A 144,179-nucleotide genomic window follows, 5' to 3' on the forward strand; every position below is an offset into this window, starting at 1 on the left:
TGGATACACTTTTTGAAAGCTGGAGCTTATTCAAGGAACACCTACAGAGTATCCTTGATACGTGTACACCTATCAGGCATTTAGGCAGATTTTGATAGGGAGACATGATTTATCAAAGAAGTTGAAGTTCTTGTCAAGAGGAAGAAGAAGGCTTCTGTGTGGATGAGACGTAAACGTGTGAGATAAATCACTTTGGAAGAATCAGCAGGAATGCAGAGTCCTGGGTTATTGGAAAAACAGTTAGCAGTATGGATGAACAGATAGTGCATAAATCCCTGAAAGTTGCCACCGAGGTTGATTGGGTTTTTAAGGCGGCATATGGTGTGATGCCGGTTATTTGGAGGGGGATTGACTTTCGGAGCCACAAGGTCATGCTTTAGCTCTACAAGACACCTGGAGTATTGCATAAAGTTCTACGTTTGGGAGAAGATTTGTAGCTTGGGTGCTAGTTGTTGTGGTTCTGTTCGCCGAGCTGGAAATGTTTGTTGCAAACGTTTCGTCCCCTGTCTAGGTGACATCCTCAGTGCTTGGGAGCCTCCTGTGAAGCGCCTCTGTGCTGTTTCCTCCGGCATTGACAGTGGCCTGTCCCTGCCGCTTCCGGTTGTCAGTTTCAGCTGTCCGCTGTAGTGGCCGGTATATTGGGTCCAGGTCGATGTGTTTGTTTATTGAGTTTGAGGATGAGTGCCATGCTTCGAGGAAGTCGCTGTCTGTTCTTTGTTTGGCTTGCCCTATAATGGTAGTGTTGTCCCCGTCGAATTCATGTTGCTTGTCGTCTGCGTGTGTGGCTACTAAGGATAGCTGGTCGTGTCGTTTCGTGGCTAGTTGATGTTCATGGATACGGATCGTTAGCTGTCTTCCTGTTTGTCCTATATAGTGTTTTGTGCAGTCCTTGCATGGGATATTGTACACTACATTAGTTTTGCTCATGCTGGGTATCGGGTCCTTCGTTCTGGTGAGTTGTTGTCTGAGTGTGGCTGTTGGTGTGTGTGCTGTTATAAGTCCTAGTGGTCGCAGTAGTCTGGCTGTCAGTTCTGAAATGCTCCTGATGTATGGCAGTGTGGCTAGTCCATTGGGCTGCGGCATGTCCTCGTTCCGATTTCTTTCTCTTAGGCATCTGTTGATGAAATTGCGCGGGTATCGGTTTTTGGCGAATACCTTGTATAGGTGTTCCTCTTTTTTTTTTCTTTTTTCTTTTTCTTCTGCTCACCACATTATCGGAGGAATGTTGACGTTTCTGTGAGGGGTTCAGAGTAGATTTGCTAGGATATTTCCTGATATGGAAGCAAGGTCTTAATGGAAAGGCTGCATCGTTGGAGAGAAGAAGGTTAGAGATGGATTAATCGAGACATATAAGGTAATCGCAGGGTTACATAGGGTTGACAGTATGAACATTTTTCCTCAGATTGTGAAGGCTAACACGAGGAGATATATCTTTAAACTGAGGGGTGATATATTTACGACAGGTATTAAAGGTAGCTTCTTTACTCAGAGAATAATAGGGGCGTGAAAAGTCCTGCCAGCAACAGTAGTAGACTTGCCACGTTAATGGCAACTAAATGGCTATTGGATGTCCATGTGGATAATAATGGAATGGTATAGGTTACATTTGCATCAGATCAACTTCACAAGACGGCACACCATCGAAGGCTGAAGGGACTGACCTACGCTGTAACGTTCTGTGTTCTATTTTCTTTGTAAAATGTTCGGATCACGCTGAGGCAACAAACAGCCTCCAAAGAAAATGAGCGGGTAGGTGATGCTGCCAATCGGACAGTCTTACACCTCAAACTTCTGGTCCCGTTGGGTTCACAGCAAAATCTCGTTATGCACAATATAAAGAGGGGTATGCCGGACTTGGGTAATGTACACAAATCACAGCGGAACTCCCCGGCTGAAGAGAACGAACTAAGGACTCAATGGCGTGCTCCTTCGATACTCAAAATAGCGGGTGAGCCCTGCCGGATAAGTTTGTGCTCCTTCTTGGCTGCTGCCTGTTTTCCTTGATTATGTGCAATATGGTACACAGTTGCGCAACGGGGGAACAGTTAGTACTCTACTACAAACTTGGTGGCACCCAGACTTTCTAAAAGTAGCTGAGAAAAGATCTGAAGCTTTTTAAAGTTGTTTTAAAAGCGGTGATGTAAGAGGAATGTCCTGCATTTATTAAACCATTTCGTTGATTGGTGCATTTTTTACTGATCTCCAACGTGTTTTTGAGAATGAGTTTGTATACGTTTTTTTGAATATTGTCTAATAATAGGTCATGTATTTAGTAGATGAATCAAAACTATCCGAGCGACTGATACTGCTGCCACAACAGTGGTGGATAAGAGGGAAATATCTGCATCAGTTCACCAAAACTCTTCAAAGTTTACATTCACAGGTACAAAGAGCCTTAAAAATCGGACCAGAGCAAATTGGTGCCTCGGTGGAAATGCCCTTGCCTCGTTTTGCCGGTCACCTGCATAGCATTCAAGGCCAACGGGAGTGCCAAATGTATACATGAGATGCAATGCAAAAGAGGGCCACCCACGGAAGGAAACCGGAAGACCATCTCAGAGAAACGTGTTCAGCCTCCGTCCAAGAATGGCTTAGCCTGATTGGTCTGTCTTTCACTACACCCTTCCTTTTCTTTCAATAGCTATGTTTTATTTGGTCACAATGGATAGCCTGATAATCTTCGCAAATGGGCTTTAAAATTTAATGTTTTTCTTTATACACAGAAGTTCAACTACTCTTGCTGCTGCGTCTGCACCTGTATCTCCATCCATACTGAACTCTCAAAAGCGAATCCCTATGGACTTTCAGCGATTTGCAAATTTCGTTTTCCCTGCCTTTGGAAATGCTCAACTGGAAATTGAAGTAACCCTGCTCGTAACCGTGCTTGGTTCAGTTCACTGTTGTGACCCACGACTCCAGCAAATTTGCAGATTCTTAGGTTTTCCCTTCCTGATGAAACCCGTGTTGATGATGCTCAGTCTCCGGAACCTTCTGCCCATTTCCTGACTGAATCCGAGGACTAACTCTGATCTCCACCCCCACCCCCGACAATCGCCCTGGGTCAGGATACATACTCCCTTTTGCTGACATCTCTAAACTGTTATTTCTTTTTAAAAATGGAGGGATTGCGGAAGCGTATTTGACCAGATTCAACACAAAGTATCTGTGGAAGCCATTTTGTCAAAAGCAATCTTTTCAGAAAGACGCAAACTGCTAACCCACTAAACTGATGTATTGGATCTGATAGCATGACTTTGCAGCTGCAAAAAATCACAGTTCCTCTGGCCCCTTAGCCACAATTCTACTCCATATATGATGTATTGTTTATATAGCTACTTATCTGTTTCTGTCTAGTTAAATCTATATTACGAGGTAACATTCAATCGTAGTGACCTTGAGAAATGTTAGTCCGTGCAATGCATGTAGGAGCTGTATGAACTGACTGTTTCCCATGCCACTGCCTCTTGGCATATTCAATAATGGGCAGTAAGCTTGTGATAAAATATATAGGGTGTAACACGCTGTACTTCTTTGGACTACCTCAGATTTCTGTGAACGAAGTTGCACTTCCCCATGGCCATGATTAAGAATCCATGATTGCTCACATTCTCGACTCCTGACTTTTGTTCTAAAAAATGCGGCATGAGATATAGTGCCTAACAAGGAGAAAGAGCTTGTGAGAGGAATAAAAGGACCAAGCCCGGTGGTGGAGTGCCCAACATCCGTATCCTCACCACGTACCCCCGCCTTGTAGTGAGGATCCTGGCACAAGCTAGAGATGGTGGGGACAATCCGCGTGGAATTTCGGACGTAGCCTCATTCCACCAACAATGTAAAGAGCTAGCGAGTTGTCAGTCAAGGTTATATTATTAGCGAAGGGTAATTCTCAATTTAAACTTACTGTCAGTGTTGTTTCCCTTTAACAGAACTTAAAACCGTGGCCCTGATGCCATCTCCCTTCTGTGTCGACCTGGTGAAAATAGAATCTGTAAGCACTTGGTGGGCAGGGGAGTTGGCTCACAAAACAGACACACGCAGATGCAGACATATATAAACACAGAGACACACGTGCAAACATAGACACATAGACTCTCACATGCATGCATACAAAGACATACGAACACAGAATCACACACACACACGCACACATACACACACGGACACCCACACACCACAACAAACACACACACCGACGTACTCCTACGCACTACACACGGGCACGCACATAAACACACACACACACACACAAGAGCTTGGCGTGGAGAGGATTGCCGTTGTACTGACGCCCACTGAGTGGAACATGTTCATGTGGAGAAAGGTGTGTGCTGCCTCTGCAATGTCGAAATGATGCGTCTTGGGCAGTATTGCTGACACATAGTGTACATATTACAGAGCATTCCCATTGCAATTATAGTTAAGTTACTCTGAGTGAGCCATTTTGTGTTTAGATAAGATTAACTTTATTGCATTTTCTGTAAATTGAAATGTTTAGTGACGTACCCGTACAAAATTCCTACTTGTAAGAATGTATTGAAAAGTTCTAAAATGCACCAGCCGATTGTGGTGTTGGATCATTTTAAACGAAAAAGGTGCAGACAGACGGAGAGGGAGGGATTTGACCCCTGCATCAATGATTCACCCCCAAACAAAAGTTTTCCCATTGCACAGAGATGCAGAGACAGAGATGCAGAGACAGAGATGCAAACATGCATGAACAAACTGGTGCAGGAACAGACACAACATGTACAGATAGGTACACCCAACGGGACACATTGGGATATACATAGAAGCACAGAAATACACAAACACGGAAGAAATGCGCAGATACATACGTCAACACACAAACATAAATGGAATTAAAGGGTTTAACGGAGGGTTGGAAACAGACCTATCGCCCCATTTAGTCCATGCTGACTATAATCTGAAGATAAGTCTGTCTCATTTGCCTGCTTCTGGCCCATAGTATTCCAAATTTTCTCTTATTCCTGCATTTAAAAAACGATTTTTTAAGCGTTGTAACTTTACCTGCGTCCAGAACCTCCTCAGGAAATTCATTCCATACATGGACCGCATGCTGCATTTAAAAAATGCACCTGATTCTTCCTGATTATGTGTATCGAAGAACTCTATGAGGAGCTAAGAAAGAGATTGCTGGGCCATTTGCTGAGATATATTCACCATCCATAACCACAGGGGATGTGCTTGACGATATAAGTTGGCGAACATGGTTCCATTATTCAACAAACTGGAAAGGAAAAGCCAGGAAATAGTGGTCAGTGAGGGTGATACCGATGGTAGGCTCTTTTGTCAAGGGTATGGGTGGAGGGTTGCTTTCCGGACTGAGGACTTGTGATCAATGGTATACCGCATAGATCGTGCTGGATCCACTGGCTTTCGTCATTTATATAAATGTTTTCGATAAAATTGAGCATGTATGTTCAGTCACCTTGCAGATGACACCGAAATTGGTAGAGTTGTTGGACAACGAAGACGGTTACTTCTGATTACAATGAGATCTTAAGTAGATGGGCAAATGAGCCAAGGATTGGTAGATGGAGTCGAATTGAGTTTCTGCAGTTTGGAAACGCAAATCAACGTAAGACCAATACACTTAATGGGAAGGACATGCGGCGTGTTGCTGAACAAAGACCTTGGCTTGCAGGTAACAGTTAGTTGAAAATAGAGTAGCATATGATAGAATAGTGAAGAAGGTGCTTGATATGTTTTCGTTTATTGGTCAGAAAATTGGGTACACGAGTTAGGAGGTCATCATGCAGCTTACAAGACTTGCTTAGACCTCTTTTAGGATACTGTGTGCAATTCTGTTCTCCCTGCTATAGGAGTGATGTAATGAAATTCGCAAGTGTTAAGAGAAGACTAACAAGGATGTCACCAGTGTTGGAAGATCGGAGTTATAGACAAAGGCTGTATATGCCGATGCTATTTTCCCTGGAGCATCAGAACGTGAAGGGTGACCTTACGGTTTCAGAAAATCATGTGTTGCTCGGATAGAATGAATAGCCAAGTCTTTACCTAGGGGTAGCGCAGTCCAAGACATGAGGGCAGAGGTTTAAGCTGAGAGAGAATTGACTTTACAGGGATCGAAGGCGCAACATAGTCACATCGAAGTGGTGCATGTGCAAGGAGCTGACACAGGAAGTCACAGAAGCTGATGCGCTTACAACCTTTATAAGGCAACTTGATGCGTGGCACGGTGGCACAGTGGTTAGCACTGCTTCCTCACAGCGCCAGAGACCTGGGTTCAATTTCTGCCTTAAGCAACTGGCTGTGTGGAGTCTGCACATTCTCCCCGTGTCTGCGTGGATTTCCTCCGGGTGCTCAGGTTTCCTCCCACAGTCCAAAAATGTGCAGGTTAGATGAATTGGCTATGTTAAATTACCCGTAATGTGAGGTGAATGGGTAAATGTAGGGAAATGAATTTGGCTGGGTTGCTCTTAGGAAGGTCGATGAGGACTCCATGGACCGAAGGGCCTGTTTCCACGCAGGAAGTAATCCAACCTAATGATTGGGACAGTGTCAGAGGGATGTGGACAACTGATGTCAAATTAATTTAGGATAACTGGTCGACAGGGATGGTTGGACTGAAGGGACTATTTCCATGCTATACAGTTCTATGACTCTATCTGTCTTGTCAAGGATTCTCCTTTCATCTTAAAACTAGCCTCTTAGTCTTCAAATCACATACCCGAAGAACACACAACTGGTATTCAACAGAATCTATATTCTCCATTGTTTTATAGGTCATCTCTCAACCTGTGCTGCAGCAGGAAACGTTCCAGCCAATCCAGCCTCTCCTTATAACTCTAACACACCATTCCTGGTAAATCATATCTGAATCCTTCCCAAAATAAAAATAAACATCCTCAATATAACAGGGCGATCAATACTGCACATGGTACTCCGGGAGAGGCTTAATCAAGGTCCTATAAAACCTCAACATAACATCCCAACTCTTATACCCAAAGTTATGAACAACAAAACCAAGTGAGCCAAATACCTTCTTAACCGTTTTAAACGTTATTGCTATGATGGAGACTTGATTCAGTGAAGGGCAGTTTTTGGCAACTAAATATGCCAGGGTACTGATGCTTCAGACGTGTAGAGTGTGAGGTAAAAGTGGAGGAGGAGTTGATTTACATGTCAGAGAGGATATCACAGCTGTTCTGAAGACAAAAGACACTATGGAAGACTCGAGTGGTGATTAATATGGGCAGAGTTTGTTGGAATAAAGTTGGAGCTGTACGACAGGCCTCCCAAACGCGAGCGTGAGATAGAGGTGCAACTATATGAACAGATTATGGAAAGTTGTAGGAGAAACAGGGTAGTGGTGACAGGAGATTTTAACTTTCCCAACATTTACAGGGAATCATTGACTATTAAAAGTCTGGAATGGCGAAGAATTTGTAAGACCGTTTGGTTTTAAAAGTACTTATCGGTAGCGGGCAGTGGTGTTTTTTTTTCTCTTTCACTCTCTCTTCACAGAAAGAGCGGGAGCACCAGGGGGAAGTGACGACGACCAGAGGGGCAGCCGGGAAGGAAAGCGGTGAGTATTTATACTCACCCTTCGAAGCCGTCGGTCATTTCCAGTGCGAGCAGCAGAGAAGGTAAGACCGTTTGGTTTTAAAAGTACTTACCGGTAGCGGACAGCGGTGTTTTTTTTTCTCTTTCACTCTCTCTTCACAGAAAGAGCGGGAGCACCAGGGGGAAGTGACGACGACCAGAGGGGCAGCCGGGAAGGAAAGCGGTGAGTATTTACACTCACCCTTCGAAGCCGTCGGTCATTTCCAGTGCGAGCAGCAGCGAAGGTAAGACCGTTTGGTTTTAAAAGTACTTACCGGTAGCGGGCAGCGGTGTTTTTTTTCTCTTTCACTCTCTCTTCACAGAAAGAGCGGAAGCACCAGGGGGAAGTGACGACGACCAGAGGGGCAGCCGGGAAGGAAAGCGGTGAGTATTTATACTCACCCTTCGAAGCCGTCAGTCATTTCCAGTGCGAGCAGCAGCGAAGGTAAGAGCATTTGGTTTTAAAAGTACTTACCGGTAGCGGGCAGCGGTGTTTTTTTTCTCTTTCACTCTCTCTTCACAGAAAGAGCGGGAGCACCAGGGGGAAGTGACGACGACCAGAGGGGCAGCCGAGACCCGGAAGCAGTTAGTGTAAACTTACCTGGGTAGGTTTTTTCCCCCTTTAAAAGCGCGAAGGAGAGGAACCCGAGACACTACACGGGTAGTGCCTCCCACCCGCCCTCCTCCTCTAACCTAATAATAACATCTGTTGTGGTAAGTAGGTAAGTGCTGAATTTTGCTTGTTGTATTCTTTCGACCCTGTTTTTTTTAAAATAAAATTTAGCTTTAGAGGGATGGCAGTGAAGGCAGTGCAATGTTCCTCCTGCAACATGTATGAGGTGAGGGATGCAGGAAGTGCACCCATCTCCAGCTCCTCCAAGTCCGTGTTAGGGAACTGGAGCTGGAGTTGGATGAACTTCGGATCATTCGGGAGGCAGAGGGGGTCATAGATCAGAGTTATAGGGAAGTAGTAACTCCAAAGATGGCAGATAGATGGGTGACAGTGAGGGGGACTGGGAGGAGGCAGCCAGTGCAGGGACCCCCTGCGGCCGTTCCCCTCAAGAACAAGTATACCGTTTTGGATACTTGTGGGGGGGATGACTTACCAGGGGTAAGTAACGGGGCTCAGGTCTCTGGCACGGAGCCTGTCCCCGTTACTCAGAAGGGAAGGGTGAAGAAGAGCAGAGCAGTAGTAATTGGGGACTCGATAGTTCGGGGCACAGATAGGCGATTTTGTGGGAACGAGAGAGACTCACGTTTGGTATGTTGCCTCCCAGGTGCAAGGGTACGTGATGTCTCTGATCGTGTTTTCCGGGTCCTGGAGGGGGAGAGGGAGCAGCCCGAAGTCGTGGTCCATATTGGCACCAACGACATAGGTAGGAGGAGTGCCGAGGATGTTAGACAGGCTTTCAGGGAGCTAGGTTGGAAGCTCAGAGTTAGAACGAACAGAGTTGTTGTCTCTGGTTTGTAACCCGTGCCACGTGATAGAGATTCGAGGAATAGGGAAAGAGAACACTTAAATGCGTGGCTACAGGGATGGTGCAGGAGGGAGGGATTCCGGTTTTTTATAACTGGGGTTCTTTCTGGGGACGGTGGGACCTTTATAAACAGGATGGGCTACACCTGAACCTGAGGGGCACCAGTATCCTTGGGGGGAGGTTTGCTAGTGCTCTTGGGGGGGGGGGGGGGTTAAACTAACTCTGCAGGGGCATGGGAACCCAGATTGTAGCTTCAGGGTGCAGGGCCTGGAGTGTAGGGAGGTTAGGAACATGGCATCAATTTCAAAGGAGGGTGCCTGTAAACAGGAAAGTGGCTTGAAGTGTGTATACTTCAATGCAAGAAGTATACGAAATAAGGTAGGTGAACTTGCAGCGTGGGTTGGTACCTGGGACTTCGATGTTGTGGCTATTACAGAGACATGGGTAGAACAGGGACAGGATTGGCTGTTGCAGGTTCCAGGATTTAAATGTTTTAGTAGGGTCAGAGGTGGGGGTAAAAGAGGGGGAGGTGTGGCATTGCTTGTCAAAGATAGTATTACAGTGGTGGAAAGGACGATGGATGAGGACTTGCCATCTGAGGTAGTTTGGGCTGAGGTTAGGAATAGGAAAGGTGAGGTCACCCTGTTAGGAGTCTTTTACAGGCCTCCTAATAGTCCTAGAATCATTGAAGAAAGGATAGGGAAGGTGATTCAGGAGATGAGTGACAGTAATAGGGTGGTTGTTATGGGGGACTTTAACTTTCCTGATATTGATTGGGAAAGCTATAGCTCAAGTTCGTTAGATGGGTCAGTGTTTGTTCAATGTGTGCAGGAGAGTTTCCTGACACAATATGTAGACAGGCCAACAAGAGGTGAGGCCATACTGGATTTGGTTCTGGGTAACGAACCAGGCCAGGTGTTAGAATTAGAGGTAGGTGAGCACTTTGTGGATAGTGACCATAATTCGGTGATTTTTACTCTCGTGATGGAGAGGGATAAGTGTGTACTACAGGGCAAGAGTTATAGCTGGGGTACGGGAAATTATGATGCGGTGACGCATGACTTAGGATGTGTGGCTTGGATAAGTAGACTCCAAGGCAAGAGTGTAAATGATATGTGGAGCTTGTTCAAGGAGCAACTATTGAGTGTCCTTGATAATTATGTACCTGTCAGGCAGGGAGGAAAGGGTCGTGCGAGGGAGCCGTGGTTTAAAAAGGAATTGGAATCCCTTGTTAAATGGAAGAGGGCGGCCTATCTCAAGATGAGACGTGAAGGTTCAATTGGGGCGATTGAGAGTTATAGGGTAGCCAGGAAGGACCTGAAGAGAGAGCTAAGAGCAGCAAGGAGGGGACATGAAAGGTCCTTAGTCGGTAGGATTAGGGAAAACCTTAAGGCTTTCTATAGGTATGTTAGGAATAAAAGAATGACTAGGGTAGGAATAGGTCCAGTCAAGGATAGTAGTGGGAAGTTGCGTGTGGAGGCGGAAGAGATTGGGGAGACACTGAATGAATACTTTTCTTCAGTATTTACTCAGGAACAGGGCATTGTCGTCGATGTGAATACTGAGTCACAAATAAGTAGAATGGATGGCTTTGAGGTATGTAGAGAAGAGGTGTTGGAAATCCTGGAAAAGGTGTAAATAGATAAGTCCCCTGGGCCTGATGGCATTTATCCTAGGATTCTCTGGGAAGCAAGGGAGGAGATTGCAGAGCCATTGGCCTTGATTTTTATGTCCTCTTTGTCTACAGGAGTAGTGCCAGAAGACTGGAGGATAGCAAATGTGGTTCCCTTGTTCAAAAAGGGGAGTAGGGATAACCCTAGTAACTATAGGCCGGTGAGTCTCACTTCTGTTGTGGGCAAAGTCTTAGAGAGAATTGTAAGGGATAGGATTTATGCACATCTGGATAGGAATAATGTGATCAAGGATAGTCAGCATGGTTTTGTGAAGGGCAGGTCGTGCCTCACAAACCTTATTGATTTCTTTGAAAAGGTGATGAAGGAGGTTGATGAGGGGAAAGCGGTAGATGTGGTATATATGGATTTTAGTAAGGCGTTTGATAAGGTTCCCCATGGTAGGCTACTGCAGGAAATACGGAGATATGGCATTGAGGGTGAGTTGGAGGTTTGGATTAGGAATTGGCTGGATGGAAGAAGACAGAGGGTAGTAGTTGATGGCAAAGTTTCTTCATGGAGTGCCGTCACTAGCGGTGTTCCGCAAGGATCTGTTTTGGGACCATTGCTGTTTGTCATTTTTATAAATGACCTGGAAGAGGGGTTAGAAGGTTGGGTGAGCAAGTTTGTGGATGATACGAAAGTCGGAGGAGTTGTTGACAGTGAGGAAGGATGTGGCAGGTTACAGCAGGATATAGAGAAGCTGCAGAGCTGGGCAGAAAGGTGGCAAATGGAATTCAATGTAGCTAAGTGTGAGGTGATTCATTTTGGGAAGAATAACAAAAAGATGGGGTACTGGGCTAATGGTCGGATACTTGGTAGTGTGGATGAGCAGAGGGATCTTGGTGTCCATGTACACAGATCTCTGAAAGTTGCCATCCAGGTAAATAGTGCGGTGAGGAAGGCATATGGCGTACTGGCTTTCATTGGTAGAGGAATTGAGTTCCGGAGTCCTGAGGTCATGAGGCAGTTGTATAAGACTCTGGTGCGGCCGCATCTGGAATATTGTGTGCAGTTTTGGTCGCCATACTATAGGAAGGATGTGGAGGCACTGGAACGGGTGCAGAGGAGGTTTACCAGGATGTTGCCTGGTATGGAAGGAAGATCATATGAGGAAAGACTGAGACACTTGGGGCTGTTTTCATTAGAGAAAAGAAGGTTTAGGGGTGACTTGATTGAGGTGTACAAGATGATTAGGGGGTTAGATAGGGTTGACAGTGTGAACCTTTTCCCGCGTATGGAGTCGGGTATTACAAGGGGGCATAGCTTTAAATTAAGGGGGGGGTAGATATAGGACTGAAGTTAGGGGTAGGTTCTTCACTCAGCGATTCGTAAGTTCATGGAATGCCCTGCCAGTAGCAGTGGTGGACTCTCCCTCTTTATGGGCATTTAAGCGGGCATTGGATAGGTATATGGAGGATAGTGGGTTAGTATAGGTTAGGTGGGCTTGGATCGGCGCAACATCGAGGGCCAAAGGGCCTGTACTGCGCTGTATTCTTCTATGTTCTATGTTCTAAGCAGCCAGGAGGGTTTTTCAAAGCAGTATGTAAGTAGTCCAACTCGGGACGGGGCTACACCTGACCTGGTGTTGGGGAATGAGCCCGGCCAGGTGGTTGAACTTTCAGTCGGGGGTTGCCTTGGGAGTAGTGATCATAATTTCGTAAGTTTTAGAATATTCATGAACAAAGACGACAGTGGTCCTAAATGAAGAAAGCTAAGTTGCGGGAATGTTATTGATTACAACATTCGATAGGAGCTGGGGACGTAGATTGGTAGCAACTGTCAGCTGTTAAATCCACGTTTGATATGCAGGAGACATTACAAGCGAGGTTTATTAGAGTTCAGAGAGATATGTTCCTGTGAAAATGAGGGATATAAGTGGCAAATTACGGAAGCATGGATGACAGGTGAAATTGTGAGACTAGCTAAAAGGAAAGATAAAGTGTACATAAGGTCTCGGCGACTGAAGATCGATGAAGCTTGGGAAGAATATCGGAAATGAAGGGCCAAACTGAAACGAGTAATTAAGAAGGCTAAAAGGGTACAAGAGATATCTTCAGCAAATAGGTTTAAGGACAATCCCAAAGCCTGCTACTCACATATAAGAAGCAAGAGGGTAACTAGAGAAAAGGTTGACCTACACAAGGACAGAGGAGGACCGTTACCTATGGAGGCAGAGAAAACAGGCGAGATTCTTAACGATACTTTGCATTTGTATTAACCGAGGAGAGTGGCATTACAGTTGTTGAGGTTCTGGATAGATGTTTGATTACTCTTGGTTAAGTCGGCATAAGGAAGGGAGAAATGTTGGGTGCTCTTCAAAGAATGGAGATGGACAAGTCTCTCGGTCCGAATGGGAACTATCCCAGGCTACTACGGTAAGCAAGAGAGGAAATTGCTGAGGCCTTAACAGATATCTTTACAGCATCATTCAAAACGGGTGAGGTCCCGAAGAGCGGAGAAATGTTAATGTTATCCCCTAGCCTGAGACGGGTAGCAGGGATAATCCAGGAAATTATAGACCAGTAAGACTGATGTCCGTGGCAGTGAAGCTGCTGGAGATGATACTGAGCGGTAGGATTGATTCCAGTTTGGAAGAACATGAGCTTATGATTGATAAGCTGCATGGTTTTGTGCTGGGAAGTTCATGTCTTTATCACCTTAATATAATTCGAAAAGAAAGTGACAAAGTTGATTGATAACGGAAGGGCTGTAGATATCATTTACAGTGACGTCAGGCATTCAATAAGGCTGCCGATCATAAGCTGATGGAAAAGGTGCAGCCACTAGGAGTCCAAGGTGTACGAGCTCGATGGATTGAGAGCTAATTGGACAACAGGTGAAAGCGTAGTGGTGATGTGAGTTTCGCAAAATGGAGACCTGTGACAAAGAGAGATCTGTGCTGGGACCATTGTTGTTTTTGACATGCATAAATCACTTTGGAGTTGAAACTTTATTGCTGGAACAGCACAGCAGGTCAGGCAGCATCCAGGGAACAGGAGATTCGACGTTTCGGGCACAGGCCCTTCTTCAGGAATCCTGAAGAAGGGCCTGTGCCCGAAACGTCGAATCTCCTGTTCCCTGGATGCTGCCTGACCTGCTGTGCTGTTCCAGCAATAAAGTTTCAACTTTGATCTCCAGCATCTGCAGACCTCACTTTCTCCTCGAATAAATCCCTTTGGAGTAAAGCGTAAATTGCTTGATGAGCACGTTTATGGATTACACTGTAACTGGCAAAGTAGGAGATAGTGAAATGGACTGTCAGAGAATAAAGCAGAATCTAGATACAATTTGAGTTCTCGGCAGAGAAAACGCAGATAGAACTCAATCTGGAAAATGCGAGGTGATGCATTTTTGAAGAGCCAAATCAAGAGCAAACAATTGAGTAGAAGGAAATGTCCTGTGGAAAATTGATTTGCGGTGAGATCTGGCTGCTCAGGTTAATTGTTCCCTGAAGTTGGCAACCTAGGTTAGTAAAGTGGTGAGGAAAGCATACGGCTTGTTTTCCTTCATCGGACGGGATATTGAGTACATGAGTTGGCATGTAATGTTACAGTTGTATAAGACTTTGGTTCAGCCACATTTACAAATTTGCGTACAGTTCTGTTGGCCAAATTTATCCAAAGAATATGAATACTTTGGAGAGGACGCAGAGGAGGTTAAACACGATGTTGCCTGGTATGGAGGGCGCTAGCTGTGAAGGGATTTGGAATAGATTAGGATTGGGGGATCTGATTGAGGTCTGCAAAATCATGAGGTTTGTATACAGGGTGGATAGCAAGAAGATTTTTTTCCCAGAGTGGGGGACTCAATTACTGGGGGTCACAAGTTCAAAGTGAGAGGCAAAGTTTTAGGGGAGATATGCGTGGAAACCTCTTCACGCAGAGGGTGGTCAGTGCCTGGAACAGGTTGCCAGCGGAGGTGATGGGGTCGAAAAGGTCGCATCAAGTGAAATGCATCTGGACAGATCCATTGCTTGAGCAGGGAGCAAAGGGATACAGACCCTGAGTTAATAAGCGACAGGTTCACATTGCCGTTTTGCATTGGCTGTGAGGAGTGAAGGGCAGCCCCTGCGCTGTAATTTTCTTTGTAATTTTTTTACTTCTATACATTCCTTCATTTTCGAAGTAACCTTTGCTTTCCTAATTAATTAAACTCTGACCATCTCTGCTTTAAGCGTACTTAATAACCAAGTCTCGACAGCCCTTTGCAGTAAGTAATTCCCATAGTTTCACTACCTTCCGAATAAAAAGATTCTTCTTCTCCATCATGAATCAATGAGCCCTCTCTGGGATTTTATGCAAACTGGTTACAGATTCGTGCACAAGTGAACGCAAACGAAGTACTAATGTTAATGATTGAGACTGAGGTTATGGATGTTGTCCACATTGAGAAACACCACAGGCCACATACCTCCAGTCAGAAATACACCGTTCCACATTCCTCTGTCTCCTATGACAAATAAAAACTCTGTGTCTGACTAAACAACCACCATGTATTGCGATTTGATCTTCTTGACCAACCTGACAGTTTCCATTTTTTTTGTAAATTAAAAGATCTGTTATGCGATTTTTATTTGTAATTTACATAAATGATAAAGATGAATATGTCAGCGGTCTGATGAATAATTTTGCAAACGCCTTTTGGAAAGGCATGCGCTAATTCGGAATAGTTGGAGGAATTGTGGATAGTGAGGATGGATGTTAAAGGAAACAGCAGCATGTAAATAAAAATGAAAGCTGGGCAGAGAAATAGAAATTGAATGTCATCGGCATAAGTGTGACTTGATGCATTTTGGGAAGTCAAATGCAAAAGAAAAGCGCACGGCAAATGGCCAGACTCTTAGGAACATTGTTATACAGAGGGATTAGGGATCCAAGTCCATAGCTCGCTGAAAATAACAACGCAACAGGATTTGGTGGCAAAGAAGCTGAGTGACATGCTTCGCTTCATCGGTTGCAGCATCGAGTATAGACGTTTGCATGTCATGTTGTAACAGAATAAAACTTCAGAGCGGCCACGTTAAGAATGATTTGTAGCAATTCTCTTCGCCACACACCAGGAAGGATATGGAGGCTTTAGAGAAGACGCAAAACAGTTTACCAGCATGTTGCAGGACGGGAATGTGTTAACGATAAGGAGAGTTTGGATGCAGTTGGATGACGTTGCTTGAATGTCGGAGGCTGAGGGTGGACCTTTACAGGTTTATAACATTCGGAGAGGCGTGGACAGTGTGGATATTTGGAATCTCTTTTCCAAAGTGGAAATGTCAAATACTCGGGCGCCCCAGTATCAGGTGAGAGTGGGATTTTTGAATGAGTTGACTGAGGGAAGTTTTTTTTTCCACAGCTGCTAAGGACGTGGCTGAAGCGAAAATGTGATCAATGCTTTGAACAAGTATTTAGACAAAAATATGAACAGGCAAAGAATAGAGGGATATGTACCATATATAGGCAGATGGGTTCAGTTTTGAATAACATCACGATCGGCACGGCCATGGTGGTCCAAATGGCCTGTTGATGTGCTTTCCTGTTCTATTTTCTAAAATCACAACATCGTCCGTGTTAAAAACCTTCAGAAACTCCTTAGTACCACATAGCTTTCTTGCTCATTCTTTGAAACCTCATCAAATTCGACCACAATCTACTCCACCTCTTCTCATTCGAAAATCCCTCCAGTCCCAGGAGCAGTCACCTGAACCTTCTCTGGCCCCCGTCGAATGCAAGAATATCTTTCCTTTGGGCACTCATGCTCTTCATAATATCCTCGGTGTGGTCTGCCTCTTACCTAGCATTTTTATAGCAAGAACTCCTTATTTTTAGACGCCATTCCCTTCGGACAAAATGCCAATATTTGGTTGCCTCCTCTATTACCTGTTCAAACTGTAAGCTGTCTATTTTTCACGTTGATACACAAGGATTCCTGAAAACCGTTGTACAGTAGGTCTGACAGCAAATGGTGCTGATTCGGGAACGTGCTGGAATATATTGTAAAGAATATGAAAATAACCAATTTCTGGATTCTTAAAAACAATGGTGGACCGTTGATTTCATAGAACGGTAATATTTTAAAATCTATTTGGTTTTATACTTAACTGTGACGATAAATAGCAGAATAGAGAAGGATGGGGAGGGAATTGGTGGTAGGGGGACATTTGAAGTTTCAAAGCATTTTGACATGTTTCAACAAAGGCTAAAGATTAGATAGGGAGAGAATAAGACTCCTGAAAAGTCAATCAGGTTGTCTATGTGGAACAACTGCTGTTGGAGGACATTCAAAACAAATACTTTGCGTGCTGATTTACTGTGGAGAAGCATGAATCCTCTGGACCTTAGGAAAATAAATATCATGTCTTGAAAAGAGTTCAAATTGGAGAACAGGAGGTGTTAGATGTCTTAAAATGCAAAAAGGTAAGTAAAACCTTGGGACATGATCCGATATATGCAGACATGAGTACTAAAGATGCTGGAGAATTAGACTCAAGACTGGAGTGGTGCTGGAAATGCACAGCGGGTCAGGCAGCATCCGAGGAACAGGAAAGTCCAAATTTCAGGTAAACGACATTCATCAGAAATGAAGACTTTACTCTAATCCTCCATGATCACATCCATCGCAGGATTTTGTGAGAAGCTAGGGAAGAATTTTCAGGGACTGTCGCAGAGGTATTTGCATCATACAAAGAACAAAGACAATTTACAGCTAAGAAACGTTCCCTCATATATCCAAGCCAGAGACGATCCCAATCTACCGCCTAAACCTGTCGCCCAATTCCTAAGCATTAATATTCGTCTGCTCCCCACCTGCTCATGCATCTGTCCTCATGCATTTTAAATAAATGTAACGTGACCGCCTCTACGATTTCTGTTGGCACCGCGTTCCAGACGCCCATCACGCTATGTGTGAAGTACTTGCCGCGTGTATCCCCGTTAGACCTTTCGCCTCTCCCCTTGAAAGCGTGACCTTTCGTTTCTGAATCCTTCACACTGGGAAAAAGCTTGTATCCATCCACACTGTCTATACCCTTCATGATTTTCTAAACATATATCATGACCCCCCAATCTAATTTTGTTCTAATGAAGACAAACCTAACCTACTAAACCTCTCTTCATAGCTGGCACATTCCAAACCAGGCAGCATCCTCGTAAACCGTCTCTGCATCCTCTGCAAAACGTCCACATCCTTTTGGTAACGTGGCTACCAGAAATCTACACAGTATTCTGAATGCGGTCTTCTACAATTTTAACATGACTTGCCAGCTCTTCTACTCAATACCCCGTACTCAGAGAAGTGGCGCCAACACTGACCCCTTTGGAACAACACTGGTCACCTTTGTCCATTTCGAGAAACTCCCTTCAATTACTACTCTCTGTCTCCTTTTGCTCAGCCAATTCTTAATCCACCGAGCTAGAACACCTGGCACAGCATGTGATTTCACTTTCTCCATTAGGTTACCATGGTAAATCTTATTAAACGCCTTACTAAAGTCCATGTATATGACATCAACAGCCCTCCTTTCATCTATCAACTTTGTAACTTCCTCAAAGAACTCTATTTAGTTGGTAAGGCACGATCTCTCCCGCACAAAACTATGTTGCCTATCACTGGTATCCCCATTCTTTTCTAAATATAAATAGGTCCTATCCCTCAGTACCTTCTCCAGCAACTGTCCCACCATTGACGTCAGGCTCACTGGTCTGTAGATAACTAGAATATCCCTACATTTCTTGTACAGAAGGACAACACTAGCAAACTTCCAGTCCTCCTGCACCTCACCTGTGCGTAAACATGCCATAAAGATATCTGTCAGGGCCCCAGCAATTACCTCTCCCACCTCTTTCAGCAACCTGGGATAGATCCCATCCAGAACCGGGAATTTGTCCACCTTAATATCCTGTGGCCTACCCAACGCACCTACCCTACTTATGTCAACGTGATCCAGACTAATCAAACTTATATCTCTAATCTGAACATTTTTTGTTCCTCTCCTCAGTGAACACTGATGCAAAGTAATCAGTCAGTATCTCACCCATTCTCTCAGGTTCGACGCACAGCTTTCCTTCACTATCCTTTCGGGAACCAAACTTTCTCTAGTTGCTCACTTGTTCCTTATATAAGAATAAAATGCTTCAGGATTCTCCTAATTATCCTCGCGAAAGCTGCTTCATGACTCATTTTAGGCTGCTTGATACGTCGTTTAAGACTTGTCCTGGTCTCCCGATATTCCTCCAGGGCCCATTCTGTTCTTAGCTCTGAAGTCTTGTGTACGCTTTTCTTTTCCTCTTGGCTAGTGGTGCTATTTTTCCTGACATCCACGGTTCACAAATCTTGCCTTTCCAAACCTTTGCCTTCAACGCACATGCTTATCCTGCACAATCTTTAATCTAACTTTGAAAGCCTCCCACTTATCAAATGTTGACTTCCCTTTTAATAGCTGTATCAAATCCACATTTCCGAGCTCCTGCCTAATTTTGATACAATTGGCCTTGGCCGAGTTTACTACTCTTCCCTTTGGATCACTCTAATCTCTATCTATGAGTACTCTAAAACGTTCAGAACTGAAGTCACTGTTCCCACAGAACTCCCCCACCTTAACTTCTCCCACCTGTCCTTGATCATTCCCCAATATCAGGTCCGATATGGCCCCTTCCCTCGTCGGACTCTTGACATACTGCTCTCGAAAGCTCTCCTGCACATTTCTTACAAATTCTCCCCTTCCAGACATCAGACGCTCGGTGTATCCCAGTCAATTTTGGGAAAATTAAAATCTCCCATCACCATTACCCTATTGCATCTACATCTTTCCATAACCTGTTTGCCTATTTGTTCTTCTACCTCACTGTTGAGAAGCCTTTAATACAGTCCCAACAATGTGACTTCACCCTTCTTATATCTCAGCTCCAGCCATAATGCCTCAATACTCAATAGTCAAATCCCGCCTCAGGTGAGTCTCTGTGTGGAGTTTGCACATTCTCCCCATATCTGCGTGGGTTTCCTCCTGTTGTTCTGGTTTTCTCCCACAATCCAAAAATGTGCAGGTTAGGTGAATTGGCCATCTAAATTGTCCATAGTGTTAGAGAAGGGGTAAATGTCGGGGAATAGGTCTGGGTGGGTTGCACCTCGGCGGGTCGGTGTGGACGTTTTGGGCCGAAGGGCCTGTTTCCACGCTGTAAGTAATCTAATCTAATCTAAAATCTCCCTGGTGTCCTCCTTTAGCACAACCGTGATATCATCCCTGATCAGCAATGCAACTCCAACCCATCTTACATCCCTCCCTGTCCTGTCTGAAGCGTCCATATCCCAGAATATTTAGCTGCCAATCATACCCTTCCTTCAACTAAGTCTCAGTGATTATACTAACGTCATACTCCCAAGCACCAATCCAACCCCTAAGTTCATCTGCCTTACACACTATTCTACTTGCATAAAATTATATGTATTTCAGGCCACCAGTTCTTTTGCTTTCATCTGCTCTCTGCCTACTCTTTCCCTTATTAATGCTATCTTCATGATTCTTACAGTATCCAGTTTCCTCCCTGCTGCCTACTTGTTTTCTCTTCTGGTTCCCAGCCCTCTACAATTTTAGTTTAAAATCTCCCCAACAACAGTAGCAAAAACTCCACCAAAGGGCATTAGCTCCAGTCTGGTTCAGATGTAATCCTTCCATTTTGTAATACTCCCCAGAACCGGTCCCAATGTCCAACAAATCTGAACCCCTCCAACTTACACCATCCCTCAAGCCACGTTTTCATTTAGCCTACTTTTTTTTTCATTTCTACGCTGGCTAGCACGTGGCACTGGCAGTAATCCTGAAATCACTATCTTTGAGGTCCTCCTCTTTAACTTCTCTCCTAGATCCCTGAGTTCTTCATTCCGGAACTCATCTCGTTTTTTGCTTATACCGTTCGTGCATACATGCACCGAACAACTGGCTATTCGCCTTCCCCTTTTCAAATGTTATGCAGCTGATCAGTGACACCCCAAACCATTGCCCAAATATATATTCAGCCTTTACGTTCCCGACAGCCCTTGCTTCACCTCGCCTTCGCTCGTCGGCACTCTGTATAAATGGAGGCCCGACTCACGAGTTAAGTCCCTTTTTTAAGTGGGAAAACTTACACTTCGCGGTAGCCCTCGCTTCACTCCATCTTCTCTCCTCACCGCTCTATGAAAATAGACAGCCGATACAGACTACTGAGACTAAGTTGGTTAAGTTGTTGGGATAGATTCTAAGCGAAAGGATCATCATGCATTTGGAAAGGCAAGGGCCGAGTAGCGATAATCATCATGGCTCTGTGCGTGTAAAATGATCTTTCACAAACCCGCTTGAGTGTTTGAGGAGGTAGATCAAGGCAGAGCAGGCGACGTTGTCTGCATGGATTTCAGAACGGCCTTTGACAAGGTTTTTCATGGCAGACTGATTACTAACTGTAGATTACATATAACCAGGGAACAGTTGTCACCTGGATACACAATTTGATTGACGGTAGGAGACAGAATGTGTTCATAGAGGGTTGATGCTCAAACTGCAGGCCTATGACCAATGGTGTGGCGTGTGATTCGTTGATTGATCCACTGTTGTGCATCATTTATATCAAGGATTTGTATGAGAATAAAGGAGTCATGGTTAGCAAGCTTGTGAATGAAACTGAAATTGGTAGGATAGTGGAGACTGGAAAGGGTTTTCTGAGAGTACAATGGAATCAACTGCTGAGCCATTTAATTTACGAATATCAGGAGGAGAAATGCACGACGTCGCATTTTGCTAAGGCAAAACAAAGCAGGACTTTGCAGTTAATGATAGGTCTGTTGGTAGTGTTGTCAAAGAAAGAGAACTCGGAATGCAGGTACACAGTTCTTTGAAAGTTGCATCAGATGTAGACAGAATGGTGAAACAGGCGTTTAGGATGCTCACCTTTATTGGTCACCCACTGAGAATAGGAGTTGGGATGTCATGTTCTGGCTGCAGGGGACATTAGTGAGGGAACAATAAAAAGCATTGTTGATCAACTGGAAACACCCAAATGGTTCACTTCTATCCTTCAGGGAAGGGCGTCGGATATTCTTCCCTGGTCTGGCTTACATACTACTCTAGACCCACATCAATATGGCTGAATCTGAGATGCCTCCAGCGTTTGGCGCCGAGGAATGTTTGCTAGTCCAACCAGTGACTCTCTCAGCCCATGAATAAGTAAAAAAATATACATTTCCCTCCCTACCTGTGCAAACACAATGACCTGCTGCAATTAGCACTTGCTTTGCAACAGTCAAGCCCTTGCTCCTCTTTGTAACAGTGTCACCATATCCAGCACCTTCAGTTCCCTCTGTTAATATCAACTCATTACACTCTGGCAATGTATTCTCTTTCTACTGCTCTGCTCCTGCTCGGAGACCCCTTAGAATACCTTTAGCAACTGCTTCCTTATTTCTAAAACACTACCATTCTTCAGAAGTGTTCGGGTTTTGATGATCTTCGAAGCATCTCTTCATTGAATCTGATCCGTTACGTCCTCAGTCAGGGACAGTTGGGAATTTATTGCTGAGATTTTGTCTATTTTAGTGGAAACTCCGTTTATTGCATATTTTATACTTTTCTTTCAAATGTTTTCCACTGTTCATTTACAGTTTTACATTTCAGTCTGTTTACCTTGATCAGTTCTCCTCTCAAACTTATGTAATTGGTTTTGTTTCGGATTGTCGGGTGTGGATTTTGTCACTTCAAAATACTTTATCCTGTTGTTGTTTCTAGTTGTAGCTTGTGCATTCTGTGATTGACTTTAAAACTTTATAATTTCATTTAACTATACTCTATCAAAATTTCCCAGAGGATCTTTCAGTATGTCGTTACTCATTCACTCAGCTTCATCACCCAACGGTCGATCAGATAGTTACATTGTTAGCCAGTTGCGCAATGTGTCATTGAAAAAAAAAGCACTGACAAAAACATTCGCTGTACCACTCGTCGAATATCACTCTTCCTGTGTGACTGTCCCAGACATATGAAGGTCGAAGACTCCCAAAATTATCACAATGTATTTATTACAAATTCCCATGAATTACTGTTGAATGCAGTGATGAAAAATAAAATGTTTCTATGCAGCCTAAAAACTGATGATTTTGACATTATTACCCAGAATTTTCATTCAGACTAATTCTGCTGCGTAATCTAAGGACAATGCTTTCTATTTAATGCCTTTGTTATCCATTTCTGTCAGGGTTACTCATTTTGCATTTCCATTCTGCCTGAGACCCCGCAAGGTTGTGTACCACTTAATATTGATGTTCTCCCTTTTTATCCTGTAACCCCGTCTCTGTTGACTACATTTTATTTATGTCAGCAAACAATTCAAACTATCGTATTGCAGATTACGATGCATGCCGAAAGCGAACAGTGTAGTTTCTGTTTTGCCACAATTTCCTGTCATAAATCTATTTACAGTTTTAATTAAAGTCTGTACTTTCCTGCTCCTTGCTGCATGTTTTCAGCCACATCGCCATGATGTGACTATGCTTCAACATTTCCCATTGGATTTGGAAAGCTCCTATAACCTGAACACTGTCCCTGCATCCTCTCTATCAGTTTCAATCCCTGTCCATAATCCTACCGGCATGATTTGCTGTGACCAGTACAGTTCCAGTGGGGCCCTGTGCACTTTTTTTTAATTCACTCGTGGGATATAGGTGTCTCTGGCTGGTCAGCATTTTGTGCCCACCCGTAGCTATCCTTGAACTGAGCAGCTGACGAGGTTATTTCAGAGGGCAGATGACAGTCAACTCCATTGCTCGAGTAGAGTCCTATGTCGATGACACGGTGGTTCAATAGTTTGCACTGCCTCCTCAAGTGCCAGTGACCCGGTTTCGATACCCTCCTCGGGCGACTGTTTGTGTGGAGTTTGCACTTTCTCCCCGTGTCTGTGTGAATTTGCACCGGTTTCCTCCCCCATTCCAAACGATATGCAGGTTAGGTAAATTGTCAATCGTGTTACGTGCATTCGTGAGGGATGAATGTTGGGAAATGAGTTTGGCTGGGTTACTCTTCAGCGGGTCGGTGTGGACCTTTCGGGCCGAAGGGCCTTTTTCCACACTGTCGGGAAACCAGATTGGCTGCCTATAATACATTTCTTTACTTAAATTATATTATGAGTTCAGATGGGTGTCTCTGACATCAGTATGAGTTTATGGATGAAGAATCTATTGAGAATAATGCCAGGCCATCGCCTGTCCCATTCATAGCTCACCCATCCATGAGTACTGATTCCAGTGCAGAATGAATCAAACGCCATTCTTCCCGCCCGTTGTTTGATCCTGATACTTTCCTGCACTCTGTCGATGCCACTCAGTATCGCTCCATGCGGCATCTGTCACTTTGTGTGTCCTATTGCTGCCTCTGACTGCCCCTTTTGCAGCTACTACAGATCCTGAGGAGACAGAATTCTCCACTGCAGAGAGAGAGAAAACAGCACAGGCTTGGGATGGAAACCGGGATTTTCTTGGACTCTGTGGGAGTCAGTACCATTCTCCATGTGGAGCACTCACGTCATCCGTCTGAATTCTGACTCTATGTATTTCCCTGTCTCCTGCAGGTACTCAGGAACTTCCTGACTCAACAGAATACCCAATTGCAGTCTCGTCCATCACCACATTAAAGACAGCTGATCAGCCAAAGTCAAGAGAAATATGGAGCCTTCAATAAATCCTGCAGTGAGGGAAGATCACTCACAAGTAACAGAGCAGAGAGCATTTAAAATGTTCGAAACCACGACCTACAAGCCATGACATAGGTACAGTGTTGAAGGGGAGCACAGAGCATGAAGCTCGCAGGCTCAATTCCCACCCACTCATGAGAGGATTACTTTCAGATCTGCTGGACCGAGCCTTCCTGAGACAGTATAGGGCGTTCACAGTTATCAATTCAGTCCTGTGATGTCTTAGTGAGCATTAGCCCAATGGAGATGAAAGCAGGCCTCTGTCAGGACGGTAGTGTTGAAGTCTGGTGTTTTTCTGTTCTGTGGTCACTCTCCAACACTGGATCCATTTCATGGCACAGACTCAGACAGAAAGGAAACAATACTTTTGGACAACTCATCTGGCCAAGTGCTTTGAATCCTTTTCAACTCCTTGAACAGTTCTGATCTCTGTAACTTCCTCCCTTCCTGATAATCGTTCTGTACATTTGAAACCTTGCAATGTTGACTGTCTCACTTTCTCTGGATTCGTTCCATTCTGGATAACGCAACCAATCTCGGTAATATCCTCCTCCTGTAACAACAATAACCCTTATTTTTGTCATCTTGCTCAGTACCTACAGTCCACTATTTCTCTGTCGCACTCCCCAACCTCTACGAAGCGCCCCACTGGTGCACCTTCCTTCAGCCCCATAGCACATGATATTACTGTAACTATCTCCAGTCCCTATAACACTCCTGCCTCCTGACCTACAGAACCATACGGCCTCTGTAACTATATACCGTACTTACAGACCTCCCTATCGGTATAAACTCCCCCAGTCTGTACAGACTTGCCTGCCTGTGTAACCTGCTTCAAACCTGACAAACCTCCCAGTGTATTGTGTTCTGCAGCCACTTTAACCTTCCCCATGTCTGCAACCTCCTCCAGTCTCTGCAATCTCCTGTATTGCTGTAACGTTCTCCTGTCGCCACAATGCTCCTCAACTCTACTTGCAGACATCACTACCTGGCTTCCTAGCCCTGTTAACGCCAGAAGCCACTAAAGGCATCCATGTACCTGAAACATCCTCATTATTGCTGGATCCAACTCCCGTTCTTACAGCTGTCACTTTATGTAACCTCTTTCAGTCTGAAGAACAATCCAGTGCCAACATCGCTCTGTATTGCAAACTTCAACCAGTTCCGAAAGCCATCACCACGAACGTCACTATCAGTTACCTCTTCCAGCTCCTCCCTATGTCTGTCCGCCATCTTGCCCCTACTACCCTACCTATCACATTAATTCACCTACAAAACACGAATTATTTCAATAAACGTCTTCTATCTTTACAAATCAGTCTATCTCTCAGTAAACTCTTCCTGTTCCTAAACCTCACCCTGTACATAATAACTCTGAGAGTCATGAGAAACATTTGGTCATGACCGCCTCAAGCAAATGACACAATATTTATTTCGACAAATAATGTCATCTCCAATAGTCCTTCCTATCACAGTAACCCTCCCAAATCTCTTCATACCTCCCTTTTCAAGTCTCCTCTTCCAGGGTCCATGAGCTGAATGACCGCCTGGATCTCTTTAACCTCGAGTGGACTGCACAGGCCACCCTATCTCAGTAACGTCCTCCAATCATTTCAAAACTCCCTATCCGTCTCACCTCCTCCAGTCACTCCAACTCGTCCTTTCTCTGTTGCCTCCTCCAGTTACTCAAGAACTCGCTACCTCTGTAATCTCCTCCAGTCACACCAAAACTCCCGATCTCTGCAACGTCCTCAATGCACTGCCAGCCTCCCAATCTCTGTAACCTCCCCAGTCACTCCAAACCTCCCTGTTCCTGTAATATTCCAGGTTAGCCAAACACTCACTACCTGTGTAACCTCCTCTACACACTCCAACCCACACTAACTCCCTAACCTGCCGATTTATGATAGTCTATGTATGGGGTGAAAGCAGGAACAGGACACTGAGTCAGATGATCAGCCGTGATCATACTGAATAGTGGGAAAGGTTCGTGGGGCTGAATGTCCTGAACCTGCCCCCTTTGCTATGTTTCTATGTAACACTGCCTGTCTCTGTATCTCCTTCAGTCCCCACTACCCTCCCTATATGTTTAACCTACACAACCCCCATCACTGGAAATGTCTCAGACCTCAGAATAATCCATATCTGTCAAAACTCCTCCAGTCCCTACGACCTTTCCAATCTGTTTCCTTTTCTAGCCTAGTAACTGTCTCTATCTTTGAAACTTCCTTTAGCTGCTTGCACGTTCCTTACCTCTCTAACATGATATCGTACAGCGTCCTTACCTTTGTGTGATTTTCATATCCCCACAGTCACCCCTGCCACTGTGACCTAAGTCTACACACTGCCACCTTTTCCAACATTGAAACCTTATCTGTGTCTGTTACTTTCTCCTGCTCCTACAGACCTCGCTGTCTGTATGATGTTAAGGAGTTCATCAGCCCACCCTGTCTCCATAATCTACACCAACCTCCGGAACCCTGGAAACGACTCTCTCTTTAATTGCTCCAGCAGTTATGTCAAACCTCATCTGTGAGGCCTACTCCAGTCCCGACAAACTCCGCCAGACTCTGCAGCCCAATGTTTGTCCAGCCTCCCGCTAGGCCCTTCATGTCAACCTATACTCAGTATAATTTTCCAGCCACAAAACGCTGCATATCTCTGTTTGCTCCGCAATTCCCTACAGTCCTCCTTCACCTCAAATATTCTCTCTTTGTGTAACTCTACAACTATCCCTCTGCATTCAGTATTACTCTCCCTAAAATATCTCTCCATCTGTAAACAGTTCCAAACCCTCCAAACACACCATCTCTAAAATTTCCAACAGATCCAACGCACCTCCTTATCTGTGTTACCTCTTCCAGTCCTGAAACACTCTCAAAATGTGGTGACCCTGTAATCCTCCCTAACTGTGTAATCTTCTCAGGTCTCTGCAACACTCCAAATCCGTAGAACACAATTAATTGTTTTTGACTCACCCGATCTATTTCCAACAAGACCCTCTATCTATATACCACCTTGCTGTCACAATCTTTCACTATGTCAGTGTAAGCTCCTCAAGTCTTTCCATCCAGCTTTTCATCTCCATAATCTTCTCCAGATTTTTTCCATCTATCTGTGTAATCCTCACCCACTCCTGCAACCCACCCTACCACAGGAACCTCCTCCATTTGTTAATTTGTCCCTATCTGTGTAAGTCTCTCGAGCCCTTATTGGTGTTCCTGCTCATTTACGCTCTGGCAGACAAGAAGGTTTCCCGTCTGTGTATCCTCCAGAAACTAAGGATCCGATATCAGGAAATGTGTTCATTCACTGCAGCTTTCCATATCTCTATTATTTCCTCAATTCTATACAAATGCACCATTCCATAAAATACTGCCTCTCTCTGTAAACTAGCCACATCTATAACCGATAAGTCTCACTCCAATCCCTTCCGATCTCCCTGTATTTCTCTCACTCCATTGACTGTAGCTCATCTCATGTTATAACTCTTTTTGCTCGTATGTTACTCCCCATCTCTATGATATTCTTTAGTCATTGCAATTCTCGTTCTTTATATCCAGATCTTCCAAACCTCCTTATCAATGGAAGGTTACTCATCTCGTACAGCATTTTAATACCTGTAGCAGCCTGCAACCCCTCAATGCATCCTGTCCCAGTGACTTCCTTAAATACTACAGCTCACGCCCTTTGCAATTTCTTGCAGCATTGGCATCCCTCCTAATTTCTGTAACAACCTATAGAACTGTACTCCACGTGTCTGTGTACCTGAAGCGAAGCTGTAAAGCTGCCTTCACAAGTATTGTGAACGTCTGCTGCCGAATAACCCTCAGTATCTGTGTCTCTTGGAATCCCACACAATTTACACTGGCTATGTCAACTGATCCAGCCCCTGCAAACCTCTCTACCACTCCTGCAGCTCCAACTAACATCCTTATCAGTGTAATGCCGAACCCCCAAAATCGTCCCTTTCTCTGTAACACCTGAAGTTCCAAATACCAACCCTAGCTGTGTAATCTCCAGACGTTACAACCCTCCCTTTCACTGCAACTCCTTCAGGACTGATAACCCTTTACCTTCACTTGCCATCTTCCATCCCGACAACTTATCTAATCTCTAACCACCACGAGTAATATCAAACCAGCCGAACTCTGTAACATCCTTCAGTATCGACAACCCGTCTTTTCTGTGACAGCTTCTCAAGTGCCTGCAGTCCTCTTTATCTCCGGCATAGGTCTTTGCTCAGGGAAAAGAATGTCTCAGTTCCGACTGCGTAAGAACACCTAAGATTCTCCAGTGTACCAGTAAATTTGCCTCGTCTTCTAAAACCTAATGTTTTCAAGTTCAATCTTCAACAGCCCGTCTCATCAGTAGCCCTCCTTGTTGGCGATCAATCTGGAGAATGTTATCTGAACTGCCTCCAATGCAAGAACATTTTCCCGCTTCATAGGGGACCAAATATGTTCACAATATTCTCGTGTGGGCTGACTGGAGTCTTATATCGTTTTTGAAAGATTTCCCATTTATTACTCTCCATTCCGTTTGAAATCAATGCCAGCGTTCTGTTTTCCATTCCTATGAAGTATGCCATGTATGCCATGCGATCCTTCTAAGAAATATGCACAAGAATTCCCAAGTTACTCTGTAGTGTAGTTTTCTGTAGTTGATCTGAAACCAAGACGTGAAAGTGACAGTCAGAAAAGTGCTGAAATGTACGTTAAACGATTTCGCAGAAATGATAGCTGCACACTTAGAAATGAATGGAATAAGGAAGTTCATAAGACCATCAGATATAGCAGCAGAATTAGGCCATTCTGCCCATTGTGTCTGCTGCACCATTCGATTTTGACTGAATTGTTTCTCAACCTCATTCTTTCAACATGTACATTTAACCTTTGATCCCCGAACTCATCAGGAACTCATCTATCTCTGCGATACACAATTTGATTTACTTTGCCTCCACAGCCGTCTGAGGCAGTGAGTTCCACAGATTTATCACCCTCTTGCAGAACAAACGTCTCTACAACTGCATTCTAATGCCTTGCCCCTTCACTCTGATGCTCTGCCCTTGGGCCCTTGTCTGTCCGACTATTGCAAACATCTTCCCCACCTCCACTCAATCAGTCTCCGTAATATTCTGCAAATTTGAATGAGATTCCGTCGTCTCTTAAACCTCATCGAAAATAGACTCAGTGATCTCAACTGTTCCTCATGTGACAAGCATTTCGTCCCTTGGATCTTCTTTGAAAACATGTTTCCCTTGTTCCCTCACATCGCTTGTACAGACTGTAAAGTATAGTGTGTACAGCTGTGGTTCCAACATTGACCTCTGTGGAGTTCCACTTACCGACTGACTCCTTTCGGCTCACACTGTCTTCTGACAGTACCACGCATGTTGTTTGGAAAGTGAAATTTCATTTGACACACTCTGTTGGATTTTTTTTTTTTGTTTTATTTTGACTGGCTGTGGAGAGTAGAATAAATAAAAGGGGAGGAATAGCGCATTGTAATTTTCAGAAACCTTTGATCAATGTCTCACTGAAAGGTGATTAAAAACAAAATTGGCACGTGTGGGATTGGAGGGAATGTACTGGAATGGATTGAGAATACATCAACATATAGAAAACTAAGTCCGAATAAATGGATGCGTGCTTCACTCCTAACTATTCACAAATGGATTCGATGCTTTTGATGGATGGACAAAAATTAATGTTTCACGTTTGTTGTTGATATAAAACAAGATGAGAATGTGAATTGTATTGAGGAAGCAAGGGGGACATGAACAGTCCGTGAGATTAATTTAAAAGTAATATTGATGGTTTGTCGTCATCACTGGAGAGACCATTATTTTTTGCCATCTGTAATTAACTGAAAAACGTGGTGGTCAGCTGTCTTCCTGACTCATTGCAATCCTTCGAGTGTCGGGACAGGCAGAGTGGTGGTCGAATGGAGCGTGGTTTGGAGAGGACCTTGGAAATGCTGGTATTCCCATGCAACTGTAACTCTTGTCTTTCCAGGGTATATTTGTTCCGGGTTTGTGAAGTGCTGCTGAAAGGGCCTTCCTGGCTAATCTCAGTGCTGCTCGTCAATCTCTTTCTTACTCATTCATTCAAGCACGCGAGCATTGCCAGCTGGGCCAGCATTTATTATTAATGTTGAGTTGACCCTGAGAATGTGGTAGGCAAAAGTGAGGATTGCAGATGCTGGAAACCAGAGTTTAGATCAGAGTGGTGCTGGAAAAGCACAGCAGGTCAGGCAGCATCCTTCATCAGGGTTTTTGCCCGAAACGTCGATTTTCCTGCTCCTCGGATGACGCCTGACCTGCTGTGCTTTTCCAGCACCACTCTGATCTAAACCCAGAGAATGTGGTGTTCAGCTGCCACTGCACCAACCGGTCAAACTGTTTTCTATGCACCCTCAAGCAGTCGCTACAACATTCCTCGTGTCTCTGACTGTATGCAAACAGTGCAACTCTTCCTCTATACAAAACATCCTTCTCTACCGACAACTGTACAGTTTCTCACAATATCTCACCTCCTCCATTCCCATGTGTGCTGCTGATCTCTCAACTAACTTTATTTTTGGATAAACCTCTGATCATCGATAAACTGTTCGTTTCTAAATTTACACCCCTCAGTATCTGTAATCCTCCATATTACAAATACAGCACAGTTTCACCTCCTTAAATCACTATGAATTACTCTGGATGTTGTGTTAAATTTGTACTTTCCAACCTCTTTACCCACCTGAGCTCTCAAGATACTTTAATCCCATTATTTTCACAACCTCTTTGAGCCATGACGTATGTTCCTATTATCTTTACCTCCTCATGTCCTGAAGGTTCTTGAAAATCACCAGTGCCCCCAAATCTATATTGCACCCATTTATTGCAGGTCTTCCATCTCTGTAATATTCAACTGCCTCCATTACCTGCATCAGACCCTGCATGCCATTTTGCTCTTTTGGAAACCTTGATATCTTTGTAAACAGCTCACAAAAAGCCTTTTCCAGCCTACAAAGCTATATCACCAAGAAGCCAACATCTTTCATTTTCCTCAGCCTTCTTCAGTGCCTGCAACACTCCATGTAACTTCAAGTAAACCGATTTATGTAATGTGGATCTGCGTACCACCCCAAATCAACTGTCCCATCCCTATAGCTCGCTCAACCACTGTAACCCACTCTGTCCCTCTAATCCTTCTGTTTCCGAGCGCTCTCCGGGTATAACGGCGATCCTGTGAGGGAGAATTGAAGAAAGGGAACGTTGTGAATCTCAGTTGAAGTCTGAGGCCGACCAGAACCTGTGGTTTATAAAGGAAGAGAACTAGAGAGTCAGCAGCACAGAGAGGGAGGCAGTTGGCGATGCAGCACACCAGGAGACTCCAAATTAGTAGCGAGTCTTTGTGTAAGTGACCGTGTGAGGGACCATCTTGGAGGAGAGCTTGAGGTCAACTCATACCGTGGAGGTAACGAGGCAGCAAATTGTGAGGATATAAATAAACACTGAGGATCGTGACCCAGTCGTACGTGGGCATTACAGATGTGGTGACACTGTGAGGGAGCAGAATGGAATGAGAGCTGGAAGATTACATGTACCTGGGAATAACACAGACGGTGATGTTATGAGGTAGCAGAGTGGAGTGCGAGCTGGAGGATCACACGTACCTGGGAATAATACAAATGGTGATCCTGTGAGGGAGAAGAGTTGAGTTGGAGCTGGAGGATTACACGGACCTGGGTCTCATCGAGACGGTGAATTTGTGAGGGTGCAAAATGTAATGAGAACTGAAGAGTTGCACGTATCTGGGAGTCAAAAAAACGGTGACGCTGTGAGGGAGCAGAGTGGAGTGGGTGCTCGAGAATTACATGTACGTGCGAGTCACAGATAATACTTACTGTTGCTGGACCTGCCTGCGAAGAGATTTGAAAGGAGTGCAAGAGACATCACAGAAAACAAAGCTGTCAGTTGATTGGCTGTTAATACACCGTTATTAGCGACCGTCTGTAACTTGCTCTAAGTTAGCAAATTTATGTTTTCAACTTCTAAGAGAAGAGTTGAACTCAGAAATAAGAGGATAAACTGAAAGTATGAGCCAATGTAATAAAGTAATCTCAGTAAGCCAACGTTGAATAAGGGACTGTACCCTTAATGTTATTTCCCCGATGTTAAATTTATACTAAGCAATTAATTAAGATTAGATACTTTGCAAATTTAGACATGTCAGCACATGTTTGTCAAGTGTAAAATACGTTCTGGTACATTAGGTAGACATTGCCCCTGCCGGTGTCCCAGGTGGACTTCGGTCTTAGAGCTCAGACAGTGACTGGAGACTCTGTGGGACATTTATGGTACTAAAATTAAGGTAGATAGTACATAACAGGGAGAGCCCAGTCAATCGAAGAGATAAAGTCAGAGGATACATAAATAGCCTGATGTCTCACTCACAATTCAGTTTTCCAGTTTGGAACTGATAAGGATGCTGACTGCTCAGGACAGCGCAATCAGGGCCATGTTTGTGGCACCACAAACAGCCTCACTCTACAGGAGGGTAGGGAGAAGGAAGGAGCAATAGTCAGAGGGCATTCAGTAAATTGAAGAAGACGTAAGATTTTCTGTGACAAAAATTTAATTCCAGGATGATGGGATCAAGAATGTCACCCTATCTGCAGGACATTGGCATGGGGACAGTGAACAGTTGAAGGGCATGCACCTGTTGGTAGGAATGACGTGAGTAGGAAGGGTAAAGTGTTCTGGGAAACAGAATGTAAGGAACTAGGTGATGGTTAGCGAGCAGAACCTCAGCAGTAGCAATCCCTGGAATACTCTAAGCGCAGTGCTCAAGGGAGAACAGAACTAATAATCTTAGGGAGATGAGAACGTAAATGGAACGGTGGTGTATTGGGATTGGTTCTGGGGTAGGCAGCAAATGTACAAGGGAGTTGGGGTAACAAGTGATAGAGCTGAGACTGAATTCCATGTATATTATGTGGGAATAATATAAAATAATTTTGCGTGCGTCTCGGATCCAGAAATGAGTAGTCAATGACACTACCAAGATTCACAAAGTACTTGAAAAAGCAGCTGGTGCTAATTTACAACAACAAGATTATCAGTGGAAGATGGGATAAGAAAGAATGTCGAAACCTTAGGTACTTTGCGTCGATGTGAATACTTGCAGTCTGGTGATTTGTAGATGCAGATTGGTGTGTGCAAGTCTGATGTATCGAAATGCAAGAGCTCGCTCATGAAATGGCTGGAGTCGGAGTTAAATATTGCGAGGTATAAAGTATTCCAAACCAATAGAAGTGAAGGAAAAAGATGAAGTGTAGCAGTAGTGGTTTGCATAGCATTTGTTAAGGACTCTGAGAGGAACAGGATCTGTTCATGGACAGAATGAATTGGGCTGGAGTTACAGAACAAAACAATGTACAATTGCACTTTGAGGTACAGCCTGTAGGCACCAACCATTACAAAGTATGGCAGATTAATTATGCAAGGCCGTTTGAGAGCGATGACAAAACTATTTTGTAGTTAAACTGAGAAACTTAAATTATCCACATGTAGACTGGTATACTTGTCGTCCAGGGTGATGAGGAGTGAGTGTTCCTGGATTGCATGAAGGAGACCTCACTGCAGCAGTATGCTTCCAACCCAAGACCGCGTGTACTGTTGGTCGTGATCCTTGGATAACAGGTGAGATGCGTGGATCCAGGGTCAATAGGCGAACATATTGGGGGACAGTGATCATTTATTATAAACTTCAATATGATGGTAGAGAATGACATACATTAATTGAGAGTGAGAAAAAATATTTAACAGAGAGCGGCTTTCAATGGGGGATAGAATGAAGGTGACGAGATTTGACTGGAACATCAAGTTGATCCGAAATAAAAACCTACCAATGGGCTGTCATCAGAGAGAAGATGATTTGCGTCCAGTCGAAGAATGGTCCCTCAATTGGGAAAGGCCGGACAAACAAATCCAGCGCCCCCTGGGTGACGGAGAAGAACAATAAAATCATTGTAAGATAGCAAATTGAATTGGAAACCGGGCGAATGCTGGAGGTTCAGAAGGAATATGGAAGAGCAGGAGGGAATTATTGGAAAACTGAGAGGGAACACAGAGCTATTCCAGATTCTTTTGTGGGCATCTCATTATGAGCATGTCAATCGATGGAATAAGGCTGGTTCAAAAACAGAAAGATGCATTCTACCTGGAAAAAAGAGTTCACTGCAAGCAGTGGGGATACACTTGGATATGTTGTAGATGCATGTTCAGTGGAAACGTTCAAGAGGGGATTGAATAATTACTGTGACATAATATAATGTGCAAAGATATGGGGAAAGGAAAAGATCAATACCAAGCACTGAGATCGGTTGAAGGGCTGCTGTCATCATGATCCGCCACATGACATCCTTCTGTGATTTCTGTGTCATTCGTTGTAATGTCTTGAGAGTCCACCAACTCCAATAATATAATCATGTCATTGTAACCATACCGATCCTGTAATATATTCTGATCCCTGCAACCGACATCAGAAAATGCAGCTATCCTTATCTCTGTAACTCATAAAGTCCGTATCAACATTCTTTCCCTGGATCTTCTCCATCATCTATAATCCTCCATATGTATAAAGTATTTTTCAAATCTTCACAGCTCTCCCCTTCTCTGTAACTACTTGATCCACACAAACCGAATCTTTGCAATCTCCTCCAGTCCATACAACAATCAACGTCACTAACTTTTCCTGGCCTGTCAAATCGCTTTATCTCCATCACACATGACAGTGTTCAGGAAATATGATAATTTCTCCATCACCTGCATCTCTGCCAATGGCTTTTCTTTGCTCCAGTCCCTACAATATCCCCCGTTGTGTAACACACTCTAATGCCTAAATAGCTGTTAAAGATCTTCTTGTCCCTACAATGTTCCTGCTTCTGTAACCACCTTCAGCCCACAACGCTCATTCCCTCTGCAAAATCCAGATTCCAAATCCATCCCGATCTGTGGAAATACTTACAGACTTCCGTGTCTCTGAAATTTCTAAAACATGTCAAAGCTGAAATAACTCCACAGTCACTGGTATCTCGTCATCAAATTACCTTTTATTTCTACATGCATGATTCATGACACTGATACGCACGCGCTCAGGGCCGGGTCTCATCGTGAACAGAGGTCCTGACAGTCCTGGATTCTCAGATCGAGCCAGGTTAACAGTCCCAATCAGGGAACAAAATTAATGAGGCTTACGTGACTGACGTCGTTCCTTTTACGACAAAAACAATCCACATATCTCTCCCAGACTCTGGAATCACGTACAGCTACTACGGCCCTTTCTGTAACATTCTACAAGGAAAGTCCCATCCTCTTCAGTGGAACCTCCTCTTATCAATCTCCTGCAGTACCAATGCGAGTTTTTTTAAGGTTTCTGGAAACTGTTGATCTCAACTTCCTCCACACAGAACTTCTCTTACTAATCTTTAATCGCATCCCAAAACTCGATCTGCCATCTGTCTGTGGCCTTCTCCATAAGGATGATGCGGTTTTCGAAGCAGGGAACTTCATAGGGCATGGAGAACTTTACAAAAGTAGGGGTGTATGAGAAACGAATGGGTTTACAGAGGTGATAATGGTTATAGAACACAAAGGATGTCGCATTTACTGCAATTTGTTGGCACAGACGATAGAATTTTTATTTCTGGTGCTGATAGACACAGAGCACTAAATCATGTTTTATATTGTCCTGGTAAGATATTCCTCAGGTTTCGGGAAAGTTTCCTCTCAATAAGGCTCTTGTAGCCAAAATATTGATCTGGCTAGTCCAGCGCCATTTTCACTTCAATCAAAACCAAAAACTAAACGTGTCTTTGTAATCGCCTTCAGTCTTTAGAACATTCCATAACCTCCAGCCTTCACGCACCTTCCTGTCACTGTAAACTCCTCTGGACCTTAGAGCCATCCTGGTCTCTGGCACTTGCTACTATCCCTGAATTTCTTCCGAAAGTTTCAACAAACCAAATGAAATGATAGCTTTAAAACGTATGAACCATTCTGGAGATGTGGCTGCAGTGTGGCCACGACTGAGAATTCTGGTTATTCAAGGGTTTTAACAATTTTTACAGGAATGATAAATGGACCAACACACTGAAGTCGCCCTGTATATTAAGGGTGGAATCAGTAATATTCTGATTCTCATCAATTGACGCACTACTCCTTCCTGCCCTCTCTCGTCTTCCCTGCACATTGATCCTGTCAGATATTGGTAAACTTTGAAAACTTTTGAAAATATCTACAGAGACTACTCTGTACACTGTCTGCACTGGATAAATAATGTTTTTTGAAAAGCACGTATTCTGACAATCCGGAGACTATAGGACTTCCGGTGCAGAACTTGGCCCTGTTAAAAATGTCTTTCGGGATTCTGCCTCTACTATACTTCCATACGTGATTTCTATATCCCGACCACACTCTGGGTTAAATAACAACTTTCCACACCAATTGCCTAGTATTTCAGCCAATTAAATTAAATATTCGTCGCTGCAAACAGAGCTTTCGAGTAGGAGTGTGCACCCACTCAAATCACCTGTCAGCATTCTCCATTCAATTGTTCCTCGTAACTGCACTTTCACTTCACAGCTTAACAGATCTCGTCTATACTTTCTATAGTCCTATTCCATCCTTCCATGTGATGTGGTGCCCAGATTTGTACGCAGCACGCAAGCTATGACTGAACTCATTATTTCCACAGATTCGGAATACGTTTCATACTCTTGCATTCTGTACATTGGCTGGATAAAGGAAATGATGTTATTTGCTGTCTTAAGTAGATTATTGATGTGTCTAGCTACCTGCAGGGATCTACCCACGCCGAGATACTCTCAGTTGTTGCACATTCATCCTTATTGTCGATGACCACAAATGCCTTGGCTTACAACTCTCGTACTTGCTGGTCTCACTGTTTTTCAACAGCTTGGCATGGATCTCTTGTCAAATCCACGTAAGACACACTAAGTCACAACTTACTGGCTTAAGACGACAGTGTGATTAATTATGCACAATCTTTCTTGAACATTTCCAGACCGACTGTCCTGAGGTCTCCGAGACTGTCTCAGTGACTGTTCTTCCTTGTCTCAGATTTCCAGCTTCCACCTATTTAGTCCGCACTTTGCTCCTTATTAAATAAAGTTGTGGTGTTAGCCCTTCTCCAGTCCTCTTTCATCATCCCTGTATCCAGTGAGGATTGGACAGCGATGGTCAGTGTAAGGCAGTGGATTTTCTCTTGGCTTAGTACAACAGAACAGTATGTTAGGCCCTTTAATTATGTTAATCTCCTTCATAATTTCTCTCTCTGTAAGCCTATAACTCCCAATATTTGACACTTCGTCATAGGGGACACTCCCTATTTTCGTACAGACAGTCAGGGGGCGACATCACCATATGACTTTGTCGAATTTAGTTTTAGTAAAGTCTCAAGCCAACTGCCTGGATTAACCAAAATGAACCAGATTTCCTGCTGCAGGTGTTATATTCAAAAAATCATCACAAATTGGATTCTCATTGCAAAACTGCTCTGGACATGGCAGAGGCCGGAGATTTAGGGCCCCATTTTGTAGACAAACACCTGAGGGCCCGATTTTGTAGACAAGCGCCTGAGGTTCTGGTGGATGTATGGTGCAGGAGAGGGACATTATCTACCTCCAGGACTGGTAGAGGTGGCCATGACACTGCACCTGACAGCTTGGTCTGAGATTGATTCCGTGGTCTGTGAGATGTCAGCCTTCTTGGCGAATACCCAGCAGTGTATGAAAGATGCCTGTGACCTTCTCCACTCGACAGGGTAAGTGCCTGCATCTTCATTTTGTGTCATCTAGCTCACTCTACCTCTGTTACTGCACTCACCTCCCACTAAAGCTTATGTGCTTCCACTCCCACTGAATGCAGCACCTTCGCTCCTTCTCTCTCTAACCTCTTCCCTGTTCCTCTCCCTAACTCTGGACGATGTCTTGTACTACCTATTCAGAGACTCAGGACACAGCGCTGCCTTTCCCCCAACTATACCAGCACTAACAGCTGTGCCAACCATTTTTATCTCCCTTAATACCTTTTGGTAATTTTGTCATCCCGAAGTAGGGCAGAAAGAACCAAGAGGAATAAGAGTCTCCCCAATGTTCACCTCTTCACACTTAATGATCGTTTTTGCAGCTGAGAGCGGCGGGTGTTGGGCGGAAGTGAGGTCGGAGGGCAGAGGCTGTTGGTAAGTTTAGTGTGTTTCATGTAATTAGGTGTGTTCCAGAGAACTCGGAGGAAGGATGCAAAGCAGGACTTCCAGGGTGGTCATCTCCATTTTGATTCCGGCTCCGCGGGCTGGACATGGCAGGAACAGGGAGATAATGGACTTGAATGTGTTGCTGAGGAACAGGTGTAGGAATCAAGGATTTAAATTCTTGGATCGCTAGGGTATGTTTTGCGGTAAGGGTAAATTATGCAAGGGTAACGAGTTGCACCTTACTAGGTGGGGAACCAGCATTTTGGAGGCAGGCTTGCCACTGCAACACAGGTGTGTTCCAATTGAGTAATGGGGCGAGGGCAAAAAGAGGAAAGTGAGAATAAGTAAAGTTAAGAAAGACAACATAATGATGAAAGTATTCAAAATTAGTAAATTTGCTGATGACATAAAGCTGGGTGGCAGGGTGAAATGTGAGGAGGATGTTATGAGAATACAGGGTGACTTGGACAGGCTAGGTGAGTGGACAGATGCATGGCAGATGCAGTTTCAAGTGAATAAATTTGTGTTTACCCACTTTGGTCGCAAGAACAGGAATGCAGATTACAATTAAAATGGAATCCAGTTACGTAAAGGGGAATTAAAATGAGATCTCGGTGTTCTTGTACATCAGTCAATGACAGCAAGCAAGCGTGTAGGTACATCAAGCAGTGAAAAGATCTAATGATCTGCTGGGCTTCATATCAAGAGGAATTGAGTATAAGACCAAAGAGCTCCTTCTGCAGCTGTACAGGACCCTGCTGAAATCGGTCCTGGAGTATTATGTGTAGTTTTTGTGTCCACATTTGAGGAAGGATATTCTGGCAAATGAGGGAGTGCAGCATAGGTTCACGAGGACAATTTCGGGAATGGCGGGGTTATCATATGTGGAAAGATTGGAGTGACTGGGCTTGTATACACTTGTGTTTCGTAGGACGAGAGGGGATCTGATTGGGAGTATAAGATTATTAAAGGATTAGACACTCTGGAGGCAGGAAGCATGTTTTCCCAGATAGATGAATCCAGAACAGAGGGGATAGTTTAATAATAAAGGGTAAGCCATTTAAAACATAGTTGAGGAGAAACTTCTTCACCGACAAGTGGTGTATATATGGAATGTTCTGCTCCAGAAGGCAGTGGAGGCCAAGTTTCTGGATACTTTCAAGAAAGAGATAAATAGGGCACTTAAAGGCAGTGGGGATTAGGCAGGAACTAGATACTGATTTTGGATGGTCAGCCATGACCATAATGAATGGTGGTGCTGGCTCGAAGGGCCGAATGGCCGACTCCTGCACTTATTGTCCATTGCCTTTTGAAGAATCCTGACATTAAAATGCACGACAAGCTAACTGGTCCAAATTCCCGGATTCTTATCTGAGACGGCCCTTGACTGACTGTGTTGGGCACGGTAACTGATTTTGGACAATGATAACAAGCTTCCTGTGTTTGTGTCTGTGCTAAACAACAAGACAATACAGCAGTTGTGTGAGCCTGGCAGCTGTGGCTGAGGGGCAACACTGTAAATGGGACTGTAACGCTCGGTAATAATTCTGTGATCATACAAGTCATCTCAAAATGACAGTGCACAAAAACCCAGTGAGCGGCCCAGAGGTGCAGTCCATGATGTGTCCCTGAGCACAGTGTCCTTGCAGCAGCATTGCAATGAGATTTCACAGTGCACCGTGAGGCGCAACTTTGAAGTACAAAACTGTACTCTCAGTGTGTTGGATGTGTGCTGTGATGACATGGTAAAGCTGGCATGTGACAGATGCCAGCGCTGGTGTGTGAAGTATATGCACCCCCTGTCTCTGGGTGAGACTTTGTTACCCAAGATAGTCTTCCAGCGGAGCGAGGAGCGAGATGGTGTCACCAGTTACTACCTCTGACTTTAATGTCAAATTCATTATATTGAGTGTCCTCACAGTGGGAGAAATGACATGAAGTTTCAAATTAATGAAACGAGATCTGCATTAATCTGATTGTTATCTATTCATTCATTCATGTATTTATTTATTTAACTTACTTATCATATCTCCTTCAAACGTACCTCACGAGTAATTGTTTTTTCTACTCTTGTATAAAGCTCAAAGTATCCCACTCTCTATGCCTGTGATGGTTTGGTAAATGCGTATCAGGTAGTCTCTCAGCCACCCATGTCAAAGTGAAAACAAACCAGTTTTTTTCGAATTTGTCATTATGGCTGGATTAGGAAGACTGTGTCCTTTTAATTTTGGGAACACGTTTTCACGGAGCCACTTTAATCTACTCTCGGGATACCTGTCACTGCTCTGATTCTGATTTACCTTCTCTTTATTGCTTCCTGTTCACTTGAATGTTGGCTGCTATCGAAATCTTAATGCATTTAGTATAATTTATGGATCTGAGGAGTTGAGAATTGTCAACTCATGAGCAAACGTCATTACATCTGACCTTATGAAGGAGCAAGCTTGCAGATAGCTAATTTCCAAAGTAACTGCCTTCTTCATTCGTCTAGATGGTCATGCGTTGAGAAGGCGCTGCATAATAAGCCTTGGAAAAGAGAATCTTCTGGATGGTGTACACTGATACCGTTTAGCATCAGGAGTGGATGTGATGGATGTTTGTGGAAGTGACACAACCTGGTTTTGTGCTGGTTAAGTCCTGAGATGCAATCCATCACTGGTGTTGGGGGGGGGGTGGGTGCGGGTGGGATGTGAGCACCCGAGTTACTCACTTCAGAATACCTAGACTCTGACGTACCCGTGAAGATATTGTCAGTTATGTATCTATTCGAGGGCAATTTCTGGTCAATAGTAGCACGCAGGATGGTAATAATCACCGCATTGGAGACGTAGTGAGTATACTACTTTTGAAATTCAAAAAAGGATGGTTTGTTTCTTTATCGTATTATTTGTCTAATATTTTTGTTGCATCAACATTACTTGCTATTTATCAGACTTGGAATGGGAATAGGCATTTAGTGCGCCTGTCGGGACACAAACTGAATGATGTTGAGCAAGTTGTTGCTGATTGATCACATTATTAATAACATCTTCCTAAACATTTACATAATAGATGGGTCAGTGACGAGCTGCAATGCAAGTGCCCTGCTTTTTGTTTGCTGGACGTTCTTGGGCAATCTATCACATTGTAGGTAGATGTCAGTGTTCTTGCTGAAATTGAATTTCTTTGCTAGACATGTGGTAATCTCTGGAGTTACTCCCGCCATTTCTTGACATTGTATGGAGTGAATGGAATTCTTTGAAGATTTGGGTTGGTGATGCTGGGCCAACTGAAGGAGGCCGAAATGGATCATCTGCTCAACCCTACTGGCTAAAAATGTCTACAAATGCGGTAGCTTCGTTTTTTTTTCCCTGATGTGCTGTGCTCCCCCATAACTGGGGATTTCATTGTTGGAGAGCAGCAGCCCACTTCTACTCCAATGCTATCTTTCATTGTCCATTTTCTTGCATGACTACATGTTGAAGGACCGCAGAAAAAGGTCTGAAACTCTTGATAATGGGATTACAGAGCTCTCACCATCACTTGCTGACATTGCTAATAATATGCAAGTCGGTCTGCTCTGTTGCTGAAGACAATGAGCTTCTCCAGGCTGTCCCCTCATATTGACATCTGGCTGGTGTTGCTCACACCTGGTCTTCTTCACTTTTCATTGATTCAGGGTGGATCCCTGGTTTGATGGTTACTGTCGAGTGGGACGTATGTCAGACGTTGGGGTTGCAGACTTTATGTGTTGTAATGAAAATGATTCTGCTGCTGCCAACGGCCCACTGCACTTCATGGACGCATCCTCATTAGTAGCTCGATCCATTTAAATTTTGTCGTATTCAGCCCACAGGTTGCCATATAACATGGCTGGGAATGTCTACAAAATGTGAAGATAGCCCTTCATCCCCAAAAGGACTATCCCGTGGCCATTCTTCCCGACATATTATACAGAGAGGTGTATCTGCAGTAGGTGGATTGGTGGGCAATTCTGAGTTTCCCTTTTATTGATTCCCTCATAACCTGCTGCAGATCTGTACAGCAGCCAGAGGTTCCAGCATCAATGCGGAGAACTATATTGACTATATAAGAAGGTGCTGCACCCTTTATATGGCTGCATGCTATCCGTGGGACAGAACCTACGAAAGGGGATGTTAATGTTTGCCAGGGACATAGCCTTGTTCACAGAAACCTGCTTTACAGACAATGTCTGAATGTTGCTTGATTAGTCTGTATAAAATTATGAGGCAGGTCACCTTTTCATTTTGTATAATGAAGAGTTAATATTACGTTATTTCTTAAACATTTTAAAATAAGTCAAAATCATTGGGTTTTTTTTCCAGTTAACAATTAAGGAAGTGAACAATAATTAAATTACAAGAGTACAAAACGAACTATTTCACAATTCAGTGACTGCAATAAACAGCTGATTCATGTTCAGGTCAGTAAACGCACCATTTTGCTGGAGCAAAGCTTTTCAAAATGACTTTGAAAAAAGCCGAAGATCCGGTAATGTGCAACTGGCCCTTACCACTACGTTCAAGACGCTGGAACCTTATCAAAGGGTTTACTGAAGTCACTGTATACCACGTCAACTACCCTACCCTCATATACATGCTTGGTCACCTCCTCAAACAATTCAATTAGGTTTATGTGATACGATCTGCCCTTGACGAAACCATGTTGACTATCTGAAATCAAACTGTTGCTTGCTAGATGATTATAAGTCTTATCTCTTATAATCCTTTCCAGAACCTTTCCTGCAGCAGAAGTAAGGCTCACTGGTCTATAATTACCTGCGTCGTCTCTGCTGACCTTCTTGAACAAGGGCACAACATTTGTAATCCTCCAGTCCTCAGGTAGTAAACCTGTAGTCAATGACGACTCTAATATCAAAGCCAAAGGTTTGCTATCTCCTTTCTAGCTTCCTAGAGAATCCTTTGATAAATCCCATCGGTCCCAGGGGATATGTCTACTTTCCCTCCTTCGAGAATTGATAACAACTGGGTGTAACTAACCTCGATTCTTTCAAGTCTAATATCTCATACCTCATTCTTCTCCTCTATAATATTCTCCTTTTTCTGAGTGAAAACCGATTAGAAATGTTCGTTCCGCACCTCTCTGATCTCTACAGCATCCACACTCAACTTCCCACTTCTGTCTTTGACGAAAAGTAGACGACTGGTTTGTAATGCAGATTAATGCTAACAGTGTAGGTTCAATTCCTGCACTGTCGGAAGTGACTATAAAGAACTGAACTTATCAACCTCTCCCTTAATTGCGACATGATCACGGTCCAGTTTAGCTAACATCAGTCATCTCTGTTTAACGAGAGAGAGCACCCCTTTCATGCCGGAAGAGTATGGTGCTTTACTGTTCCATTTCTCACCTTCAGCCTTACCCAGAAGCAAGCCCCCTTTCCCCCTGGGAACTGCAGCAGAGCTGCTCTGGGGCTGAGATGACTGCTCTCAACCAAACCTAACTATCCTCCTTTGTACCAGGTATAATTTGAAACAGTGTGCTGGTTTCCCTGATACCCACTTGCTTCAGTTTTGCTATTAATCCTTGACACCACACTTAATCAAATGCAGTTAGGGCAATGTGAAGCGCAGTCTTTATCACCTAATCTCTACAATTCAGCTGTCTGTTTTCTTGTCCATCTTTACACCAAGGCATCAATGATGTCAGGGAATGAAAGGCCGTGGCAGCACACAAACTGAGCTTCAAAAGCAGGTTCGTATTGAGGAAGTGCTATTTCATACCACTGTACTGACATATTTCATCACTTTATTAATGATAGGGATTAGATCAATGGGGCAGTCTCTGATCCCCTGATGTTTCGTCTCTGTGTATGCAGGTCACACCCGGATAGTTTCCCTCATTGTCAGGTAGATGCCAGTGTTGACGCCCAGCTGGAACAGCTTGAATGGAATGGGATCAGGGCACACAGCCATTGCATTGTCCAATCTTTCCAGCTGCTTGTAGATACTAGAAGAAATGAATCAAATCAAATGAAGACCGCCATCTGCAAGAGACTTATCTTCATCATCCAATCGACACTTCCGTCTGAATTAGTCAAAAGTGAGGCCTGCAGATACTGGAAACAAGAGTCTAGATTATTGTCGTGCTGGAAAAGCACAGCAGGTTAGGCCGCATCCGAGGAGAAGGAAAATCGAAGTTTCGGGAAAAAGCCCATTCCTGATGAAGGGCTTTTGTCCAAAACGTCGATTTTCCTGCTCCACGGATGCGGCCTAACCTGCTGTGCTTTTCCAATACCACACCAATCTAGATTTCTATCTGAAGATTGTTGTGAAAGTTTCAGCGTTATCTTTTCTGTTTTGTGCTGGGCTCTTTCATTATTGAGGAGGAGAAAGTGAGGACTGCAGATGCTGGAGATCGGAACTGGAAGATGTGTTGCTGGAACAACGCAGCAAGTCAGGCAGCATCAAAGGAGCAGGAGAATCGACGTTTCGAGCATAAGCCCTTCTTTAGGAATCCTGAAGAAAGGCTTATGCCCGAAACGTTGATTCTCCTGCTCCTTTGATGCTGTCTGACCTGCTGCGCTGTTGCAGCAACACATTTTTCAGCTCTTTAATTATTGAGGAATGTATATTGGTAGATTCCCTTTCTCCAGTGATTTGTTTGTTTGTCCACCATCATTCACCGAGACTGCATGTGACAGGATTGCAGAGATTAGGTCTGATTCGTTAGTTAGATCTGCTAATCACTTGCAAGTTACGCTTTTTATTTAGTACGTGGACCTGCTTGGTAACCTCGCTCATTTTAAGGTGTACCTGGGACTGCTCTTGGCAAGCACTTCTATATTCTCCACTGAACACGGGTTTATTCCGTGGCTTGATGGTCAGGGTATAAGAAGCATATGTCAGGCAGTGACTGTAAAAATTGTGCTAGTATACAAATATGCTACTTTTAGTAATGACCCGAATTTCCTCAAACAGCCCTGTGCTGAGTTACTCGACCTATTTAAAATCTGTCCCGTATAGCACCGTGATAGCGTCACACCACATACAGAGGGTTTTTGCAATGTAGAAGTGGGTCTTTGTCTCTGGAAATACTGTATGTGGTTACATTGATACCAATAATTTCATCGATCCCAATATGTCTGCAGCTGATAGTCTGGCGAGAACGTAGTCAAAATGTTTCGTTCCCTCCCGACCCAAAGCAAACCAGTCTCGCAGCTATATCCTTTGGAGCTGACCATGTCGAACAACAATGCTGCTGCTAATCCCGTCTTCGTGCTGGTTTCGAAATGGCCCATCCAGTACAAATTCTCCATCTTTGTCTCTCGTTCAGTGCTTCAACCAAGTCTTGCTTAATGTGGTGGAACACTGATTCATCAGCTAAAGGTGAGAGTCAGCAAAATATTTCCCTGTCAGTGCTTGATGTAACACCATCAGGCTTCGTTGTGTCACATTGTTACTTGAGCAGTGTAGAAGATGGCTGTCCGAATTCTGACACTCATCCCGAGACATTAGGAACGTGGACTTTCCAAGGAGTGCGGAGGTTTGTTTCACTGTCAACCGACGGACCTCTCATGTGGTGTGTGACGCTGACTCTCTGACTGTTGTGACTGGACTCTTCAAAGTCTCACGCCTTCAGCTGCTCTCAGTGTTTTGTCTTTTCAATAGATTTCTACAATGTGCTCTATATTAATTCACTGAGCAATTCCGCTTTTAAACTCTCCAACTGTATATCTGTATCGTTCTCTGTCATCTCCTCCAGCTGCCACATCTATCTCTATCCCAGTAACCGTCCGTATCTCCACAATCTTCGCCAGCTACTGCAGCCCCATTTATCATTGTAAATTCATCCAGCATCTACACCTCTCCCTATCTCTCTCAGTCCAATCAAGTACTACACACTTCGCTGTCTCTCTAACCTTCGCCAGCTCCTACACTGCAGTATGACATGTCTGGAATTGACCATAAAGAAGGAAGTAACTGAACACTTGAAAAATATTGTCAGTAGTTTCGTAAAGGGCAAGTTCTGCTGGACAGATCTTCCGGAGTTCATTGAGGACGTAAAGAAGAAGTTGGACAGTGGGGATCCAATGGTTATGATATATCTAGACTTTTAAACAAGGTATTTGGGAAGATGTTGTTGTAAAGATTGATTTTGAAGGTTAGATACCAGGCGGTTAAGGATGTCGTCTTGTCTTGGTTAGATGATTGGCTGACTGACAGAAGAAAAAGCATCGGTATAAACGGCAAAATGCATCTAGTGGGGAGCTGCAGGTTTCAGTTCTCAGAGCAGAGACTATCTACTACAAACGTATACACATAGTGTGCAAGCACAGGCGGAATATTACTTAGCAAAATTCATGATGGTATTATACTCGATCTTAAAACAGGCTTTGATGACGATGTAGAGTTCACAGATGAATATTGATAATCTAGAAGAATGGGAGAGACCATTGTGTTCGGAAATTAAAAGGGCGGATTGTTATTTAAAGGAGAATCAGATTCAAATGCGTCAATGGTGTCGAAACTGGATGACTTTGTGCATGAATCTCAAACGAGGTACGAAGATACATTTGCGTAAGCCAAATGAAATCCTGGCATTGATTACAAAGGAATGGATTGCAAAAGCAAGGAACTGTTTTTCCAATTATATAAGGTTGCACACCTGGAATGTTGTGTCCAGTTTTGGACTCCTTAATGAGGAAGGATGTGGTAGCAATGGAGACATTTCAGGAGAGGGACGCCAGGATGAGTCCAGGCATCAAAGGGCTGTCGTACGATGAGCAGTTGAATAGTTTGTGCTTGCTCTAGTTGGAGTTCAGAAGAATGGGAGGGCAGGACCTCACTGTCTTATATAATATACAAAAGGAGAATAAGTTGGACGTTGGAAAGATAACCCCTTGTAGGACTCAATCGAATGTATTGTCATAGATATGGAGTGAGAGATGGGATATTCCAAACTGGAATGAGGTGAAAATACTTCTCTCAGAGAGTTGTGAAATTGTGGAACTCACTGTCCTAAGGTGTCGTGGAGGCAGAATCAATCCACACAATGAAGAATTAAATAGATATGTTTCTGATGAAAAGCAGAGTTAAGAGCTATCGGGATCAAGCAAAAAATAGCATGAAGAATGGGTTAAAGTTATCCATGGTCAGATTAATTCGTGCTGTGGACAGAAGGTCTGAATTGTCTACTGCCAATCCGAAAACAGATGTTCCTATATTACTCCATCAGCAGGTCATTGGTTTTGAATAATTGTTGATTGTTGGGAATGGCGGGAGCCGAGGGGTACTCCCTCAGTACCGACCCTCCCTCAGCGCCCGCTCCCTCACCAAGGGAAGATTTTCGGTTCTAACCAGTTTGAAATGTTTACTGCCTGGCCAAATTAAAGACCTATTGCAGTTTTCCGCTCGTCAGTGTAACCTAAATGGTGTCCACATATTTCGGAATAGGGACACAGGCGGCTTCAGTCCCTGAGGATTGTGAACTGCTACTGGAGAATGTTTTGGGGTTAACTGAGACACTGACATTTTCCTCCCCTCTGCCTCAAAGACCAACGTATTATTTTGAAACATACTTTCATGTCATAAAAATATGGAACTGGTTCAAGAAAGCAGTTATCAAAAACATTCGACTTTGGAGGTGTGGGTGGTGAATGCTGATGAACAACTGGCAATAAAACACAAGAAAACTTTCTCTTTGTCAAAAAGAATACGTGGGAAGGATCTTTACGCTTCAGACAAATAACATCATTACAGCTAGAAGTTGGTATTATAATGAAGGAAAAGCTGTATTTATGTTATTGCATTAGTTATAGTAATGGTGGCAAACAGCTGGAAAACTTTTTGTACTATTGTTGACAATACTTGCACAGAGCATGTGAACGATACTGGATGTTCCAAGAAATGTTTCGGCTGCCCTCGGTTGGGTCAGTCGTGATGCTTCATAACATGATGTTGATTTGTAGCATAACCATTACTGAGTACAGTGAAATAAACAAACCAGCAAGTGCTGTTGATTATTGCTTCAGCAACATATAGAACCAAACAATGAAAAAGAGGCCAATCGAGTCTCACCATCAAGTGCAAGTCCAAAGGCTTTTTAAACGTTTGTCAGGTTGAAACCAACTTTCCCATGCAGTGCATTCCGGACACGCACCATCCTGTCAGTGCCAAACACAAATCCTCTCTCAGCATTTTTCCTTTCGCTTTAAATCTGTGTTTCTTATTTCTTGACCTTTCAAATATGGCGAACAGTTCCTATCTGTTTATTGTCTCCATACTCCTTGTGCTCTTGTACACATGTTTCAATGTCCCTCCTCAACCATCCCTGCTGAAATCAAAAACCAAACAAATTTTACCCCGCTTCATTGTTTGAGAACGCACTTGTCTTGTTACACCTAACGTGCAACGTCTCACATTTATCAGTTTTGAATTTCTCCGACCATTGATCTGTCTATCCCAATAGTCAGCTTATACTTTACTGAAACGTAACACTTTCCTCCTCACCTTTTACCACCCAGCTCATATTTGTGTCTACATTACTATTATTCCACTGCTCCCATCTTCCACATTCTCAACATCATCGTTTATGAATATCTCAAACAAAACTTGATTTCCTTCCAATTCACTAGATGTTATTCACAGAGGAAGAATTAATAATTCCACTCTCTTGCTGTTCTTAGTTTGGTAAATTTACAGAGTGAAGTAGTTAGTGTCTTTTATAAGTGAGCCACAAACAGCATATTCAACACCGAGCTGAATTCACTGTTTACAACCTTACCCTCTGAAGTCTTTATTCAAAAAGCTTGTAAATGATTCAGAATGGAGTGGGCTTTGACATCTTGCACTACAACATTTGTTCTTCATGTGGGGCTGGAATATGTTCTTTGTAACATTCCCCGCAATATTCAGATTGAAAAATTTTTCATCTGTATGATGGACACAGATTCGTTCATTCTTTGAAAGAGCATGTGTGATGAGGATAAAGATTGAATTGAAATCGACATTAAGGGCCCGCCGGAGGAGATCAAATTATTTTGTCACCACTACCCTGAAATGGAAACAACATTTTGGGACAAAGGCCACTGTTGTACATACTGCAACACGAGGGGAGAAAACATATCATCTGCACTTGATGGAGATACAGAAATACAGAATGAATTTACAATCTGAACAGGAATCAATTGATATAAAATAAAGTAATTTTCAAACGAAATCAGATCCCGATTTTCAAAACGTGATGTTTTCTCAAAAACCTCACTTCTCCAAAAACAAGCTTTTTCTTGTCAGACTACGTCATCTGTCACTCCTTCTCCTTCTTCCTACTGTTTTCTTACACTTCTACTTCCCTTGCACGATCCCTCCTGCTGCGACAGACTCTTCCACTAACGATTTCCCTTCACGCTGTTTTGCTGTCACTCCCACAGTAAAGTACACCAATGCACCAGTTATTCCAACTTCTCCGGCCATCTCTTTCCCTTTTTACTTTCCAACTGGTATGATGGAAACTGCTGGATGCTGTGTTGCTATTGGTCATCAGTGAATGTTGAGATTAAGATGATCAATGATCAATAGAATCATACAAAAGTGTGTGATAGTGTCTGAAGCGTAATGAACGGGGTGAATTTGCTCCACATGGTACAGAGTGGAGCCTCTTTCTGCCTTACCGTCACAGCGCTTCACGAAACATACTCACCACAAATAGAACACACATCTCCTGAGAATCAGAAGTACATGCGCCAGTTTCCCTTTAAAAAAATGTGAGGTCACTGAGTGCATTGTTCAATCAAGCTGCTTTCTATCCTTTTACTCTTTACTATTTTAGCTGATGTGCCAATGCCATTTGAGCTGTCAAAGTTTGCTATCGAAGTAGTATTTTAATCAAATAGCATTAAGGGCCCTGAGCAAACTGTGATCAATGGGAACCGGAGGAAATTCTGTGCTGCTAATTTTCTCACTGAACAATGGGAAAACCAATCCCTGCAAGTTGTCTTCCAAAAAACATGCCATTTTGACTGATGATCCACATGTTGTTCTTTCACCATAATTTGTTAAATGTCTTGAAATCCCCTTGTGTGTGCACCTGCATCACTTAGATAGAGGCGGTTCTATAAGGCAGCTCCCTGAAACCTTCCCCCGGTCTATTAGTTACAGTGTGCAAACAGGCCGTTTGGGACAACAAGACGACACCGACCCGCTGAAGCACAACCCACCCAGGCCCCATTCTCCTACATTTACCCCTTCAACTAATTCACTTCACCTTGTAGGAACAAACTCACGCAGACACGGGGAGAATGTACAAACTTCAAGCAGTCAGTCGCCTGAGAAGACAATTGTACCCGGGTCTCTGTCGCAGTAAGGCAATGGAGCTAACCATCGAGCCCCCGTACCGCCAGTTGGCGATGATAAAGAAACACTGCCCTTGCTATTGCCTTCCAGAACCGAAGACTGAATTTATCCTGTTTAAAATATTAAAACATATTTTTTTCAGAGTTTGGTCTGAAGTACCTGAAAAGTAAGACTGTGCTGGTGGAGTGTCACCCCAGTGAAATCAGGACATTACTGTAAGGTTATTATCCTAATTGTTTTCAGTCAGTTACTTACTGAGGACTGATTATGCCACGTCAGTGCCACTGAGTTCAACATTTTCACTGTCCAACAGAATGACATGACATTCAACTCTTCTTCTGCCGTCATCGCCTCCGTACCCATTTCATTGGACAAGAATCCTCTCTCCGTCGCACAGAACATCTCTCCCAAATCGAACACTCACCCTCCACCTGAACCCCCTCCCTCTGCCTGTTGACCTGCACTCGATCTATTCAGTGAGAACATTTGTTTGCCTCAATTTCGCTAGATTCCCCTCACCCAAATAAACGTATCTCCTCCTGAACAGACTACAATATGTCTGCTTCAATCGAACCCTGACTTTGTTATGATTCCAGAGTCAATAAGGGTGGTGCTGCTGTATTCTGGTGGACTGACCTCTACATTGCAGTGTCTGAGCGCCAGCTCTCAGATAACTCCCCCTTTCTCCCGCTAGAGCATGGCCAAACCACGGCACATCAGGCCTTTGTATCAAATACGATAACTGACCTCATGTAATCTGGTAATCCCGCCTCCCAAACAAGGGTCCGAAAGCAGATAATCCTCTGATGACAAAGCTTGCTTCCATCACCTCCCAAAAATTCGTGGCAGACCGATTGCTTCAGCTCTTCCTGCTTCACAGTACACATCTCTACTTGCCTGACTCAGTCTTTCCTACCCTGGTACAGTCTTTGCCCACGTGCATACATGATTCGTCTTATACATTTCACCAGTCTTGGAATTTCCAATTTGCAGGTTCCAACCGCTTTCTCTTTCCTATGGTTGTGCAATCCCTTTACACGTGCATTCCCCCACCAGGATGGTGACAGAGTTCTCCACTTCTTCCTGAAGTAAAGGCCTGGACCGCACCTAGCCACCACCACACTCCTTCTACTAGCTGAATCGGTCTTCACCGGCAACAACCTCGCTTTTTATCTCCACTCGTTGCCTTTTTCAGGTAAAGGGGAGGGCATGGTTACATATGTGTGCCCCAGTTATCCATGTCAATGCATCAGGTATTACACAAATTCAATTTTTTGGAATCCACTACGAACCTGATTTCCCCAGGATCACAGTAACTTTGAATTTCCTACACATCTTTTCTATCTCCATCTGTATCTTGCACCGAGCTCCTGACTACTGTTGGGGAATCTGTACGCAACCCCAACTACGTTTTTGGGTACATTTTTGGCACCTCATTTCTACCCACACAGGTTCTACATTATCTGACCCTACTTCATTTTTTACGATCGATTTAATTTTATTTCTTACAAATAAGGCAACAACACACCCTCTGCCCAACGGCCTATTTTGTTGATAGAATTTATATCCTTGTATATTCAGCTCTCAACCCTGATCCCCTTGCAGCCACATTTCCATAATCGCCACCACGTCATGCCTGACAATTTCGATCTGCACCACAATCTCATTTATATTATTGTTATACTGTGTGCATTCAGATATAACATATTCATTCCTCTACTAACCGTCTCTCTTCCCATTGTCATTTGTTTGCCAGTATGCTTGAAGTTTGATTGCTAACCCTTTCCATACACTCGGTTCTATTTGGACCTGGACTGGAGATTTCTACTTTTTAATTTGGCTGCTAGCTTTTCATATCCCTTAACAGAAGTTCTGCCCTAGTTTTATCTATGTCATTGGTACCTACGTGGACCACCACCGCTTCGATGTTTACAGTCCTAGATGAGACATCCCAAACTCGAGGCCCAGGCAGGCAGCACCACGTTTAGGGATCTCAATTCTGGTCACAGAGAACAGTGTTTACGCCTTTTTTTTACCACCAGCAATTAAAATCACATTTCTCCTCTCTTCCCTGCACACAACCTCCAACAGGTTTCCTAAACTCGCTGCTGCAGCCCAAACCGTCCATCCTCCCTGCAGTCCCCATTCCCGTTCATACAGCGAGCAAAACTCTCTGAACGTGTTCGACACGGGCAGAGGCTGAGGCTCCTGCAATGTTCCCTCCAGAATCCTTCTACCTGCTTCACTCATAGCCATACCCTCCTCTCCATGACCACTAAGTGAGTGACTGTCTCCTGAAACAGAACATCTAGTTAACTCTCCCACTCCCTAATGGGCCACAATCTTTGAAGCTCAATTTTCAGCATCGACTCTGAAACAGAGTTCTTCCAGGAACAAATATGTACTACTAACATGGTCACCGGGAGCCAAAATGTGGTCTACCTGCTCCCACATCATGCGGAAACAACATATCTCCCGATCCTCCATCCTTATTTTATTTCATTAATACTGATGTTTCTTATGTCAACAGTTGTTGTGTAGATGCGACGGCAAATGGTACCCAATAAATTAAAACGATTAAATGAACAGGAAATTTCCATTTTGCATTAACCATTTTCTAGTTCTCTGAATCTCGCTGGCGACAGTTATCCCTGAAATTCGCCACCAGTGCCTCCACGACGTCCTTCGCTAACTCCTTCAGAACGTTGGATTTTAGTCCTCTCAGTCTATGTGATTTATCCATCTTCAAGCATTGGGGCTTCCCCATCACCTTTGCCTCTGCGCAGATCACAGCATTCATCCCTCACCCTCGACTCTCTTGAAGTTCTGAAATGCGCGTCCTAACTTCCATCGTGAGAATTGATAGAACATAGAACATTACAGCGCAGTGTACACCCTTCGGCCCTCGATGCTGCGCCGCCTTGTCATACCAATCTGAAGCCCATGCCTCCTATACTATTCCATGTACGAACATATGCCTGTCCAATGACGACTTAAATGCACTTAAACTTGGCGAATCTACTGCCGTTGCAGGCAATCCATTCCATACCCTTACTACTCTTAGTAGTAAGTGTATGGAATGGATTGTGGGCGGCACGGTTGCACAATGGTTAGCACTGCAGCCTCACAGCGCCAGAGACCCGGGTTCAATTCCCGCCTCAGGCGACTGACTGTGTGGAGTTTGCACATTCTCCCCGTGACTGCGTGGGTTTCCTCCGGGTGCTCCGGTTTCCTCCCACAATCCAAAAATGTGCAGGTTAGGTGAATTGGCCACGCTAAATTGCCCGTAGTGTTAGGTAAGTGGGAAATGTAGGAGAATGGGTCTGGGTGGGTTACGCTTCGGCGGGTCGGTGTGGACTTGTTGGGCCGAAGGGCATGTTTCCACACTGTAGGTAATCTAATCTAATACTCTCTAAGTAAAGAAACTACCTGTGACATCTGTCTTATACCTTTCTCCCCTCACTTTGAAGTTGTGTCCCCTCGTGATTGCCGCCCCCATACTTGGGAAAAGGCTCTCCTTGTCCAAACTGTCTAACCCTCTGATGATCTTGTATGTCTCTATTAGGTCACCTATCAACCTTCTTCTCTCTAACGAGAACAGCCTCAAGGCCCTCAGCCTTTCCTCGTAAGACATTCCTTCCATACCTGGCAACATCCTAGTAAATCTCCTCTGCACCCTCTCCAAAGCTTCCACATTTTCTTATAATGCGGTGACCAGAACTGTACACAATACTCCAAGTGTCGCCGTACCAGAGCTTTGTACAGCTGCAGAATAACCTCCTGGTTCTGGAATTGAATCTCTCAATGAATAAAGGCCAAAACACTGTATGCCTTCTTAACTACCCTGTCAATCTGGGTGGCAACATGGACACCAAGATCTCTCTGGTCATCTCCACTTCCAAGAATCTTACCATTAGCCCAGTACTTTGAATTCCGATTACTCAGTCCAAAGTGTATCACCTCACACTTGTCCATATTAAACTCTATTTGCCACCTCTCAGCCCAGCTCTGCATCCTATCTATGTCTCTCTGCAACCTACTACATCCTTCATCACTATCCACAACTCCACCGACCTGTGTGTCGACCGCAAATATACTTACTCACCCTTCTAAGCCCTCATCCACATCATTCATAAAAGTGACGAACAGCAGTGGACCCAACACCGACCCTTGCGGTAGTACGCCGCTAGTAACTGGACACCAAAATGAACATGTTCCATCAACTACAAACCTCTGTTTTCTTTCAGCAAGCCAATGACTGATCCAAACTGCTATGTCTTCTACAATTCTATTCCTCTGCACTTTGTATCATAGCCTACTGTGGGGAACCTAATCGAACACCTTGCTGAAATCCATATATACCACATCAACTGGTTTACTCTCATCTACCTGTTCGATCACTTTGTCAAAAAACTCAATAAGATTCGTTAGGCACCACTTACCTTTCACAAAACCGTGCTGACTGTCCCTGACCAGATCATTCTGTTTTAGATAGTTATAAATGCTATCTCTTATAACCTTTTCCAACACTTACCAACAACTGAAGGGAGACTCACTGATCTGTAATGACCAGGGTTGTCTCTACTACCCTTTTTGAACAAGGGAACCACATTTGCTATCCTCCAGTCCTCAGGCACTATTCCTGTCGACAATGATGATTTGAAGATCAATGCCAAAGGGTCGTTAATCACTTCCCTTGTTTCCCAGAGTATCCGAGGTTAGAGCCCATTCGGCCCCGGGGAATTGTCTATTTTCACACTCTGCAGCATTTCTAATACCTCTTCCTTGTGAACCTCAATCTCTTCTAGTCTCGATGCAAGTATCTCTGTATCTTCCTCGCCAACATTTTCATTTTCTATAGTGAACACTGTCGAAAAATATTTATTCAGTGCTTCCTCAATCTCCTGACTCCACACACAACTTCCCACTATTATCCTTGATTGGCTCTAATTTAACTCTCGGCATTCTTTTATTCCTGACATACCTATGGAAAGCCTTAGGGTTAACCCTGATCCTATCCGCCAACAACTTCTCATGTCTCCTCCTGGCTCTTCTGAGCTCTCTTTTTAGGTCTTTCCTGACTTCCTTGTAACCCTCACGTGCCATAACTGAGTTTTCACATTTGGACCTAACATAAGTCTTCTTCTTCTTCTTGACCAGGGATTCCACTTCCTTCGTAAACCACAGCTACGTGTTCTATATCTTCCTCCCTGCCTGACAGGTTCATACTTATCTCGGACACACAGGAGCTTTTCCTTGAATAAGCTCCACATTTTTAATATGCTCATCCCCTGCAGTTTCCTTTCCCATTTTATGCTTCCTAAATCTTTCCTAAATGCAAAGTAAATGCTCAGTTAATCGCCCAGTTCTTGTTCTCCGTTTATATGGAGCCAGCCTCGTTTTCTCGTCTTCCAATTTTCACACTAGCCTCTCTTCTTTCATATAACTTAACAAAACTCCTGCAATCTCCGATTCGATCGCGAGTTAGCTTATATGATTCCTAGTTTCCACCTTATTGTTCTTTAATTGCTCACTGCTACGTTAAAGATGTTTCCAACTCTACCCGTTCTGAGAGAGAGAGTATCCCAGTGAATTCACTGTTGAACGCAAGCATGTAACTGTATAAATCCTATTTTCCACCATTGAGCTGGATGGTGGCACAGCACTGCTGCCTCACAGAGCCATGTACCCGGCTTCAGTTTCAATCTGAGGTAAAAGACGGCGTTGAAGTTGTACATAATTTCCGTGTTTGCATTAGAATCATTAATTTTTTGTTCTCTCTCCACAGGATATCTTTGTGTTTGTTTCGGGTTTCTGCCATCTACAGTATAGTCGCTTTTGTCGATGGAGAAATGTGGTAAATGTGACCGGTTTGTTATAAAAGCGGTTCTGGTGCTCAGCCTCTCCTGGATGTTTGGGAACGTCAACCAGCCACATGTGTGAGTGCAGTGTCCCAGACGACACACTCTATCTCTCTCACTTCCTCAGCCAATCCGTCACTGCATGCAGCCTTTCCTCGGGCCACTCATGGGATACCCCACACCCCATTTCTTGGCACTGGGTACGGTCTGCACATGTAGACGCTGATCACTTTCTGACCTGCTGGAGATGTGAAGTAAGGACACTGCCATTGAAAAGAAACAAAAAGCTAATTACCCATTGAATAGCAAAGCAGAGTAAGCAAGGTGAATGGCATCCATGTGCTTCAACACTTTCTGATCTTATTAATTAACTTCTGTTTATCCTTGTGCATCTGCAAATATATGCTCCATATGAGTGCCTTTCCAAACTAATTTGGTGGAGATGATAGATATCAGATACTGTGGTCATTGGACGGATACACTGCACTTCTCTTTCCTGATTATTGAGGTCACACTTAAGTTTTTATTATCAAAACATTCATTTTTAAAGGAAAAGTATTGCCAGAGTTGTGTTGAAATGATATTTGAATTTTGGAGTGGCTAGAACAAGCCACGTGCCAGTGAGGTAAAGAATACGAAGATATTACTTTTAAATACATTACCAAAGTGCTGGAATAGGAGACAGTCCTTCCAACATGTGGATAATTGGAATTCCCGGACAGTGGGACCTACACAAGAAGGACAGGATGGACTGAACTGGCAACAATCTCCTGGCATACAGGTTTACTATGCTATTGTGACTCAGGAGGTTTTAAGCAAGTGGGGCAGCGGGGGGAGGGGCGATTATGAAATCGAAACCTGAGCAGTAAGTTTAGGACTACAGTGCCTGAGGAGGAGTTGGATACTAATACCAGGACAGATAAGGCCAATAACAAACAGGCAAAGGGCACTGAACACAGTGGGAATGGTAGTCTGAAGTGTGCTGATTTTATTGTGAGGAGTGTGACGGGCAAGACAGATGACGTGGAGCTTGGGTGAATATACATAACTGCGATTTAAATATTACAGAGGTTCAATTGAGAGAGGGACAAGAGAGCAGTCAAACTTGTGTGTCCAGAAAGAGTTGCAGAATATGCAATGAGTGGCTGGAGACAATTGTTGGAAGCAACGTAATTATCCAGCACTTTCTTGGCTTTGGACAGTACGCATGCTTCAATGTCCAGACTGAAGAGACAAGAGAGGAACCTGGACTTTTCTCTAAGATACTTTCTGCTTTGCTTATAGTCCTTTGTAATCCTCTGTCACCACAGCAATGAAGAGACGAATTAACGTCAGGGTAACTCAAACGAAATATCAGATCAGGATCTGATGGAGTTGGACTGACATGCGTTTAATTGAAAGGAGAAACTTAGTATGGGTCAGGCAGATGAACTTGGAGACTGAATCAGTGCAAGGGACTATGAATTTGTAGCTGTTACAGGGACTTAGGTGAGGGAGTGACAGGGTTCGCTGTTTTCAACGATCCAGAGTTTTGTTGTGTTAGACGAGATAGAGAGCAAAGTAAAAGAGGTGGAGGAGTAGGACTACTAATCATGGAGAATGTTACATCTGCATTCTTAGAGGACGTACTGGAGAGCTCATGCAGTGCAGCAATATGAGTAGAGGAAACACATAAGATGGATGAAATTACTGCGTCAGGATTAAACTACAATTCCGCCAAGAGACTCCCAAATATGCGGAACAAATATGAAGGGCTATTCAGGAAAGGTTCATTAAAAACAGAGTTGTCATATTGAGTGACATGAACGTCTCCAATATTGACCGGAACGTCCTGACAACAAAAGACTGAGATGCGACAGAATTTATTTTGGTGCATCCAAGAGGGCTACTTGCAACGGAATGTGGATAGTCCAACTGCAGAAGCAACTGGACCTCGTCTTGACGAATGAGCCTTGTCAGGTGACTGACTTTTCAGTGGGAGAACATTTTGGAAACTGTGATTAAACTCCGCATGTTTTAAAATAGCTAAGAACATGGATTATTCAGGACCTTTTGGAAAGGAAATTAATTGGGGTAAGGCAAATTAAGTCAGTATCAGGCAGGAGCGATGGAGTTTTAATTGGGAGGAGCTGCTATCAGGCAAATCTACATTCTTTATGTAGCAACTGTTTATTAAATCGTGATTGCAATATCATCGCATAAATGTTGTCCCAACTGCTCGAATTTTAATCTATTGTATTTGAAGACATATTTCGAGGCCGCTGCATGTAAGAGAACGGGAAGAAGTAATGGATGATTGTGCATTGTGTCCTTCAACGAAACAGCTTTTCTCAGCAGGCACATAGATTTCTTTTTGATGGGCAGAGAATTGCACAACTAATACAGCACAGAAGGAGGCCATTCAGTCCATCGACCGGCCATGATCTCTCCAACTCCACCACCTGAAATCATGCAGACTGACTGGTGGAAGACTGAGAGATAGAAAGAGAGGTAGAGATAGAGATGGATAGAGAGAGAGAGAAAAAAAAGACTGGGCGGGGGTGGTGGTGGTGGAGGGAGAGTAAGACAGAATGAACCCGAGAAGGAAGAAAGTGAATGGAGGTAAATAGAGAGGAGAGTAACGGTGCAACAGACTGAATGAGAAAGGAACAAAGAACGAAGAAAAATTTCATCCCAGGAACAGGCCAGTCGGCACTCCAAACCTGAGACAATCCAGATCTACTGTCTAAACTTCTCGCGCAATTCCTAAGCATCTGTATCCATCTGCTCCCCACCTACTCGTGCATCTGTCCAGACGCACCTTAAATGAATCTACCATGCCTGCCTCTACCACCTCTGCTGGCAACGCGTTGCAGACACCCACCACACTCTGTGTAAAGTACTTGCCGCGTGTATAGCCCTTAAACTTTTTCTCCTCTTACCTTCAAAGCATGACTTTTAGATTGCTGATGCTCCTAATGGCAGCCCCAAGCGTTGGGAAGAGTAATTTATTGATAAAAACTAAATGTGTACACAAAAGCCACTATCTTTACAGGATATACGTAATATTATTGACTGATCCAGAACAGAAATATATTTCTGTTTCCATTTGTTCAGATGTATGGATCAGAGAATTCCATGAGGAAGAGTGGACAGGACCTGACGTTGCTATTGCCACTCTGGCCTGCAATGCTAGTAATAATTCCCTCCAGGTCATTTATTTTTGTGTACAGTTCACACACTAAGAACAGCTTGTATTGGATGAATGCATTTGTTTTTGTGCATGACGAAATTCTGTTTCGCTAATGCTTTTGTTTTTCAGGTTTCTACTATCCGTTGCTCATTGTTAACAACAGTTTCGACTACTTTGCTCCTCCGGTCTCTTTGGTTTTGCTCTTCAGGTTGAATCATTTCTTCTTCAACAAATAAGAGCGCTATCTTGTTGATATTCCTGCTTTTATTTTCATTTGATTTTCGTTTCATTATCTGCTGCAGCTGAAGTTGGCTCTCAGTTACTTGCATTTATTCAATAATTGAATTTGTTCTATAATTGGACATTTCACTGTATACATTTACTGGTATCAAAACACTCATCAAAACAGACCTGGAGAGAATGTATACAGAGGAACATAGAAAGAGAAGACTCCACAGCAGGCTGGTTTTGAAATTTGAATTTTTTGGCACTCTTAATCGGTGATTTTATCGGACCTGTATTGTGGAGAAAAAGTTAAAAGGTAGGCTTGTAGGAAGGATTTGTAAAAAGCTGTTAGTTAAGTATTCTCTGTTACACTTAAAAGAGTAAAGTTGTTAAGTTTTATTCCAAATGTTGACTTTTGGAATAATTATTTGCCTCTCGAATGTTAACAGATTACAGTACAGGGTGAATCTTTTTTGTGTTGCTGATGTAAATTAGAAAATGATTTTACGTCGTGTCATAACAAAAGCCGGGGGAAAGTAATTGAGAAACAGAAAAGGAAACATTCTGGGAAATACTGAGGAGTGAAATGGAGAGCTGGAGAGAAAAGAAACCGAGGGAATCTGGGAGAGACGGAATAACAATGAAGAGGCAGCAAGTAAGAGACGGGCAGCTCGATAGAAGCAAAAATGAGAGGGGGAAGCAGAGGGAGCTGCTGAGAACGGGACAGATCAGGAAAGGTGTAGAATGAAAGGAAATATCTGATAGCACCATGCAGAATCGCAGGATATTTCAGAGTGTTGGACAGACATGTCATGACGAAAGAGGATTGTCACAGATTTCATAGATGAAACAAGACAGCCATTTAACACCCAGTCAGCTCCTAAGTTTCGCAACAAAGTATCGGCTTATTTGGTTCAGAGGTAGTTATTGGTGCCAGTGCGCTGGCGGGAATATCCTGAGTTTTGCTTCAAGAAATGTTTCAGTATCAGGTATGTTCAGATATTGTGGAGGACAGAGAACACCTATAGGAACAGGGAAAAGGCTGTTTTTAGTGAATGAGGAAAAGTGATTTCTATTTGTGTTAATTCCACCTGCCATATGACAGGGAACGTGAATTTCACTCAGTCGTGCCATACAGCTTTGGTAGTAGATACCTAAATGTAAAGGATAGCCAGAGCAGAACAAGCAGGAAACGAGAAGCGGTGTTGTCACCATCATCTCATGGCTTCTTTCAAAGAACCTAATTCATCATTCTCTGAAGAAATGCAATGGGTTTAAACATAGACGGTTGCTGCTTTCCATACAAGACAATGATAGCCTCAACAGACACCAGCCATTCTTAATTCTGAATAAAACACTGCTGCCATTTTAAAGTTGGTTTTGTGCTTCCTTGGTCTGATGAGGAGATGTGGGAAATGAACTTAAGATCCCTGTGTTAAAGATAGGTACACTTCTATGGCAAAATAAGAACCTCAATAGCTTGTCTGTTCTAGTTAGGTCTTGACAGGTAATGCAGTGGGCGAGAATCAGAGAGACTAATCCCTCCTCATGGATACAAGAGCAGGATAAGTGCGTGGAGGTGGATTGAATTGATAGAAATACTTCCGTTTCAGGAATATCATGGGTAACAATTTCTGATCATGTCGGACAGTCTGTCTGTCTGTTACATATTTGCATCTAATACGGATCTCATCAGCTACAAAGCTCCATTCAGTCTCTCAGAATACAAGAAATGCCACTTTGTCACACGGTTGAGACTGAAAAGCATTCAGCATCTTGGTGTGCCCTCTTGTGTTCAATAGGAAGCATCCACTCAGCTGAATCTTCAAATATCAGTCTCCCTTACTGTAGATAGTGCTTTTCTGTAGACAACACACGCTGTGCACTGTCCATAACTCAGTTGTCCAAAACTGTGAAAATTGCATCACTCTCGCTGTTGTATCACTGTAGCTGAAAACGTGTTGCTGGAAAAGCGCAGCAGGTCAGGCAGCATCCAGGGAACAGGAGAATCGACGTTTCGGGCATAAGCCCTTCTTCAGGGCTTATGCCCGAAACGTCGATTCGCCTGTTCCCTGGATGCTGCCTGACCTGCTGCGCTTTTCCAGCAACACATTTTCAGCTCTGATCTCCAGCATCTGCAGACCTCACTTTCTCCTCGTTGTATCACTGTGGACAACACAAATGTTGCACACTGCTGAGTATCCAAATACCAGCCATCCTTCAAACTAATTTCGTATTTGTTGGACAATCCAGCAGCTGTGTACTGCTGAGTGTCAAAATATAGCTATGCCACCTTGTCCCCTTTGTATTAGTGTCGATTGTAACTCTGCACGTGTGCGTGCATATATGTTTGCCATTGTGTGTATATTGTCTGAGTGTTTCTGTTTGTGTGAAACTGAGTGAGAGTGTGTATGTATGCTTAACTCTCTCTTTCTGAATAAGTCCATATTTGTGTGCCTGTGTGAAACCATGGATGTGCGTGCGAGTGTGTGTGTGTGTTTAGGTGTTGTATGAGTCTGTGTGTGTGTGTCTGTGTGTGTTCATGCTTGTGCAAGGTTGGCCGTCTGAGCTTGCTGCTATGATTGTGCATGTGTGTCTGTGTGTGTGAGTGTGCATGTGATTGTGTGCTTGAATTGATGTGTTTGTGTCTGTCCGTATGAGTGTCTTTATATGTGTGCAAGTCAGAGTGTTTCAGTGTGCGTTTATTAAGTATGTTATTGTGTGTTTGTGAGTCGGTGCGTGTTATTATTTGACTCATCAGTGAAACGGCCGATGGGATCGTGTTCAAATAACGACCGAATTCGGTGAGTGGTGAAAGTAGCACCTGCATTCCGCAATCACAGCACAGGTTTGAAGCAGCAGAGGAATGCCGAAATTCAGTTCTTGCAAGAGCCCATTGATTCACAGTTCTTACATATATTAATACCTCATTTTTATGGTGTTACATTTTTTATATGTAGCACATAAATGTTTGATGGTCTACTCTCCCAGGGGATAGGAGATGGGTTAAAACGTGCTAAATGCTTGCTGAAACCTCTGTTGGAGTGAAGGGTGTCTAACTGGTTTGTTTGCATAAGTATGAGGCGTCAGCTCTTTTGTCTTTCAAACCAGTAAATATCAGTAAAAACATACAAGGCGTATAAGGTCTAAATAAGTGATAAATCATAATCACCGAATAAAGGATATTAAACGGGATACTGCAGTTTTGTGGCAAGGTTTATTTACTATTTGCGGGTATGAGTTTCATTTATTCATGCAATTTCATGGAAACGCTGTTTTGTTAGTTATTTTCTTAAAGCGATAATGGGCTAGTTAAATGTATTTAACAGGTACTTCATCATTTCAAGTCCAGTAGATGGTTAGTAAAGGCTGATATTATATTGTAATGTTTCGTGGAAACTTCACAGGTATGACATTTTTCTGTACGAGAAGGTTGGCCGGGGCTTACTAATACTATTAGTTTTCGTGGAGACTGAATGTGTGATATTGTTCGGTGCGCTGATAAGTTGTGGAAATGTAGTAATGGATTTGAAATGATTGTTTTTAAATTTGGGACCGTGGTTTGATGAATGACGGGATGTTCTCAGAGCAGACATTCAAAATCATTTGGCAGAATGCGTTATCACTAGAATTTCTAAACAAGCACCAAGACATTTCTTGAATGCTGATGAAAAGGGCACTACTTGCGAGAACATTCTTGTCTGCCTGGACTGTGTGTGCCAGCACAAACTGCACTCGAAGCGGCTGTAGGCTGAGCACAGATTATCACAAATTGCCTTCTGGAATGTCCCTTTGCAAAGCTTTTGTCGCATTTAATACCAAGCAGCTATATGATGCAGGATCCTGTGCTCCACCAGCTGTTCCCCTGTACCCATACCAAGACAACCTCAAATGTACTTGGAGGACCACCGACTTAACAAATGACGCTCTTTGGTCTGCCCAGAACTTGTTGGCCTTCCAGACAAAGGAGTTGACATCAACGGAGTGTAGTAGACTGGCACATTCCAAAGTTCAGGACTACATGCTGACGGATGCATGAAAGCGTGGGGCACCCGCCACCACACAGCACCCATAAATTCTCACAATATTCCAAATGTTGTGTACAGCCTGAACAGTGAATCCCTGTACTTGTGCTCCAACCTTCACAAACACTGAAATTATATTTTCCTTCTTAACTGCTAACAGAAGCTGCATTCAGCCGGAAGAGAATCCTGAATGCAAAGCACCAAGTCCCTTTGTGCTTCAGATTTCTGAAGCCTTTACCCATTTTGAAAAGTCTCCGATTCTTCTTCTAATCCCAATACACATCCTCTCACGTTTTCCCACCTTGTATTCTGCCTGCCAGAGAATTCTGGTCAAGGAATCACCGCCCGGTACCTTTCTTTGTATTTCCGGTCTGGCAGCATCTCCTCAGACAGAGGTAATGCAGACACAATGTTTCGAGTCCAGGGTGGCCGTCCTTCAGATGAGTGCGCTTTGGGACTTGACGCTCTGACGTGCAATTTCCTCATCATTTTCATTTCTCCGTCTTTGAGTATTTTTCATTCTGATCCATATTATTGTGTTTGGCCACACAAAGGTTCGGACCCTTTTGTGTTCTTGCTTTCTCTCCTGAAAGGCTTGGTGCTCTTTAAGGAGTTTTTCTTCAGAAGCAAATGCTAACAGTTACGTGAGGCATGAGGCGGTCCTTAACCTAAACCTCGCATGTGGGGAGGAGGGCAGGGCGAGAAACTAAATGTCTGCAGGCCCGAAGGAAATGATGGTGGTTATTCTCGGGTGGAGGGAGTGGTGCTGTGTCAACGAAGTCCTATTGCTGAAGGTAATAATGGTGTTTATTAGGGGTGGAGGGAGAGCTGGCTGTATCGACAAAGTCCCGTTCCTGAAGACAATAATGATTGTCATTGGGGGGTGGAGAGAGAGAGGACTCTGTCGACAAAGTCCCGTTCCCGAAGGTAATGACGCTAGTCATTAGAGTATGGAGGGAGAGTGGACTGTGTCAACAAAGTTGCGTTCCTGAAAGAAATGATGGTGGTTATTGGGGTCGGGGGACGAAAGGAGAGCTGACTGCATCGACAAATTCCCATTCCGGAAGGTCATGTCCGTGGTTATTGGGGCAAGGGGGCGGCTGAAGGGAAAGCGGACAGTGTCAAAGAAATCCCGTTCCTGAATGTAATGATGACGGTCATTGGGGGGTGGAGGGGGAGGGGACAATTTCTGCTTGGCCTGCCCGCCCTCCCCTCAATGTGTCATCTTGCCAGTACGTGGGGTCGGGCGATGATTACAGATCTTATTTTATTTTTTCCATTTGCCATCACTCAGCCCGGACTCTATCTATTTAAACTCGATGATATTGTGCAATGGTGAGGAGAAGAAGCTTGTGAAGGAAGAGACATGGCTGAACACGGCCAGAGTGAGCAAGGCGCTGTGTTGTTATGCCACCCTGTCGCGCTCCAGCTTCATCAGGGTCCGCAGGGACTGAGAAAGAAAGTGAATTTGGAGACGGGAAGAGTTAATGGGTTTGGGATTGTCTTCTTCAAACGGCAGTCTGCACTAATTCAATAGCTAAATTTCAATCTGTCGTGGGCGATTTTTTTTTTATTGATGAATGGTGTTCGGACGATATGGGCTGAAGGCAAAGAAATGGGGTGAGGCCACAGATCAGCCATAGCCTAACTGAGGGGCGGAACAGCCTTGAAGGCCTCCTCCTTTTACTGTGAAACTTGTTTACAAATTTACCAGAAACTTCAGTAAAATATGACGGCAGTGGATTAATCAGGACAGATAATCGATATGAAGGCAGGGCTCACTATGCTGATACCATTGGGATGGGTCTGTGCATTTCTCACGTTACGGCTTTTGAGTCTGGTATTTGCCACTGTATTTATAAGTTGCGTAGCTCATGGTACCAACTCCCTGCCTGACCCGATCCATATTTTTTTTTAAATTTGCTCAGTGGGTTGGAGACACATAAAAGCACGGGAAGAAGCCATATGACCTTTCATGCTTCAATCAGCAAAGCCCAGTCAACGCTTTGACAAAACGACTTTTCATTGACATGAGAACTTCAATCTAAATCTCTTCCAAATGTGTTTGTTCAGACAAATATCCACAGCACTATCCCTATCATCTATTTGTTCGATTTCACAAACACCACCTCCTTCAATCAATCTGGTTCCTTGAGAGAAAAGCTGCCAAGTTGGTTAGCTGAGATCTTCATGTGAAGGCCATACTATCTCTGCTGGTTTAATCAATCATTCTTGAAATATCCATTTGTAGGATTTCCCAGAGATTTCACAGTTGCCCAAATGTAATTGCAGCTGCCTCTCCCTACCCCTCACCCCCTTATAATTTTGAATTAATTGGTAAACCTCTGGGAAGTAGATTTCAGTAATTTCATATTGGAAGTTTTTTTTTTGTCTTTTGAGAATCAGCTTAAATCAACTTCACAGAAATGGCTGGAAATCGGAGTGCGGTCACTCACTTGTACTCATCATTATAGCCGCATCGCTCTGCCAACCTTCTGTTAATGATTCCCAAAAGCACTTAACAAGACACTGATCGTGACCAATGCAATTAGTCTGAAATTCAAAAAGGAAAAGTAAGAATTGCGGGTGGAACTCAGGAGGTCTGGAAGCATCAGCAGCAGAACTCCGCAGTGTGGAAGAAGACTTACTGACTTGAAACGTTTACCCTGTTTTCTACCCTCAGATGCAACTAGGACTGCTGAGATTCACCAGTAATTTTGGTTTTCTTTCAGGTCTCCAACATTGGCAGTCCTTTGATTAAAAATAGAACAAGCGTTAACTCAAAGAAGGGAATATCAGTTCATGTGGTCGGCATGGACGGGTTGGACCGAAGGGTCTGTTTCCATGCTGTACATCTCTATGACTGTGACTCTATGTGACGTTAATCCATGTATAGAGGCAGGTGTGCAGGAGCATCTGAAATCAGATTGGGATATGGGGAATTGGAGAGATTTAGGTGAGAGTAGAAAGGTTTTGACAGCTCACTAATACAGCACTTCATACAGTTACTGATTAAAATGCAGACGACGTAGTGGAGCCGATGAGCGGATACAGGGTGCGAGCTGGGCGATATTTATGATCTACCAGTACAGTTTGTTCTTATGATATCATTTTTTCAGGCGGTCTAATAGCAGCCGTTAATGCCATTGGATTCACTGAGTAGTGAAGGATCAGTGAACAGAGCGGAGTGTTCAAGAATTTTCTTCCTGAATCTCTAACTCCCACTCGGCTAGTGACAATTTATGCTCCCCGCGAAACGTGTTGTCATCAATTCTGCCTGATTCCTGGCATTTATTATCGCGTGAAATCATAGTTGATGGCTTGAGTAATACCATTCCCAAATGACTCCTGTCCAATACCATAACAATTTGCGTGTGCCTACTCTCAAACTATTAACGCCATTATTCAGGAACGTGGAACATTTCAAGCCCGAAACTGATGACTGCAACAGACTAGTTAAAGTTACATTTACTTTCAGTGTTATAACATCAGGATATCAAATTTGAGGGGACAGTTAAGATCTTTCCGTGGTGACATGTTGACCAGTCCCTCTTAAGGATGACAGGTCTTTTGTCAGTGATGTTTTACACAATTTCGCATTTCTCCAGCTTGAATTGTGTTTCATAGTTTATTTTTGCCCAGGTGACCAGCTGATTTAGATGCCAGTGCAGTGTAGAGATAGCTTCATGTCTACAAGCGACTAATGTTTGCAATCTGTAAATTCAATAAACCACATCCAATTCCACATCATTGATATACAAAAGGAAAAGCAGGTGGCCAGTACTGTTGCCGGAGGATAAATCAATGAATTACAGGAATTCATCAGTTTGAGACCCTCAGGACCCCAAACATAAACTCTGTTTTCTCCACAAAAGGTGCCAAACTGCAAAGCGGCTCCATCATTTTCTATTTTGATTCTGAACCTTGAGGAACTGAACTATTTTAGCCAAGCATACGCTGCATTCTTCCTATAATCAAATTGATCATCATCAGAAACACTCCTTCCATAAATCATTTTTCCTCCTTCACAGAAAATCATAGGTTCATCAGAAACAACCTTTCCTTAACAAATCCTTACTTACTGACTTGGATTAAACGTTCACTCTCTATATCGTAACTTCTATTGTCTCTCAGAGATTTATCCAGACATTTTCCAACCACTGGAAATGTAATAGTAGCTGGTCCACTCATTATTTGTACCTCACGCTATCCAACATGAGGGGAATAATTATTGTCTGTTGTCTCCATTGCTGTAATCTGGTGACGTCAATGCTCTGAAGATTACTGATGTGACGATGCTGTTTTTTTTAAAAAACTGTTATGTTGTCCTCGTTTTGTTTTTCAATAGACATAATAAAGGTATAGGCTCCGATATGTCTGAAATATCTACTTGAGAAGGCTTTTAACTCTTTCTTTGAAAACACTTGTAAAATGAAAGGGATGTGGCCACTTCTCCCAGTTCACAGTTTAGTTTGGTTTGCGTTGGTTTAGTAAGCAGTTTGTTTGGATATGCTGATCAAATATAACTGCTGGTGGCGGGGAGAGGTTCCCGGAATCAACAGAGGCTTTCTGTCTGACTCTCTCTCTGACATCTCTCCTTGAAAAACCTGTGCTTTATTTTATTTTTTTGCGAAGGGGTGCTTTGAGTGATGTTGCAACTATGTGCACTTAAGTTTCGACAGAGGCGATTGGTTTTTCAGATAGGTTGTTATTCTAAATTCAATTATGTGTCATTTATGTTTCATTCAGTAGTTTGTAAATGAATTCTGTATTCTTTTAATCTGACTTGTTGGGGTAATTGCATCACTCCTGGAATCTCCACTCTGTACCTTCTTAAAACAATTGGAGTTTGGGATACCTTCTTCAAATGCCTTGAGACGGTCTGGCCTGGTCCATAACAATGACAACTAATGGCTGCAAGGTGGGAACTGTAACCAACCCGCAGAATCAATCAGTCTGTCAGAGTTAATGAAGTAACTCATGCGAGCAAACAGATTCTGTCTGTCATCTCCACACTCCTATTGGTGCACTTAACAACACTCTGACCATGACCAATTGAATGAGGTTGAAATAAGAAGAAAATGTCCGGGAGAAACTCATCAGGACTGGCAGCATCAGCGTCAGATATTCTCGGTTCTGAAGGAGAATCGTGGGATTCTAACAGTTCAATCTGCTTTCTCGTCATTGATGCTCCTGGACATGGTGAGTTTCGGAATCAATTTCAATGTTGTCTTTCAGATCTTCAAAGTCTGCAATTCCTTGTTTAAAATCGAAATAACCTCTTGAAGGGGCTGTCAGATCAGATGAGGGAGGTGCGCAGAAGCATTTTAAATCAGACAGGGGTCTGAATAATTGGAGACGTTTAGAGAGAGTGTTCATAAGTTAAGTTTGAGCAGCGAAAAGCACGGTGCTTAATGCTGTTACCAACTAAAATATGGAAGATTGCAGAGGAGCAGGTGAGCCTGGAGAGGGTGGGAGCTGGACGACATTAATTACACGGAAGTACAGTCTGTTCATTTGATCAGATTTTGTCATTCTGACTAATACCAGTCATTGACAACGGGGGAAGGGTTAGAGAACAATAGGCATTAGACATAGGTGCAGGAGTAGGCCATTCTGTCCCTCCAGCCAGCACCACCATTCATTATGATCATGGCTGATCATTCTTAATTCGGATCCTGTTCCTGCCTTGTCCCCATATTCCTTCATTCCACTATCCTTAAGAGCTCTATCCAACTCTTTCTTGAAAGTATCCAGATACTGGACCTCCACAGCCTTTGGAGAAGAGCATTCCATAACCTCACCACTTTCTGGGTAAAGATGTTTCTCCTCAACTCTGTTATAAGTGGCCTACCCCTTATTTTTAAACTATGTCCTCTGGTTCGGGACTCACCCATCAGCGGAAACATGCTTCCTGCTTCCAGAGTGTCCAATCCTTTAATAATCTTATATGTCTCAATCAGATCCCCTCTCAGTCTTCTAAACTCAAGTGAATACAAACCAAGTTGCTCCAATCCTACAGCGAAAGATTGCCCCGCCACTCCGGGAATTCACCTCTGAACCTACGCTGCACTCCCTCAATAGTCAGAATGTCATTCCTCAAGCTTGGAGACCAAAACTGGGCACAATATTCCAGGTGCGGTCTCACCAGGGCTCTGTACAGCTGCAGAAGGATCTCTTTGCTTCTATACTCAATTTCTCTTGTTATGAAGGCCAGATACTATTAGCTTTCTTCATGGCCTGCTGCACCTGCATGCTTGCTTTCATTGACTCATGTACAAGAACACCTAGATCTCGTTGTACTTCCCCTTTACCTAACCTGACTCCATTTAGGTAGTATCTGGATTAGTGGGGCTGGAAGAGCACAGCAGTTCAGGCAGCATCCAAGGAGCTTCGAAATCGACATTTCGGGCAAAAGCCCTTCATCAGGAATAAAGGCAGTGAGCCTGAAGCATAGAGAGATAAGCTACAGGAGGGTGGGGGTGGGGAGAAAGTAGCATAGAGTACAATGGGTGAATAGGGGAGGGGATGAAGGTGATAGGTCATGGAGGAGAGGGTGGAGTGGATAGGTGGAAAAGGAGATAGGCAGGTAGGACAAGTCTGGGCAAGTCATGGGGACAGTGCTGAGCTGGAAGTTTAGAACTATGGTGAGGTGGGGGAAGGGGAAATGAGGAAACTGTTGAAGTCCACATTGATGCCCTGGGTTTGAAGTGTTGCGAGGCGGAAGATGAGGCGTTCTTCCTCCAGGCGTCTGGTGGTGAGGGAGCGGCGGTGAAGGAGGCCCAGGACCTCCATGTCCTCGGTAGAGTGGGAGGGAGCGTTGGCATGTTGGGCCACGGGGCGGTGTGGTTGATTGTTGCGGGTGTCCCATTTAGGTAGTAATCTGCCTTCCTTTTCTTGCAACCAAAGTGGATAAACACACACATATCCACATTAAACTGCATCTGCCATGCATCCATCCACTCACCTCGCCTGTCAGGTAATCCTGTATTCTCCTAACATCCTCCTCACATTTCACCCTGCTAGCCAGCTTTGTCTCATCAGCAAATTTGATAATATAACTTTTAATATCTTCATTTATATCATTAATGTATATTGTAAAAATCCGCGGTCCCAGCACTGACTCCTGCGACGCACCACTGGTCATCGTCTGCCATTCCGAAACGGAGCCGTTTATCACTACTCTTTGTTTCCTGTCAGACTACCAATTTTCAATCCGTGTCAGTATTTTGCCCCTAATATCATGTATCCTAATTCTGGTCACTAACCTCCTATTTGGGACTTTGTCAAAGATTTTCTGAAAGTCCAGGTATACTACATCCACTGGATCGCGCTTGTCCATTTTCAGAGTTACATCCTCAAAAACTTCCAGAAGATTAGTCAAGCATGATTTCCCCTTCATAAGTCCATGCTGAATCTGACCTATCCTGTTACTGGTATCCAGATGTGTCTTAAGTTCGTCCTTTATAATTGACTCCAGCATTTTTCCCACCACTGAGGTTAGACTAACTGGTCTATAATTCTCTGTTTTTCTCTCCCTCCTTTCTTAAAGTGTGGGAGAATATTATCCACCCTCCAATCCGCAGGAACTGATCTTAAATCTGTAGAACATTGGAAAATGATCACCGATGCATCCACGATTTCTAGAGCCACCTCCTTCAGTACCCTGGGAAGCAGACCTTACAGTCTCTCCAGCACAATTTCCTGCCTAATATACATTCCCTTCAGTTCAGGTCCTTCAGTCACTATTACATCTGGAAGATTGCTCGTGTTTTCCCCAGTGAAGGCAGATCTAAAGTACCAATTCAACTCTTCTGCCATTTCTTTGTTTCCCGTAATAAATTCACCCGTTTCTGTCTTCAAGGGCCAAATTTTAGTCTTAACCAACTTGTTCTTTTTACATACCTATCCTCCTTGATATTTGTGGCCAGTTTCCCTTCGTACCTTATTTTTTCTTTGCATATTTCCTGTTTAGTTATCCGCTGTTGTTCTTTAAAAGTTTCCCAGTCCTCCGATTTCCCGCTCATCTTTGCTATGTTATAATTTTTCCCTTTTGTCTTTATATGGCCCTTCACTTCCTTCGTCAGCCACGGCAAACCTTGCCTCCCCTTTGGATCTTTCTTCCTTTGTGGAATGAAGTGATCTTGCATCTTTTGCATTACACCCAGAAATACCTGCCATTGTTGCTCCACTGCCATCCCTGCTAAGGTATTGGACCATTGAACTTTAGCCAGCTCCTCCCTCATAGCTCTATTGTTCCCCTTATTCAACTGAAATGTTGTCACTTCCGATTCTACCTCTCCCTTTAAATTGCAGATTAAAGCTTATTTTGTTGTGGTCACCACCTCCTCATTGCTCCTTACTTAGAGGTCCCTGATCAAATCCGTTTCGTTGCACACAATACCAGATCCAGAATTGCTTTCTCTTCTACTATGTATTTCTCTCTTGCGTGTAGTTCTTTGGCCAGTCTGTAAGTTGATATTCCAAGTAGCGAGACTATGGGTCTGAGGGGGGCTCCTGGTTTACGGATTTTTGGTAGTCCGTAGAATCGTGGGGTGTTGGTCCCGTCTTGTTTCATTTTTTTGTAATTCCGTCTTGTTTAATTGTCTGGAATTGTGTAATTTTCTTAGGAGATATGTAATTTTGTTTCCTAGTTGTGGGGTCGGGTCTAGCGCCACCTGTTGGTAAGTATTGATGTCTGCGAGTAGTGCATTGTCTTTGTCTGTGTAGTCCCTTCTGTTCAGGGTGACTGTGAGCCGACATTTGTCTGCAGGTAATATAACGATGTTTTTTGTCTTTTTTGGGGTTTTCTAGGGCTTTCTTTTCTTGTGTGTTCAGTTTGTTTCCCTCCCTTTTTCGGCTCAGAGTAGGTGCAACTGTCTGTCTAATCGTTGGTTGTGTTTCTTCCATGAGATTGTTGTCCTTCAATGTGACAACCACCTAATAACGTATTCAAGAGGAACGGATACTCAAAAAATACAGTCCGCGGATTCCTCAAGAACAAACCACGACAAGCAGACCAAACACAGCCAGAAATCCTAACCACCTTACCATACATTAAAGAAATTTCAGAAATGACAGCCAGACTACTAAGACCCCTCGGAATCCTCGTAGCACACAAACGCACCAACACTCTCAAACAAAAACTAACAAAATTAAAACACCCAGTGGAACCCTTGGACAAAACCAACGTCTTCTACAAAATTCCATGCAAAGACTGCCACAAACACTACGTAGGAAAAACAGGAAGAAAGTTAGCCACCAGGATACACGAACACCAGCTAGCCACAAAAAGACACAACCCTCTCTCCCTCGTAGCCCTACACACGGAGGAAAAAAAAACACTATTTCGACTGGGACAGCACATCAATCCTGGGACAGGCTAAGCCATGACATGCCAGAGAATTCCTTGACGCCTGGCACTCCAACCACAACCCTATAAACAAACACATAGATCCAAATATCATCTATCAACCCCTCAGAAAACGAACAAGAAACATATAAATAGAAAGCAGGAGACAACAGCTTCGCTTCACGTGGAGGTCGCCACTGATGATGTTACCTAGCCAGGTAATGAAACGTCTGGATAGCAAACGTACAGCTCAGCGAGCAAATCTACACCCTAAAGTTCATATATAATATTTTTAATTTGTTACTCGCCTCATCCTTCCTATCAATTTCTATTTCACTTGACCTTACGGCATGATCCTTTTTTGAGTTTTCTGCTCCATTAGTTCTGTTGTCTTTCTTGATTTCTCTTGTTGTAACTTTCCAGTTAACTTCCGCTGAAACTTCCAGTTTGTCCACTCCCCCTCCACCTCCCGCTATTTAGTTTAAACGCAGCTGTGTTGCAGTGGCAAACGTACCTGCCAGAATGTTGGTCCCCTACTTTTTAATGTGCAACCCGCTCCTTGCATAATTTATCCTTACCGCTAAACATGCATCAGTGATCCAAGAATTTAAATCCTTGCTTCCTGCACCAGTTCCCCAGCCACACATTGAAGTCCATTACCTCCCTGTTCCTGTCCTCTCCAGCCCGATGAACTGGAAGCAAACTGGAGATAGCCACGCTGGATGTCCTGCTTTTCAGCCTTCTTCTGACTTCTCCGAAATCCCGCTGTACAATGTCCCTCCTCTTCACGACGTCATTTGTGCCGATATGTACCACCAGGTCTGTCTGTTCATCTTCGTCCTTGAGGATTTCCTGCACCCTGTCGGCGATGTCCTTAATCCTGGTACAGAGAAGGCAACACACCATCCTCAAATCCCGCCTCTTGCCTGGCCGTCTCACTATGGAGTCCCCTATTACCACGGCTCTATGTGACGTCTGACTCCTCGGATCTGCCTCCACGCCAATTTCTGATTTGCAGACCTGACCACCTCTCGGACTGGCAGTGACGTCTGTGTATACGGTTTCCAAGAGATTCAACCTGTTTTTGACAAGTGCTTCCCCCGACGTCTCTTGCACTTGTCTCATCTCTGCCTTCCTCATCGTCTTCTCCCTTCCACTCTCTTCTGGTATGCTCGGTATAATAACCTCGCTGAAGGTCCTGTCCAGAAATATCTCGTTCTCTCGGATGGGCCTGAGGTCATCTAGTTCTTTCTTCAATGCTGCATTATCCTCTGTCAGAAGCTGAACGTGTACATACTTTCTAGAGTTGTATGAGTCGGCTACACCATAGTCCCTGACCTCCCACAACTTGCATGCAATACACTGAATCAGCTTGGCAGTCATGTCTTCATCCTCTTCAACAGTGGAGGAATCAGAGCAAAATGTCCCTGTTTTTCTGTTCCTGAATCGCCAGCTCCTGCTGTTAGTGAGGCCACAGTCTCCTGGGAAAGCAGATGACCCAATTCTATCCAGATTCCTGGCCTTTATTATTCAGACAGTTAATCATCCACCTATAAACGTGGATTATTCACGTTTATTGTTCACGAACATAAGGACATTTATTGTCCGAAACTGAGGACTGAAACAAAGTTGATCAAATTGAGTACATGAGTTGGAAGGTCAAGTTGCGGCTGTATAGGACTTTGGTTAGGCAACTGTTGGAATATTGCGTGCAATTCTGGTCTCCTTCCTATCGTAAAGATGTTGTGAAACTTGAAAGGGTTCAGAAAAGAATTGCAAGAATGTTGCCAGGGTTGGAGGATTTGAGCTAGAGGGAGAGGCTGAACAGGCTGGGCCTGTTTTCCCTGGAGCGTCGGAGACTGAGGGGGTGACCTTATAGAGGTTTACAAAATTATGAGGAGCATGGATATGATAAGTAAGCAAAGTCTTTTCCCTGGGGTCGGTGAGTCGATAAGTAGAGGGCATAGGTTTAGGGTGAGAGGGACAAGATATAAAAGATACCTAAGTGGCAACTTTTTCTCGAAGAGGGAGGTACGTGTTTGGAATGAGCTGCCAGAGGAAGTTTTGTAGGCTGGTACACTTGCAGCATTTAAGAGGCATTTGGGTGATATATGAATAGGAAGAGTTTGGAGGGATATGGTCCGGGTGTTGGCAGGTGGGACTAGATTGGGTTGGGACATCTTGTCGGCATGGATGGGTTGGACTGAATGGTCTGTTTCCACGTTGTACATCTCTATGACTCTATGACTCTAAATTTACATGTAATTTGTCTAATCGAAGCAGGGCAATGTCTTCTTTTGGAGGTCAGTTAATATCCTTCCTTATTGAGCTTTTGACCATGTTTTGGATGATAGATCTATAATCAATGATATCTTACAGAATCTCACCATCCGCCTACTTGAATTCCATTTGATAACGTTGTTTTGCACGTCCATGCAGTGTAAATATAATATCCCCATTGCAAAAGACACAATGTATTGTTTTCGGTAAATTCAATACCCTACGTGCAGTTCCAGATCAGTGACATAAATCAGGAAAAGCAGGTGACCAGTACAAATGCCTTAAGAGAAAACAGAGAACTGCAGAGATTCATCAGATGGAGCTATGAGTCTCCAGCAATTTATTTTTTTAATGAACCTTGAGGAACGAAGCATATGTTGCACTCTTCCCATAATCGACTTTATCATCGTCAGAAACACTCCCTCAATTAATCATTCTTGTTCCTCCAATGAAGATCAGAAGTTAATCAGACGCAGTAATGCTCAGAGATTGTCAGAGTAAATGAAGCAGCTCAGAGCAAACAGATTCTGTCTGTTCACTCCACACTCACTTTGGAACACAGTTAGATGGAAAATTAAGTGTGTTGATACTGATGCAATGCTCAATCACATTGATATTGATGAAATGCTCAATCACATTTTACTTGTTGTTGTGCAGTATTTCTCGACAACTAAACTAAATGTAACGTTGAAAGGAGTTAACCATGAAAACATTTAATTTGAAATAAAATGAAAAACTCAGGAGTTCTGTTGTGACTCCCGTTCATTTGAACCTTGTGTAGACCTGACGCATTCATCTTTCCTGGCGCATTCTCATCTTGTACGTTGTGGTCCCACTCCAGAATTTTGACCACATTGTCCAGGCTGACACTTCCTGTGGTCATGAAGGATGTCATATAAATGTAAATCTTTATTTCTTGTTTGTCTTTTGTTGTTGACATCAGGTTAGAATGACCCAAAGTCAAACCCAGGTCAACTGCTTGGAAGGCAACAATGCTCACCTTTACGCGGTTTTCACTACATATTGAGTACATGCAGAAACAAGCTGATGTGCAGTTAGAGAAATAGTTCTTGATTATAATTTCTAAACGTACAATGTTGGAAATTTTGTCACGAAATAGGAGATTTGAGATGTAATAAAAGACTGCCTTGACTGAATGCATGGTCCTTATTAGGATTGGCGCAAACTCTTAAAGGGCACAACGCAGAATTTTGCCTCATTCCCTGAAATAAATCAACAACACTAACAGCAAGAAAATCTGAGAGCAACTCTGGAAGTTTCAGAGAAGGAAAAGTTGTGAAGGGTGACAATACAGGAAGAGTAATGCAAATAGCAAAAAGAAAAACGAGGAACTGTTGGACATACTGAGCCAATGCTGCATTACTTGTGAGGTCAGGAAACTCTTGGTAACAGTTCATGAAACAGAAACCTCTTGACAAATTGATGGTTAATCCGACAGATATACAGTTTTCTGTTTTACTTTGTAAAGGGGGAAAGAGCCGAGTCCTTGCTGGGATGGAGAGAAACCAGAGCAGTTTCCATTGCTTCAGAATTGTGCAATTATACAGCATGATCAGTCCACGCTGATCATAGTCCCACCTGCCTGATCCTGGCCAATTTTTCAATAAACAGTCTGTATTCACCAAATTATCTAAATGTCTTTTCAACATTGCAAACAGACCTGTGTCCACCCTTTCCTCAGGAAGTTCGTTGCACACACGAACCATTCGCTCTGCAAATAATGTGATCCATAGTTTTTTTTAATCCAAAATCCCTGATATCACAAAACACTGTGTAGTCTAAATAAATCCACTGAAAAATCCTTCATGTAATTCACGGCTGTGACTTTAAAGAAATTCTGCGATTTGCATATTAATCAACGGAAACCTGCATCCCCATTGGACGTTATTCAAGACTTAGCAGCCAGCCAACTTTATTTAATCCATCGCATCAGGTGTTTGACAATTTGTTATTTTACCAATAAAGTCTGTGTCCTATGTAACTGCCCCATCTGATGAAGGAGCAGCCCTTCCAAATAAACCTGTTGGACCATAACCTGGCGTTGTGTGATTTTTAACTTTGTCCACACAGTCCAATACCATTACCTCCTCATCATAAATAATCGCTGGCCATTCCCATGGTTTTCATAATAAATAAAATTCTTCAGAAAAAAAAAATCAATGATTCCATTCAACATATTGGTGTATTCCCATTTTTTAAAAAAAACAATAGCACTCCCAGCCAGAATTAATGAATACATGGCCCATTTACATTTATCTTCGGCATTCCCAATGGTTTAATAACCATTCATCAGAACATGATTGCGGCACAGAATCATCAACCTGTCCCCTTCACATGCATCTGTCCAGCTCATCACAACTAACATTCATTAGAACAAGCATCTCCTTTGAAGATCCGAGTATCAAAATTCTGTTTTCTGACTTTTCCAATTTTTTTTAACCAATGGGAAACACACTGTTTCGATTCTGAAAACCTATTTCACTTTGAACTCCATTATCTATTAGAATACAACTACTCCGTTTTCCGACGTTTCCAAGGTTTTGATTAATTAATGGAAGCACATTGCGTCATACGATGAAAATTGAATTAATATTCAGCTCCTTCGTCCAATAACCCTTTCGTCAGCAAAGAAAATATGTCAGTTTCTGCAGACTCTTCGCATTAGTGAAGTTTTTTTGTCGTTCGTGGAAATAGTACAAGATATGAAGCCGATTTGGTCTGTTCGGCATATTGAGACTGATCTGTTGTTCGATCATGTTTAATACGTTTCTCAATCCCATTCCCCTGCCTTCTCTGCATTGTGCTTACTCCCCTTACTAATTAAAAAAAAAACTTCCTCGAACGGGAGAGGCTTCCATTTCTGTTTTTTCTTAGCGTCAGCAGCAACTCAAAGGGCGGGAGATTGGACCAGGGGCCTACCGGGAGCGGCGAGTCACTGAATTGAGCTTTTATATTTGAAGTCAGAGAGCAGAGTTTTCTGGGAAAGAAGGGACTTCTTAATTTTATTTACATCGAGCTATATAAGTCAGAGTTTTCTCAGAGCGAGACCCTACCATTGTAGGGCCTCACACCCACACACCTCCTATAACCTTAAAGACTGTGGACACATCAGCTAATCCACTCTTCTTTTTTTCTTTGTGATAAGGGGACTAGCAGAATGTTCTTCCTGCATGATGCTTGAGGACAGGGACAGCATTAGTATCCTACCAAGTACATCTGCACGAAGTGCACCCAACTCACGCTCGTCCAAGACCGTGTTAGAAAGCTGGAGCTGGAGCTGGATGAACGACGGGAGACAGTATGTGATAAACAAGAATTACAGGGAAGCAGTTACTCCCAGGCAAGCAAAAAGCTGGTGACTCTTCGAAGGGGAAAACTAATCTGTGGAGGGAATCCCTGTGGTCGTTCCCCTGGAAAACATGCATGCCGTTTTGGATACTTTTGACGTGGATGACTTACCAGGGGCATGCCGTGGGGCCCAGGTCTCTGGCACAGAGCCTGTTCCTGTTGCACAGAAGGGAAGGAGGGAAAGAAGGAGAGTGTTAGGTATTGGGGACTCAATAGTTAGAGGCTCAGATAGAAGGCTTGTTGGTAACGTATGAGACTTACTGCCTCCCAGGTGCCAGGGTCCATAATGTCTCTGATCGTATCATTGGGATGCTGAAGAGAGAGGGCGACGAGTCTCAAGTCGTGGTTCATGTAGATTCAAATGACATAGGTAAAAAGAGGGATAGGAATGTAAGGCAGGATTTTGGGGAGCTAGGGTGGAAGCTGAGACCGAGAACAAACAGAGTTATTATCTCTGGTTTGTTATGCATGCCACGTGATAGCGAGGCAAGGAATAGGGAGAGATATCAGCTGAACACGCGGCTGCAAGAACGGTGCAGCACGGACGGTTTCAGGTGCTTGGATAATTGGGGCTCATTCTGGGGGAGTTGGGACCTGTACAAACAGGACGATCTTAACTTGAACCAGAGAGGTACTAATATCCTGTGTGGGAAATTTGTTGGTGCTATTCGAGTGGGTTTAAACTAGCTCAACAGGAGGATGGGAAACTGGGGTGTAGTTGCAATGCACAGGAGGATGAGAGCAGGGAGGATAGGGATAGGATTGCAGGGTCACAGGAATGTGCTGGCAGACAGAAACCTGGTTTGAAGTGTGTCTACTTCAACGCTAGAAGTATCCGAAATAAGGTACGTGAGCTTGCAGCACGAATAGGTAAGTGGGACTTCGATGTTGTGACCATTTCGGAGGCATGAATAGAGCAGGGTGAGGAATAGATGCTTCTGGTTCCAGGATTTAGATGTTTCATTACGAACAGTCAAGGCGGTAAAAGGGTGGGAGGTGTCGCCTTGTTCGTCATGGAGTGTATAACAGTGGCTGAGAGAACTTTTGACGAGGACTCGTCCACTGAGGTAGTGTGGTTTGAGGTAAGAAACAGGACAGGAGCGGTCACACTGCTTGGATTTTTTCATAGGGCTCCACAGAGTTCCAGGGAGATGGCAGAGGGGATTGGCAGAATTATTCTGGGGAGGAGTGAAAGGAACAGGTGGTCATTATGGGGGACTTTAACTTCCCTAACTTTGACTGGAAATGTTTTAACTCTGTCCAATGTGTAGAGCAGGGCTTCCTTGCACAGTCCGTCGAAGGGCCGACAAGAGGGGATGCTACACTGGATCTGGTGCATGGTAATGAACCAGGCCAGGTATTTGATTTAGTTGGAGGTGAGCACTTTGGACAGAGTGACCATAATTCAGTTGCGTTTTGTTTAGCGATGGGAAGGGATAGGAACATGCCACATTTCAAGGGTTATCGATGCGGCAAGGGCAACTATAATGCGATTAGGCAAGAATTAGGATGCATAGAATGGGGCAGCAAAATGCAGTGGATACAGACACTGCAAATGTGAAGCTTATGTAAGGAACAGATATTGCGTATCCTTAATAGGTATGTCTCTGTCAGGCTGGGAGGAAGTGATAAGGTAAGGGAACCGTGGTTTACGACAGAAAATGCATCGCTTGTTAAGCATAACAAGGAGGTTAATGTGTTGATGAGGCAAGATGGTTCAGATGAGGCGATGAGAGTTACAGCTCAGCTCAGAGCATTTAAAGAGAGAGTTAAGAAGGTCAAAGAGAGGACTCGAGCAGTCTTCTGCAAATAAAGTAAAGAAGAACCCAAAAACGTTCTATAGCTTTGTGAGGAATAAAGGGATGACTAGAGGAGGAATAGGACTAATGAAAGACAGAAGTGGGAAGTTGAGTGTGGACCTTGTGGAGATCGGAGAGGTGCTAAGTGAAAGTTTCTCATTGGTTTTCACTCAGGTAAAAGAGAATGTTTTAGAGGACAATAATGATATACGAGATATTAGCCTAGAAAGGATCGAGGTTAGTTATGAACAGGTGTTATCAATTATGGAAGGATTGAAAGTCGACACGTCCCTGGGCCTGGCGGGATTTATGCAAGGATTCTCTGGTAAGCTAAGGAGTAGTTAGCAGAGACTTTGGCTTTGATATTTGAGTCGTCATTGTCTACAGGTTTAGTTCCAGTTGACTGGAGGTTTGCAAATTTTGTCCCCTTGTTAAAGAAGGGCAGTAGAAATGACCCAGGTAATTTTCGACGAGTGAGCCTTACTTCTGTTGGAGGATAGATTTTGGAAAGGATTATAAGAGTTAAGATTTATTAACAGGCAACAATTTGATTTCAGATGGTCAACATGGTTTCATCAAGGGTAGGAGAAAGTGAGGTCTGCAGATGCTGGAGATCAAAGTTGAAACTTTATTGCTGGAACAGCACAGCAGGTCAGGCAGCATCCAGGGAACAGGAGATTCGACGTTTCGGGCACAGGCCCTTCTTCAGGAAGGGCCTGTGCCCGAAACGTCGAATCTCCTGTTCCCTGGATGCTGCCTGACCTGCTGTGCTGTTCCAGCAATAAAGTTTCAACCTTCATCAAGGGTAGGACGTGTCTCACAAACCTCATTGAGTTTTTTGAGAAAGTGACCAAGCACGTAGATGAGGGTATGGCAGTTGAAGTGGTATAAATGGACTTCAGTAAAGCCTTTGATAAGAATCCACATGGTAGGCAGTTAGAGAAAATGAAGAGGCATGGAATTGTGGGTGATTTAGCAGTTTCGATTAGAAACTAGCTTTCTGAAAGAAGGCAGCGAGTGGTGGTTGATGGAAAATATTCAGCCAGGAGTCCGGTTATTAGTGGTGTGCCACAAAGATCCGTTTTTGGACCACTGCTGTTTGACATTTTTTACAAATGACTTAGACGCAGGCATAGGTGGATGGATTAGTAAATTTGCAGATGACAATAAAGTCGATAGAGTAGTGGACTGTTTGGAAGAATTGTTTGCAGGGGGCGTTAGATAAACAACAGAATTGGTCTGAGACGTGACAAATGGAGTTCAATGCAACTAAATGTGAGGTGATGCACTTTGGGAAGAATAACAGGAAGGCAGAGTACTGGATCAATGGAAATATTCTTGGTAGTGTGGATGTGCATGTATATAGAACTCTGATAGTTGCCACCCAGGTTCATAATTCTGTTAGGAAGGCAGACGGTGTATTAGGTTTCATTCGTAGAGGGATTGAATCCATAATATCATGCTTCAACTATACAAAACGGTCGTGCGGCCACACTTGGAATATTGTGTGCAGCTGTGGGAGCACGTCGAAGCGTTGGAAAAGGTGCAGAGGAAATTTACGAGGATATTGCCTGGTCTGGAGAGAGGGTCTTGTGAGGAAAGGCTGAGAGACTTGGATCTGTTCTCATTGGAAAGAACAAGGCTGCGAGGGGATTTGATAGAGACATACAAAATGATCAGAGGACTAAATAGAGTAGACAGTGAAAGCCCTTTTTCCAAGGATGACGACGTCAGCTTGTACAAGTGGACATAACTAGAGATTGAGGGGTGGTAGTTTAAAGACAGATGTCAGAGGCAGGTTCTTTATACAGAGAGTGATAAGAGCGAGGAACGCCCTACTTGTCAATGTAGTCAACTCAGCCACATTAGGGAGATTTCAACAATCCTTAGACAAGCCCATGAATGATGATGGAATAATGGAGGGGGTCGAGAATAGTTCACAGGTCGATCCAACATCGAGGGCTGAAGGGCCTGTTCTGTGCTGTATTGTTCTATGTTCTAATCAAGAACATACTTATCTCTGTCATGTGAACATTCAACGACTTGGCTTCCACAGTCCTTTATGCAACTGGATCTACAGATTCATCATCTTCAGGTTGATAAAATTCCTGTTTATCTAATTTTTAAGTAGTTTGAACTTTGCTCTGAGGCTCTGTCCTTGGATCCTAGTCACTCCGACTAGTGGAAACATCTTCTCCACGTCTACTCTATCCATGCTTCTTCATAATCAGGAAGTTTCAATGCAAACTGTCCCGTTCATTCTGAACTCGATTAAATAAAGACTCAGAAGCCACAATCACAACTTAAATAAAAACCCTTTCATGCCCAGGATAATTCTTGTGAATTGTTTCTGACCCCCTCCAAGGCCAGCACGTGTCTCCTCAGATATAGCCTCCAAGACTTCTCACATTATTCCAAATGTATTCTGACCAGAGCCATAATCAACCTCAGCAGTAAATCCTCTCTCGTACTGAAACCATATCTCCGTGTACGCTAACACATGTACGCTAACAAAGCTTTTCCCTTCCTTATAGCCAAGCCGAACTTAATTATTAACATTCAGAGCATCCTGAACCAATACTCCAAAGTCCCTTTGTACTTCAGATTTCGGAAGCATTTCCTCATTTTGAAAATAGTTGATACATTTATTTTTCCAACCTAAGAGTATCATAACACACTTTCCCATATTTTACTTCCATCTGCCACTTCTTGCCCACTCTTCGACTCTGTCCAAGTACTTCTGCAGCACTCCTGCATCCTCAACACTATCCATTATTTTTGTTTCATCTGGAAACTAGCTACAGTTCCGTTTGGTCCTTTATCCACGTTGAAAAAAATGCTTCAGGAAATTTCACCTTTTTCCAAAAAGGATATCCAATTTAAAAAATGGCCTGAAATCGATACTTTTTAATATTGACTCATTTGTAAGATTTGATTCCATTTTATTATTTCACTCTTACTGAACTTCGAAGTATCCTCCATGGAGCCTCTAACATATTTTTCACCTCCTGTCTGAATTTGCTTTGGGTCGCTGCATAAATACAGGGGTTCTGAAAGCAATTCAAATAAACCAGGAAATATCCAATTTCGAAGGCGACATATGCAGAACTTGTCCTGTCACCACGATAATCATTAGTGTCCGTCAACATGTTAACTCCTAAGTTCACTGAATGTGTAAACCAAGCAATGTAAAGCAAAATGATACAGAGAACAGTAAAACAATGGATCTCCTTCGATTCTCCACCTCTGAATCTCTCTCTTTGTCAGTGCTGTGGTGGCAGAGTCCAGTGCGGGTTCTATTTGACACCAAAATACGTTTGATGGTGAGAGCATTAAACAGGACAATCAGTGCAAAGGGAAGCCAAATTACCCAGGCGGTGTAAAACCACACATACGCAATACCTGGAGATGAAAAGAAAAAAGCGGCACGAGCCCCGCAGCCCCACTTCACTTGGTTAATTATTTGCTGAGGCTCACATGCAAAAAAAACTGGGATTTCCTTTGGAAATACTAGGACGGTGAACGTTGTTATAACTGTAATTGCCGTTCTTTCAGTACAATACGTTGATTTAAACTTCTGGCAACAGATCACTACGAATCGGTCAAATGTGAAGAAAACCAAGCACCAAACAGACAAATCAAAATCTACAGCATGCATATATAAAATGACCTTACACACAGAAGTGTGGGACAGGAATGAAAGTGGAAAGTGATAAGAGAAAATATTATACATCATTATATTATTAATAATGACGAGTAGGTCTGTAATTGCCATGGCCAGCATGTAAACCGTGACACACTTGGAAAGACCACAATTTCTTCGAAACAGAATGACAATGGTCATCACGTTTGCTGTAAGAGGGAGAGAAAGAGGTTTCAGAGGGTTTTAGAATGGGCAGAAAATTCGCTCGCAACATATGCACCACATAAATACTAGGCTATTATCATCTGCAATAAGTGACAATTTGACTAATGTCAAAGAACATTGATCATAGAAAATTATAGCGGACGAATAGGCATTCGGGCCATTAAGCCTGCGCTGACCCAGATCCTCTACCTTAACCTGTCGCCTAATTTGTAAGGATTTGTATCCCTTTTCTCTCTGCCCACTCATGTATCCGTCTAGATACGTCTTAAATGACCCTATCGTGCCTGCCTCTACCACGTCCACTGGCAATGCATTCCAGAAACCCAACACTTTGTGAATAAAGAACTTTTCATGCATGTCTCCCCAAAACTTTCCCTCTCACTTTGAACACGTGACCCAAAGTAATTAAGTTCCCCACTCTAGAAAAACGATACTTGTCATCCACCCTGTACATACTCTCAATATTTTGTATTCCTCAATTAGGTCCCCCTCAGCCTTCGTCTTTCTAATTAAAATGATCCTATGTACTCGAACTTTCTTCATAGCTTGCACCCGACATACCAGGCTACATCTTGGTGAACCTCCTCTGCACCCTCTCCAAAGAATCCACATCCTTTTGGTAATGTGGCGACCAGAAATGTGTGCAGTATTCCAAATGTAGCAAATCCAAAATCTTACACAATTGTAACAAGACCTGCCAACTCTTGGACTCATTTCCCATCCCATGAATGAACGCATGCCGTATTCCTTCTTGACCACTGCATTGACCTGCGTTGCCACCTTCAGTGAACAATGGACCCGAACAACCAGATCTCGCTGAATATCAATCTTACCCAGGACTTTTCAATTTACTGTACAGTTCGCTCTTGAAGTGGATCTTCCAAAGCGCACAATCTCGTATTTGCCTGGATTGAACTCCATCTTCCATTTCTCTGTCCAGCGCTCCAATTTATCTATATTCTGCTGCATGCTCTGACAGTAATCTTCACTATCGGCTACTCCACCAATCTTAGTCCCATCTGAACTTTTTAATCAGACTACACATACATTCCTCCAAATCATTTATGTATATCACAAACAATAGTGGTCCCAGTACAGAATACCTGTAGAACGAAAAAGGCCACAGCTCTCCATTCTGAGAAATTCTCTTCTTTAACAGTCAGTTCTTTATCCATCTAGCTTCTACACACGAGACCCAATACGACTTCAATTTCTCCATCACCCTAACATGGGGAGCTTATCAAACGCCTAAAAGAAACCTATGCATATGATAGCTGCAGGCGAAAGTGGGTACAGCAGATGTTGGAGATTAGATTCACGATTAGAGGAGTGCTGGAAAAGCAGAGCAGGTCAGGCAGCATCCAAGGAGGAGGACAATTCGATGTTTCGAGCAAAAGCCCTTCATGAGGAATTGATGAAGGGTCTTGATGAAACTTCAATTGTCCTGCTCCTCGGATGCTGCCTGCCGCTCTGTACTTTTCCAGCACTAGTCTAATCTTGACACTGATATGACATCTACCTTCCCTCACCAGTTAACTTTGTCACTTCCTCAAATAATTCTATTAGGTTGGTAAGACATGATCTTCACTGCACAAAACCACGTCGTCTATCACTTAAAAGCCCATTTTCTTCCAAATGGGAATTGATCATATCCCTCCCTATCTTCTCCAGCAGTTTCCCTACCAATGACGTCAGGCTCACAGGTTTATAATTACTTTGGTTATACCTGCTACATTTCTTAAACAAGAGGACAACATATCAATTCTCCATTCCTCCGGGGCCACGCCTGCGTAAAACAAAGCTGCAAAGATATATCCCTTGATATTCAATTGCATTACCATCACTGAATCGCCTTTCTTAATATTCCTGGGGTTACAATTGAGGGGAAATTGAGCTGGACTCACCATAAAAATACAGTGAGTAAAATAAAAGCTCCGAAGCTGTGAATACCACAAACAGTAACTCGGTTCTTGAATTTCCAAAACCTGTTCACAAGCCACAAGTCAGTAGTGCAATGGAATATTCCCCACAATCGCTTCCATCTAGAAGGACAGATGCCGCAGATTAGTGGGAATATCACTGTCTGCAAGTTCCCCACCAAACCACTCACCATCCTTACTTGGAAACGTATCCCCAATTCCTTCACTTTTGCTGGAACAAAATCACAGAAATCCTCCCTTTTTGCATTGTGAATCTATCTACAGCAGTTCAAGAAGGCAGCTCACCACAACTTTCAAGGGCAACTTAGGGACTTGGAGTAAACTGTACGTCCAGCCAGTGACATCCACATCCATGAGCAAATTTGAAGAAAATAACATCGCAGATCATAGCTGAAACAGATGTGGAGAGACTCAACTAAAATCTATTAAATATACTCAAATGCAATTATCCAAATACCCAGAACTACCAGTGTACAGGGGTTAGTTTTGCCATTTGTCCATTATGGGAAGCTGACATGAGGAAAAGAGTTTACTCATCCACAGTGAGGTATGAACAGGAGCTAACGTTGACGTAAAACAATCAGGTTTCAATGACTCACCAGGGAGAGCAACAACTGCGAGGATCGGGTAGTAAATCTCTTTCACCAGGAGAATGAATGCTTTAAACATTTTCTCGGAGAATGGATAACTTCTGTCGGAGACAGAAGATTCTGACAGGCTCTGAAATGTGCAATGGTAATAACCTATATTTAAACACTTGTGAAAACACGAGGGAGCAAATCAGATAATATAATCACTGGAATTAATTAGTCAATTTACAAAACAAACACTGAGTCAAGTTATTTGATTTTTTTTCTTGTATTCCAGATTGAAAGAAAAAAATGATTGGCATTAATATTAAACAATTTCAACCAGTTTTGTTTAGAAGTGGAATGTCATGACTCACGGTGTTAGGTGCAAGGCATTCCAATAATCACAACTCTCTGAGAGAAGAAATTCCTCCTCACCTCAGTCATGAACTGGTGCCCCGTACTCTGAGACTCTGTTCTCTGGTCCTAGGCCATCCCATGAAGGGAAATATTCTCTCAGCATTTACCTGTCAAGACCCTTAAAAATCCACTCTACTTCAATGTGATGCTCTCTCATTATTCTAAACTCTAGTTTGTATAGAACCAACCTGTTCAACCTTTAATCATAAAACAATCCCTCCGTTAATGGTTATGCAATAATACCAGTACAGCATCGCTTTCCCTCTTGAGGCCATCCAAGCAACACATGCACAAGTATTCAGTTCCTCCAACACTGATGCTCAATAGTACACACTACTGCTATCGACAAGTTTCACGGCAGAAATTCACCAGAGCTCCTGAGACAGCATCTTCCATACCCATGACCGCTTCCATCTAGAAGAACAAGGGCCGCAGAACACGACCACCTGCAAGATCCCCTGCAAGCCGCTCACCATCCTGAAATAGAAAGATATCACCGCTGCTCCAGTGTCACTGTGACAGAATACTGGAATTTCACACCGAAGGGCATCGTGCATCTGCCTACAGAACATGGACTGCAGGGCTTAGAAGACAGTTCACCAGACTCTTCTCAAACAAAATTATGGATTGTCAAAACAATCCGTCCCTGCCAGCAATGCTCATATGTCAAGTAGCTGCCAAAGTTCCCGATCCAGCACGTCACTGGTTCCCATCCCGCACGATATAAGGACCTATACAGGACATTACAGACCCCTATCGGGACTATCTATCCAGCATACCAATGTCACCTATCCTGTCTGAAAAAGACTGCTGGTATTAAAGCTCAGGACCATTCTGTCCAGTAGCCTGTATTAAACTCTTACAAGGAATGGGAAATTGTTATATACTAGGCACACAAAGAATTCTTAGGCAGGCAGCTTAGACAATAACTTTGGAATATCTTTCGGAAAATTCACAGTGAAAATTACGCGGAGTAACTTAGCTAGATTGACTATCAGGTTGTAAAACAGATAAAAAGAGCATAATTATACAATGCAACACAAAGAACAGAATAACGAACTCCTACAGAACACAGTCGATCTAAACTAAACTGAATTATGATTTTCCGAATACGCACAACATTCCGAATAAGGAACACATCATCAAACGCTATAAAAATGAAACAAATGCTTACAAGTCGAAATTAGAAGGGCAGAATGTGAGAGAGATTAGCAGACGATTTCCACACAACCAACAGCTAAACTGCCCAACTCGTTCTCGACTGAAATACTCAGCTCGAGAGACAACCACTTCCTTTTTGTTTTACAAGTCACTTGGAAAACGTTACTTCCCTGGCCTGAAAACTCAGAAGTTTACATATAAACAAAAGGCGTCACAAAATCCTTTTTCATGTCTGTACCAAACTAGCCACCTCGGAGCCGGGAGTGTTTAATGACTGATCTGAAAAAAAACTCGAGGACACAGTATAGTTGTGAAGACTGCTTTGTGATAACGTTTTCGATGGTGCTTAAACAAGGCTATGCTTTGCTCGTGGTTTTCAGCGACAAGCCTCGCAGTCCGTGAACAATTCGGCTGGGATGCAAAGCTCAGTTCTTACCAGAGAACAGCTTTTTCACCTGAAGAAATACATTCAACGTGGGAAAGCGGGATTACCCAACCTTCAGGGCTGTGAAGAGTTTGTTTGTGTGGCTGACGGGTAGGGAGAGGAAGGGAGTTTTTGAAAGGGACAGAGGGAGAGAGATGGACAAGGTGAGAGAGGGAAATAGAAATGAATGATTTGGAGAGGCCTGGGTTAGACTAGGGTGTATAAATATAAAAATCACATAACATCGGGTTATAGTTCAGCAAATGCATTTGAAGATGCGTAGAAGAGGAGAGAAAGAGAAAAAAAGAAAATTGGAAGTAAAGAAGGAGAGAGAATGAGAGATGTAGGTAAGGAGAGTGGAAGAAAAGTATGGACAGAAAGAAAGGGAGGAAAGAGAAGATTGGAGAGAGAACAGGATTGATAGATTGAGGAAATTGGGCGTAAAGACAACTGATAGGTAGATACAGACTGAAGTACGGAGAGTTATAGAGTGTCAAAGTCAGAGAGATGGACAGCACGGAAAGAGACCCATTGGACTAACTCATACACGCAGACCTGGTATCCTAATTAATTTCGTCCCATTTGTCAGCATTTGGCCCATGTCCCACGAAACCATCCCTATGCATATGTCGATCTAGAGGCCTTTTAAATGTTGCAATTGTACCAGCCTCCACCACTTCATCTGACACCTAATTTCATACATGCTCCACCCTCTGCGCGAAAAAGACGCCCTTAGCTCCCTTTCAAATCTGTTCCATCTCATCATAAAACTATGCTCTCCAGTATTAGACTTCACAAACCCTTGGAAAATGCTTTGTCTATTTTCCCTACCCATCCTCCTAACTATTTTATAAACCTCTGTAAGTTTACTCCTCTGTCTCCAAGTTCCAGTGAAAATAGCCCCGTCTATTCATCGTCTCCCTGTAGCGCCAAGCCCCCAAACCTAGAAACACCCTTGCAAATCTTTTCTGAGCCTCTTCAGATTTCGTAACATCCTTACTATTGCAGGGATACCAGACGTGCACGCAGTGCATCAATAGTGGCGCAACCAATAACTTGGAGAGCTCCAAAATGTCCTCCCAAATCCTATATTCCATGCACTGACAGTAAAGGCAGGCATATTCAAACGCCTATCCAACTGTAACTTCAGTGTCATTAAGTGTATAAATCCAGGACTCATTTGTCTTTCTAAAATGCAGCACCTCACATTTATCTAAATTAAATGCCATCTGCAACTCGTCAGCCCATTGGTCCATCTGGTCAAGGTCCCGTTGAACTCTGAGGTAACCTTCTTAACTGGCCACTACAGCTCTAATTTTGGTAACATCTGTTGCCCTCATTAGGCAGGCAGACCTACAACGAGAGGGAGTTCTAGGACTTTGATCATGTGACACATTTCCAAATCAGGATGGTGAGTGGCATGGACGGCAACTTGAAAGTGATGTTCTGTTTTATCTGCTGTTCGTGTTTTTTTTTTAGATGCCAGTGCTCTTGGTTTGGAAGGTTCTGTTGAATTAATCGTGGTAAATTTCTGCAGGAAACCTTGTTGATTGTACACACAGCTACTTCTGAGCATCGGTGACGAAAAGAGAGGAAGCTTCAGGATGTGGTGCCAGTTTGGCCGGCTGCTTTGTTCCCGATAGTGTCAAGCTTCTTCAGTCCTGTTAGAGATTCACCAATCAAAGCGAATCGGGAGTATTTTAATAGACTGATAACTTCTGCCTTATAAATCGTGTACAAGCTTTGGGGAGTCAAGAGTGAGTTCTAACAAAAGATATTCAATTACTCACATTTTATTTTCCAACGTTTTGCCTCACTCTAGTTTTGAATAGTGTGATAAGATTTCAATTTTTAAATTCTCCAGTACTTTTCAGAATGCATGATTTTTTGGGGGGAAATTATAGCCAATGTATACACTGTCCGTGTAGCTTCATTTTATTTAAGATCCTGAGCTATCTGGACAAGGGTGTCATCTGCCTTTAGCACATAGCTTTGTCTCACACTACTTCAGTACAGATGGGGTCGGTATTTACGTTCTCTACCCCACCCCAATATTGTTTGTAAAAATGTGATGCCTGCACGTCGTGCAAGGTGTTTTGTGTATGGAAAACCAAAATTCATTCGATGCACTGTGCTCTTACACAGGCGTTTAGATGAACTATTGCAGGTGTTCAGCTTCATGGGTACTGAAATATGCAACATGCGGACAGGATGGTATTCACTCAGGTAGGTTCCAGATGAAATGATGTGGGATTTAAATGCAGGGTATCTCCAGGACAGTTGTAAATCTATTAGGGTTCCTTCATCCAATACTCAGAACTGAAAGCACCCTTGTAATTATTAGAATGTGATCAGTTGTCAGATACTTCAAGGATGTAGCTATTGGCAGTAAGGAGGAGCAGCGTATATTAGATAAAGGGATGGACGGCAATAGATAAAGTGAAACTAATTCACAAAGTAGAGCTACTTTACACAAGCCGGACGCGCCCCTAAATTCAGAATTACGGTAACATACCTGAAATAGGGACTCAATGCACAGTGAGACAGCGAACAATGAAAGCGAAGCCATGGTACAAGAATCAGGTTTTCTTTCATTTAATGTATTAGACAAAAAATAATTTGTACTGAATGATTGTAAATAATATGAGTGGTGGTTTGTCATAATTGATTCTCTGGAGGCCTGATGCATGTGTAACTGTCGATTGCTTTCCTGTACCTTGGTCATGTACCAGTCACAGATTTTCAACACCTACAGAAGTCATTCATTCTCGGAAATTGGGGAAACCAGTGATTTTGTTATTGAAAGAAACTTACTATCCAATTCTTGCAGTTATTTGTCTTCCAGTTGAATCATTCATATTGATTTGCTTTCGGCAATTTTAATTGCTTCATATTAATGCCGCATATTATATAGGTAAACTATTTCCCATAATCAGTGTTCTGCAATGGAACAAAATGTAGAATTGTGTGGACACTTTCCACTTTTCCTGGTGCAATAATAATGTATTATAAATGTCTCAGCAAAGATGTAAGTTGATCTTTCGACTGTCTCTCTATGACACATTCAATAATGTGATTAAAGTTTTGGGTGAATTTCATATTTTACAAGCAGCACAGCTTTTGTTCATATACTCTTAAGAAGTTTTAACAACTCTATTTCAATCATACTTTAGAAAATAAACGATCGTCTCTGACTCGCTCACAGCGACTATATTAATCGTCTTGCGAGGAAAATGTATTTTTTTTTCCAAATGGATTTCCATTTACATGATACCAAGGCAACATCAAATTTCTTGCTCGGAATCCATAGTATTATAGTGTATCATATTTGAGTTATAACTTTCTATTTTCATTCTTGTCCCACAGTCCTGTGTGCATACTCATTATCGACACGATATCCACCGCTCTCGATTTAACTGTCTGGTTCCCTATTTCCTTCACCTTTGATAAGTTTGTGGTGATCTGCTGTCAGAAGTTTAAGTCAAAGCATTGCAACAAAGGAACTGCAACCTCAATCGTGAAAATCATGTCAGTTGTGATCTTCTAAAGAATATTCCGGTTCTGTTTGCCCATGGAATTGAACAAATCATTAACAAAATCCACATGGGCTGCCATTCAAGTGTCGTTTTCTTGCTTCATTTACAGGGATAACATTTGTCTCGTCTTACTGCGCCTGGATTTCTTAGCTTCCTTATCTCCGAATTTCCTTGTTTAATTGTTTCAGCATCCAACTTATTTTAGTGGCGAATAGAACCCGCAATGTACTGCAGCTTCATAGACTTGAGAAAAAACAGTAATCAAGAGAGGGAGAACCGGAGCAAATCTATCATTTTATTGTTCTCTCTATCAGTCTCTTTCATCCTGCTTTCGTTGATGCATTCTGAGAGTTCTGTCATTACCAGACTGTCACACATTAATTATTACAAACGTCACCTCACAGAGACGACATATATCTCAAATTAAACAGGAAATATTCTTAAGTTGTTGTGATGTTTTACGAACTCCTGTGTTCATGCATCAACCCAGAAGAAATTCAGAAAAGAGTTGAAAAATGTGGTGAAATCTGTCAGCAAACAAAGATATAGAGGGGACATCAGAGGTAGGTTCTTTACGCAAAGAGTTGTGAATGCATGTAGTGCGTTGCCAGCGGTTTTAGTGGAAGCAGAGTCATTAGGGACATTTAAGAGACTGCTGGACATGCACACGGATAGCAGTGAGCTGTGGGGAGCATCGGTTAAGTTATTATATTTTACATTAGGATTAAACCTCGGCACTACATTGTGGGCCTAAGGTCCGGTTCTGTGCTGTACGTTTCTCGGTTCTATGTTCTAATTACTCTGGACTGGAATAGGTGACAGTAATCAGTAGGAATTTACGGATTCACGAATGGTTTTCGTGACTACAGGCGGTTACAGAGTCAAGCAGGCTTAGTAGTGACGGGAGGAGGTCACAGAGATAGAGAAGATTTCTGATACTGGGCGAGGTTTCAGATAAACGGAAGGGTTAAGTGGCTTCATAATGTTACACAAAGGGAGGATTGGCAGGAAAGGTTGCAGGGTTACATACAGATAAGGGGAGTTATTGTGATGGTAGAAGTTTAGAGGGAAAGAGGTGCTGCAGTACAGGGTGGAGGAGTGCTGAATGGACAGGAGAAAATAATAGTGATATCATGTACTGGAGAGGCTGGGGCAAGATACACAGATCAGGAGGTTTGCTAAGAGCTGCAGGGAATTACAGAGACACGGTGGAATGAAGATACCGGACAACATGACAGGGGTAACTATTAGGTAGATGTTTTGGGAATAGTCATCATGATTCTGTAAGTTTCAAAGTCCTTATAGAAAGCGACAAAGGTTGTGCAGAATTTAAGTGTTTAAATTTGCACTTTGGCGAAGTGACCACAATTCCATTAGCTTGAAATGAAAACTAGGGAAAAGTACAGGCTTGGTTCACAAGTGAAATTGGGGCAAGACAAATCTTGAAGGTATTACACATAAATTGTTAAAAGTTGATTGGGGAGTCTATTTGCAGGGAAAAGGAAGTCTGGCAAGTGTGAATATTTTAAAACTGAGATGAAATGAGCATTCAGCGCTAGCATGATTCTGTTAGTCGGGAGAAAAATGCTGACAGATTTAGGAAACACTGGCTCACTATTGAGGCTCTGGTCAAGAAACAGTGAGCACATGTCAGGTATTGTCAGCTGGAACCCCGAACCTTCTTCCCAAGATCCACAAGAATGACCACCCAGGCCGACCCATTGTTTCAGCATGCTGCTGACCCAGTGAACTTATTTCTACCTACCTCGACACTGTCCTATCCCCCATAGTCCAGGAACTCCCCACATACATTCGAGACACCACCCATACCCTCCACCTCCTCCAAGACTTCCGTTCCCCAGGCCCCCAAAGCCTCATCTTCACCACGGATCCAGTCGCTCTACACCTTCATACGCCATGACCAAGGCCTCCAAGCCCTTCGCTTCTTCCTCTCCCGACGTCCACAACAGTACTCTTCCACCGACACTCTCATTAGTTTGGCCGAACTGGTCCTCACCCTTAACAATTTCTCCTTCCAATCTTCCCACTTCCTCCAGACCAAAGGGGTAGCCATGGGCACCCGTATGGGCCCCAGCTATGCCTGTCTCTTTGTTGGCTACGAAGAACAGTCCATCTTCCGTAGTTACACCGGCACCATGCCCCACCTCTTACTCCGCTACATTGATGACTGCATTGGCGCCACCTCGTGCTCCCGCGAGGAGGCTGAGCAATTCATCAACTTAACCAATATATTCCACCCTGAACTTAAATTTACCTGGACCATCTCTGACACCTCCCTCTCCTTCCTGGACCTCTCCATCTTCATTAATGAAGACCGACCTGACACGGACATTTTTTACAAACGCACCGAATCCCACAGCTACCTGGCTTATATCTCTTCCCACCATACCTCCTGCAAAAATGCCATCCCGTATTCCCAATTCCTCCGCCACCACCGTATCTGCTCCCAGGAGGACCAGTTCCACCACAGAACACTCCAAATGGCCTCCTTCTTCAGAGACCGCAATTTCCCTTCTGCCATGGTTAAAGATGCCCTCCAACGCAACTCATCCACATCCCGCTCCTCCGCCCTCAGACCCCACCCCTCCAAATGTAATAAGGACATAACCCCCTGGTGTTCACCTTCCACCCTACCAACCTTCGGATTAACCAAATCATCCGCCGACATTTCCGCCACACCCAAACGGACTCCACCACCAGGGCTCCATTTCCCTCCCCACCCCTTTCCACCTTACGCAAAGACCGTTCACTCCGTGACTACCTGGTCACGTCCATGCCCCCACAAAACCCACACTCCCGTCCTGGCACCTTCTCCTGCCACCGCAGGAAATGCAAAACCTGCGCCCACACCTTCTCCCTTACCTCCATCCAAGGCCCTAAAGTAGCTTTCCACATCCATCAAAGGTTTACCTGTACATCCACCGATATCATTTATTGTATCCATTGATCCTGATGCGGTCTCTTGTACATTGGGGAGACTGGACGCCTCTTAGCAGAGCGCTTTAAGGAACATCTCTGCGACACCCGCACCAATCAATCACAGCGGTCCGTGGCCCAACATTTCAACTTCGACTCTCACGCTACCGAGGACATGCAGGTCCTGGGCCTCCTTCACCACCGCTCCCTCACCACCAAACGCCTGGAGGAAGAACGCCTCAACTTCCGCCTCTGAACACTTCAACCCCATGGCATCAACGTGGACTTCAACAGTTTCCCTTCCCCCATCTCACCCCAGTTCCAAACATCCAGCTCAGCACTGTCCCCATGTCTTGTTCTACCTTCCTATCTTCTTTTCCAGCTATCCACTCACCCCTCCCCCTGACCTATCACCTTCATCCCCTCCCCCACTCACCTATTGTACTCTCTGCAACTTTCTCCCCAGCCCCGCCCTTCTCTCACTTATCTCTCTACCCTTCAGGCTTTCTGCCTCTATTACTGGTGAAAGGCCTTTGCCCGAAACGTCGACTTTACTGCTTCTCGGATGCTGCCTGAGCTGCTGTGCTTTTCCAGCACCACTCAGCTGGATCAAGTGAATCGCTTGACGAGCATCGGGGCAGAAGGAATAAACTTCAGATGGAAATCAGGAATTCAGAAAGGGCAGATAAGGTTAAGAAGAATCCAAAGAAATTCCATAATTGTATGAAGAGCAAAAGAATAACTAGGGCCAAAAAGTAATCCTTAGTGATCAACGAAGCCAACGATGTGTGAAATGAAAAGATCCAAAACAAATATTTCACATTGAAATTTATTGTGGATAACGACTCGGGGGACCAACGAACGAAACAGTGATTGGCTTGACCACTGTTGGAATACTGTGTGCAATTCTGGTCCAAATGCCACGGGAAGGATGCTGTGGAAGTTGAAAGGGTATACAAAAAAATGAACAAGGATGTTGTCAGGGTTGGATGATTTGAGCTGCAGGGAGAAGCTGACTAGACTGGTATCGTTTTCAGTTAAACATGGAAACCTGAGGAGTTATCTTATACAAGCGTTTAAACACAAGGTGTTTTCTCCAGAATGTGGGATTTCAAACCAAGAGGGAATAGCTTTAAAATGCGAGGGGAACTTTTTAAAGGGACCGCAGGGACAAATCGTTCACGCAGAGAGTGGTGCGTGTAGGGAATAACCTGCCAGAGAAACTGGTAGAGTCTGGCAGAAATACGTTAAACAGGCAAGTGGATGAATCTACGAATAGCAAGAGTTTAGAGGAAAAGTGGAAACATTCTGGTAATTGGAACGAGAAACAACATGGATGAGTTGGACCGAAAGTTTTATTTCCGTGCTGTACATCTCTATGATTCAATGTTTTCAAATGAGTCCACGTCATAGAAAAGGACATGCTGGAGTTTTTAAAATACAAAGGTAGGTAAATCCCAAGTACCTGACCAAGGGTCTCTCATGACATTGTGGAAGCCAGGGAAGAAATTGACGGGCCCGAGCCGGGATATTTGAAAGCCATGTGTGATGTGATGGAAGACTGGAGGGAGGCACAGTGGACAGTGAAGGAGGTTTTCTTTGATGATAACGGTGTCTTGATGAAATGCGTGAATGGGCTGAAAAACCGTAAATATAGTTCTATCTTAACAAATACGAGGTCATGCATTTTGGTACAGCAAAATGTCGGGAATATACAATTAATGGAAGGCCTTCAGTAGTGTCCTAGAACATAGGGACATAACGGTACAGAAATATCATTCTTTGAATGTTGCTAACATGGAGAGACAGATTGGATAAAAAAAATGTACTCGACACACTTCACATCACTATACAGTTCCTTCGAGAAGAAGAGTTGGGAGGTCGTGATGAGCTTGTACAGGACATCGTTGAAACCTCTTCTGTAATACTGTGTGCAGTTCTGTTCGTCCACTTACAGGATGGATTTTCTTTTAAGTTGGAGAAAGTTCAGGTGAGATTTATCGGGATATTGATGTATATGGAAGGTTTTAGTTACAACGAAAGACTGGATAAGTTAGAACTTTTTAATTGGAGCTTGGAGGTTAATAGGCGAGCTTACAGATGTTCACAAAGCAATGAGGAGGTATAGATAGAATTAATGGAAGTTGTCTTTTCCCAAAGACAGGGGAACATCAAGACTAGGAGCTCCATATTTAACGTTAGTGAGAGATTTAAATAAAAAGACACGAGGGACAAATTTTTACATAGATGGTGGTTTGTGTGTAGAATGAACTTTCAAAGGAAGGCGTGAATGTGTGGATAATTACAAAGTTTAAAAAGGAATTGGGAAAGTTTGAAGGGATATGATCCAGGAACAGTCAGCTGTGCCAAGGCTAGTTTTAAATTATGATGAACGAAACAGTCAGTTACCGGGCTGTATGACTATGACTATGAATATAGATTTGTGCCATTATTTAAGAAGGACTGTAAGGGAACTATAGACCGATGAGCCAGACGGCAGGAACTACAGACTGATGAGGCAGACTGCAGGATGGGTAAGTTGTTGGAGATCATTCTGATAGATGGGATTTACATGCATTTGGAAACACAAGGACTTATTACTGAGAGTCAGCAAGGCTTTGTGTGTGGGAAAAATTATCTTACAAACTTGAGTGTGTTTGTTAAAGATCTGACCTAGAAGATAGATGAAGGCAGAGCAATAGACATACTTTTTGGATTCAGCAAGGTCTTGGACAGGTTTTGACATGGTACACTCGTTAATAAGTTTCGACCACATGGGATCAGGGAGAGGTAGCCAACTGGATACAAAATGGGCTTGATGGTCGGAGACAGAGGGTGATTGTAGAGTATTGTTGTTCGGACTGGAGGCCCCTGACCAATGGAGTGTCTTTCAGGTTGGTACTGGGGCACTGTTGTTCACCATTTACATAAACGATTTGGGTGGTTATATCGGAGTCATAGTTAGTACGTTTGTGGATAACAAAATCTGTGTAATAGTGTCCAGTGAATATAGTTATCGAAGGGGATCTTGATAAACTGGGCCAGTGGGCCAAGAAATGAAAGATGGAGTTTCATTCAGGTGCTGGATTTTGTTAGGGTAATCCAGGGAGGACTAATACAGAAAATGTTAGGGCTCCAGGCAGTGTTGTCGAACAGAAAGAGACCAAGGGATGCAGTTATACTGTTCCTTGGAAGAACCATCACAGGTATTCAGGGTGGGGAAAGTAGAATTTGGCACACGTGCCATCATTGTCAAGAACACTGAGTACATGAGTTGGACATACCTCTAACATTATCCTCAATATTTCCTTCGGGCCTAGAAGGCCACAGGGAAACTTATGAATATTTATAAAACTATGCGGGATTTAAGTAAGGTGAATACCAAATGGTAGATGAGTCCAAATCAAAGAGTATTAACACGAGGTGAGATAGCAAAGAGTTAAAGAGAGACCGATGTGTCTAACATTTTCCGCAGAGGATGGTGAATATACAGAACGGACTGGCAGATAAAATGGAAGAAACAATTGCAATTGTTTTTGTACAACATGCAAAATACATTTGAGCAGGAACATGGAAACGAATAGGTTTGAAAGGATATGAGTCAAACGCAGGCGAATACAACTCGTTCAGATTTGGAAAACGGGTCAGCATTGACGAAGTCGGCTGAAGAATCTGTTTCCGTGCAGCAGGACTCTACGACTCCAGTTATTGGAAGACAAGACAATGGAGACATGGTTTGTTGTACAGTCAGAAACAAGTTACAGCCATCAGCGTAGTAGTTTGGACTGGAGTATATTTCAAATATATGGAAGCATTGTAGTGAGTGGAGGAGCTGACAGAGATATGAACTGTCCTAAGAGATAGAATGATTGAAGACAATAGTCCACGAGACGTGTTATAGATACGGTATTGGAGACGGAGCATAGAACAGAAATATCCCAGGCATCATTACCAGCCTGTCGTGCCAGGCCTTTTTGATCTCTGTTGTACTGATGCTCACTAAGACAGTTTAGGCCTGGATTTATAAGTGTGAACTCCTTCTGCTGTCCTAGTAAAATGTAGTGTTGGGATAGTGATTCAGCCTGGGGTGTATCTGTACTGTGCTCTCCCACCAGAACTGTTGTATCTATGTCATGTCTTGTCAGCTGATGTTTGGAGTCCCCTCATTGCTCTCTGCTCTGTGCAGTGTGAATCATCTTACCTCGCTGCAGGATTTATTGAAGGCCCCAGATCTCCCTACCCCACCTCTCGTGGAAAATCCAACTATCTTCAATGAGGTGTTCGACGAGACATCCAGCAATTGGCAAGTCTATTGAGACAGGAACTTCCTGAATACCTACAGGTGACAGAGAAATAAACAGAATCGGATGTTAGACTGATGCAGTCAGGGTTGCATGTGGGGAATGGCACTGAATTCCACACAGTTCTGAACAATCCCAGTCTCCATCCTTGGCTTGTACAGCCTCGTCTCGCTTGAGGGGAGACTTCTGTTGACTCAGGATCTGGAGGAGCTGTAAGTGTCAGAGACACTGACAGAGGCAGAAATTAGACCCTCACAAAAAGGGATACCACATGGCGACATACTGAGTGATATCACTAGACTGTAAGAAGATGTCAGATTTTAAAATGCGTAGGAATCAGGCATTTTGATTCATGGTGCGGTGGGATGAGCAACCTGTCAGTAGGCGATGTGATGGCCGAGTAGTATGTGTACCAGACGATTTATTCAGAAACTCAGCTAATGTTCTCTGGGCACAGATTCAAATCCTGCTATCGCAAATTAGATTAGATTAGATTACATTACAGTGTGGAAACAGGCCCTTCGGCCCAACAAGTCCACACCGACCCGCCGAAGCGTAACCCACTCATACCCCTACATTTACCCCTTACCTAACACTACGGGCAACTTAGCATGGCCAATTCACCTGACCTGCACATCTTGAGACTGTGGGAGGAAACCGGAGCACCCGGAGAGAACTCACGCAGACATGGGGAGAACGTGCAAACTCCACACAGTCAGTCGCCTGAGGCGGGAAATGAACCCGGGTCTCTGGCTGTGAGGCAGCAGTGCTAACCACTGTGCCACCGTGCCGCCCACACGGACCACACGGAGTTCTGGGGCCTTCAATAATTCCTGCAGCGAGATAAGATGATTCACACTGCACAGAGCAGAGAGCAATGAGGGGATTCCAAACATCAGCTGACTGCAGAAGAAATGCTCAGAAAGGAATATTGAATTAAAAACCTGCAAATGAGTATTAAGCAATTGCTGACGATAGGAAAAATGTATCCGCTACATTCATGCCTTCGGGGATGGACGTCTGCAATTCTCACCTGGTGTGCACATCAGAGTGTGTCTCCACACCCACAGCAATGTAGTTGCCTCTAAATTGTCCTCTGGAGTTACCCAACAAGCCACTCAGTTGAAGGGCAGCTTGGACTGGGCAAGATATGCTGACCAGCCAGAGATCTCCATATCCCACGAGTGAATTTAAAAAAAAAATCCCATTGCAGTAAACCCCAATGATTCCGAGCTGTGATCAGTGTCCTGGCCAATAATGTTGGTAGGTCTATCAACAGGGTTTTCAACGGACAGAGAGGATGAAGGGACAGCGCTCAGTTGAAAGCAGCTTTCCAAATCCAAAGAGAAAACCTGAAGCATCGGAACAGTCATGGGGATGTGGCTGAAGACAGGCAGAACGGAACAGGAGTGGACAGTGTTTAACTAAAGCAGTACACCAGTGAGTAGGATTGCAAAAGGAAATTGTGGGAGAAAATACATCAAACTGTTCTTTTTTTAAAATACACAAAGGATTTTCAATGGAATAGATGGAAATAAATGAGATTTAGTAACCAGAGAGACGTGGTTACAGGGTGAATAAAAGGTGGGATAAATATTTAACTCTACACAAATTGTCGGGTATCAGGCAGAAGCGGAAAGTAGGATGAATAAGCCCGGCATTAATGGATAACAATCCCATTACGGAGAAAGCATGTAGCCTCAGATAATACAGCTGAATCAGTGTAAATGCAAATTCTGGGCAACAGGTGTCAAAAACTCAAAGGAGAACTGTTTTACGCTGCCTTACAGTATTTCGTTGTTCATCACTGCATGAAACAGGAATTTATTGGAATTTATAACAAAAGTGATGTGAGAATTTTGGGGAGACTTCAATCTTCATATCATCTTGGACAGTTACACTGGTAACAGTGATATTCCAAGAGAAACTTAAGGAATTTTTCTGTCAGTGTTCCATTTAGCAGAACATTGTGCAAACGATTTGTGTCCTAACTATTTCAGATCAACGAGTAGGTGATGAAACTGAGTGAATGAGTAATGTCAGAGAAGGAGATCCTCGGGGAAATTGTGATGAAGTGATATTCAAAGGAATTTTGAAATTTTAAAGTGACGAAAGAAAAGACAAGCTCCATTTGCTATTGGAATCAAAGACAACTCCATTTTGACAGAACGGCCAGGAGAGAAGGTGGAGTGAAGCCAGGGCTTCCGGGAAGGATACGTTTTCCCACTTAAAAAGGGACTTACCTCGGGAGTCGGGCCTCCATTTGACAGCGCGGCGAGGAGAGAAGGTGGAGTGAAGCGATGGTTGTCTGGAGGTTGAAGGGAGTTTCTCAAAAGGGAGAAAGGTGAACATTGGTGTTCCACAGGGGTCAGTGTTGGGGTCACTGTTGTTTGTAATATACATAAATGATCTGGACGAGGGTATTGTTGTTATGATCAGTAAGTTTGCAGATGGCACGAAGATTGGTGGTACAGCAGAAAGCATAAGCGACTGTCAGAGAATACAGGAGGACTGGAAAGTTGGGCGGAAAAGTGGCAGACGGATTCAAGCCAGACAAATGTGAGGTGATATATTTAGGCAAGACTAATTCCAGAGCGAATTATACAATGAAAGGAAGATCCTTGGGAAAAGTTGATAGGCAGGGAGATCTGGGATTGTAAGTCCATTGTAACCTGAAGGATGCTGCACAGGTGGATAGAGTGGTCAAGAAGTCAAATCGTGTGTTTGCCTTCATTGTTCGGGGTATTGAGGAGAAGAACTGGCAAGTCATGTTAACATTGTACGAGACATTGGTTCGGCCGCATTTAGAATACTGTGTCCAGTTCTGGTCGCCACAATTACCCAAAGCATGTCGACGTTTTGAATAGGGTGCGGAGAAGGTTTACGAGGATGGTGCTTGATATGGAAGGTGCTAGCTATGAAGAAAGGATGGGTACCTTATTTATGTTTATATTAGAAAAAAGGAGATTGAGGGTGGACCTGATTGAGGTTTATAAAATCATGAAGTGTATAGGTAGGGGGATAGAAATAAGGTTTTTCCCATGGTGAATGATTCAATAACGAGAGGTCACGCTTTCAAGGTGAGAGGTGGAAAGTTTAAGGGGGATACAGGCGGCAAGTACTACACACAGAGGGTGGTCGGCGTTTGGAACGCATTGCCAGCAGAGGTGTTAGAGGCAGTCATGGTCGATTTAATTAAGATGCGTCTGGATAAATGCATGAGTCGGGGGGAGTAGAGGGATTCGCATGCTCAGGAATTGACCGACAGGTTTAGACAGTACATTTTGATTGGCTCAGGCTTGGAGGGCCAACGGACCTGTTCCTGGGCTGTAGATTTTCTTTCTTCTTCAGTGTTCAATGTTCTACATGTGTTTGATAGGAGAACTGACCGAGGCAAACAGGGTAAACAGACTGAAATATGTGTGTGCAAATGAACGGTGGAAAACATTTGAAGGAACCATGTAAACATTCAGCAAAAGATCACTCCATCGAAACAGAGAAAACCTCCGGTCTCAGAATTGAACGATTCAGATTCAATTCAAAGAGGCGCAGATCAACTCTCGAAAAAAAAAATCCCTTGAAATAAGCAGGGTTTTTTTAGGAACTGACAATGAGTTACAGAAATATATAAGCAGATGTTAAAGGGATTGCAACGGATCTCCGAGCAAGAGGGATGCAGCCGGAAGAGGATGCAATATCAGAGTTTATTGAAATGATATGCACAGGGTGAGGTGAGGGTATTGGTGATTGCAAAGAGTGTGACAGAGAGGGGCAAGGGTCTGAGCAATGTTACAAAGACAGTACAAATTGTGTGGCTGGAGATGTTTGATGAGGTTGAGAGGGAAATATTCACTCTTACTTATTCATTCTTTGGTTGAGAGTATTATTGGATGGACGAGCAAATGTTGCTCACCACAAATTGACTGGAAGCGGCTCGAATTCATCCTTATTGTTGTGGGTCTGGAGTCACGTGTAGTGAAGAATGCCAGGTGTCGTTCCAGAAAGGGAATAAGAGAAGCAGTTCTACTTCTGACATGATCAATAATCTGTTAATAGTGGCTTCACCAATGTCCTGTACAGCCCCAAAATAACATCCCAACTCACCTTCGCAATGCTATGATGAATGAAGGCAAGCATGCCAAATTCCGTCATCACCGCCCTGTCGAGCCGCGAAGCCACCGTTAACGAACTATTTACCTGCAACTCTGAGCCTCTGTGTCTGATAACACTAAGCATTAAGGATTTCCGTCCAGCGATGGTTTTTTGAATCGAAATGCAATACCTCAAATTTATCTCAGTTAAACTCCAGCTAATATTGCTCAGCCCCACTGGCCCAGCTGATCAACAGCCTGTTGAAACCTTAGACTACATTCTCCCATGTCCACTGTTCCACCTATTTAAAGTCACCCACAAACGTACTAACCATGCCTCCTATATTCTCATCCAAATCATTTATAGAAATGACAAACGACAGTGGAACCACCACTTATCCTTGTGACACACCGCTGGTCGCAGGCCTCCAGTAAGAACAACAAACCTCTCCCACCACCCTCTGCCCCGCATAGACAAGCCAATTGTGTATCCAGTTGGCGAGCTCCCCGTGGATCCTATGTGATCTAACCTTATTACTCAGTCGACCATGCAGTCTTTCCAAAGGCCTTAGCGAAGTTGGCTAGGCCGTTTATCAGTAGATTATTTCTGCCCCGAGTCATTTTCATTACACTGGCAAGCATAGACTGGAAGGAACTGCACTCAGCTATGTCTGTATTTGCGAAGTGGGAGTATTTTAGAATTTAGGGCCAGTGTGTTTCACGAGGAGTAAATGGCAAATGCAGCACATCCAGTGAATGCTGATCAAGCGATGTCATGAGTTTAATAAAGTAAAAAAAAGTGTAGTAAAAACAGGTGTAGACCTTCAAAGGTACAGAAAGTGCAAAGAGATCCTTAACAAAGAAAGGTAAGCAATGTTTGCAAAATATCCTAGACAAGTACTATTAAGGAAAAGCCACAAGATACTGTTTTAACTAAAGTTATAATAATAAGATTCCCAGCTAAAATGTGGAGTGTTTTCGAAACCAAAGAACAACCTGTGCACGGAGCCAGAGGAAGTAGGTGTGATCTTAAATGATGGAAATGTGTTGCTGGAAAAGCGCAGCAGGTCAGGCAGCATCTAGGGAACAGGAGAATCGACGTTTCGGGCATTAGCCCTTCTTCAGGAAAACGTCGATTCTCCTGTTCCCGAGATGCTGCCTGACCTGCTGCGCTTTTCCAGCAACACATTTCCATCTCTGATTTCCAGCATCTGCAGACCTCACTTTCTCCTCAGTGATCTTAAATGAATACGTCTTATCTTCATTCACACATGAAAAAGACATTGTAGCTGGCAATGCTGCTGTGGGAGTTAAGGGAGAAGCTTGCTGAGCTCCTGGAGGACGTACCTAATACTTTTCTGGCCACAAGCGAAGTGTTGAATGGCTGGAAGATAACTAATGTGGTCCATTTGCTCGAGAAGGCCAGCAGGGATAGGCCAAGTAACTACACCTTCAACATATTGTCTCGCTATCACCATTGTTAACAGCTAACAGGAGAATGCAACTTAAAAAAAAAAGGGTTTTGTGATTTACACATGGAAGAAGTGAAACTATCACTGTATTCTAACAGATGCAAGGCTTAACAGACAATCAATTTTTCAATGTACAATTTCAGTTACATCACACTGCAAATTTATGTTATAAATTCTGTGTTATGATCGAGCCCTCCACAATCACCTGATGAAGGAGCGTCGCTCCGAAAGCTAGTGTGCTTCCAATTAAACCTGTTGGACTATAACCTGGTGTTGTGTGATTTTTAACTAACGTTAATAAAGATACCTACAGTCTGTAACTCGATGGCAAGACTAAATATAGACTCAACAAGAGCCAGGATGGGTTAAAAAATAAGGGATGATAAAAATCAAATTTCGCATCCAATATGCTCACCAAGGCACTGAAGAAAATGTGAAAAGAAACCAGGATAAATCCCTTTCCATTGTTGGTGAATTGCAGTCTCTTGTTTCCAGATACATATCCATTGATTGGACATTCCGATATCTTCTTCTCATATTCGGAACTCGCCTCTCCCTCTCTCTGAAGCTGACGATCCCCGTTCCTGCTCGAGATGAGGCTCCAGCTGAACGCTGAAACCAGTCCATATTATTGGGAGAGACAAAGACTCCAGTAACATAAATACGATCCACGGAGACTGACATTAATTAAAGTCAGTAATCACGAGGAGTTTGCATTCAGACCACTCCACAGATTAGGCCTGTGTGTACGCCACACAAGGATGGCAGTTCTTATTCATTCATTTAAAGACTTTCACAACTTACAAGCTGAGCAAATATGTCGTCTGCTTCTCAACAGTGAACAGAATTCCCTCATTCTATTTTCTAGATTTTGCCTCATCGCTGGGGTTTACTGCAAATAAATAACTAATTCCTCCACAATGTAACGAGGTTTGTTCCTAAGCAGTGTGTTGCAAACTTTATTTATCCTCTGGGTCAAAGCAGTATTCAAACATCACATCGTAGATTTTCTACCTTTAATGGTTAATCTATGCTACACATCACTGTTCCCTCAACAAAATCAAACAGTGCCTTCATACGCACTGTCTTTGCGACCTTCATAACTTTCTGAATCTCAGTCATGTCCCTGCTCAGTTTCCTCTGCTCAGAAGTTAAAGAAATGACCGAATTCACAAACACCGCCGCCACTGCGTCCACCACCACCAACAACCCGTGTTCGGCATGTTCTAGCATTTTCTGGTTGCAATAATTTGCTTTTAGCCAGTGATAACAAATGGACACAAATCAAGGGCAAAATCGATAATGAAGCAGACAAAAACATTGCGTAGCAGAGAAGGTAAGGTATTTAACAAAGATTTGTGCTGGAATAACAGTTGCAATGTTTCACCTGGAAGTGACCAACATGATACAAACCACAACCTTTCTCATGTGTGATACGGTTTGGGAGGCCACGTTGCCAGATATTCATGATGAATATTAACATCGAGATAACTGAAGCTGATTGAACATCACCAGGAAAATAATTATCAACTCCTAGTGCAAATCAGCTTCTCAGATATAAATGCAAAGCCATTGAATTGTAGGAGTTGATGTGAAAAGAATTGGGATCAGTTTATGGAGGATCATTTCATGACCATGTTTACGGATTAACATTGACAGAGAGCCAGTGAGTAGCTTAGCTAACTTGGTTCGTACTGTATCTCAAAATGCGTGGAATTCAACATTTTAACCTGTGTCATCACAAAACGGCCATGGATAGCTCACTGGAGCACTTCCTCTGCAATTGTTCTTCTCTGTCTCTGAGTTGGGTTTGCAGTAAATTAACGTCCATCCATTAAGAAAAGACAGCACTGTGATTACTTGTTCTCTAATTATATCCGCTCATTGACTAATAAAGGGAAAGGCAGCATCACAGTCCCAATGGCATAGAAAACTTGCTTCAATGTCCCGTCATGGCCCTACAGTGATAAACAAGCTCAAACAATGCATTGAAGAAATTAACACCAATCTGGCTCCTTCAATTTCTTCGACACTCTGTCAACGTAGCCTCCGCTACAATCAGACTCCGCCGCCTCTCCCCACCCTCTGTCTGCCCAGTCTCTCCCCACAATCAATCGGTGTCTCAGAATCTTTAGCCCATATTCTGTCTCTCCCAGACTCCAGCCGAAATATTTCTCCCCGTGAACATCACCTCAATCTGTCGCGCAGTGTGTCCCACCAAATGTGCTACCTCCAATCCAGCTCGCTCATTCTTTTCCAGCAATCTGTCTCCCCGTGTCTCCCCGTACATTCTGTGTCCTCCCAATCCTTTTCACCCAGTCCCTCCTGATCGTTTGCATCACCGGTCTCTATTTCTGCAACTACCTTTCTCTGTCTTTCTCTTTTTCTTCACTGGGTGTTTGCCCATCTCGCGGTCGATTGCTCAGTGCATTTTCTCCTTTACAATCCTTTACTCAACAATCATACTCTGGCGGATAACCGCACAATCTTTCTCAAGATCATTTTGTTTAATTTACGCTGTGTCAATTTATTCGTGCTCTGCGTTCTGCAGCAAGAGAATATCAACTCTCATTCACTGTTCACTTCACCTTTGACAGATTTATGACAACGTATTGTCAATGCCTAAGGCAAAATATTGCACTGACGCAACTGCAGCGTTAGTTTAAAAAATAACCGCCGTTTCTTCTAATTATAAGACATACCTCAGTACTTTTTATAGGAAGGTGAATCTATAAAAGTCAATGTTCTGCTCTGTTAAGCCAAACAATTAAATTGATCCTGGATGGGTGTTGTTTGATTATTTTGATACCTTTTAAACCAATTGCTCCTATTTGCTTTAATATTCTGACTAATAGAAACATGATAGTGAGGAATCAGAGCCTGAGAGGTCAGCCTATCAAAGTTAATGCTAATGACGCAGTTTGTCTGAGTTTTAGTCGGCATTCTGGAAAAGAATACTGATTACAATGAAACCGCTACATTGAAAATAGATTACCATTCTTCAACAGATGTTTCTGGCTTGACTCTATTCTGTGAAATCTCTCCTGCCTGCAAGATCATGTGTTTGCATTTACCATTTGCCAAGGGCTGTGTTGATGGGATGTTGCGGTCATTAGAACACATTTGTAAAGCTTTGATACCGGATCATTTGGCTTTCCCAATACTTCAATTATTCTAAATTCTGTTTTCTATCGTTTGGGATTCATTGTCGTGATTAAATAAATTATGTTTTTTCTTCAAGCCGAGTGGTTTGACAAGCTGCTTCATTCCTGAAATATACACGCTACACTGAAAAAAAAAGTAACGGTCTGGCCTGTCTTATTCAAAAGTTTTGGCTTGGCCCATCCCAAAATATGTTTGTCAGGCAGCTGAACTTCATTAGAATGGAATCCTCCAAGTCGGTGTTTCCCTTCAGCTTTAGTGCATTATGAAGATTAAGAGTTTATTGATACTGGAAATCTGGATACGTCGGACATCAAATTCCATCTACCTGAGCGAGATTGACCAAATACTGCACAGCAGTCTCACCAATTTTCTCTCAGTCAATGTTTTCTGTGATAGTGTTTTCCAAATATGGTGTATTCCGCACGTATTGACACTGAGCCCGAACTACGAAGCAAATGCATGAACTTTCGGATTTACGTGATCATGGTTCATCTGCACAGTACATTCGTTCAGCGACTGTGGGAAAACTGCGTGCAGGTCTGCCCTGCCTTGGAAGGATGTTATGAAATATGACAGCGTTCTGAAAAGATAAATAAGAATATTGCAGGTTTGGAGAGCTTGAGCTATACAGAGAGACTGAAGACAATTAGTTTGCATTCCTTGGAGTGGTAGAGGCTGAGTGCGACCTTGTAGAGATTTTGGGAAATCAGGAGGGACATGGATACAATTAATAGGCAAGGCAATTCCCCTGAGGTGAGACAGCCCGAAACTCAAGGTTGTAGCTTTAAGATGAAAGGGCAACGAATCAAAAGGGATCTACGTAGCAACAATTTCATGCAAAGGGTTGTGTGTGAATGGAATGTGCTGCCAGATTAAGTCGTGGATACTCGTGTAAATACAGCATTTAATACACATCTGGATGGGGACAGTAACTGGATGGAGGGATACGGGCCAAATGCTGGCAAATGTGACGAAACTTATTTCGGATAGCTGGTCAGCTGGGACGAGTTGGTCTGGAAGTTGTGTTCCCATCCAGTCTGTCACTATGACTATATGTCTGTATCATATGGCCGTGAGATTAACGATGGTGCATCATAATTTGCATTAAGTTTTTGGAAGTTAGAGGAGTGACACTTGCCAACATTTGTAAATTTCCAGTCTCGTGCCCATATCTTACAAGTGATTGTGCTTCCAAACGGTTATGTTCATATTCTCAAGCTTTTTTATTCAAATTTTACTAACCTTTCCATATCACACTTCTTTCCGTCTTTCTCTCTCTCACGCTCACTCTCCCACTTCCTCAATCAATCTCTCACTTGGTATTCCTCTGTCAAACTGTCAAAAATCTGTTAGTTCCTAATATATCCTGAATTAAAGACAAATATCAGTAATGACGCGGAAATGCATATCTGTTGGGAGATATCGAGTCGTTCAATGTGTGGCAGTCAAAACCAAGTACTGAACTATACAAAAACGATTTTCAATACAAGAGTCACAGCCATGTTATGCCTGACTTCACAAGTGTACATCAAAATTAACTTCAATACTTTTGGGGCTTCTGCTCCACCGTCCCCTGGTGAACAGTTCCACCATTCTCTGATTGAATATATTTTCCCTCATAACTCTTTCTAAATCTCGTACACTGTACTTTATGTCTATTGCTCTCTGTTATTCATCCCTCATGCATGGGCAAATATCCCTCCTGTCGATTGTATGCATGTCCCTCATAACTTTATATGCCTCAATCATGCGCCTGCACAATATCCTCTCCGTCAAGGATAACAAATTCAATCTGTATGATTTATTTATAAATAAAACGCTTCAGCGCCATCAACATCCCCTCTGCACCCTCTCCAGTGCCATCATATCCCTCCAATAATTCAAATACAAGAATAGAAAAAAAATCTAAAGATCATACTGTTGCATCATTACATCCCAGCTCTTTAATTCTGCGCCTCGACGAATCGTTTTGATGATGAACTGCGACAAAGGAATGCCCACGGTTGTCGGTAACAAACAGGCATTTGACTGTTTGACAACAAGACAGAGTTGATGAGTCAGTGTCTGCTTATTTGGCGGGCAAGAATTCCGTAATTCTGTGTGGTCTGATGTTGGCTCGTAATGTAAAACTAAAACAACCCAATACCCCAATAATTACTTCAATAGTTAGCAACCAAATTTCATGTAACATATCCCAAACCTTGTAAATGATTATTTACAAAACTTGATTTTCTCCTGCAAACAGAAGACTTAACAGTTTATTGATAATTCATTCAATGAGAAATATCATTAACAGACGAATAAATGAAGAACAACATCAACTGAATGATTGCTGTAATGTAAGTCCAAAATATTTGTTTCCAGCACCCTCAAGTGACAGTCAATTGAATGTAGTTTTTTCTCACAATTCACAATTAATTTCTACTTAAAACAAAAAAAAACTTAAGAATTTATTAATAATTCATGCAATGAGAAACATTTTTAACAGACGAATAATTAAACAACAACGTCAACTGAATGATTGCGATAACGTAAGTCCAAAACATTTGTTATCAGCACCCACAAATGACAGACAGTCGAGTGCATGTAGTTTTTCTCACAATTATGAATGGAAGAATATCATAACGCTGGTAAGATTACTGAAACGTTTTTCATGTCTGTTTTAAATCATCGAAATAGATAAAGCTCTTAGGCTGGTTTTCAGTAGCCAGCAGATCGGGTCACCTTCTTAATACACATATGACCATAAAAAAATGCACAGAAATATGTTGCTTTGGCCCTTGCCTCTGTGTTGTCAATCTCATTGTATCACGACTGATGCAAATTTATGCACGTCCACTTTCCAGACCTTTTTCTTTTCACAAATCTTCAGGATGCATAAACCTTGGTTTTCATTCGCTGAGGACCATTTTTTAACTGAAGTTCATACGATTAAGGCAAATACAGGAAGGGTTTTCTTTATATTGTGAGAGTACAGAAGCAGGGATGAAAGTTTAAGAAAAGAGGAAGGTGATTCCTCCCCGAGATCATGGTCATTGTCTTCATCTCGAGAGTGGATGACATGTCGTCATGAAATCTCTACTATGAAACAAGGCCATTTGATATATCGTGTCATCAGCGATACTCTGAAGTTGATCTTACCCACACCAAGTCCCGCCCCATCCCTTTAATACCGCATTTACCTCAGTTAATTCACCTATTCTGCAAAGCACGAGAGACACTGTACAATTTAGCAGGACCAATCCATAGAACTTGCACATGTTTGGACTGTAAAAGGATACTGGATCACTCACGCAGACACGTAAAAAAATGCAAACTCCATAGAGACAGCACGCCATAAACCGTGGCCGTCGCCTTATGAGGGGCTTCTGTGCAATTCACGACAGGTAACAGTTTAGATTTGAACAATAAATATTGTGAAGAAGGAGATAAATATACTTCTGATGAATGAATAGGTGAATGGGAAAAGTGGGAACATGTTTTGATTTGAGTCACCACCCATGAACATATTCGACAGGGCGTTGTTGGAAAAGCACAGCAGGTCAGGCGGCATCCGAGGAGCAAAGGAATCGACGTTTCGGGCTTAAGCTCTTCATCAGATAAATAAGAGGGTGTCAGCTTGAAGTGAAGGTAGGTTAGAAAGCGATCAGTGAGGGGGAATTTGACAGGTCAGGGGGGTACAGCCCCTTGATGCTACCTGACCGACTGTGCTTTTCCTGCAACACGCGCTCGATTCTGATCTCCAGCATCTGCAGCCCCCTCACTTTCTTCATCTAAGGAAATATTGAATGATGGAATCAGTGTGAAGTGCAGAATGACTTTCTCCTGTTCCAGGTTTCTATATTTACATCAAGAAATGTAGCTTTGATGCAATTTGTTGCCTCTGTCAAACATGTAAGTTGTGAAACATTGAGGCCACAGTTAAATCTTGCCAATTCTATAGTTGTTAATTAATACCAACCTCTTTTCTTTGTTAGGTCTAAATTGAAGACAACATGATGTATCATGTCTAAAATCACAATGCCTTGTTTTCTGCTGTATAAGTGTAAGCAGGACTATGCTGGGAAAATTAATAGACTGCTGATCGCAGATGCGAATGTCGCTGTGGTAGGTGCTGATACTTAACTTAAAAATGGAATTAAGAGTCGAATGATGATCATGCATTTATTGTCAATTGTGAAACAAAATCAGTCTTGTCCACTAATGTCCCTTATGGAAAAAAATCCGCCATGGTTTGGACTATTTGGGACCTCAGATCCAGAGCAAGGAGTTTAACTTTTGACTGCCCTCTTGGATGTTCAGGATGGGCAATAAATCATGACCGAGCTACTTACTCCGTCATCCTTTGAATGAATGTTTTTGAAAATCAAAGCTGTTTTATTCTACCATATCAATTATATCCTGAAATCATATCAAACAAAGGAAATTTACTCATCTCTCCACTCTGTTCTCCTGGGAACTGCATGGGTCCACTTGCAAGCTCTGCTGTCCTATCATTGGCACTGGAAACCATCTGCACACAGTTCCGAGAGCAATGGACTCTGAACACATCAAAACTGTACTCTCCTCACAGTGGCCCATGTCACCATGCACAATCTGTTGCCCGCGAACGGCCTGGAAAACTTTCATAGAACATAGAATAATACGCGCAGAATAGGCCATTCGGCCCTCGATGTTGCGCCAACCTGTGAACTATTCTCAGCCCGACCCCTGCACAATCCTAAAATCATTCATGTGTTTATCTAACGATTGGAACAGGAGAATCGACGTTTAGGGCATAAGCCCTTCTTCAGGAATGAGAAGGGTGTGCCAAGCAGGCTAAGATAAAAGGTAGGGAGGAGGGACTTGGGGGAGGGGCGTTGGAAATACGATAGGTGGAAGGAGGTTAAGGTGAGGGTGATTGGCCGCAGAGGGGGTGGTGGCGGAGTGGTCGGAAAGAAGATTGCAGGTCAAGAAGGCGGTGCTGAGTCTGAGGGTTGGGACTGAGAAAAGGTGGGGTGAGGGGAAATGAGAAAGCTGGAGAAATCTTCATTCATCCCTTGTGGTTGGAGGGTTCCTAGGCAGAAGATAAATGTGTTGCTAGAAAAGCGCAGCAGCTCAGGCAGCATCAAAGTAACAGGAGAATGAAATCAATTTGTTGGTTGCTCGATGATTATAAATCTTATCTCTCATAAGAGTTCCAAAACCTTTCCTACAACAGAATTAAGGCTCACTGGTCTATAATTACCTGGGTCATCTCTGCTGTCCTCCTTAAACAAGGGAACAACATTTGCAATCCTCCTGTTCTCAGGTACTAAACCCGTAGACAATGATGACTTAAATGTCTACTTTCACTCCTTCTAGAATTGATAACACCTGTGCGTAAATAACCGTGATCATTTCTCGTCTCATATCTCGTCACTCATTCTTTTCTTCCACAATGTTCTACTTTTCGTGAGTGAACAACGATAAGAAATGTTCATGTCGCAGCTCTCCAATCTCTACATGGTCCAGACTCAATTTCCAATTTCTGTCTTTGACTGGCCCTATTCCTACCCTAATCATCCTTTTATACCTCACAGACCTTTTGAAAGCTTTAGGGTTCTCCTTTATTCTATTTGCTAAAGACTGATCGTGTCCTCTATTTGTTCTTCCTACCTCTCTCTTTAAATCCTTCATAGCTGATCTGTAGTTCCCCATCGCCTCATCTGTGCCATCTTGCCTCATCCACACATAAGCCTCTTTCTTCTCCTTAACAAGAGATGCAATTTCTGTATCGAGCCACGCTTCATTTACCTTATCACTTACTCCCTGCCTGACAGGGACGTACCTATCAAGGACACGCAATATCCGTTCCTTGTCTGCATCCCCTGCAATTTGCTACCCCATTCTATGCATCCTAATTCTCGCCTAATCGCATTATAATTGACCTTGCCCCATCGATAACGCTTGACCTGCGGCACGTACCTATCCCTTTTCCTTGCTAAACTATACGTAACTGAATGATGGTCAATCTCTTCAAAGTGCTCACCTTCAACTAAATCAAACGCATGAGAGAAAGTGAGGGCTGCAGATGCTGGAGATCAGAGCTGAAAATGTGTTGCTGGAAAAGCGCAGCAGGTCAGGCAGCATCCAAGGAACTGGAGAATCGACGTTTCGGGCATAAGCCGTTCTTCAGGAATCTTTAAATCAAACGCATGGCCTGGTTCATTACCAAGTACCAGATCCAATGTGGCCTCCCCTCTTGTCGCCCCCTCGACGTATTGTGTCAGAAAACCCTCCTGTATACATTGGACAAAAACTGATCCATCCGACCTATTCGAGCAGTAATATTTCCAATCAATTTTGGGGAAGTTAAAGTCCCTCATAATGACTACCCTGTTCCTTTCACTCCTCTCTTCCATCTCCCTGGAAGTCTGCGGAGGCCTACAAAAAACTCCAAGACGTGTGACCTCTTCTCTCCTATTTCTAAGTTCAGCCCACACTACCTCAGTACACGAGTCCTCATCAAAAGTTCTCCCAGCCACCGTTGCATTATCTTTGACTTACAAGGCCACACCTCCCCCTCTTTTACCGCCTTGCCTGTTTTTAATGAAAGATCTAAACCCTGGAACCTGCAACATCCATTCCTCACCCTGCTCTATCCATGTCTCCGATATGGCAACAATATCGAAGTCCAAGGTACCTATCCATGCTGCAAGCTCACCTAACTTATATGGATATTTCTTCCGTTGAAGTGGACACACTTCAAATCACTTCGCTGACTGCCAGCATATTCCTGTGAACCTGAAATCCTGTCTCTGTCCTTCCTACGCTCATCCTCCTGCGCACTGCTGCTTCACCTCAGGTTCCTACCCCCTAAGAGCTAGTTTAAACCCACCCGAATAGTACCAGCAAATATCGCACCCAGGATATTAGTACCCCTCTGGCTCAAGTGAAGACGGTCCTGTTTGTAGAGTTCCCACCTTCCCCAGAATGAGCCCCAATGACTCAAAAACCTGAAGCCCTCCCTCCTGCACCATTCTTGCAGCCAAGTGTTTCGCTGATATTTCTCCCTATTCCTTGCCTCGCTATCCAGAGATAACAACTTTGTTTGTTCTAGCTCTCAGCTTCCACCCCAGCTCCCCGAAATACTGCCTTACATTCCTACCCCTCTTTCTTCCTATGTCATTGGTACCTCCATGGACTTGAGGCTGGTCACCCTGTCCCTTCGGGACCCCAAAGTTACGATCCGAGACATCACGGTAACTGGCACCTGCGAGGTTACACAACATCCGTGAGTCTGGTTCGTTCCCAACAAGCCTTCTATCTGAGCCTCTAAGAATTGAGTCCCCAATGACTAATACTCTCCTCCTTTCCCTCCTTCTCTTCTGTGCAACAGGGACAGGCTCTGTGCCAGAGACCTGGGCCCCACTGCTTGCCCTTGGTAAGTCGTCACCCTCAACAGTATCCAAAACGGCATACATGCTTTTCAGGGGAACAACCACAGGGGATCTCTCCACTGACTGTTTTTTTTTCTCCTTTTGAGCAGTCACCTAGCTTTCTTCTTGCCTATGAGTAACTACTTCCCTGTAACTCCTATATATCACAGCCTCTGCCTCTTGAATGATCGGAAGTTCATACAGCTCCCGCCCCAGTCCCCTAACACGGTCTTGGAGGAGCGAGAGTTGGGTGTACTTCCTGCAGATGTACTTGGATGGGACCCTATTGTCGTCCCTGACCTCAAACATCATGCAGGAGGAACATTCCTCTCCCTATACCGTCCCCTCCCTGCTAGTACCCTCTTCACGAGGTAAAAAAAAGACGCTTTCCTGATATGAACCTTGTTAGAGGAGGTGGTTGGTTGGGAGGCCCTACAAATGTAGCGTCTCGGATTGAGAATACAATGACTTATATAGCAGGATGGAAATGAAAATAAGAAGTCCCTCCTTTCCCAGAAACCTCTGCTATCTGACTTCAAAGTTAAAATCACAAATCAGTGACTCACCGCTCCCGGCTGTCCCCTGGTGCAAGCTCCCACCCTTCGAGTTGCTGCTGCCACTGCCACTGAAAATCAGAAATGGAGGACTCCCGCGCTGGTGATAAGTTCAACCTCTGTTCTCGTAGCATCTGCCTGTGAACCTATCCCCACGCTCTTCTTCTACCAATAGCCATGACCCCATCCCCACTATGTTTCCCTTGCAACGATTTCTTAAACAATTCTCAATCGGTTCCTCAAGCAATGAATTGTGAACCCATCACCACGCTTAGTGACTCACAACAGTCTGTGAACACATGGCCAGCCTGTTTCCCAGCAATCGGCTTTGGACCCATTCCCATTGTCTTCTGCCAGGAGCTGCTTGTGAATACATGCCCACTCAGTTCCCATTGCCTTGGCCTCTGAGCCCAGGTTCACTCTTTCTCGTCACGACCGTTCATAGGCCATTGGTAGGGGAACAGATTTCAGATATATAACAGGAGTTTGCTCCTGGAAGATGAGGCATAGAATAATGGTGTTTACATAAGGAATCAGACTGTTTGTGGGAGAACAAGATGGGGATGTATTCTCAGTTGTTGCGAAAGCAAACACGTGGGGATGGGTTCACAGGCTGCGACATGTGGAAGACTCAGCATTGTGGCTGATTAATTACCTCTTGGCGCAAGTACAAATAGATAAACTCATTCATATATCCAGTCTGTTCTCCAATCGGCGGTCTGTGTCCCGTTCCACCCTCTGCTCCCCTCGCAACAGCCTGTGACCCCATCCCCAGTCTGTATCCTGAACAATAGCTGTGAATCCATCTCTAACCTGTTTTCCCTACAAAGGCATGTTGCCCCATCCCAGCTTCATTTTCATAGCATCGGACTGTTGACCCATACCTACACTTTTCCTCTCGTCATGGCCTGTGAACCCATAACTACTCTGTTCCTCTAGTAACGCCCGAAGACCCCATCGCCACTCTGTTCCTCTGGCAACAATATGTGCATAGGTCTCCAATCTATTTGCCTAGAAAAGGCTGTGAACCAATCATCAATCTGTTCGACATACAATGGCCTAATGCTCCATCTTAACTTCATTTTGCCAGCCATGACCAATGAAACAATCACTATTCTGTGCTCTGAATTTTGGCCATTGAATCCAACGCCACTCTGTTTTTCAAACATCGACCCCTGACTCCAGTGACACTTTGTCCCACTCTCAGCACTTCCGAAACCATTCTGAACCTTTTCTCCCGAATACCGCCTGTTGCCCAAACTCAATTCCGCTTTCGTAACAACGGACTGTGAACCCATTCCCCTATCTTCCGTTAGCAAACTCCTGTTACACTTCCAAACATTGTTCCCCCAGCAACGGCCTGAACCCATCCACACAATGCTTCCTTCGTAACGAACTATCAAGCCATGTCTTTTCTGTTCAATCAGCGACGGCCTATGATCCCATCGCCACACAATCTCCTCAGCAACAGCCTGTGTAACAATCTCAACTCGCTTCCCCACGCAACGGCCTGTAAGCCCATCGACACGATGTCCTCTGTGCAATGGCCTGCTAAACCATCCCCTCGATGTTCAACTTGTAGTGGCCTGTATTGTCATTCCCACTCGTTTCTCCCAGCATCTGCCTTTGATCTCATTCACCTTCTGTTTTCCCAGCAACGGTCTCTGAAACGATCCTCACTCTGTTCCCCTAGCAGCAGCCTGTGTCCCCTTTTACACTGTTCTCTGAGCAATGGCATATGAACCCATCTCCGATCAGTTCCGCTCGAAGCGGTCTGTGAACCCATTCCCATTCCTTTCTGCTGCCAGCGGCCTGTGTCACAATTCCCTATCTGTTGCACTGGTCACTGTCTGAAAACCCATCCGAACTCTGTTCTTATAGCCATTCCCACACTCTTCTCTGGCAATGGCCGGTAATCCTATCTCCACTTCACTTTTCTCGCAACGGTCTCTAAAACAAATGTCACCAGCTTCTGCTAGCAATGACAGAGAACCCATCTGCGCACTGAGTTCCTCCCAACAACCCGTGAAACGATTGCCAGTTTCTTTCCCCTGCAATGACCTTTGGTAGCATTCCCATTCTGTGCTCCTTGCAACAAAATCTGAACCCATCCCTATTCTATTTCCATGGTATTGAATGTGAAACCATCCACATTCTTTTCTCCTCACAGCAATCTATGACAAGGTCCACACTCAGTTCTCGGAACAACAATCTCCGAACCTATTCCCAATGTCTTCCCCGAGGAACGGCTGTGAACCAATCTCCATCCTGTTGGCCGAGCAAGGAATGTTGCGCCATCAGAACTCAATTTTTCAGAGCAACGGCCTGTGAGCCTCCCCCCACTCTTTTCCCCGAGTAACGGTCTGTGAACGCATCCCTTTTCTGCTCCTCCAGCAATGGGCTGTGAATATATCTCCAATCTGTTCAGCTTCTCCGGTAATGGCTGTGAACCAATGATCATTCTGACCTGCCAACAATGGCCTGTTGCCTAATCAGAACTCCTTATTGCCAGCAATGGTCTATGAACCCATCACTGCTCTCTTCCTCTAACAATAGCCTGTGAAATTAACACTACTTAATTCCCCCAGAAGCATGTGAAACCGTCCACACTTCGTTCCCCTACCAATGGCCTGTACGTCCATTCGCACTCTAGTCCTCCAGCAACAACCTGTGACCTCATCGCCACTGTGTCTCCTTATGAACGGCCTGTGTACATATTCAAAATCGTTTCCAATGACAAAGTCCTATGAACTCATCGCCACACTGTCCTCTGAGTAACTGTCTGTGAGCGCATCCCTACCTCTGTTCAACTGACAACAGCCTCTAAACCCATTCCCTCTCCATTTGCCAGGCACGGGCGTTTTGTCCTCATTCCCACCCTGTTGTCCTAGCAAAGCTGTGTGAATCAATCACCCATTCTGCTCCCTGGCAGCGGCCTGTGTCATCAACGCCAATCTGCTCGCCTTGGAACGGTGTGTAACCATATCCCAAAATTGTTCTCGTAACAACTGCCTCTGGAACAATCCCACGCTCTTTTTAAACAATGGTCGCTGATTCCATCCCCACTGTGTTCTCCTGGCAACGATGTCGAAAACCTATCTTAGTCGATTGCTCTAGCAACTACGTGTGAACCCATCCCCATGCTGATTGCCTCTCAGCAGCCTGTGAACCCACTGCCAGTCTGTTTCCCTGGTAATCGCCATTGAAACTATTCCTGTTCTGTTTCTATAGCAATGTCCTGTGAACACATCCCCACTCTGTTCCCATTGCATTGACCTGTGCCAGCACCATCACTCTTTTTATGCTCACAAGAAACTGTGGTACCATCTGCAATATGTTCCAAGAGCAACAGACCGTGAATCCATCCCTCTTCTCTTCCCTGAGGCACGGCTAATCTCATGTCGACACTTTTCACCCAACCTCGGTCTGCTGCACCATCTCAGCTCAATTTTCCCCGCAGCAACCTTTGACCCCATTCCGACTCAGTACCCCTAGCGACCGTCTGTAAACCCTTCCCGCTATGTATTTCTCCAATTGGCCTCGAAACCCATCACCACAGTGTCCACCAATTAAATGTTTGTGAGCACTTCCTCACCGCTTTTTCCCGAGCAACGGCCTATAAATCGATTCCCACTCCGTTCACTTGGCACGAGCCTGGATCGAAATCCCCACTCTGCTTGCCAAGCAACGGCCTTTGATCCCAACACCCCTCGGTCCTCCCAGCAGCTTCTTTTGAACTCAGCATTACTCTGTTCCCTCCGCAATGGTCTCTGAAACCATCCCCACTCTGTTCCCATGGCAATAGCCTGCCCATCCATTCCACCGTGGTGTCCGAGCGGCGCCCTGTGAATGATTCCCCACAGCATTTCCCCAACAATTGCCTTTGGCCCTCACTCAACTCCGTTTTCCTACCAACTGGCTGTGAGCCCAACTCTCATCTCCTTCCTTAGTTTTGGCCTATGAACCCATCCCTACCTGTTCCCCTAATTTTGGTCTTTGAATCTGTCCCCACACTGTTCCATTAACAACGACCTGTGACAACATTTCTACTCGGTTTGCCCAGCAGACGCCTATTAATCTATCCGCAGTCTATTTGCCGAGTAACGGACTGTGACACCGTCCTCACTCTTTTCACCGAGAAACTACCTGTGAGCTAATCAACTCACAAAGGAACATAAACGTGAATTAAATAGGTGAGACGAAGATTGGGAGGTAGAGGTAGTGCAAAACGGAGAGCGAGTGAAGGAAACTAGACAAGAGTGCTCAACGCCTGAGGTGAAAGCAACGACAGAGTGAATTAAAACCAGTTTATTTGCTCGGGCCCCTGTCACTTCCACTTGTCGAAGGACCCTGACTTGGGGCTGAATCTGTCGCTCTCCAGGTCAACTTCTTCAACACACAGACAAACAGAAATAAAGTTTACTTTGCTGCTTGGAACTTTTTTAATGAACATATTTATTGTTTTTAGATTGAAGTAATAGATACAGTCAGTGGGATGGCGCCTTTTATCACTGGCTCCTGATTCAAGAGAAACGTTGTAATGTATCCCCGACATGCCCTTTAGGATACAATTGTTAAAAAAACAGCAGTGCCTTTGGCCTGTTACCACTGTGACAGGCTGCATCATTGGTGAAACATTTAACTGAAATAAGAGCAACCAGGATGGATAGATTAATGACTGAATTTAGTTGACCGCTGAATGTGGGTAAAGGGATATTTTAGCACATTCTTCAGCTGATGCCTGAACTTAGTCTGGGTCACGGCATAAATTCCGGTGTTCGTGCAACAACTGAGGAGCTGGAGCATGAAACCCAATTCCTGCACAAAGTCGTCGATAATCTCTGGAGTACCTACAATAAACCGCATCCGTCTCCAGATGTAATACACCATTACCGTTGACCATAACACGATGAAATTTGTCGAGATCACAAACATTAAAATGATGGATTTTTTTCGATTTCTCAATTCTGTGCCACATTGAGAGTCAACATTGGAATGAGCCCGAAGTCTCCTGCGGGCACTGCTGGCCACTAAAATGTATCTGACGGTGAAAACATTGAGCAGCAGAATCAGGAGAAATGCGAGAGCCGGGGTTAGAATGTAGTGGAGGAACTCGATTGTGACCCAGACACGGGACTTCTGAACATCGAGTGTAACATCACAAAACCAGGGTGCGTTCGCCAGCGTATAGCAAGGTCTGAGCATAAAATACCAGAAAATGTTCTTTAAACAGCTCAGCACAGTCACAGTTACGAGAACAACAGCTGCCGTTTTCTCATTGCAATATTTACTTTTCAGCTTCAGGCAACAAATTGCCAAAAATCGATCAAAGGTGAAAGTGACAGTGAACCAGACGGAACAGTAAGTGGCTGCATAGAGCAGGACGGCGTGGAGATTACAAATGGGGATGGAGGTCAGGAAATCAAACTGATCCCAATAAACAATAGGAATGTGTCTCAATATAAGGTCGAGGAAAATGACCAGTAAATCTGCTATTGACATAGCCGAGAGGTAACGACTGACACATGGAGACAATCCACAATCTTTACAAACCAAGACATAGACCGTCACCACATTAGCTGTGAGGAAGGAAAACAAACAAATTATACTTCAGCCTGCAGGCATGCTGATCTGTTTGAATAAGTATTCAGAGAGATTTTCAAGTGTGGCACTTAATTTAGTTTTATTAGAACAATTAGAGCTGAAATAGGATTCTGTAAGGTATGCATTAATGTCAACAATGTGTCCTATAACGCAAGAAGCCTTCCCTCCTGAAATACACAGATGCACCCATAATAATAGATGATGTCCAGAACATTCCCACACACTCAATCAGTCGAGAGCAGAAACAGGTCACTTCTTCCCGGTTCCAATACGAAGGGTAAAACCTCTGCTATTCTGAAGGATTCTCTCCCACTTCCTTGAAGATGAATGGAATTTGGAAATTTTAGTCTTTTAGTCTGAATTGTGGTCGCCCATACACCATGAACAAACGTCAAGACAAGGAAAACTAATTCACCACTTTACTTGCTTGAGTTGACTTCGAAACAGTGTCTCCTTCTCCCTGAAATTCAATCTCGTCCTCGAGATCTTATCTTTCTTCAATTGGCTGACACATGAGAGTCAGTTATGGAATGATCCAGAGAATGTCGAGCACGGATGTTCCGGGGAATACCGGGTATAGAATGTCTAGAGAAAGGTATGTAATGAATGTTCCAGTGAATTTCAAGTAGGGAATGTTCCGTGGACGGTCAGGCATGCAATAACCTGGGAAATGTCATGTATATAATGTTCCGGGGAATGTCAGGTATGGAATATTGAGGTGAATGTTAGTTATAGAATGCTCCAGGAAATGTCGGGTGTAGCATGTTTTGAGGTATCACGCGTACAGACTATCCGGTAATGGAATGTATTGAATGATCCGAGGTATGTTGGGTATGGAACCTTCCAGGAATCTCGGTTATAGAATGCTCTGTGGAATACCGTGGACAGAACGTTGTCGGGATTATCGGGTACAGAATTTTTTGGGGAATGTCTCTGAAAGAATGTTCTGTGGAATGTCAGGTACAGGATGTTCTGGAGAATGTTGTGTATAGAATTTTCAGACGAATGCTGCTTACACGTTGTCTATGGCACGGTCAGGTTAACAATGTTCTCGGGAATGCGGGCTGTAGAAACTTCCAGAGAATGTGGGGTATTGCACGTTCGGGCAATGTAACCTACAGGTAATTCAGGGAATGTCGGGTATCGAGTTTTCTGTGAATGGTCGGGTGAACAATGTTCTGGGGAATGTCGGGTAGAGAATGTTCCAGGGAATGTCGGGTATGGTATTTCCTGGAGCATATCAATTGTTGAATGTTCTGGGAATGTCAGGTTGAGATTGTTCCTTGGAATGTAGGTATGGAATGTCCCAGGGAATGTTGTTTACAGAGTAATTCAGGTTATATTGAGAATGGAATGCTCTGGGGATGCCAGCTGAAGAATGTTCCAGAGAATATCGGGTACAGAATGTTTAAGGCTGTGTCGGGTACAAAACGTTCTGGGGAATATCGGGAAAATAATGTTTTGGGGAATGTAGCACAGAGAATGAACCGTGGAATGACGGATGTAGAGTGCTCCGGGGAAGAGTTAGGAAATCAATATTCTGGAAAATATCGAATACACAATTGTCGGGTCAAGATGTGCCCCCGGGTGTGTCGGATATAAAATAGTCTGGCGAATGTCGGATACAGAATATTAGATTAGATTACAGTGTAGAAACAGGCCCTTCGGCCCAACAAGTCCACACCGACCCGCCACCCACCCATACCCCTAATCTAACACTACGGGCAATTTAGCATGGCCAATTCACCTTACCTGCACATCTTTGGACTGTGGGAGGAAACCGGAGCACCCGGAGGAAACCCACGCAGACACGGGGAGAACGTGCAAATTCCACACAGTCAGTTACCTGAGGCGGGAATTGAACCCGGGTCTTTGGCGCTGTGAAGCAGCAGTACTAACCACTGTGCCACCGTTACGGGAAGGTTCGAGCAAGAATGTCCCAGGAAATCTTGGATAGAGAGGTTTCCAAGGAGTATCTGGTACAGAACATTCCAGAAATGTCGGTCCCAGAATATTCTGAGAAATATCGGGAACGCAATGTTCTGGGTAAGGAGACGTACTGAATGTTCAATGCACTGACAAGTTCGCAATGTGCTGGCGAAGTTCAGAAGTAGAAAGTTCGGTGGAAGACCGATTATGGAACGTCGGTGTAATGTCAGGTATGGAATGTAATGTGGAATGTCATGTATTGAACTTTCCGGGCAATGTCAGTCACAGAATGTCCAGGGAATATCAGTTACAGAATGTTCAGTAAATGTCAGGTCTGACATTTCCTGGCCAATGTCAGGTATAGAATGTACCTGGGTGGTCGGGTATAAAATGTTCTGGGAATGTTGAGCACAAAATATTCCGGGCAGTGTCGGGTAAAGAAGGCCCCGAAGAGAGTCACGTGTACAATTTTCTGGGCAATATTGTCAACAGAATGCTCTGGCGAGTATTGGCAATTTTGAGTATGGAATGTTCGGGGGAATGCTGGAAGGAGAATGCTCTGAAGAATAGTGAGTATAGAATGTTCTGTAAATGTCAGGTAAAAAGAAAATGTTGTTCGTGTCACGTACGCAATGTTCTGGGGGCATTTGGAACAGAATGCTCTGAGGAAAGTGGCCTCCTCAACTTTTTTGGGGACTGCTGGGCCCAGAATGATCTAAGCACTGCCGTTTACAAAAAGAAAATCCGGCAATGCTGGGAAAATATTGTTCCTGGGAGTATAGGGATACAATGTTCTGGGGAATGTCGGTCACACAACGTCGGGGACTTTCAGGTAGAGAATGAATCGGCGAATGTCGGGTATAAGAATGCCCTGGGCAATGTCTGTCAAATAATGTTCCGGGCTACAACTTTTAGAAGAACATTCCGATAATGCTCGGGGTTTTGGGACTGGCAGCTACAGACTACTCCAGGAAATGTCTGGTATGGAATATCCCAGCGAATGTCAGTAACAGAATGCCTCGAGAATGTTGGTGCAGCATGCCCGAAGGAATGTTGGATGTATAATTCTCCGGGAACTGTCAAACAGAATGCTCGGGCAATGTTGGGTACAGAGTGTTCCGGGAAATATCAGGTAGAGAATGTTCCAGGAGTGATGGGGCCAGAAGGCTCCAGCGAATTGTGAGTAAAAATGGTCTGAAGAATGTCCACTGGAGAATTTTGGGTTGATGTCGAGTGTAGATGGTTCTGGGAAATGGTGGATATAGAATTTTTGAGATACTGGATGGTATGGAAGGTTCTTGGCAATATTGGGTATAGAATGTTCCGTGGATGTTCTCTTACAGAATGTGCAGGAATGTTGGGCAGATAACGTTCTAGGCATTGTCGGTGTAGAATGTTCCATGGAATGTCGGGTACAGAATATTCCCGGGAATGTCACGTACTGAAATTTCTGGTGAATGATCGTTGCAGACTGTGTGGGGAATGTCTGGTGTAGAATGATTTAATGACTATGTGTTACACAATGTTCTGACAAGTGTTGGGAATAGAATGTTCCGGGGCATGTCTGATACCAAACTTTCTGAGGGATGGTGATTGTGGAATGTTCTGGGGAATGTTGGAAGTAGAATGTTTTAGCAACTCTCAGTTACACATTATTCCAAAGATTGCTGGGAATAGATTGTTCTGGAAAATGTTGGGTACTGAATCTTCTGGGACATGTTGATTGCAGAATGTTCTGGAGATTATCACAGACTATCAGTTGCAGAAAGTTGCAGCGGGTGTTGGGAATAGAATTTTCTGGTGGAACGTCGAATACAGAACTTTCTGGGGATGTCATGTAAAAAATGTTCCGGGGAAAGTTGGGTATAGAATCTTCCGGGAATGTTGAATATAGAGTGCTCCAGGAAAAGTCGGCTGCAGAATGCTTCAGGGAAATAATTGTACAGAATATTCCGTAGAGTTTCGAATAAAGAATTTTCCGGGAAATTTCGAGTGAAGAATATTCTTGAGTATGTCAGGTAGAGAAAGTTCTGGGGATGTCAGGCGCAGGATCCTTCAGAGAGTGTTACCCAAAAGATGGTCTGGAGAATGTCCTGTACAGAATGTTCCGACGAATCCCAGTGAGAGTGTGTTCCTGGGAGTATATGGTACAGATTTTTCCGGGGAATATGGTGCCTGCAATGTCCTGGGGAATGTCGTATTAAGAATGCTCAAGGTAATGACAGGTGTGGAATATTCAGGGTGGTATCAGGTTTACAATTTTCTCGTGCATGCTGCGAAAAAAAACATTCGTGTAAAGTTCGATTGAGAATGTACCGGGAATGTCATTCAGAGAATGTTCTGGGCTATGTTCGTTATAGAATGCGCTGGGAATGTCAGATATAGAATAAGCCTGTGGATATCTTCACGGAATGTCCCACTGAATGTTCGTTACAGAATATTCATGCAAAATCAGGCATAGAATGTAATGGATTATGTTGAGTATCTGTTTTTCTGGGAATGTTGGCAACAGAATATTCCGGCAATGCCATTACAGACTTTTCCAGAAAACAATGGATCTGGAATATTCCAGGCAGCGTTGGAGACAAAATGTTCTGGGGATTGTCGGGGAACGAATATTCTGGCGAGTGTTGGGTCGACACTATCCCGGAGAATGAATGGCAGAACATGTTAATCGGAAATTACGGAGTGTACTGGGAATGTGGGGTATAGAATATCCAGGGGAATGTGGTGTATTGAATTTGCGGGGCAATGTCAATCCAGAATGTTCTGTTGAATGCCATATGCAGAATGCACCGGAAATGTCGGTAACAGAATGTTTCAAGAATGTCGGGCACAGAATGTTCTGTATGATGCCGGGTATAGCATATGCTTGGAAATGACGCTTGTAGGATTTTCTAGGGAATATCGACTATGCAATATTCTATGGAATGTCGGGTGCACAAAGTACTGGGGAGGCGAGGTTACAGAATGTCCCGCGAATATCTGAAAACAAATGTTCTGCAGAATGATGGTATAGAATGTTGTGGGATTTTCGGGAACAGAATGATCCAGGGAAAATTCGGTCCAGAATGATCCGAGGAAGCTTGGTTATAGAATATGCAAAAAATATCTAGAATAGATCATTCTAGGCAATGTCGATGTTCAATGTCCTGCGGATTGCAAGGTATAGACTGATCCAGGGAAGGTCAGGTACAGATTGCATTGGGGAGCCTCAGGAAAAGAATATTCTAAGGAATGTTTGTAAGTAATCTTTATTGCGGAATGTCATGAACAGAATGTTCTGGCAACTGTCAAATATAGCATGGGGAATGTCGGTACGAGAATGTTCTCAGAATGTCGGGTCCAGCATGTTCTAGACGAAGTCGGCTGGAGAATGGTCAGGGGGCTATCAACTATAGAATATACAGTGGAATAACGAATCGAGGTTCTTCTAGGAAGTATCGGTCTGCAATGTTCTGCAGAATGTTGGGTACATAAAGTTCTGGAGAAGATCAGTTATGTAATGTCGCTGAAAAATCTGGCATTGAAAGCTCGGGGGAATATCGATACAGAATGTTGTGGGGATTTTAGGGTATAGAATGATTCGGTGAATGTCGGGTACAGAATTATCTGGAGAGCTTCGGATGCAGAATTTTCCTTGAATGTCGGTCAATGAATTTTCTTCGGAATGGCGCGTAGAGTGTCACCCGTGGAAAATTGTGTGTGGAATGTTCTTGGGAATGACGGGTATAGAATTGTGTGGGCAGTGTCCGGTTTACAATGTTCTAGGTACATACTGTTTTGGGAAATGTCGTGTTCATTATGCTCTCGGGAATGTCTGGTATAGAATATTCTGGATAATGTCAGGGAGAAAGTATAGAGGGGAATGACGCATAACGAATGCTCCACAGAATACCAGGTATGCCATATTCTGCAGAATGTCAGGTCCATAAAGTGTTGGGGACGATTGGTTATGGAATGTCCCAGGAATATATGATTTGGAGACGCCGGTGTTGGACTGGTGTTTACAAGGATAAAATCACAGAAAATCAGGTAATTGTCCAATAGGTTCATTTGGAAGCACGAGCTTTTGGAGCAATGCACCTTCAACAAGTGATCGTGGAGGATAAGATTGTGAAGGCACAGAATTTATAGCAAAAGTTTCCAGTGTGATGTAAATGAAATGATATGCTGAAAAAGATCGGAATTGTTTGCCCAGTCTCTTATCTTTTAGAATGACGATGTTGGTGTCAGTTCGTTCATAACTAAATCGCAAAACTTTTTATCTCAAGTTACATTCTGCAGTACTATTTGATAATTCGTGTCATGTTGGCTCAAATAAGGTATTGCAGGTGTTTACTGCCTGTGGGGCTGTCTGTGCCGGAATGGTCAGACTGATTCTGATCCAAAAGAAACGGATTTTAGTATCTTACATGGATTCATGCAGTTTTTGAGGAAAATCAAATGTAATTCTGTAAGTACAGATTCACACCACAAACGTATGTCTTTGTGATGTGGGACGGGTGGGGGGGGGGGGGGGCGGTGGTGGTGTTATGACTGTCTGTGAGAGGTTGTGTGCATGTGTGAGATTGCAAAGGGGTTTAAGTCTGTGAGAGGGTGTGTGTCGGAATGTATGCGTGAGTGTATGAGTGACTGTCTGAGTGTCCGTCCGTCTCTGTGTGTGTACAGTACATAGAATGTTTCATGGACTGTTGTAAATAAAATGTTCTGGTTAACGTCGGTTGCAGAAAGCTTTGGGCTGGTCGGCAATACAATGTGCTACGCACTGTCGAGAATAGAATGTTAATGACAATGTCTGTCACTGAAAGATCAGGGAATGCCCATCACAGAAAAGGCAAGCAATGTAGTGTATAGAATATTCCCTGGCATTGCGGTTGTTGGATATTCCGAAAATGTCAGGGATAAAATGCTTTGGGACGTGTCAGGAATAAAATGATCCAGCGAATGTCGTTATAAAATGTTCAGGGATATGTCCGTTACAGAATATCGAGAATGTCGCATACACAATGATCTGGGACGTGCCAGTTACAGAATGTTCCGATAAATGTTGGGTAGAGAATGTACAGGGGGATGTCAGATATATAATGTTCTGTGGCGCGTTGTGTGTACAATATTCTGAGTAATGTCGGTTGCAGAAAGTTCCAACATGGGCGATAATACAATGTTCTCGGGAATTAAGGGAATGGAATGTCACAGGCAATATCTGAAACTGAACGTTGCGAGAAATGTCCTTCATAGAATACTTCAGCGATGTCGGATATATAATGTTCTGGGAGCTGTCACCTCCAGACTGTTCTGGCAAATAAGAGTAAGAGAATGTTCTGGAAATATCAGGAAGAGAGTGTTCCAGACATAGCCAGGGGAATGTCCGTGTTAGAATGTTCCAGGAATTTCCAGTGGAGAATGTTCCGGGGAATTATGATGTCGAATGTTCCCGGGAATGTCGCGTTTACACTGTTCTGAGGCATGTTGTGTATCTAAAATTCGGGGCAATCTCTGTTACCGAATATTTCGGGAAAATCTGGTGTAACTCGTGACAGGAAATGTCAGGTACCGAGTGCACAAGGCAGTGTCGTGGCCAGAATATTTCTGGGAAATACAAGTACAGAACTTCCTGGGCAATGTATTGTACAGAATGTGCTGGGGAATTTCGATTACGAATTGCGCAGGCATGGTCAGGTGCAGAATATATGAGGGTGTGTCGGGTAGGGAATGTTCTGGAAATTGCACGTGCAACATGATTCAGAGAGCGTTGGCTGCAGAACGCTCCGGAACGTCTTGGAGAATGTCGGGCACGCTGTGGAGCGTCAGTGAGAGTATTCTCCCAGAGTTTTGATACCTAATGTTCCCAGGTGTGTAGGGTTTTGGCTGTTCCGAGAATTGTCAGTAAATAATCTGCCAGGAATGTTAGATGCAGAAATTTTGGGGTAATGTTGGATGTAGATTATCCCAGAGAATTTCTGGTGTAGAATTCTCCAGGGAAAATCAGTTACAGAATCTTCTGTAAATTTTATAAAATGTCGCCGAAAGTGACTCGTTTAGAATGTTCCAGGGAATGTACGTACAGAATGTTATGAGGAATAGCAGTTACAGACTATTCCGGAAATGTCGCTGACAGAAAGTCCCGGGGAGTGGCAGATACAGAATAATCCGAGGTTTTCAGACATAAAACGTTCAGGTGAAGGTCGGTTTTGGAATGTTCCAGAAATATCACCTAAATTATGGCCCGGGGAATACAGGGTACATGATTTCCTGGGGACTGTCAGGTAAAGAATGCTTCGTGGAATGTAAGGTACAGAATGTTCTGGGGAATGTTGCTGAGAGAATGTTCTGAGAATGTCGGGCATCCAATATTTCGGTCATTGTTAGCTGCAGTATGTTCAGAGGCGTGTCGAGTATAATATATAATGCGGAATGTCGGCTAGCGAATGTTCTGGGAATGTCAGGTCGAAGAAGTTCTGAGGAATGTCTAGTATAAATGTTCCAGATATTTTCACGTATAAAATGTGCTGTGGAATATTGTGTATAGAAAATTGTGGGAAACGATTTGCCAACCTGCCAACCCATAATAGGTCCACACAGAACATAGCAAAGCAAACTTGGCCAAACTTTACAGCGGAACACTCAGAATGCCTCAGCAGGCACCAAGCAATCTGATAAGCGAAACTAGACAACACTCGCAGATAAGGGAATAACGTCCCAGCACCCACTAACAATAACACAACAACACATCTATCCCAAAGCCCTGAGGGCCGTTTCAACACCCAGCAATACCAAAGCCACACAAGGAATAGTTCATCGAGAGAGGCACCACCAAAAACATTGCTCCCAGGGCAGGAAAATTGAAGAATCTTACTGCTTCATAAGAGACATTAGCACCTACCTGCCAAGGGGATTGGAGTCTCTTGACCCATTGATACTGTCAGGATCTTACATTGTATCGAGAATCAAGATATGCATCCAATAAATGTATTCCAATTAGCATCATTGCAGCTAGATTACTCTATTTCCAGTTACATTGTACTTTCCCCATTCTTGATTAGCCCTATTGTCTAAGATTATTATAAAAACTGGCTTCTTCCTCAGCTCGAGGAAGAAACATTCTTGGTTACCTGTCTGTGGTGCTTCAGCTTAGTCAATTTCTCTTCCACGATATTGCTGTAATAATAAACTTTTATTATTGGTGTGCAAATAACTTAAATTTAACGAATTGGCAGCCGGCAATTCGGAACTGAGCAGCCTTAGACTTGCCCTGGGGAGGTAGTCAGGTTTACTTTTAAATTCATTACCTAAATTGTATAAGAAACAGAATATTTTGTACGTGCTTAATTGCCATGAGCCTGGCCTTCTGTGACGAAACTGACCTCACCAGTGGAAAGATGGTCGGGCAGAGAACGTGTGGCGATATAGGTGGAGAGACTGTTGATCAAATTTTCCCTTTATTAGTGGTAAATCTTCCGCTTAAAAGAAAATTACTAGGGTTGCAGCTATGCTACCCTGTCCTGTTATTTCTAAGTGTTTGTTTTGGGTCTGTTAGCTCCCCGGTTACTGAGTGCTTGACTTTTTAATTTCGGCTGTCACCTCTGCCTGTGTTTCTTCAGCGCTTAAATGTTTGATGACTTTGTGGTCAGCGACAACACACTCGATTTCCCTTCATACCTTCACCTGTTAATCACTCACTGCCTCTGTGAGCGCTCTCCCTCTTTGTTTTTACCTTGAAAACCTAACTACAGCACTTGCAAGTCAATCCAAGACGTCCAGGACGCCATGGGAGCATGGGAATCCACCCTCTGCAGGGAGATTTCAATTGTGGGAACGGGGCAACTCCAACCATGTGGTGAGAACTACCCGGGGCGAAAATGAACAAGACTCCTCAGGAAAGACATGGTTATTACGTGAACTTCAAGAACAAGGTGGGAGATGCTCTGGCTACACCTGCATCACCGGCAGACAGTATGCTAAAAGAAACAGTGGACAGCCATTACGTTGACCCCTTCACAGGGTTCCGTACTGATGGTCCCAAGGGAACTGATCATGTGGGGAGTCCTGAAAAATTGAAAAATTCACGACTGAACCAGGGACAACTCCCGGGGTCACAGGGTTCCCTCACAGGACACTGACAACATGCTGCAGTGTCTCGCGATATTTTACGACGTTGCCAAACTCCATCAGCCCCCTGGTTAATAGGAGACAGAGAGTGCAGTGGAAGGGAGTTTCTCAAAATGGAGACCTGTCACCAGTGGTGTTTCACAGGGATCCATACTTGGACAACTGTTGTTTGAGATATATATGACATGGATGAAGGAATCGGTTGCCTGATTAGCAAATTCGCAGATGATACAAAGATTGATGGAGCAGAAGGTAATGAAGGGGACTGTCAGAAAATACAGCAGAATATAGACAGATTGTAGTGATGGACAGAGAAATGGCAGATAAATTTCATTCCAGGCAAAAACTAGTTAATGCATTTTGGAAGATCTTTTGAAGTGCGATGCATACAGTAAATTTGAAAAGTCCTGGCGAAAATTGACGGAGAGAGGGATCTGGGTGTACAGGTCCATTGTTTCCTGAATGTGGAAATGCAGGACAGTAAAGAGGTCAGGAAGGCATGTGGCATGCTTTCCTTATTAGTCAGGGCAATGAGTACTATAGTTGGCAGGTCATGTTCCAGTTGTATAGGACGTTGGTTCAGACGCATTTGGAATACTGGGAAATGTCCTGGTTGTCACATTGCTACAAGGATGTAGATGCTTTGGAGAGGCTGAAGAGCAGGTTCACTCGGATAGTGCCTTATATGGTGCACAATAGCTTTGAAGAGACGTTAAAAGGATTAAGATTATTTTCATGTGGAAGACGGAGGTGGAGGGGAGACCTGATTGATGTCAATAAAATGATGACAGCTAATGAAAGTGTGAATCGCAATAAGCCTATTTCCCAGACTATGGAACTCAAATTGTAGGGGTCACGAGTTCAAATTGAGAGTGGAAAGGTTTAGGGGAGATATGTGTGGAAAGCTCTTTATGCAGTGAGTAGTGGGTTGCTGGAACACTTTGCCAGTGTAAGTTTTAGAGGCGGAAACAATAGTGTCATTTACGATTTATCTGGACAGATACACGAATTGCAGGGAGTGAAGGGGTAGAGATCTTTCGGAAAGAGCTGGCAGGTTTAGACAGACGAGCTGGATTTGCACAGTCTTGGACGCCCGAAGGGCCTGTTCCTCTGCTGTGACTTTCTTCGTTCTTTGTTCTTTATTTATCTCTGAAATAAGTATAGTGCTTCCCCCTGCGATGAAGCGTGGAAAACACGTGTTTAAATTATTTGCTTGTTCCCTTTGCAATTCTCCGGTCTCATCTTCTGAGTGTCCCATATCTACTATCCTCACTTTGTTTCTTCCAAGTGTCATACACTCATCTTGAATTACTTTTTCAAGGTACAGAAAAGCTCCTGCGGGCTTTTCATTATTTCCTCTCAGTTTACTTTCTTGATATGTTTTCTTCCTTTTTTTCAAATCTATCTTATGCTTCTCATTCCTAAAATAAAAATCCCATGTCTGGCCTACGCTAGTGCACACCAATCTGTGATTGAGTAGAATACATGACAGCCTTCGCCAACCATGGATGGTTCATCTTCTTTTCCAATCCTTCTTTTTGAAATCCACCAATCATTCCTGAGCAGAATGAAATATGATTTTGGGGCGGCACGGTGGCACAGTGGTTAGCACTGCTGCCTCACAGCGCCAGAGACCCGGGTTCAATTCCCGCCTCAGGCGACTGACTGTGTGGAGTTTGCACGTTCTCCCCGTGTCTGCGTGGGTTTCCTCCGGATTTTCCGGTTTCCTCCCACAGTCCAAAAGATGTGCAGGTCAGGTGAATTGGCCATGCTAAATTGCCCGTAGTGTTAGGTAAGGGGTAAATGTAGGGGTATGGGTGGGTTGCGCTTCAGCGGGTCGGTGTGGACTTGTTGGGCCGAAGGGCCTGTTTCCACACTGTAATGTAATCTAAAAAAAATCTGCTTAAGTGTTTGCACCTGCGCAGCCACTGAGCTTCCCCTTCTGATCACATTCTGATTTAGACGAGATGTAAGACAGAAAGTTGCAGTTATAATTTCGGTTTGTTTTCAATCATTTGCATGAAGGAACACGTGATCAGCTGAGAGTGACAGAATTTTAGCGAGTTTTGAGTAGATTTGGAGCTCAGGTTAATCTTCTGGATGTACGTTTTGTCGGTGAGCTGGGAGTTTATTTCCAACTGTTTCGTCACCCCACTAGGTATCATATTGAGTGGGCCTCAGGCTAAGCAGTGTAAATGATTTCTGCTTTCTATTTATATGTTTGGATTTCTTTGGGTTGATGATGGCATTTCCTGTGGTGATATCATTTCCTGTTCTTTTTCTCAGGGTTTAGAAGATGGGGTGTGACTCGATCTGTTTGTTGATAGGGTTCTGGTTGGAATGCCATGCTTATAGAGATTCTCGTGTGTGTCTCTGTTCAGCTTGTCCAAAGATGGATGTGTTGCCTCAGTGAAGTGGTATCCTTCCTTATTTCTACTGAAGGATGCTAGCGAGATAGGGTCATGTCGTTTTGTGGCTTGTTGTTGTTAATGTATCCTGGCGGCTAGTTTCTGCCTGTTTGTCCAACGTCGTTTTTTTACAGTTCTTGCACGGTATTTTTGTAAATGACGGTAGTTTTGCTTGTTTTCTGTATATGGTCATTCAAGTTCATTAGCTGCTGTTTTTGCGTGTTGGTGGGTTTGTGGGATTGGAATCATGTGCACTGCTTCTCCTGAGTCCAACTGGAGATGTTACCTTGTAGGGTGACGAACTGTCTGGAAATGAACCTCCCTGTTCAGCGAGCAAACCTACATGCAGTGACTGAATTTTTCCACTTTCTCCCTCTTTCTTATTTCCGGTAGATGATGCCACATTCTACTGGGAAGCTTCCGACAACATCTTCTTTCTGTCAACGAGAAATCCCGCCAACACGAATGGACTGAGCCTTCAGCTGTGACTGACACATCACCCTCTCTTCTGTCCTGAACATTCACCTCGTTTCCCGAAAAATGATAGAGATCCCCTTGTAATCATTTACCAGGACACTGCAGTGCACATTCACAGAGTCATCCTCCGCCACTTCCATCAATTCCAGCAGGACAACACCATGAAACCCTACTTCCCGTCCCGATCACTGTCAGCATTTCACTGGAACCATTGCCTCTGTGATACCTTCCATCATCCTGACCCCGTCCCAACTCACCCATGGTAAGTTCCCATGCAATTCTGGAAGCTGAAACTCGTGCCCCTTCATCTCTTCCTTCCTCACTGTCCAAGGCCCCAAACAAATCTTCCAGGTGAAGCAACATTTCAGTTGTACACTTTCAATCCAGTCACTTGTCATTGCTGCACACAATGGAATCTTCTTTACATTGGGGAAGCCAAACAAAACTTGCTTTGAGTAACACCTGCACTCTTTCTTTCTGAGCAACCCTGTCCTTCTCATTGATTCCCATTTCTATAAGGTGCCTTGTTCTCAAAATACCATTTCTGTCCGCGGCTGTGCAATGTTCCAATGAAGAACAACCAAAGCTCGAGTAAAACGTGACTTTACACGTTGGAACATTACAGCCTGAAGGAAGGAATGTTCAAATCCATAGCTTCACAGCCTGACCCTATTATGACTGTGATCCGTTTTCAGACGATTGTTCTGCCTGCTCTCCCGATCACCATTTCTTGTTTTGTATTGCATTCAATAGAGAAGATCATGGAACACAACTGGGAAACTTTGCACTAAAACTCTTTGCTGACTCATGCAACAGACATGAATTGACAGACAGAATTCAAAAAGCCACAGATATTAGAAAGCAACAAACACATAAATTAATCAAAAAAAGACTTGACCTGCAGAGAAAAAAACAGACAAACTTACATAAAGTAACAACGTTACTTCACTGCCAACACAGAAGGATGGAAAAAAATCTTATCAGACCGACCTTTAACAGACACTGAAAAAGCCGTAACAGTTAGGGGATTAAACCGCAACTGCCAGGATGCGAACGAGAAAGATTTCTTAGCAGCATTAGAAACAAAACTAAAAGACAAAGAACTCACTGAAGAAACCCAGAAATCCATCAGACCGGTAGTCGCATCAACATTAAGCAGAAAAAATTGGAAGGAAACACACTCAATACAGAAGAATGGAAAGCACTGGAAAGACTTAAAAAAGGTAAAATACATTGTAATCCTGCCTGCAGACAAAAGACACTAGACAGTCATTCTATATCGAAGAGTCTACATTGAAAACGCGATCACACTACTTACAGATACCAATACTTGAGAACAAGTGTCGATAGACCCGAACCGACAACTCGTGAACCGAAGCGCTACCCGACTCAAACAAACGTCTGAAGTCTGGAGAAATAAATAAGATCGACTTCTAAAAAATGAAACCAGTTAGTTCCAACACAGCACGCTTCGACGGATTACGATAATTCACAAACCAAGAGCCCCGTTAAGAGCCATAGTCTCACGACCTGGAACACCAACATACAGATTGCCAAAGGAGCTCCGCCAAAGACTAAAATACTTAGTCAAAGACACACGCCACTCCATCCACTCCACCGAAGATGTCAAAAAGACCATCAAAGGCACTAAGATAGAAGAGGATGAAATAATTGGCTCGTTTGATGTAACAACCTTGTTTACAACAATCAACATTAACCTGGCACTGACGACACTATTAGAAGACCCAAAGACGCAGTCAGCAAATACCACGAACTTCATCAAAAACGACAGTATCATCAAGCTCGTGGACCTATGCATTACCACACACTTCATCTTCAACGTCGCAATCTACAGACAAACCAATGGAATACCCATTGGACCACCGATATCAGGGTTCTTAGCAGAGGCAATAATTAGGAGACTAGAACAAATAGCTCTGCCAAACATTCAACCTAAACTTTGGGTCAGCTACGTGGATGACACCTTCGTGATCACTAAACGAAACAAATGATAGGAAACCTTCAAGACCATCAACAATACGCTCACTGGCACAAAGATCACGAAAGAGGATATACTTAACAAAAACTTCCATTCCGAGATGTCACAGTAGAACGAATAGCCAATGGGGAATTTCGAACAGCGTCTACAGAAAGACAACACAGATGGAACAAATATTGTACTACAGAAGGAATCATCCCAACATCCGCATACAGTGTAAAAACAATGACTGCAGATTTTTGAAACCAGATTCTGGATTAGTGGTGCTGGAAGAGCACAGCAGTTCACGCAGCATCCAAGGAGCTTTGAAATCGACGTTTCGGGCAAAAGCCCTTCATCAGGAATAAAGGCAGTGAGCCTGAAGCGTGGAGAAACAAGCTAGAGCAGGGTGGGGGTGGGGAGAAAGTAGCATAGAGTACAATGGGTGAGTGGGGGAGGGGATGAAGGTGATAGGTCAGGGAGGAGAAGGTGGAGTGGATAGGTGGAAAAGCAGATAGGCAGGTAGGACAAGTCCGGACAAGTCATGGGGACAGTGCTGAGCTGGAAGTTTGGAAATGGGTGAGTTGGGGGAAGGGGAAATGAGGAAACTGTTGAAGTCCACATTGATGGCCTGGGGTTGAAGCGTTCCAAGGCGGAAGATGAGGCGTTCTTCCTCCAGGCGTCTGGTGGTGAGGGAGCGGCGGTGAATGAGGCCCAGGACCTCCATGTCCTCGGCAGAGTGGGAGGGGGAGTTGAAATGTTGGGCCACGGGGCGGTGTGGTTGATTGGTGCGGGTGTCTCGGAGATGTTCCCTAAAGCGCTCTGCTAGGAGGCGCCCAGTCTCCCCAATGTAGAGGTGACCGCATCGGGAGCATTAGATACAATAAATGATATTAGTGGATGTGCAAGTAAAACTTTGATGGATGTGGAAGGCTCCTTTACGGCCTTGGATCGAGGTGAGGGAGGAGGTGTGGGCGCAGGTTTTACAGTTCTTGCGGTGGCAGGGGTAAGTGCCAGGATGGGAGGGTGGTTTGAAGGGGGACGTGGACCTGACGAGGTAGTCACGGAGGGAACGGTCTTTGCGGAAGGCGGAAAGGGGTGGAGAGGGAAATATATCCCTGGTGGTGGTGTCTGTTTGGAGGTGGCGGAAATGTCGGCGGATGATTTGGTTTATGCGGAGGTTTGTAGGGTGAAAGGTGAGCACCAGGGGCGTTCTGTCCTTGTTACGGTTGGAGGGGTGGGGTCTGAGAGCGGAGGTGCGGAGGTGGAGGAGATGCGTTGGAAGGCATCGTTAACCACTAGGGAAGGGAAATTGCGGTCTCCAAAGAAGGAGGCCATCTGGTGTGTTCTGTGGTGGAACTGGTCCTCCTGGGAGCAGATACGGCGGAGGCTGAGGAATTGGGAATACGGGATGGAAGTTTTGCAAGAGGTACGGTGGGAAGAGGTGTAATCCAGGTAGCTGTGGGAGTCGGTGGGTTTGTAAAAAATGTCAGTGTCAAGTCGGTCTTCATTAATGGAGATGCAGAAGTCCAAAAAGGAGAGGGAGGTGTCAGAGATGGTCCAGGTAAATTTAAGTTCAGTGTGGAATGTGTTGGTGAAATTGATGAATTGTTCAACCTCCTCACGGGAGCACGACGTGGTGCCAATGCAGTCATCAATGTAGCGGAGGAAGAGGTGGGAGTGGTGCTGGTGTAATTACGGAAGATCAACTGCTCGACGGAGCCAACAAAGAGACAGGCATAGCTGGGGTCCATACATGTGCCCATGGCTACCCCTTTGGTCTGGAGGAAGTGGGAGGATTCAAAGGAGAAATTGTTAAGGGTGAGGACCAGTTCGGCCAAACGAATGAGAGTGTCGGTGGAAGGGTACTGTTAGGGACGTCTGGAGAGGAAAAAACGGAGGGCTTGGAGGCCCTGGTCATGGCGGATGGCTTGTCTCTCCACGCTTCAGGCTCACTGCCTTTATTCCTGATTAAGGGCTTTTGCCCGAAACGTTAATTTCGAAGCTCCTTGGATGCTGCCTGAACTGCTGTGCTATTCTAATACAGTAACATACAATAAACAGACCATTGGAGAAAGGTAATTTCGAGCGCAGATTCTTGGGTGTGTTTCTCCAGTGCATGAGGAAACAACATCAAGAGAGATCTCGGAGAGATTAGGCGCTGGGATCATGTATTGAATCTGCCAAACCTGCTGGGACCCCAAGCAGCTCCTGGACGCTGCAGCTAAAAACAAAACGAGAACATCAGGTCTGTGAGCGCTGGCCACTGCCTTTCCATTGTCACCACCATTTTAATGAATGAAAAACCTCCTACGTTATTTACCTAAGCCGCTTTAAGGTGGCAAACCTGTACCACTGCTTTTACGGAGTCTCTACAGAAAAAAAATACCCTGAGGAAAATGACCATTAAAAGGTAAAGCATCGTCACGCCTCCTCCTTTAATAAAATGAGCTATCAATATACAAAGATGTCATCTCTTTTTAAATCATTTATTCTTGATCTCCTGGTAAACAACAATACAAACGTAAATTACAATGAATCTAAGCGTGCAAGCATGAATAACTCCAGTTTAATTCAGTCAGTTTAATCCTGCCAGAGAACTCCTCCATCTTTCTGCATCCAAGTTTCGACAACATGTCAGCAATTACGTTTGCTCGTCCTATCACCTGTATAATTTTCAAACTGAATGCTGGCAATACTATGCTATATCTAAACAGACTGGATATTTCCTCCTTTAATACCAACACCAAGCTCAAGGTTTTCTTCTCAAATGTGGGATATTTCTGTTGAAAATGTCTCCAAAGACTCCAACCTCACTTTGCGTAATTGAGAGTTGATTCCGCCAATAGTCCTTCTGAAAGACGTATCTCTTAATGTCTCAGCCTCCAAGATTTACAAGCCTTTGCACATCCTAATATTGTAACCTCTTTACCTGCTGCTCCTGGCCTATTTCAGTAAACCTTACTCTCACAAGTAAGTTATATTAAGATCTTACACATTCTTCGCAATCCCTCACAGAAGCCAAACCTTGATTTATGGTCCAACTCATTATCATCAGCCACGCCAGCTTCTAATCTTGTCATTTTAAGTCTCTGGTCTTCTATATGAGTTCTCGTCAACATAGGAACTGAATTTCTGAACACCTCCAAACTTACAGTGTTATATACTTGATCAACCTTCAATTCCCAAATCCACCTATCAACCTTAGTTTGTATGATTCTTTTAAAGTCAATGCACGTTTATCCTGAGTCCCTCCTTAGATTCCTAACCCTTTGTCTGCAGGCTTCTGGCAGAACTTAAGATGCACTAAAGATAGTTTTATTCACCTCCTCATACTCCCCAGATACCTTCTCTGATAGTGATGAAATGACATCTCTAGCTCTATCGACCAGCTTTGTTTTGAACAACCACATCCACATAGACAGTGGATACAACATTTGTTTAGCCACTTTTTAAAACGAAATGAAGAAAGACTTCTACATCCTTCTCATCAAATTTAGGCAAAACTTCGATATATTTAAACAGGTCCCATCAAGCCTTTGACTACGATCGTTTTGCTATCCTCAACATTGTCCTCATTTAGCCAAACATCGACCTTCATTTCCCCCTTTTAAGTCGACTTTCCACGCTAATTGCCAAATTATGAAGAATAAACTCCATCTTCCTGTTTTTTCTCTGTTTTCCACTCTTTCTTCTTCTTCTATTTGTCCTTTAAATCAGCGTTTTATCAGAATTCTAACTGTTTCAACTCAGTTTCATGAACAATTGTTTCATCTGTAATTGAATTTGAACATTTTCGAAGATTCCAATGGCATATCCATCAAATCTAAATGCTGAGACATTACTGTAATTAGCTTTCCTTTTCCCACACACGAAGGTGGCCCCAACGCCATCTTGTCTCCAATTCTAACAGCCTTGACTTGGTCAGCTTTCGTGAAATCCCCAAGGTCACTCTTTCCACCCCGAACCAACTACATGTGATTGAGCAAGTCATGACTACACAGTGTCGAGAATGTGGTGCTGGAAAGCCCAACAGGCAGGCAGCATCTGAGGACCAAAAGACTCGATGTTTCGGCCACAAGCCCACCTTCGACTCTGATCTCCAGCATCTCCAGTGCTCACTTTCTCCTAGTTCGTTACTACACTATGCACTGTTGAAACAAACCAAATTCCACAGCCAGAACAAAACACACTCTGCCTTTAAGCTGTACAATTCTAAACACAACTTGGAATTATCGATTTAGAATCGGACAAGTGTCCCCAGTTTGCTGTGGACCAAACTGACTGCCTTTAAGCAGGTAGCCTAAACATCAACCTTTTCTTATTCTTAAGGTGCGTGTTCCAGATCTGATGCGACTGGCCAAACCTCTCAGCTTTATGCAAAAAATAACTTTTGTTACACTCGTATAAAAATATAAACAAAATGATAAGAATTTAGAATCATATAACTGTTGGAAAACTTAAGCGAATAATAGCTACAGTACCTTCTAATAATTAAGTGTTCTAATATAGTTAAATACCACAAACACACCACTTGCCAAAAAAGCAAATTCAGACATTCATTCTTACGTGTAGGTCTCCAATCCAGGGGACAACAACTATAAGATAGATTTCTGAGAGAATAGCAGCTGGCGGTCAATCACTGAAGCTTCCAATCCTTCCAGAACCCAAGCACCTGCTGACGGAAAAACAAATTGGAACGCCTGGTCTGTAAGATTTGGCCGCTCCCTTCTAATTGTTGCCACCTTTAAAAAATAAACCTTCTGCCAATTTCTGCAGTCGGTTCGGCACCCCTGTCCTAAGGACTCGCCTTCAAAAAAGGTTGAAACAAAGTAACGCTTTTTTTAAAGAAGTCACAGCATTGTTACATAAGTAAGATGTCTGTTCATGGAGCGCTGTGCAGACGACACTCGTGTTTTGCCCAATGAAGAGGAAAATCTGTCCAGTGTGGGAGAATTGCAATCCTTTCCAAACATATAGGGAGTATCCGTACTTCAGATGACTGTCCTGCACGGTAGATATGCTGGTCTTGCTCTGAGACACAGTAAATGGGCTTCCCACAAATGTATGTCTCAAAATTTCAATTTGAACAGCACAAGGGAATATATGTGTGATGCCGAGCGTGCGGTCTTGAGCATTGGGATCATCCAATGTGATATTAATTTGATAGAGATTACACTCTGTGGAAATAACGTTGAATGTGAACAATTGGCAGGGGTACGGAATATCGATGGAAAAAGACTGAGTGGCGTTTAATGGATAGACGAGATAAAGTGATTGAGAATGTCAAAATAAAGGCATTGCCAGACCCAATTAATCTATAAATCAGTGTGCATGAGAATGATGATGGATAGGATTTGGTGGGAATAAGGATACAAATGTGAAGTGTTGACTCAAATTCGCTTCTGCAGATTTGAAGCTAGGAGTGTCAGCAGCAGATAGTTGACATTATTAAGAGGGCATTACATAGTTCCAGGATCAAACAACAAATGGAATGAGACAGTGAAGTACATTCTGTATGTTCTCATAGTTAGAATTTAAAATGGTGAGGGTATGGTGTCAGGGATAAGCTCATGACCGAAGAGATCATCACATTTGTGACTCATCTGTCTCAGCCTCAGAAATTCGCCAGGGACGGGATGGGGATCAGAGAAAAAAATATGATTTTTTGAACAGAACTTCATTTTCCCAATCATGAAACTGAGTAGGTCAACATAGAGTCCGATTAGGGACACTGCTAGAAGCAAAGTGGGAGACAGTGAACGAACCATTTCACTGATGCAGTTCGTAGTGGCTTATAACTTGCATATTTGAAGTCAGAGTCTCAGAAGGAACAATAATTGTGGCAACGAGTAGGGAGTAAATGAAAGAACTGTATTGCAGTCATAACTGGTTTTAAGCAGTAATATCTGGACAGGCAGACTTACCAGGGACACCAACGATAGCCAAGATAGGAAAATAAAAATGCTTAATAATGCAAAGAGCATAGTAGATGTGCCATGATAAAGGCAACCAATAATATGTTGAAAGAACCCAAATATAATTGGATAAACTCCTTTCTATTGTTGGAACATTCCAGTCCATTGTTCTCAGATTCTGATCCATTGTTGGAACATGCCAAACTGTTGTTCTTAGATTCTGATCCATAGTTGGAAAATTCGAATCTAATGTTCTCAGGTTCTGATATCTCTTCCCCGACTCTCTGGAGCTGCTGATCCCTATTAGTGTGATGCTTACACTCATATTATGGTATAACATACTGAATGGAGCCTGCTTATCATTAAACGATGGGAACATTCCAATGTGATTCGCGAAATCCATGGAGATGACATTAATCACAGTCGCCGAACAAACAAGTCCAGTTAACCCCTTCCTTACATTGCTTTTCATACCACAATAAAATGGATAATTTACTTGATCTGGATAAAATGTATAAGGTTGACTGCAGGATGGACCAAAATCTTTCTATCATTTTGACCCTTTTTCTTTGAATGTGTGAGTAATGGCAACATACTGCAGGTTTGTATGTGTGCCATTCAGATAATAAAAGGAGACAAAGAAAAGAGAAGTTGCATAAAATGACTGGATGGAATTTTTCGAGAGACAGTCATCCAGGGTACGATGTGTATTGTCCATAGAGTTGTTGTGAGGCTTTACTTGGTATAAAGTGCAGTGTTATCAAATCCTTTCATACGCTTGACACAGAGCATTGAGAAAGCTGCTCAGGATAAGGGGGA

The sequence above is a fragment of the Chiloscyllium plagiosum genome, unplaced genomic scaffold, assembly GCF_037043375.1.
Source record: "Chiloscyllium plagiosum isolate Xiang-an unplaced genomic scaffold, Cpla_swu_hap1 HiC_scaffold_39, whole genome shotgun sequence".
In the NCBI taxonomy this organism is placed as follows: Eukaryota; Metazoa; Chordata; class Chondrichthyes; order Orectolobiformes; family Hemiscylliidae; genus Chiloscyllium; species Chiloscyllium plagiosum.